General features: G+C 41.2%; 6 protein-coding genes and 4 pseudogenes across 8 annotated transcripts; 6 read left to right on the top strand and 4 right to left on the bottom strand.

Annotated features, from left to right (window-relative positions):
• Positions 1 to 56,359: 56,359 nt before the first annotated feature.
• LOC143634295 (uncharacterized protein At5g01610-like) lies at positions 56,360 to 56,812 on the bottom strand. Its single transcript, XM_077102416.1, has one exon. It carries the CDS (start codon positions 56,810 to 56,812, stop codon positions 56,360 to 56,362), a length of 453 nt encoding a protein of 150 aa, XP_076958531.1.
• A 6,008-nt stretch (positions 56,813 to 62,820) lies between these two features.
• LOC143634273 (large ribosomal subunit protein eL18x-like) lies at positions 62,821 to 64,903 on the top strand. The gene is made up of 5 exons (XM_077102404.1): positions 62,821 to 62,874; positions 62,942 to 63,031; positions 63,175 to 63,303; positions 64,276 to 64,458; positions 64,545 to 64,903. Exons 1-5 carry the CDS (start codon positions 62,872 to 62,874, stop codon positions 64,701 to 64,703), a joined length of 564 nt encoding a protein of 187 aa, XP_076958519.1. The 5' UTR covers positions 62,821 to 62,871; the 3' UTR covers positions 64,704 to 64,903.
• A 6,066-nt stretch (positions 64,904 to 70,969) lies between these two features.
• Positions 70,970 to 73,952, bottom strand: LOC143634274 (uncharacterized). Its single transcript, XM_077102405.1, has 7 exons — positions 73,699 to 73,952; positions 72,605 to 72,693; positions 72,459 to 72,534; positions 72,318 to 72,367; positions 71,962 to 72,237; positions 71,471 to 71,509; positions 70,970 to 71,381 (listed from the first exon to the last, which is right to left on the bottom strand). Exons 1-7 carry the CDS (start codon positions 73,850 to 73,852, stop codon positions 71,193 to 71,195), a joined length of 873 nt encoding a protein of 290 aa, XP_076958520.1. The 5' UTR covers positions 73,853 to 73,952; the 3' UTR covers positions 70,970 to 71,192.
• A 3,102-nt stretch (positions 73,953 to 77,054) lies between these two features.
• LOC143634312 (nudix hydrolase 8-like) lies at positions 77,055 to 80,653 on the top strand (annotated as a pseudogene). The gene is made up of 8 exons (XR_013153831.1): positions 77,055 to 77,864; positions 78,768 to 79,039; positions 79,134 to 79,199; positions 79,268 to 79,405; positions 79,491 to 79,568; positions 79,869 to 79,919; positions 80,017 to 80,159; positions 80,253 to 80,653. The product of XR_013153831.1 is annotated as a nudix hydrolase 8-like (transcript).
• An 881-nt stretch (positions 80,654 to 81,534) lies between these two features.
• LOC143634276 (deSI-like protein At4g17486) lies at positions 81,535 to 83,561 on the top strand (annotated as a pseudogene). Its single transcript, XR_013153825.1, has 5 exons — positions 81,535 to 81,608; positions 81,704 to 81,873; positions 82,827 to 83,115; positions 83,192 to 83,272; positions 83,390 to 83,561. The product of XR_013153825.1 is annotated as a deSI-like protein At4g17486 (transcript).
• A 928-nt stretch (positions 83,562 to 84,489) lies between these two features.
• On the top strand, positions 84,490 to 88,192 carry LOC143634313 (uncharacterized). The gene is made up of 12 exons (XM_077102433.1): positions 84,490 to 84,664; positions 85,501 to 85,585; positions 85,935 to 85,986; positions 86,082 to 86,102; positions 86,204 to 86,257; positions 86,344 to 86,394; positions 86,500 to 86,562; positions 86,802 to 86,867; positions 87,082 to 87,120; positions 87,243 to 87,365; positions 87,592 to 87,684; positions 87,794 to 88,192. The coding sequence occupies exons 1-12, from the start codon at positions 84,529 to 84,531 to the stop codon at positions 88,058 to 88,060; spliced, it is 1,050 nt and encodes a 349-aa protein (XP_076958548.1). The 5' UTR covers positions 84,490 to 84,528; the 3' UTR covers positions 88,061 to 88,192.
• Positions 88,180 to 90,536, bottom strand: LOC143634314 (phosphatidylglycerophosphate phosphatase PTPMT2-like). Its single transcript, XM_077102434.1, has 5 exons — positions 90,222 to 90,536; positions 90,013 to 90,135; positions 89,120 to 89,213; positions 88,932 to 89,014; positions 88,180 to 88,847 (listed from the first exon to the last, which is right to left on the bottom strand). The coding sequence occupies exons 1-5, from the start codon at positions 90,438 to 90,440 to the stop codon at positions 88,362 to 88,364; spliced, it is 1,005 nt and encodes a 334-aa protein (XP_076958549.1). The 5' UTR covers positions 90,441 to 90,536; the 3' UTR covers positions 88,180 to 88,361.
• A 2,166-nt stretch (positions 90,537 to 92,702) lies between these two features.
• LOC143634317 (kihadalactone A synthase LFS-like) lies at positions 92,703 to 95,681 on the top strand. The gene is made up of 11 exons (XM_077102436.1): positions 92,703 to 92,781; positions 93,238 to 93,430; positions 93,525 to 93,599; positions 94,205 to 94,256; positions 94,321 to 94,442; positions 94,511 to 94,611; positions 94,703 to 94,761; positions 95,007 to 95,063; positions 95,160 to 95,205; positions 95,391 to 95,470; positions 95,547 to 95,681. The coding sequence occupies exons 1-11, from the start codon at positions 92,704 to 92,706 to the stop codon at positions 95,617 to 95,619; spliced, it is 936 nt and encodes a 311-aa protein (XP_076958551.1). The 5' UTR covers position 92,703; the 3' UTR covers positions 95,620 to 95,681.
• Positions 95,682 to 95,814: 133 nt separating this feature from the next.
• LOC143634316 (uncharacterized) lies at positions 95,815 to 97,257 on the bottom strand (annotated as a pseudogene).
• Positions 97,258 to 116,575: 19,318 nt separating this feature from the next.
• Positions 116,576 to 117,540, top strand: LOC143634277 (ethylene-responsive transcription factor ERF039 pseudogene; annotated as a pseudogene).
• The last annotated feature ends 24,901 nt before the right edge of the window (positions 117,541 to 142,441 follow it).

The raw sequence follows: 142,441 nt of genomic DNA on the forward strand, positions 1-142,441 counted from the left end.
GGACATAAAATATTGTATGGCAGTCTCCATGACCGAATTTATGATCCGATTCAGAGGTTCCACCCATACTCAGTTTTTTCTCAGGCTCGTGTACTATCCCCTTTGGCAATACAAGCAAAATTTCGAACGGGTCACGGGATGGCGTGAGGGCATAATTAATGTTCCGATTTTTTCTTAGGGTCACAAAATATTGTATGGCTGTCTCAATGACCGAATTTATGAACTGATTCCTAGGTTCCACCCATACTCAGTTTTTCCTCCGGCTCGTGTATTACACCCTTTGGCAATACAATAAAATTTCGAACGGGCCACGGGGTGGCGTGAGAGGATTATTTTTGATCCGATTCTTTCTTAGGGACATAAAATATTGTATGGCAGTCTCCATGACCGAATTTATGATCCGATTCAGAGGTTCCACCCATACTCAGTTTTTCCTCAGGCTCGTGTACTACCCCTTTTGGCAATACTGGCAAAATTTCGAACGGGTCACGGGATGGCGTGAGGGCATAATTAATGTTCCGATTTTTTCTTAGGGTCACAAAATATTGTATGGCTGTCTCAATGACCGAATTTATGAACTGATTCCTAGGTTCCACCCATACTCAGTTTTTCCTCCGGCTCGTGTATTACACCCTTTGGCAATACAATAAAATTTCGAACGGGCCACGGGGTGGCGTGAGAGGATTATTTTTGATCCGATTCTTTCTTAGGGACATAAAATATTGTATGGCAGTCTCCATGACCGAATTTATGATCCGATTCAGAGGTTCCACCCATACTCAGTTTTTCCTCAGGCTCGTGTACTACCCCCTTTGGCAATACTGGCAAAATTTCGAACGGGTCACGGGTTGGCGTGAGGGCATAATTATTGTTCCGATTCTTTCTTAGGGTCACAAAATATTGTATGGCCGTCTCCATGACCGAATTTATGAACTGATTCCTAGGTTCCACCCATACTCAGTTTTTCCTCCGGCTCGTGTATTACACCCTTTGGCAATACAATAAAATTTCGAACGGGGCCACGGGGTGACGTGAGAGGATTATTATTGATCCGATTCTTTCTTAGGGACATAAAATATTGTATGGCAGTCTCCATGACCGAATTTATGATCCGATTCAGAGGTTCCACCCATACTCAGTTTTTCTTCCGGCTCGTGTGCTACCCCCTTTGGCAATACTGGCAAAATTTCGAACGGGTCACGGGGTGGCGTGAGGGCATAATTATTGATCCGATTCTTTCTTAGGGTCACAAAATATTGTATTGCAGTCTCCATGACCGAATTTATGAACTGATTCCAAGGTTCCACCCATACTCAGTTTTTCCTCCGGTTTGTGTATTACACCCTTTGGCAATACAAAAAAATTTCGAACGGGCCACGGGGTGACGTGAGAGGATTATTATTGATCCGATTCTTTCTTAGGGACATAAAATATTGTATGGCAGTCTCCATGACCGAATTTATGATCCGATTCAGAGGTTCCGCCCATACTCAGTTTTTCTTCCGGCTCGTGTGCTACCCCCTTTGGCAATACTGGGAAAATTTCGAACGGGTCACGGGGTGGCGTGAGGGCATAATTATTGATCCGATTCTTTCTTAGGGTCACAAAATATTGTATCGCAGTCTCCATGACCGAATTTATGATCCGATTCATAGGTTCCACCCATACTCAGTTTTTCCTCTGGCTCGTGTACTAAACCCTTTGGCAATACTGGCAAAATTTCGAACGGGTCACGGGGGTGGCGTGAGGGCTTAATTATTGATCCGATTCTTTCTTAGGGTCACAAAATATTGTATGGCAGTCTCCATGACCGAATTTATGAACTGATTCCTAGGTTCCACCCATACTCAGTTTTTCCTCCGGTTCGTGTATTACCCCCCCTTTGGCAATACAATAAAATTTCTAACGAGCCACGGGGTGACGTGAGGGCATAATTATAGATACGATTCTTTCTTAGGGACATAAAATATTGTATGGCAGTCTCCATGACCGAATTAATGATCCGATTCAGAGGTTCCACCCATACTCAGTTTTTCTCCGGCTCGTGTACTACCCCATTTGGCAATACTGGCAAAATTTCGAACGGGTCACGGGGTGGCGTGAGGGCATAATTATTGATCCGATTCTTTCTTAGGGTCACAATATATTGTATGGCTGTCTCCATGACCGAATTTATGAACTGATTCCTAGGTTCCACCCATACTCAGTTTTTCCTCCGGTTCTTGTATTACCCCCTTTGGCAATACAATAAAATTTCGAACGAGCCACGGGGTGACGTGAGGGCATAATTATAGATCCGATTCTTTCATAGGGACATAAAATATTGTATGGCAGTCTCCATGACCGAATTTATGATCCGATTCAGAGGTTCCACCCATACTCAGTTTTTTCTCAGGCTCGTGTACTATCCCCTTTGGCAATACAAGCAAAATTTCGAACGGGTCACGGGATGGCGTGAGGGCATAATTAATGTTCCGATTTTTTCTTAGGGTCACAAAATATTGTATGGCTGTCTCAATGACCGAATTTATGAACTGATTCCTAGGTTCCACCCATACTCAGTTTTTCCTCCGGCTCGTGTATTACACCCTTTGGCAATACAATAAAATTTCGAACGGGCCACGGGGTGGCGTGAGAGGATTATTTTTGATCCGATTCTTTCTTAGGGACATAAAATATTGTATGGCAGTCTCCATGACCGAATTTATGATCCGATTCAGAGGTTCCACCCATACTCAGTTTTTCCTCAGGCTCGTGTACTACCCCTTTTGGCAATACTGGCAAAATTTCGAACGGGTCACGGGATGGCGTGAGGGCATAATTAATGTTCCGATTTTTTCTTAGGGTCACAAAATATTGTATGGCTGTCTCAATGACCGAATTTATGAACTGATTCCTAGGTTCCACCCATACTCAGTTTTTCCTCCGGCTCGTGTATTACACCCTTTGGCAATACAATAAAATTTCGAACGGGCCACGGGGTGGCGTGAGAGGATTATTTTTGATCCGATTCTTTCTTAGGGACATAAAATATTGTATGGCAGTCTCCATGACCGAATTTATGATCCGATTCAGAGGTTCCACCCATACTCAGTTTTTCCTCAGGCTCGTGTACTACCCCCTTTGGCAATACTGGCAAAATTTCGAACGGGTCACGGGTTGGCGTGAGGGCATAATTATTGTTCCGATTCTTTCTTAGGGTCACAAAATATTGTATGGCCGTCTCCATGACCGAATTTATGAACTGATTCCTAGGTTCCACCCATACTCAGTTTTTTCTCCGGCTCGTGTACTACCCCCTTTGGCAATACAATAAAATTTCGAACGAGCCACGGGGAGACGTGAGGGCATAATTATAGATACGATTCTTTCTTAGGGACATAAAATATTGTATGGCAGTCTCCATGACCGAATTAATGATCCGATTCAGAGGTTCCACCCATACTCAGTTTTTCTCCGGCTCGTGTACTACCCCATTTGGCAATACTAGCAAAATTTCGAACGGGTCACGGGGTGGCGTGAGGGCATAATTATTGATCCGATTCTTTCTTAGGGTCACAAAATATTGTATGGCTGTCTCCATGACCGAATTTATGAACTGATTCCTAGGTTCCACCCATACTCAGTTTTTCCTCCGTTTCTTGTATTACCCCCTTTGGCAATACAATAAAATTTCGAACGAGCCACGGGGTGACGTGAGGGCATAATTATAGATCCGAGTCTTTCATAGGGACATAAAATATTGTATGGCAGTCTCCATGACCGAATTTATGATCCGATTCAGAGGTTCCACCCATACTCAGTTTTTTCTCAGGCTCGTGTACTACCCCCTTTGGCAATACAGGCAAAATTTCGAACGGGTCACGGGATGGCGTGAGGGCATAATTAATGTTCCGATTCTTTCTTAGGGTCACAAAATATTGTATGGCAGTCTCAATGACCGAATTTATGCACTGATTCCTAGGTTCCACCCATACTCAGTTTTTCCTCCGGCTCGTGTATTACACCCTTTGGCAATACAATAAAATTTCGAACGGGCCACGGGGTGGCGTGAGAGGATTATTTTTGATCCGATTCTTTCTTAGGGACATAAAATATTGTATGGCAGTCTCCATGACCGAATTTATGATCCGATTCAGAGGTTCCACCCATACTCAGTTTTTCCTCAGGCTCGTGTACTACTCCCTTTGGCAATACTGGCAAAATTTCGAACGGGTCACGGGTTGGCGTGAGGGCATAATTATTGTTCCGATTCTTTCTTAGGGTCACAAAATATTGTATGGCAGTCTCCATGACCGAATTTATGAACTGATTCCTAGGTTCCACCCAAACTCCGTTTTTCCTCCGGTTCGTGTATTACACCCTTTGGCAATACAATAAAATTTCGAACGGGCCACGGGGTGGCGTGAGAGGATTATTATTGATCCTATTCTTTCTTAGGGACATAAAATATTGTATGGCAGTCTCCATGACCGAATTTATGATCCGATTCAGAGGTTCCACCCATACTCAGTTTTTCTTCCGGCTCGTGTGCAACCCCCTTTGGCAATACTGGCAAAATTTCGAACGGGCCACGGGGTGGCGTGAGGGCATAATTATTGATCCGATTCTTTCTTAGCGTCACAAAATATTGTATGGCCGTCTCCATGACCGAATTTATGAACTGATTCCTAGGTTCCACGCATACTCAGTTTTTTCTCCGGCTCGTGTACTACCCCCTTTGGCAATACAATAAAATTTCGAACGAGCCACGGGGAGACGTGAGGGCATAATTATAGATCCGATTCTTTCTTAGGGACATAAAATATTGTATGGCAGTCTCCATGACCGAATTTATGATCCGATTCAGAGGTTCCACCCATACTCAGTTTTTCCTCCGGTTCGTGTATAACCCCCTTTAACAATACAATAAAATTTCGAACGAGCCACGGGGTGATGTGAGGGCATAATTATAGATCTGATTCTTTCTTAGGGACATAAAATATTGTATGGCAGTCTCCATGACCGAATTTATGATCCGATTCAGAGGTTCCACCCATACTCAGTTTTTCCTCAGGCTCGTGTACTACCCCCTTTGGCAATAATGGCAAAATTTCGAACGGGTCACGGGGTGGCGTGAGGGCATAATTATTGATCCGATTCTTTCTTAGGGTCACAAAATATTGTATCGCAGTCTCCATGACCGAATTTATGATCCGATTCAGAGGTTCCACCCATACACAGTTTTTCCTCTGGCACGTGTACTAAACCCTTTGGCAATACTGGCCAAATTTCGAACGGGTCACGGGGTGGCGTGAGGGCTTCATTATTGATCCGATTCTTTTCTTAGGGTCACAAAATATTGTATGGCAGTCTCCATGACCGAATTTATGAACTGATTCCTAGGTTCCTCCCATACTCAGTTTTTCCTCCGGTTCGTGTATTACCCCCTTTGGCAATACAATAAAATTTCTAACGAGCCACGGGGTGACGTGAGGGCATAATTATAGATACGATTCTTTCTTAGGGACATAAAATATTGTATGGCAGTCTCCATGACCGAATTAATGATCCGATTCAGAGGTTCCACCCATACTCAGTTTTTCTCCGGCTCGTGTACTACCCCATTTGGCAATACTAGCAAAATTTCGAACGGGTCACGGGGTGGCGTGAGGGCATAATTATTGATCCTATTCTTTCTTAGGGTCACAAAATATTGTATGGCTGTCTCCATGACCGAATTTATGAATTGATTCCTAGGTTCCACCCATACTCAGTTTTTCCTCCGGTTCTTGTATTACCCCCTTTGGCAATACAATAAAATTTCGAACGAGCCACGGGGTGACGTGAGGGCATAATTATAGATCCGAGTCTTTCATAGGGACATAAAATATTGTATGGCAGTCTCCATGACCGAATTTATGATCCGATTCAGAGGTTCCACCCATACTCAGTTTTTTCTCAGGCTCGTGTACTACCCTCTTTGGCAATACAGGCAAAATTTCGAACGGGTCACGGGATGGCGTGAGGGCATAATTAATGTTCCGATTCTTTCTTAGGGTCACAAAATATTGTATGGCAGTCTCAATGACCGAATTTATGAACTGATTCCTAGGTTCCACCCATACTCAGTTTTTCCTCCGGCTCGTGTATTACACCCTTTGGCAATACAATAAAATTTCGAACGGGCCACGGGGTGGCGTGAGAGGATTATTTTTGATCCGATTCTTTCTTAGGGACATAAAATATTGTATGGCAGTCTCCATGACCGAATTTATGATCCGATTCAGAGGTTCCACCCATACTCAGTTTTTCCTCAGGCTCGTGTACTACCCCCTTTGGCAATACTGGCAAAATTTCGAACGGGTCACGGGTTGGCGTGAGGGCATAATTATTGTTCCGATTCTTTCTTAGGGTCACAAAATATTGTATGGCAGTCTCCATGACCGAATTTATGAACTGATTCCTAGGTTCCACCCAAACTCAGTTTTTCCTCCGGTTCGTGTATTACACCCTTTGGCAATACAATAAAATTTCGAACGGGCCACGGGGTGGCGTGAGAGGATTATTATTGATCCGATTCTTTCTTATGGACATAAAATATTGTATGGCAGTCTCCATGACCGAATTTATGATCCGATTCAGAGGTTCCACCCATACTCAGTTTTTCTTCCGGCTCGTGTGCTACCCCCTTAGGCAATACTGGCAAAATTTCGAACGGGCCACGGGGTGGCGTGAGGGCATAATTATTGATCCAATTCTTTCTTAGCGTCACAAAATATTGTATGGCCGTCTCCATGACCGAATTTATGAACTGATTCCTAGGTTCCACCCATACTCAGTTTTTTCTCCGGCTCGTGTACTACCCACTTTGGCAATACAATAAAATTTCGAACGAGCCACGGGGAGACGTGAGGGCATAATTATAGATCCGATTCTTTCTTAGGGACATAAAATATTGTATGGCAGTCTCCATGACCGAATTTCTGATCCGATTCAGAGGTTCCACCCATACTCAGTTTTTCCTCCGGATCGTGTATAACCCCCTTTAACAATACAATAAAATTTCGAACGAGCCACGGGGTGATGTGAGGGCATAATTATAAATCTGATTGTTTCTTAGGGACATAAAATATTGTATGGCAGTCTCCATGACCGAATTTATGATCCGATTCAGAGGTTCCACCCATACTCAGTTTTTCCTCAGGCTCGTGTACTACCCCCTTTGGCAATACTGGCAAATTTCGAACGGGTCACGGGGTGGCGTGAGGGCATAATTATTGATCCGATTCTTTCTTAGGGTCACAAAATATTGTATCGCAGTCTCCATGACCGAATTTATGATCCGATTCAGAGGTTCCACCCATACACAGTTTTTCCTCTGGCACGTGTACTAAACCCTTTGGCAATACTGGCAAAATTTTGAACGGGTCATGGGGTGGCGTGAGGGCTTCATTATTGATCCGATTCTTTCTTAGGGTCACAAAATATTGTATGGCAGTCTCCATGACCGAATTTATGAACTGATTCCTAGGTTCCACCCATACTCAGTTTTTCCTCCGGTTCGTGTATTACCCCCTTTGGCAATACAATAAAATTTCTAACGAGCCACGGGGTGACGTGTGGGCATAATTATAGATACGATTCTTTCTTAGGGACATAAAATATTGTATGGCAGTCTCCATGACCGAATTAATGATCCGATTCAGAGGTTCCACCCATACTCAGTTTTTCTCCGGCTCGTGTACTACCCCATTTGGCAATACTGGCAAAATTTCGAACGGGTCACGGGGTGGCGTGAGGGCATAATTATTGATCCGATTCTTTCTTAGGGTCACAAAATATTGTATGGCTGTCTCCATTACCGAATTTATGAACTGATTCCTAGGTTCCACCCATACTCAGTTTTTCCTCCGGTTCTTGTATTACCCCCTTTGGCAATACAATAAAATTTCGAACGAGCCACGGGTTGACGTGAGGGCATAATTATAGATCCGAGTCTTTCATAGGGACATAAAATATTGTATGGCAGTCTCCATGACCGAATTTATGATACGATTCAGAGGTTCCACCCATACTCAGTTTTTTCTCAGGCTCGTGTACTACCCCCTTTGGCAATACAGGCAAAATTTCGAACGGGTCACGGGATGGCGTGAGGGCATAATTAATGTTCCGATTCTTTCTTAGGGTCACAAAATATTGTATGGCAGTCTCAATGACCGAATTTATGAACTGATTCCTAGGTTCCACCCATACTCAGTTTTTCCTCCGGCTCGTGTATTACACCCTTTGGCAATACAATAAAATTTCGAACGGGCCACGGGGTGGCGTGAGAGGATTATTTTTGATCCGATTCTTTCTTAGGGACATAAAATATTGTATGGCAGTCTCCATGACCGAATTTATGATCCGATTCAGAGGTTCCACCCATACTCAGTTTTTCCTCAGGCTCGTGTACTACCCCCTTTGGCAATACTGGCAAAATTTCGAACGGGTCACGGGTTGGCGTGAGGGCATAATTATTGTTCCGATTCTTTCTTAGGGTCACAAAATATTGTATGGCAGTCTCCATGACCGAATTTATGAACTGATTCCTAGGTTCCACCCATACTCAGTTTTTCCTCCGGTTCGTGTATTACACCCTTTGGCAATACAATAAAATTTCGAACGGGCCACGGGGTGGCGTGAGAGGATTATTATTGATCCGATTCTTTCTTAGGAACATAAAATATTGTATGGCAGTCTCCATGACCGAATTTATGATCCGATTGAGAGGTTCCACCCATACTCAGTTTTTCTTCCGGCTCGTGTGCATAATTATTGGCAATACTGGCAAAATTTCGAACGGGCCACGGGGTGGCGTGAGGGCATAATTATTGATCTGATTCTTTCTTAGCGTCACAAAATATTGTATGGCCGTCTCCATGACCGAATTTATGAACTGATTCCTAGGTTCCACCCATACTCAGTTTTTTCTCCGGCTCGTGTACTACCCCCTTTGGCAATACAATAAAATGTTGAACGAGCCACGGGGAGACGTGAGGGCATACTTATAGATCCGATTCTTTCTTAGGGACATAAAATATTGTATGGCAGTTTCCATGACCGAATTTATGATCCGATTCAGAGGTTCCACCCATACTAAGTTTTTCCTCCGGTTCGTGTATAACCCCCTTTAACAATACAATAAAATTTCGAACGAGCCACAGGGTGATGTAAGGGCATAATTATAGATCTGATTCTTTCTTAGGGACATAAAATATTGTATGGCAGTCTCCATGACCGAATTTATGATCCGATTCAGAGGTTCCACCCATACTCTGTTTTTCCTCAGGCTCGTGTACTACCCCCTTTGGCAATACTGGCAAAATTTCGAACGGGTCACGGGTTGGCGTGAGGGCATAATTATTGTTCCGATTCTTTCTTAGGGTCACAAAATATTGTATGGCAGTCTCCATGACCGAATTTATGAACTGATTCCTAGGTTCCACACATACTCAGTTTTTTCTCCGGCTCGTGTACTACCCCCTTTGGCAATACAATAAAATTTTGAACGAGCCACGGGGAGACGTGAGGGCATACTTATAGATCCGATTCTTTCTTAGGGACATAAAATATTGTATGGCAGTCTCCATGACCGAATTTATGATCCGATTCAGAGGTTCCACCCATACTAAGTTTTTCCTCCGGTTCGTGTATAACCCCCTTTAACAATACAATAAAATTTCGAACGAGCCACGGGGTGATGTGAGGGCATAATTATAGATCTGATTCTTTCTTAGGGACATAAAATATTGTATGGCAGTCTCCATGACCGAATTTATGATCCGATTCAGAGGTTCCACCCATACTCAGTTTTTCCTCAGGCTCGTGTACTACCCCCTTTGGCAATACTGGCAAAATTTCGAACGGGTCACGGGGTGGCGTGAGGGCATAATTATTGATCCGATTCTTTCTTAGGGTCACAAAATATTTTATCGCAGTCTCCATGACCGAATTTATGATCCGATTCAGAGGTTCCACCCATACTCAGTTTTTCCTCTGGCTCGTGTACTAAACCCTTTGGCAATACTGGCAAAATTTCGAACGGGTCACGGGGTGGCGTGAGGGCTTAATTATTGATCCGATTCTTTCTTAGGGTCACAAAATATTGTATGGCAGTCTCCATGACCGAATTTATGAACTGATTCCTAGGTTCCACCCATACTCAGTTTTTCCTCCGGTTCGTGTATTACCCCCTTTGGCAATACAATAAAATTTCTAACGAGCCACGGGGTGACGTGAGGGCATAATTATAGATACGATTCTTTCTTAGGGACATAAAATATTGTATGGCAGTCTCCATGACCGAATTAATGATCCGATTCAGAGGTTCCACCCATACTCAGTTTTTCTACGGCTCGTGTACTACCCCATTTGGCAATACTGGCAAAATTTCGAACGGGTCACGGGGTGGCGTGAGGGCATAATTATTGATCCGATTCTTTCTTAGGGTCACAAAATATTGTATGGCTGTCTCCATGACCGAATTTATGAACTGATTCCTAGGTTCCACCCATACTCAGTTTTTCCTCCGGTTCTTGTATTACCCCCTTTGGCAATACAATAAAATTTCGAACGAGCCACGGGGTGACGTGAGGGCATAATTATTGATCCGATTCTTTCATAGGGACATAAAATATTGTATGGCAGTCTCCATGACCGAATTTATGATCCGATTCAGAGGTTCCACCCATACTCAGTTTTTTCTCAGGCTCGTGTACTACCCCCTTTGGCAATACAGGCAAAATTTGGAACGGGACACGGGATGGCGTGAGGGCATAATTAATGTTCCGATTCTTTCTTAGGGTCACAAAATATTGTATGGCAGTCTCAATGACCGAATTTATGAACTGATTCCTAGGTTCCACCCATACTCAGTTTTTCCTCCGGCTCGTGTATTACACCCTTTGGCAATACAATAAAATTTCGAACGGGCCACGGGGTGGCGTGAGAGGATTATTTTTGATCCGATTCTTTCTTAGGGACATAAAATATTGTATGGCAGTCTCAATGACCGAATTTATGATCCGATTCAGAGGTTCCACCCATACTCAGTTTTTCCTCAGGCTCGTGTACAACCCCCTTTGGCAATACTGGCAAAATTTCGAACGGGTCACGGGATGGCGTGAGGGCATAATTAATGTTCCGATTCTTTCTTAGGGTCACAAAATATTGTATGGCAGTCTCAATGACCGAATTTATGAACTGATTCCTAGGTTCCACCCATACTCAGTTTTTCCTCCGGCTCGTGTATTACACCCTTTGGCAATACAATAAAATTTCGAACGGGCCACGGGGTGGCGTGAGAGGATTATTTTTGATCCGATTCTTTCTTAGGGACATAAAATATTGTATGGCAGTCTCCATGACCGAATTTATGATCCGATTCAGAGGTTCCACCCATACTCAGTTTTTCCTCAGGCTCGTGTACTACCCCCTTTGGCAATACTGGCAAAATTTCGAACGGGTCACGGGTTGGCGTGAGGGCATAATTATTGTTCCGATTCTTTCTTAGGGTCACAAAATATTGTATGGCCGTCTCCATGACCGAATTTATGAACTGATTCCTAGGTTCCACCCATACTCAGTTTTTTCTCCGGCTCGTGTACTACCCCCTTTGGCAATACAATAAAATTTCGAACGAGCCACGGGGAGACGTGAGGGCATAATTATAGATACGATTCTTTCTTAGGGATATAAAATATTGTATGGCAGTCTCCATGACCGAATTAATGATCCGATTCAGAGGTTCCACCCATACTCAGTTTTTCTCCGGCTCGTGTACTACCCCATTTGGCAATACTAGCAAAATTTCGAACGGGTCACGGGGTGGCGTGAGGGCATAATTATTGATCCGATTCTTTCTTAGGGTCACAAAATATTGTATGGCTGTCTCCATGACCGAATTTATGAACTGATTCCTAGGTTCCACCCATACTCAGTTTTTCCTCCGTTTCTTGTATTACCCCCTTTGGCAATACAATAAAATTTCGAACGAGCCACGGGGTGACGTGAGGGCATAATTATAGATCCGAGTCTTTCATAGGGACATAAAATATTGTATGGCAGTCTCCATGACCGAATTTATGATCCGATTCAGAGGTTCCACCCATACTCAGTTTTTTCTCAGGCTCGTGTACTACCCCCTTTGGCAATACAGGCAAAATTTCGAACGGGTCACGGGATGGCGTGAGGGCATAATTAATGTTCCGATTCTTTCTTAGGGTCACAAAATATTGTATGGCAGTCTCAATGACCGAATTTATGCACTGATTCCTAGGTTCCACCCATACTCAGTTTTTCCTCCGGCTCGTGTATTACACCCTTTGGCAATACAATAAAATTTCGAACGGGCCACGGGGTGGCGTGAGAGGATTATTTTTGATCCGATTCTTTCTTAGGGACATAAAATATTGTATGGCAGTCTCCATGACCGAATTTATGATCCGATTCAGAGGTTCCACCCATACTCAGTTTTTCCTCAGGCTCGTGTACTACTCCCTTTGGCAATACTGGCAAAATTTCGAACGGGTCACGGGTTGGCGTGAGGGCATAATTATTGTTCCGATTCTTTCTTAGGGTCACAAAATATTGTATGGCAGTCTCCATGACCGAATTTATGAACTGATTCCTAGGTTCCACCCAAACTCCGTTTTTCCTCCGGTTCGTGTATTACACCCTTTGGCAATACAATAAAATTTCGAACGGGCCACGGGGTGGCGTGAGAGGATTATTATTGATCCTATTCTTTCTTAGGGACATAAAATATTGTATGGCAGTCTCCATGACCGAATTTATGATCCGATTCAGAGGTTCCACCCATACTCAGTTTTTCTTCCGGCTCGTGTGCAACCCCCTTTGGCAATACTGGCAAAATTTCGAACGGGCCACGGGGTGGCGTGAGGGCATAATTATTGATCCGATTCTTTCTTAGCGTCACAAAATATTGTATGGCCGTCTCCATGACCGAATTTATGAACTGATTCCTAGGTTCCACGCATACTCAGTTTTTTCTCCGGCTCGTGTACTACCCCCTTCGGCAATACAATAAAATTTCGAACGAGCCACGGGGAGACGTGAGGGCATAATTATAGATCCGATTCTTTCTTAGGGACATAAAATATTGTATGGCAGTCTCCATGACCGAATTTATGATCCGATTCAGAGGTTCCACCCATACTCAGTTTTTCCTCCGGTTCGTGTATAACCCCCTTTAACAATACAATAAAATTTCGAACGAGCCACGGGGTGATGTGAGGGCATAATTATAGATCTGATTCTTTCTTAGGGACATAAAATATTGTATGGCAGTCTCCATGACCGAATTTATGATCCGATTCAGAGGTTCCACCCATACTCAGTTTTTCCTCAGGCTCGTGTACTACCCCCTTTGGCAATAATGGCAAAATTTCGAACGGGTCACGGGGTGGCGTGAGGGCATAATTATTGATCCGATTCTTTCTTAGGGTCACAAAATATTGTATCGCAGTCTCCATGACCGAATTTATGATCCGATTCAGAGGTTCCACCCATACACAGTTTTTCCTCTGGCACGTGTACTAAACCCTTTGGCAATACTGGCAAAATTTCGAACGGGTCACGGGGTGGCGTGAGGGCTTCATTATTGATCCGATTCTTTTCTTAGGGTCACAAAATATTGTATGGCAGTCTCCATGACCGAATTTATGAACTGATTCCTAGGTTCCTCCCATACTCAGTTTTTCCTCCGGTTCGTGTATTACCCCCTTTGGCAATACAATAAAATTTCTAACGAGCCACGGGGTGACGTGAGGGCATAATTATAGATACGATTCTTTCTTAGGGACATAAAATATTGTATGGCAGTCTCCATGACCGAATTAATGATCCGATTCAGAGGTTCCACCCATACTCAGTTTTTCTCCGGCTCGTGTACTACCCCATTTGGCAATACTAGCAAAATTTCGAACGGGTCACGGGGTGGCGTGAGGGCATAATTATTGATCCTATTCTTTCTTAGGGTCACAAAATATTGTATGGCTGTCTCCATGACCGAATTTATGAATTGATTCCTAGGTTCCACCCATACTCAGTTTTTCCTCCGGTTCTTGTATTACCCCCTTTGGCAATACAATAAAATTTCGAACGAGCCACGGGGTGACGTGAGGGCATAATTATAGATCCGAGTCTTTCATAGGGACATAAAATATTGTATGGCAGTCTCCATGACCGAATTTATGATCCGATTCAGAGGTTCCACCCATACTCAGTTTTTTCTCAGGCTCGTGTACTACCCTCTTTGGCAATACAGGCAAAATTTCGAACGGGTCACGGGATGGCGTGAGGGCATAATTAATGTTCCGATTCTTTCTTAGGGTCACAAAATATTGTATGGCAGTCTCAATGACCGAATTTATGAACTGATTCCTAGGTTCCACCCATACTCAGTTTTTCCTCCGGCTCGTGTATTACACCCTTTGGCAATACAATAAAATTTCGAACGGGCCACGGGGTGGCGTGAGAGGATTATTTTTGATCCGATTCTTTCTTAGGGACATAAAATATTGTATGGCAGTCTCCATGACCGAATTTATGATCCGATTCAGAGGTTCCACCCATACTCAGTTTTTCCTCAGGCTCGTGTACTACCCCCTTTGGCAATACTGGCAAAATTTCGAACGGGTCACGGGTTGGCGTGAGGGCATAATTATTGTTCCGATTCTTTCTTAGGGTCACAAAATATTGTATGGCAGTCTCCATGACCGAATTTATGAACTGATTCCTAGGTTCCACCCAAACTCAGTTTTTCCTCCGGTTCGTGTATTACACCCTTTGGCAATACTATAAAATTTCGAACGGGCCACGGGGTGGCGTGAGAGGATTATTATTGATCCGATTCTTTCTTAGGGACATAAAATATTGTATGGCAGTCTCCATGACCGAATTTATGATCCGATTCAGAGGTTCCACCCATACTCAGTTTTTCTTCCGGCTCGTGTGCTACCCCCTTAGGCAATACTGGCAAAATTTCGAACGGGCCACGGGGTGGCGTGAGGGCATAATTATTGATCCAATTCTTTCTTAGCGTCACAAAATATTGTATGGCCGTCTCCATGACCGAATTTATGAACTGATTCCTAGGTTCCACCCATACTCAGTTTTTTCTCCGGCTCGTGTACTACCCACTTTGGCAATACAATAAAATTTCGAACGAGCCACGGGGAGACGTGAGGGCATAATTATAGATCCGATTCTTTCTTAGGGACATAAAATATTGTATGGCAGTCTCCATGACCGAATTTCTGATCCGATTCAGAGGTTCCACCCATACTCAGTTTTTCCTCCGGATCGTGTATAACCCCCTTTAACAATACAATAAAATTTCGAACGAGCCACGGGGTGATGTGAGGGCATAATTATAGATCTGATTCTTTCTTAGGGACATAAAATATTGTATGGCAGTCTCCATGACCGAATTTATGATCCGATTCAGAGGTTCCACCCATACTCAGTTTTTCCTCAGGCTCGTGTACTACCCCCTTTGGCAATACTGGCAAATTTCGAACGGGTCACGGGGTGGCGTGAGGGCATAATTATTGATCCGATTCTTTCTTAGGGTCACAAAATATTGTATCGCAGTCTCCATGACCGAATTTATGATCCGATTCAGAGGTTCCACCCATACACAGTTTTTCCTCTGGCACGTGTACTAAACCCTTTGGCAATACTGGCAAAATTTTGAACGGGTCACGGGGTGGCGTGAGGGCTTCATTATTGATCCGATTCTTTCTTAGGGTCACAAAATATTGTATGGCAGTCTCCATGACCGAATTTATGAACTGATTCCTAGGTTCCACCCATACTCAGTTTTTCCTCCGGTTCGTGTATTACCCCCTTTGGCAATACAATAAAATTTCTAACGAGCCACGGGGTGACGTGTGGGCATAATTATAGATACGATTCTTTCTTAGGGACATAAAATATTGTATGGCAGTCTCCATGACCGAATTAATGATCCGATTCAGAGGTTCCACCCATACTCAGTTTTTCTCCGGCTCGTGTACTACCCCATTTGGCAATACTGGCAAAATTTCGAACGGGTCACGGGGTGGCTTGAGGGCATAATTATTGATCCGATTCTTTCTTAGGGTCACAAAATATTGTATGGCTGTCTCCATGACCGAATTTATGAACTGATTCCTAGGTTCCACCCATACTCAGTTTTTCCTCCGGTTCTTGTATTACCCCCTTTGGCAATACAATAAAATTTCGAACGAGCCACGGGTTGACGTGAGGGCATAATTATAGATCCGAGTCTTTCATAGGGACATAAAATATTGTATGGCAGTCTCCATGACCGAATTTATGATACGATTCAGAGGTTCCACCCATACTCAGTTTTTTCTCAGGCTCGTGTACTACCCCCTTTGGCAATACAGGCAAAATTTCGAACGGGTCACGGGATGGCGTGAGGGCATAATTAATGTTCCGATTCTTTCTTAGGGTCACAAAATATTGTATGGCAGTCTCAATGACCGAATTTATGAACTGATTCCTAGGTTCCACCCATACTCAGTTTTTCCTCCGGCTCGTGTATTACACCCTTTGGCAATACAATAAAATTTCGAACGGGCCACGGGGTGGCGTGAGAGGATTATTTTTGATCCGATTCTTTCTTAGGGACATAAAATATTGTATGGCAGTCTCCATGACCGAATTTATGATCCGATTCAGAGGTTCCACCCATACTCAGTTTTTCCTCAGGCTCGTGTACTACCCCCTTTGGCAATACTGGCAAAATTTCGAACGGGTCACGGGTTGGCGTGAGGGCATAATTATTGTTCCGATTCTTTCTTAGGGTCACAAAATATTGTATGGCAGTCTCCATGACCGAATTTATGAACTGATTCCTAGGTTCCACCCATACTCAGTTTTTCCTCCGGTTCGTGTATTACACCCTTTGGCAATACAATAAAATTTCGAACGGGCCACGGGGTGGCGTGAGAGGATTATTATTGATCCGATTCTTTCTTAGGAACATAAAATATTGTATGGCAGTCTCCATGACCGAATTTATGATCCGATTGAGAGGTTCCACCCATACTCTGTTTTTCTTCCGGCTCGTGTGCATAATTATTGGCAATACTGGCAAAATTTCGAACGGGCCACGGGGTGGCGTGAGGGCATAATTATTGATCTGATTCTTTCTTAGCGTCACAAAATATTGTATGGCCGTCTCCATGACCGAATTTATGAACTGATTCCTAGGTTCCACCCATACTCAGTTTTTTCTCCGGCTCGTGTACTACCCCCTTTGGCAATACAATAAAATGTTGAACGAGCCACGGGGAGACGTGAGGGCATACTTATAGATCCGATTCTTTCTTAGGGACATAAAATATTGTATGGCAGTTTCCATGACCGAATTTATGATCCGATTCAGAGGTTCCACCCATACTAAGTTTTTCCTCCGGTTCGTGTATAACCCCCTTTAACAATACAATAAAATTTCGAACGAGCCACAGGGTGATGTAAGGGCATAATTATAGATCTGATTCTTTCTTAGGGACATAAAATATTGTATGGCAGTCTCCATGACCGAATTTATGATCCGATTCAGAGGTTCCACCCATACTCTGTTTTTCCTCAGGCTCGTGTACTACCCCCTTTGGCAATACTGGCAAAATTTCGAACGGGTCACGGGTTGGCGTGAGGGCATAATTATTGTTCCGATTCTTTCTTAGGGTCACAAAATATTGTATGGCAGTCTCCATGACCGAATTTATGAACTGATTCCTAGGTTCCACACATACTCAGTTTTTTCTCCGGCTCGTGTACTACCCCCTTTGGCAATACAATAAAATTTTGAACGAGCCACGGGGAGACGTGAGGGCATACTTATAGATCCGATTCTTTCTTAGGGACATAAAATATTGTATGGCAGTCTCCATGACCGAATTTATGATCCGATTCAGAGGTTCCACCCATACTAAGTTTTTCCTCCTGTTCGTGTATAACCCCCTTTAACAATACAATAAAATTTCGAACGAGCCACGGGGTGATGTGAGGGCATAATTATAGATCTGATTCTTTCTTAGGGACATAAAATATTGTATGGCAGTCTCCATGACCGAATTTATGATCCGATTCAGAGGTTCCACCCATACTCAGTTTTTCCTCAGGCTCGTGTACTACCCCCTTTGGCAATACTGGCAAAATTTCGAACGGGTCACGGGGTGGCGTGAGGGCATAATTATTGATCCGATTCTTTCTTAGGGTCACAAAATATTTTATCGCAGTCTCCATGACCGAATTTATGATCCGATTCAGAGGTTCCACCCATACTCAGTTTTTCCTCTGGCTCGTGTACTAAACCCTTTGGCAATACTGGCAAAATTTCGAACGGGTCACGGGGTGGCGTGAGGGCTTAATTATTGATCCGATTCTTTCTTAGGGTCACAAAATATTGTATGGCAGTCTCCATGACCGAATTTATGAACTGATTCCTAGGTTCCACCCATACTCAGTTTTTCCTCCGGTTCGTGTATTACCCCCTTTGGCAATACAATAAAATTTCTAACGAGCCACGGGGTGACGTGAGGGCATAATTATAGATACGATTCTTTCTTAGGGACATAAAATATTGTATGGCAGTCTCCATGACCGAATTAATGATCCGATTCAGAGGTTCCACCCATACTCAGTTTTTCTACGGCTCGTGTACTACCCCATTTGGCAATACTGGCAAAATTTCGAACGGGTCACGGGGTGGCGTGAGGGCATAATTATTGATCCGATTCTTTCTTAGGGTCACAAAATATTGTATGGCTGTCTCCATGACCGAATTTATGAACTGATTCCTAGGTTCCACCCATACTCAGTTTTTCCTCCGGTTCTTGTATTACCCCCTTTGGCAATACAATAAAATTTCGAACGAGCCACGGGGTGACGTGAGGGCATAATTATTGATCCGATTCTTTCATAGGGACATAAAATATTGTATGGCAGTCTCCATGACCGAATTTATGATCCGATTCAGAGGTTCCACCCATACTCAGTTTTTTCTCAGGCTCGTGTACTACCCCCTTTGGCAATACAGGCAAAATTTGGAACGGGACACGGGATGGCGTGAGGGCATAATTAATGTTCCGATTCTTTCTTAGGGTCACAAAATATTGTATGGCAGTCTCAATGACCGAATTTATGAACTGATTCCTAGGTTCCACCCATACTCAGTTTTTCCTCCGGCTCGTGTATTACACCCTTTGGCAATACAATAAAATTTCGAACGGGCCACGGGGTGGCGTGAGAGGATTATTTTTGATCCGATTCTTTCTTAGGGACATAAAATATTGTATGGCAGTCTCCATGACCGAATTTATGATCCGATTCAGAGGTTCCACCCATGCTCAGTTTTTCCTCAGGCTCGTGTACAACCCCCTTTGGCAATACTGGCAAAATTTCGAACGGGTCACGGGTTGGCGTGAGGGCATAATTATTGTTCCGATTCTTTCTTAGGGTCACAAAATATTGTATGGCAGTCTCCATGACCGAATTTATGAACTGATTCCTAGGTTCCACCCATACTCAGTTTTTCCTCCGGTTCGTGTATTACACCCTTTGGCAATACAATAAAATTTCGAACGGGCCACGGGGTGGCGTGAGAGGATTATTATTGATCCGATTCTTTCTTAGGGACATAAAATATTGTATGGCAGTCTCCATGACCGAATTTATGATCCGATTCAGAGGTTCCACCCATACTCAGTTTTTCTTCCGGCTCGTGTGCTACCCCCTTTGGCAATACTGGCAAAATTTCGAACGGGCCACGGGGTGGCGTGAGGGCATAATTATTGATCCGATTCTTTCTTAGCGTCACAAAATATTGTATGGCCGTCTCCATGACCGAATTTATGAACTGATTCCTAGGTTCCACCCATACTCAGTTTTTTCTCCGGCTCGTGTACTACCCCCTTTGGCAATACAATAAAATTTCGAACGAGCCACGGGGAGACGTGAGGGCATAATTATAGATCCGATTCTTTCTTAGGGACATAAAATATTGTATGGCAGTCTCCATGACCGAATTTATGATCCGATTCAGAGGTTCCACCCATACTCAGTTTTTCCTCCGGTTCGTGTATAACCCCCTTTAACAATACAATAAAATTTCGAACGAGCCACGGGGTGATGTGAGGGCATAATTATAAATCTGATTCTTTCTTAGGGACATAAAATATTGTAAGGCAGTCTCCATGACCGAATTTATGTTCCGATTCAGAGGTTCCACCCATACTCAGTTTTTCCTCAGGCTCGTGTACTACCCTTTTTGGCAATACAGGCAAAATTTCGACCGGGTCACGAGGTGGCGTGATGGCATAATTATTGTTCCGATTCTTTCTTAGGGTCACAAAATATTGTATGGCAGTCTCCATGACCGAATTTATGAACTGATTCCTAGGTTCCACCAATACTCAGTTTTTCCTTCGGTTCGTGTATTACACCCTTTGGCAATACAATAAAATTTCGAACGGGCCACAGTGTGGCGTGAAAGGATTATTATTGATCTGATTCTTTCTTAGTGACATAAAATATTGTATGGCAGTCTCCATGACCGAATTTATGATCCGATTCAGAGGTTCCACCCATACTCAGTTTTTCCTCCGGCTCGTGTACTACCCCCTTTGGCAATACTGGCAAAATTTTGAACGGGTCACGGGGTGGCGTGAGGGCATAATTATTGATCCGATTCTTTCTTAGCGTCACAAAATATTGTATGGCCGTCTCCATGACCGAATTTATGAACTGATTCCTAGGTTCCACCCAAACTCAGTTTTTCCTCCGGTTCGTGTATTACACCCTTTGGCAATACAATAAAATTTCGAACGGGCCACAGTGTGGCGTGAAAGGATTATTATTGATCCGATTCTTTCTTAGGGACATAAAATATTGTATGGCAGTCTCCAAGACCGAATTTATGATCCGATTCAGAGGTTCCACCCATACTCAGTTTTTCTTCCGGCTAGTGAATTACCCTCTTTGGCAATACAATAAAATTTCGAACGAGCCACGGGGTGATGTGAGGGCATAATTCTAGATCCGATTCTTTCTTAGGGACATAAAATATTGTATGGCAGTCTCCATGGCCGAATTTATGATCCGATTCAGAGGTTCCACCCATACTTAGTTTTTCCTCAGGCTCGTGTACTACCCTCTTTGGCAATACTGGCAAAATTTCGAACGGGTCACGGGGTGGCGTGAGGGCATAATTATTGTTCCGATTCTTTCTTAGGGTCACAAAATATTGTATGGCAGTCTCCTTGACCGAATTTATGAACTGATTCCAAGGTTCCACCCATACTTAGTTTTTCCTACGGTTCGTGTATTACACCCTTTGGCAATACAATAAAATTTCGAACGGGCACGGTGTGGCGTGAGAGGATTATTATTGATCTGATTCTTTCTTAGTGACATAAAATATTGTATGGCAGTCTCCATGACCGAATTTATGATCCGATTCAGAGGTTCCACCCATACTCAGTTTTTCCTCCGGCTCGTGTACTACCCCCTTTGGCAATACTGGCAAAATTTTGAACGGGTCACGGGGTGGCGTGAGGGCATAATTATTGATCCGATTCTTTCTTAGCGTCACAAAATACTGTATGGCCGTCTCCATGACCGAATTTATGAACTGATTCCTAGGTTCCACCCAAACTCAGTTTTTCCTCCGGGTCGTGTATTACCCCCTTTGGCAATACAATAAAATTTCGAACGAGCCACGGGGTGACGTGAGGGCATAATTATAGATCCGATTCTTTCTTAGGGACATAAAATATTGTATGGCAGTCTCTATGACCGAATTTATGATCCGATTCAGAGGTTCCACCCATACTCAGTTTTTCTCCGGCTCGTGTACTACCCCTTTGGCAATACAATAAAATTTCGAACGAGCCACGGGGTGATGTGAGGGCATAATTATAGATCCGATTCTTTCTTAGGGACATAAAATATTGTATGGCAGTCTCCATGACCGAATTTATGATCTGATTCAGAGGTTCCACCCATACTCAGTTTTTCCTCAGGCTCGTGTACTACCCCCTTTGGCAATACAATAAAATTTCGAACGAGCCACGGGGTGACGTGAGGGCATAATTATAGATCCGATTCTTTCTTAGGGACATAAAATATTGTATGGCAGTATCCATGACCGAATTTATGATCCGATTCAGAGGTTCCACCCATACTCAGTTTTTCCTCCGGCTCGTGTACTACCCCCTTTGGCAATATTGGCAAAATTTCGAACGGGTCACGGGGTGGCGTGAGGGCATAATTATTGATCCGATTCTTTCTTAGGGTCAAAAAATATTGTATGGCATTCTCCATGACCGAATTTATGAACTGATTCCTAGGTTCCACCCATACTCAGTTTTTCCTCCGATTCGTGTATAACCCCCTTTGGCAATACAATAAAATTTAGAACGAGCCACGGGGTGATGTGAGGGCATAATTATAGATCCGATTCTTTTTTAGGGACATAAAATATTGTATGGCAGTCTCCATGACCGAATTTATGATCCAATTCAGAGGTTCCACCCATACTCAGTTTTTCCTCAGGCTCGTGTACTACCCTCTTAGGCAATACTGGCAAAATTTCGAACGGGTCACGGGGTGGCGTGAGGGCATAATTATTGTTCCGATTCTTTCTTAGGGTCACAAAATATTGTATAGCAGTCTCCATGACCGAATTTATGAACAGATTCCTAGGTTCCACCCATACTCAGTTTTTCCTCCGGTCGTGTATTACCCCATTTGGCAATACAATAAAATTTCGAACGGGCCACGGGGTGGCGTGAGGGCATAATTATAGATCCGTTTCTTTCATAGGGACATAAAATATTGTATGGCAGTCTCCATGACCGAATTTATGATCCGATTCTGAGGTTCCACCCATACTCAGTTTTTCCTCCGGCTCGTGTACTACCCCCTTTGGCAATACAGGCAAAATTTCGAACGAGTCACGGGGTGGCGTGAGGGCATAATTATTGATCTGATTCTTTCTTAGGGTCACAAAATACTGTATGGCAGTCTCCGTGACAGAATTTATGATTCAGAGGTTCCACCAATACTCAGTTTTTCCTCTGGCTCGTGTACTGCCCCCTTTGGCAATAATGGCAAAATTTCGAACGGGTCACGGGGTGGAGTGAGGGCATAATTATGGATCCGATTATTTCATATGGACACAAAATAGTGTATGGCAGTCTCCGTGACAGAATTTTTGAATTGATTCAGAGGTTCCACCCATACTCAGTTTACTACCCCCTTTAGCAATACTGGCAAAATTTCAAACGGGCCACGGGGTGGCGTTAGGGCATAATTATTTATCCGATTCTTTCTTCGGGTCAAAAAATATTTTATGGCTGTCTCCATGACCGAATTTACGATCCGAATTAGTGGTTCCACCAATACTCAGTTTTTCCTCCGGCTCGTGTACTACCCTTTTGGCAGTACTTACAAATTTTTGAACGTGCCACGGGGTGGCGTGAGGGCATAATTATTGATCTGATTCTTTCTTTGTGTCACAAAATATTGTATGGAAGTCTCCATGACCGAATTTATGATCCGATTCAGTGGTTCCACCCATACTCAGTTTTTCCTCCGGCTCGTGTACTACCCCCTTTGGAAGTACTGGAAAAAATTTCGAATGGGTCACGGGGTGGCGTGAGGGCATAATTATTGATCCGATTCTTTCTTAGGGTCACAAAATATTGTATGGCAGTCTCCATGACCGAATTTATAAACTGATTCCAAGGTTCCACCCATACTCAGTTTTTCCTCCGGTTCGTGTATTACCCCCTTTGGCAATACAATAAAATTTCGAACGTGCCACGGGGTGGCGTGAGGGCATAATTATTGATCCGATTCTTTCTTTGTGTCATAAAATATTGTATGGAAGTCTCCATGACCGAATTTATGATCCGATTCAGAGGTTCCACCCATACTCAGTTTTTCCTCCGGCTCGTGTACTACCCCCTTTGGCAGTACTGGCAAAATTTCGAACGGGTCACGGGTGGCGTGAGGGCATAATTATTGATCCGATTCTTTCTTAGGGTCACAAAATATTGTATGGCAGTCTCCATGACCGAATTTATGAACTGATTCCTAGGTTCCACCCATACTCATTTTTTCCTCCGGTTCGTGTATTACCCCCTTTGGCAATACAATAAAATTTCGAACGGGCCGCGGGGTGGCGTGAGGGTATAATTACAGATCCGATTCTTTCTTTGGGACATAAAATATTGTACGGCAGTTTCCATGACCGTATTTATGATCCGATTCAGAGGTTCCACCCATACTCAGTTTTTCCTCCGGCTCGTGTACTACCCCCTTTGGCAATACGGGAAAAATTTCGAATGAGTCACGGTGTGGCGTGAGGGCATAATTATTGATCCGATTCTTTCTTAGGGTCACAAAATATTGTATGGCAGTCTCCGTGACAGAATTTATGAACTGATTCAGAGGTTCCACCATTACTCAGTTTTTCCTCAAGCTCGTGTACTGCCCCCTTTGGAAATACTGGCAAAATTTCGAACGGGTCACAAGTGGAGTGAGGGGATAATTATTGATCTGATTATTTCTTAGGGACACAAAATATTGTATGGCAGTCTCCGTGACCGAATTTTTGAACTGATTCAGAGGTTCCACCCGTACTCAGTTTTTCCTCTGGCTCGTGTACTACTCCCTTTGGCAACACAGGCAAAATTTCGAACCGGCCACGGGGTGGCGTTAAGGCATAATTATTGATCCGATTCTTTCTTAGGGTCACAAAATATTTTTTGGATGTCTCCATGACCGAATTTACGATCCGAATTATTGGTTCCACCAATACTCAGTTTTTCCTCCGGCTCGTGTACTACCCCTTTGGCAGTCTTTATAAAATTTTGAACGTGCCACGGGGTGGTGTGCGTGCGTAATTATTGATCCGATTCTTTCTTTGTGTCACAAAAAATATTGTATGGAAGTCTCCATGACCGAATTTATGATCCAATTCAGAGGTTCCAACCATACATAGTTAATCCTCCGGCTCGTGTACTACCCCCTTTGGCAATACTGGAAAAATTTTGAACGGGCCACTGGGTGGTGTGAGGGCATAATTATTGATCCTATTCTTTCTTAGGGTCACAAAATATTGCATGGCAGTCACCATGACCGAATTTACGATCCGATTCAGTGGTTCCACCAATACTCAGTTTTTCCTCCGGCTCGTGTATTACCCCTTTTGGCAGTACAAACAAAATTTCGAACGGGACACGTGGTGGCGTGAGGGGATAATTATTGATCTGTTTCTTTCATAGGGTCACAAAATATTGTATGGCAGTCTCCACGACCGAATTAATGATCCGATTCAGAGGTTCCACCCATACTCAGTTTTTCCTCCGACTCGTGTACTACCCCTTTGGAAATACTGGCAAAATTTTGAACGGGCCACGGGGTGGTGTGACGGAATAATTATTGATCCGATTCTTTCTTATGGTTACAAAATATTGTATGGCAGTCTCCATGACCGAATTTACGATCCGATTCAGTGGTTCCACCAATACTCATTTTCTCCTCCGGCTCGTGTACTACTCCCTTTGACAATACTAGCAAAATTTCAAACGCGCCACGGGGTGGTGTGAGGGCATTATTATTGATACGATTCTTTCTTAAGGTCACAAAATATTATATGGCAGTCTCCATGAAAAAATATATGAACTGATTCCTAGGTTCCACCCATACTCAGTTTTTCTTCCGGTTAGTGTATTACCCCCTTTGGCAATACAATAAAATTTCGAACGGGCCACGGGGTGGCGTGAGGACATAATTATTGATCCGATTATTTCTTAGGGACATAAAATATTGTATGGTAGTCTGCATGACCGAATTTATGAACTGATTCCTAGGTTCCACCCATACTCAGTTTTTCCTCCGTTTCGTGTATTACCCCCTTTGGCAATAAAATAAAATTTCAAACGGGCCACGAGGTGGCGTGAGGGCATAATTATTGATCCAATTCTTTCTTAGGGACATAAAATATTGTATGGCAGTCTCCATGACCGAATTTATGATCCGATTCAGAGGTTCCACCCATACTCAGTTTTTCCTCCGGCTCGTGTACTACCCAATTTGGCAATACTGGCAAAATTTTGAACGGGCCACGGGTTGGTGTGACGTCATAATTAATGATCCGATTCTTTCTTAGGGTCATAAAATATTGTAAGGCAGTCTCCATGACCGAATTTACGTCCGATTCAGTGGTTCCACCAATACTCAGTTTCTCCTCCGGCTCTTGTACTACTCCCTTTGACAATACTAGCAAAATTTAAAACGCGCCACGGGGTGGCGTGAGGGCATAATTATTGATCTGATTCTTTCTTAGAGTCACAAAATATTGTAAGGCCGTCTCCATTACCGAATTTACGATCCGATTCAGAGGTTCCACCCATACTCAGATTTTCCTCCGGCTCGTGTACTACCCCCTTTGGAAATACTGGCAAAATTTTGAACAGGCCACGGGGTGGTGTGACGGCATAATTATTGATCCGATTCTTTCTTAGGGTCCCAAAATATTGTATGGCAGTCTCCATGACCAAATTTACGATCCGATTCAGTTGTTCCACCAAAACTCATTTTCTCCTCCGGCTCGTGTACTACTCCCTTTGACAATACTAGCAAAATTTCAAACGCGCCACGGGGTGGCGTGAGGGCATAATTATTAATATGATTCTTTCTTAGGGTCACAAAATATTGTATGGCAGTCTCCATGACCAAATTTAGGATCCGATTCAGAGGTTCCACCCTTTCAATACTGGCAAAATTTCGAACGTGTAACGGGGTGGCGTGAGGGCATAATTATTGATCCGATTCTTTCTTAGGTACATAAAATATTGCATGGTAGTCTGCATGACCAAATTTATGAACTGATTCCTAGGTTCCATCCATACTTAGTTTTTCCTCCGGTTCGTGTATTACCCCCTTTGGCAATAGAATAAAATTTCGAACGGGCCACGAGGTGGCGTAAGGGCATAATTATTGATCCAATTCTTTCTTAGGGACATAAAATATAGTATGGCAGTCTCCATGACCGAATTTAGGATCCGATTCAGAGGTTCCACCCTTTGGCAATACTGGCAAAATTTCGAACGGGTAACGGGGTGGCGTGAGGGCATAATTATTGATCCGATTCTTTCTTAGGGTCACAAAATATTGTATAGCAGTCTCCGTGACCGAATTTATGATCCGATTCAGAGGTTCCACCCATACTCAGTTAATCCTCCGGCTCGTGTACTACCCCCTTTGGCAAAATAGGCAAAATTTTGAACGGGCCACGGGGTGGTGTGAGGGCATAATTATTGATCCTATTCTTTCTTAGGGTCACAAAATATTGTATGGAAGTCTCCATAACCGAATTTATGAACTGATTCCTAGGTTCCACCCATACTCAGTTTTCCTCCGGTCGTGTATTACCCCCTTTGGCAATACAATAAAAATTCGAACGGGCCATGGGGTGGCGTGAGGGCATAATTATAGATCCGATTCTTTCTTAGGGACATAAAATATTGTATGGCAGTCTCCATGACCGAATTTATGATCCGATTCAGAGGTTCCACCCATACTCAGTTTTTCCTCCGGCTCGTGTACTACCCCTTTTGGCAATATTGGCAAAATTTCGAACGGGCCACGGGGTGGTGTGAGTGCATAATTATTGATCCTATTCTTTCTTAGGGTCACAAAATATTGTATGGCAGTCTCCATAACCGAATTTACGATCCGATTCAGTGGTTCCACAAATAATCAGTTTTTCCTTCTGCTCGTGTACTATCCTTTTTGGCAGTACTAACAAAATTTTGAACGGGACACGTGGTGGCGTGAGAGCATAATTATTGATCCGATTCTTTCTTAGGGTCACAAAATATTGTATGGCAGTCTCCATGACCGAATTTACGATCCGATTCAGTGGTTCTACCAATACTCAGTTTTTCCTCTGTCTCGTGTACTGCCCCCTTTGGCAATACTGGCAAAATGTTGAACGGGCCACGGGGTGGTTTGACAGCATAATTATTGATCCGATTCTTTCTTAGGGTCAAAAAATATTGTATGGCAGTCTCCATGACCGAATTTACGATCCGATTCAGTGGTTCCACCAATACTCAGTTTTTCATCTGGCTCGTGTACTGCCCCCTTTGGCAATACTGGCAAAATGTTGAACGGGCCACGGGGTGGTGTGACGGCATAATTATTGATCCGATTCTTTCTTAGGGTCACAAAATATTGTATGGCAGTCTCCATTGCTGAATTTGCGATCTGATTCAGTGGTTCCACCAATAATCAGTTTTTCCTCCGGCTCGTGTACTGCCCCCTTTGGCAATTTAGGAAAAATTTCGAACGGGCCACGGGGTGGTGTGAGGGCATAATTATTGATCCTATTCTTTCTTAGCGTCGCAAAATATTGTATGTAAGTCTCCATAACCGAATTTATGAACTGATTCCTAGGTTCCACCCATACTCAGTTTTTCCTCCGGTCGTGTACTACCCCCTTTGGCAATACAATAAAATTTCGAACGGGCCACGGGGTGGCGTGAGGGCATAATTATAGATCCAATTCTTTCTTAGGGACATAAAATATTGTATGGCAGTCTCCATGACCGAATTTATGATCCGATTCAGAGGTTCCACCCATACTCAGTTTTTCCTCCGGCTCGTGTACTACCCCCTTTGGCAATATTGGCAAAATTTCGAACGGGCCAGGGGTGGTGTGAGGGCATAATTATTGATCCTATTCTTTCTTAGGGTCACAAAATATTGTATGGCAGTCTCCATAACCGAATTTACGATCTGATTCAGTGGTTCCACCAATAATCAGTTTTTCCTCCGGCTCGTGTACTACCCTCTTTGGCAGTACTAACAAAATTTTGAACGGGACACGTGGTGGCGTGAGACCATAATTATTGATCCGATTCTTTTTTAGGGTTACAAAATATTGTATAGCAGTCTCCGTGACCGAATTTATGAACCGATTCAAAGGTTCCACCCATACTCAGTTAATCCTCCGGCTCGTGTACTACCCCCTTTAGCAATTTAGGCAAAATTTCGAACGGGCCACGGGGTGGTGTGAGGGCATAATTATTGATCCTATTCTTTCTTAGGGTCACAAAATATTGTATGGATGTCTCTATAACCGAATTGATGAACTGATTCCTAGGTTTCACCCATACTCAGTTTTTCCTCCGGTCGTGTATTACCCCCTTTGGCAATAAAATAAAAATTCGAACGGGCCATGGGGTGGCGTGAGGGCATAATTATAGATCCGATTCTTTATTAGGGACATAAAATATTGTATGGCAGTCTCCATGACCGAATTTATGATCCGATTCTGAGGTTCCACCCATACTCAGTTTCTCCTCCGGCTCGTGTAATACTCCCTTTGACAATACTAGAAAATTTCAAACGCGCCACGAGATGGGCGTGAGGGCATAATTATTGATCTTATTCTTTCTTAGGGTCACAAAATATTGTATGGCAGTCTCCATAACCGAATTTACGATCTGATTCAGTGGTTCCACAAATAATCAGTTTTTCCTCCGGCTCGTGTACTACCCTCTTTGGCAGTACTAACAAAATTTTGAACGGGACACGTGGTGGCGTGAGAGCAAAATTATTGATCCGATTCTTACTTAAGGTCACAAAATATTGAATCGCAGTCTCCAAGACCGAATTTATGATCTGATTTAGAGGTTCCACCCATACTCAGTTTTTCTTCCGGATCGTGTACTACCCCCTTTGGCAATACTGGCAAAATTTCGAACGGGCCACGTGGTGGCGTGAGGGCATAATTATTGATCTTATTCTTTCTTAGGGTCACAAAATATTATATGGCGGTCTCCATGACCGAATTTACGATCCGATTCAGTGGTTCCACCAATACTTAGTTTTCCTCCGGCTCGTGTGCTTTGGTAGTACTAACAAAATTTCTAACGGGCCACGGGGTGGCGTGAGGGCATAATTATAGATCCGATTCTTTCTTAGGGACATAAAATATTGTATGGCAGTCTCCATGACCAAATTTATGATCCGATTCAGATGTTCCACCCATACTCAGTTTTTCTTCCGGATCGTGTACTACCCCCTTTGGCAATACTGGCAAAATTTTGAACGGGCCACGTGGTGGCATGAGGGCATAATTATTGATCTTATTCTTTCTTAGGGTCACAAAATATTATATGGCGGTCTCCATGACCGAATTTACGATCCGATTCAGTGGTTCCACCAATACTTAGTTTCCCTCCGGCTCGTGTGCTTTGGTAGTACTAACTAAATTTCGAACGGGCCACGGGGTGGCGTGAGGGCATACTTATAGATCCGATTCTTTCTTAGGGACATAAAATATTGTATGGCAGTCTCCATGACCGAATTTATGATCCGATTCAGAGGTTCCACCCATACTCAGTTTTTCCTCTGGCTCGTGTACTACCCCCTTTGGCAATACTGGCAAAATTTTGAACAGGCCACGGGGTGGTGTGACGGCATAATTATTGATCCGATTCTTTCTTAGGGTCACAAAATATTGCATGGCAGTCTCCATGACCTAATTTACGATCCGATTCAGTGGTTCCACCAAAACTCAGTTTCTCCTCCGGCTCGTGTAATACTCCCTTTGACAATACTAGAAAATTTCAAACGCGCCACGATATGGGCGTGAGGGCATAATTATTGATCTTATTCTTTCTTAGGGTCACAAAATATTGTATGGCAGTCTCCATAACCGAATTTACGATCTGATTCAGTGGTTCCACAAATAATCAGTTTTTCCTCCGGCTCGTGTACTACCCTCTTTGGCAGTACTAACAAAATTTTAAACGGGACACGAGGTGGCGTGAGAGCATAATTATTGATCCGATTCTTACTTAAGGTCACAAAATATTGAATGGCAGTCTCCAAGACCGAATTTATGATCTGATTCAGAGGTTCCACCCATACTCAGTTTTTCTTCCGGATCGTGTACTACCCCCTTTGGCAATACGGGCAAAATTTCGAACGGGCCACGTGGTGGCGTGAGGGCATAATTATTGATCTTATTCTTTCTTAGGGTCACAAAATATTATATGGCGGTCTCCATGACCGAATTTACGATCCGATTCAGTGGTTCCACCAATACTTAGTTTTCCTCCGGCTCGTGTGCTTTGGAAGTACTAACAAAATTTCTAACGGGCCACGGGGTGGCGTGAGGGCATAATTATAGATCCTATTCTTTCTTAGGGACATAAAATATTGTATGGCAGTCTCCATGACCGAATTTATGATCCGATTCAGAGGTTCCACCCATACTCAGTTTTTCTTCCGGATCGTGTACTACCCCCTTTGGCAACACTGGCAAAATTTTGAACGGGCCACGTGGTGGCGTGAGGGCATAATTATTGATCTTATTCTTTCTTAGGGTCACAAAATATTATATGGCGGTCTCCATGACCGAATTTACGATCCGATTCAGTGGTTCCACCAATACTTAGTTTTCCTCCGGCTCGTGTGCTTTGGTAGTACTAACTAAATTTAGAACGGGCCACGGGGTGGCGTGAGGGCATACTTATATATCCGATTCTTTCTTAGGGACATAAAATATTGTATGGCAGTCTCCATGACCGAATTTATGATCCGATTCAGAGGTTCCACCCATACTCAGTTTTTCCTCTGGCTCGTGTACTACCCCCTTTGGCAATACTGGCAAAATTTTGAACAGGCCACGGGGTGGTGTGACGGCATAATTATTGATCCGATTCTTTCTTAGGGTCACAAAATATTGCATGGCAGTCTCCATGACCTAATTTACGATCCGATTCAGTGGTTCCACCAAAACTCAGTTTCTCCTCCGGCTCGTGTAATACTCCCTTTGACAATACTAGAAAATTTCAAACGCGCCACGAGGTGGGCGTGAGGGCATAATTATTGATCTTATTCTTTCTTAGGGTCACAAAATATTGTATGGCAGTCTCCATAACCGAATTTACGATCTGATTCAGTGGTTCCACAAATAATCAGTTTTTCCTCCGGCTCGTGTACTACCCTCTTTGGCAGTACTAACAAAATTTTAAACGGGACACGAGGTGGCGTGAGAGCATAATTATTGATCCGATTCTTACTTAAGATCACAAAATATTGAATGGCAGTCTCCAAAACCGAATTTATGATCTGATTCAGAGGTTCCACCCATACTCAGTTTTTCTTCCGGATCGTGTACTACCCCCTTTGGCAATACGGGCAAAATTTCGAACGGGCCACGTGGTGGCGTGAGGGCATAATTATTGATCTTATTCTTTCTTAGGGTCACAAAATATTATATGGCGGTCTCCATGACCGAATTTACGATCCGATTCAGTGGTTCCACCAATACTTAGTTTTCCTCCGGCTCGTGTGCTTTGGTAGTACTAACTAAATTTCGAACGGGCCACGGGGTGGCGTGAGGGCATAATTATAGATCCTATTCTTTCTTAGGGACATAAAATATTGTATGGCAGTCTCCATGACCGAATTTATGATCCGATTCAGAGGTTCCACCCATACTCAGTTTTTCTTCCGGATCGTGTACTACCCCCTTTGGCAATACTGGCAAAATTTTGAACGGGCCACGTGGTGGCGTGATGGCATAATTATTGATCTTATTCTTTCTTAGGGTCACAAAATATTATATGGCGGTCTCCATGACCGAATTTACGATCCGATTCAGTGGTTCCACCAATACTTAGTTTTCCTCCGGCTCGTGTGCTTTGGTAGTACTAACTAAATTTCGAACGGGCCACGGGGTGGCGTGAGGGCATAATTATAGATCCGATTCTTTCTTAGGGTCATAAAATATTGTATGGCAGTCTCCATGACCGAATTTATGATCCGATTCAGAGGTTCCACCCATACTCAGTTTTTCCTCTGGCTCGTGTACTACCCCCTTTGGCAATACTGGCAAAATTTTGAACAGGCCACGGGGTGGTGTGACGGCATAATTATTGATCTGATTCTTTCTTAGGTTCACAAAATATTGTATGGCAGTCTCCATGACCGAATTTACGATCCGATTCAGTGGTTCCACCAAAACTCAGTTTCTCCTCCGGCTCGTGTAATACTCACTTTGACAATACTAGAAAATTTCAAACGCGCCACGAGGTGGACGTGAGGGCATAATTATTGATCTTATTCTTTTTTAGGGTCACAAAATATTGTATGGCGGTCTCCATGACAGAATTTATGAACTGATTCCTAGGTTCCACCCATACTCAGTTTTTCCTCCGGTTCGTGTATTACCTCCTTTGGAAATACATTAAAATTTCGAATGGGCCACGGGGTGGCATGAGGGCATAATTATTGATCTGATTCTTTCTTAGGGACATAAAATATTGTATGGCAGTCTCCATAACCGAATTTATGATCCGATTCAGAGGTTCAACCCATACTCAGTTTTTCCTCCGGCTAATGTATTACCCCATTTGGCAATACTGGAAAAATTTCGAACGGGTCACGGGGTGGCATGAAGGCATAATTATTGATCCGATTCTTACTTAATGTCACAAAATATTGTATGGCAGTCTCCAAGACCGAGTTTATGATCCGATTCAGAGGTTCCACTCATACTTAGTTTTTCCTCCGGCTCGTGTACTACCCCCTTTGGCAATACTGGGAAAATTTTGAACGGGCCACGGGGTGGTGTGACATCTTAATTATTGATCTGATTCTTTCTTAGGGTCTCAAAATATTGTATGGCAGTTTCCATGACCGAATTTACGATCCGATTCAGTGGTTCCACCAATACTCAGTTTCTCCCCCCGGCTCGTGTACTAATCCCTTTGACAATACTAGCAAAATTTCAAACGCGCCACGGGGTGGCGTGAGGGCATAATCATTGATCTGATTCTTTCTTAGAGTCACAAAATATTGTATGGCATTCTCCATGACCGAATTTACGATCCGATTCAGAGGTTCCACCCATACTCAGTTTTTCCTCCGGTTCGTGTATTACCCCCTTGGGCAATACATTAAAATTTCGAACGGGCCACGGGGTGGCGTGAGGGCATAATTATTGATCCGAATCTTTCTTAGGGTCACAAAATATTGTATGGCAGTCTCCATAGCCGAATTTATGATCTGATTCAGTGGTTCCAACCATACTCAGTTTTTACTCCGGCTCGTGTACCAACCCCTTTGGCAATACTGGCAAAATTTCAAACGAGTCACGAGGTGGCGTGACTGCATAATTATTGATCCTATTCTTTCTTAGGCTCACAAAATATTGTATGGCAGTCTCCATGACCGAATTTACGATCCGATTCAATGGTTCCACCAATACTCAGTTTTTACTCCGGCTCGTGTACCAACCCTTTTGGCAATACTGGCAAAATTTCAAACGAGTCAAGAGGTGGCGTGAGGGCATAATTATTGATCCTATTCTTTCTTAGGGTCACAAAATATTGTATGGCAGTCTCCATGACCGAATTTACGATCCAATTCAGTGGTTCCACCAATACTCAGTTTTTCCTCCGGCTCGTGTACTACCCCATTTGGTAGTACTAACAAAATTTCGAACGAGGCACATGGTGGTGTGAGGGCATAATTATTGATCCGATTTTTTCTTAAGGTCACAAAATGTTGTATGGCATTCTCCATGACCGAATTTATGATCCGATTCAGAGGTTCCACCCATACTCAGTTTTTCCTCCGGTTCGTGTATTACCCCCTTTGGCAATACAAAAATTTTCGAACGGGCCACGGGGTGGTGTGAGGGCATAACTATTGATCCGATTCTTTTCTTAGGGTCTCAAAATATTTTAAGGCAGTCTCCATGACCGAATTTACGATCTGATTCATTGGTTCCACCAATACTCAGTTTCTCCCCCCGGCTCGTGTACTACTCCCTTTGACAATACTAGCAAAATTTCGAACGTGTCACGGGGTGGAGTGAGGGCATAATTATTTATTCTATTCTTTCTTAGGGTCACAAAATATTGTATGGCACTCTCCATGACCGAATTTACAATCCGATTCAGTGGTTCCACCAATACTCAGTTTTTCCTCCGGCTCGTGTACATCCCCTTTGGCAGTACTTACAAAATTTCGAACGTGCCACGGGGTAGCCTGAGGGCATAATTATTGATCCGATTCTTTCTTTGTGTCACAAAATATTGTATGGAAGTCTCCATGACCGAATTTATGATCCGATTCAGAGGTTCCACCCATACTCAGTTAATCCTCCGGCTCGTGTACCACCCCCTTTGGCAAATATGGCAAATATTCGAACGGGCCACGGGGTGATGTGAGGGCATAATTATTGATCCTATTCTTTCTTAGGGTCACAAAATATTGTATGGCAGTCTCCATGACCGAATTTACGATCCGATTCAGAGGTTCCACCAATACTTAGTTTCTCATCCGGCTTGTGTACTACTCTCTGTGACAATACTAGCAAAATTTCAAATGCGCCACGGGGTGGAGTGAGGGCATAATTATTGATCTGATTCTTTCGTAGACTCACAAAATATTGTATTGGCAGTCTCCATGACTGAATTTACGATCCGATTCAGAGGTTCCACCCATACTCAGTTTTTCCTCCGGCTTGTGTACTACCCCCTTTGGCAATACTGGCAAAATTTTGAACGGGCCACGGGGTGGTGTGACATCTTAATTATTGATCTGATTCTTTCTTAGGGTCTTAAAATATTGTATGGCAGTTTCCATGACCGAATTTACGATTCGATTCAGTGGTTCAACCAATACTCAGTTTCTCCCCCCGGCTCGTGTACTACTCCCTTTGACAATACTTACAAAATTTCAAACGCGCCACGGGGTGGCGTGAGGGCATAATTATTGATCTGATTCTTTCTTAGAGTCACAAAATATTGTATGGCAGTCTCCATGACCGAATTTACGATCCGATTCAGAGGTTCCACCCATACTCAGTTTTTCCTCCGGTTCGTGTATACCCCCTTGGGCAATACATTAAAATTTCGAACGGGCCACGGGGTGGCGTGAGGGCATAATTATTGATCCGATTCTTTCTTAGGGTCACAAAATATTGTATGGCAGTCTCCATAACCGAATTTATGATCTGATTCAGAGGTTCCAACCATACTCAGTTTTTACTCCGGCTCGTGTACCAACCCCTTTGGCAATACTGGCAAAATTTCAAACGAGTCACGAGGTGGCGTGACTGCATAATTATTGATCCTATTCTTTCTTAGGCTCACAAAATATAGTATGGCAGTCTCCATGACCGAATTTACGATCCGATTCAATGGTTCCACCAATACTCAGTTATTACTCCGGCTCGTCTACCAACCCCTTTGGCAATACTGGCAAAATTTCAAACGAGTTACGAGGTGGGGTGAGGGCATAATTATTAATCCTATTCTTTCTTAGGGTTACAAAATATTGTATGGCAGTCTCCATGACCGAATTTACGATCCAATTCAGTGGTTCCACCAATACTCAGTTTTTCCTCCGGCTCGTGTACTACCCCATTTGGTAGTACTAACAAAATTTCGAACGAGACACGTGGTGCTGTGAGGACATAATTATTGATCCGATTCTTTCTTAGGGTCACAAAATATTGTATGGCACTCTCCGTGACCGAATTTACGATCCGATTCAGTGGTTCCACCAATACTCAGTTTTTCCTCCGGCTCGTGTACAACCCCTTTGGCAGTACTTACAAAATTTCTAACGTGCCACGGGGTAGCGTGAGGGCATAATTATTGATCCGATTCTTTCTTTGTGTCACAAAATATTGTATGGAAGTCTCCATGACCGAATTTACGATCCGATTCAGAGGTTCCACCCATACTCAGTTAATCCTCCGGCTCGTGTACTACCCCCTTTGGCAAATCTGGCAAATATTCGAACGGGCCACGGGGTGATGTGAGGGCATAATTATTGATCTTATTCTTTCTTAGGGTCACAAAATATTGTATGGCAGTCTCCATGACCGAATTTACGATCCGATTCAGTGGTTCCACCAATACTCAGTTTCTCATCCGGCTCGTGTACTACTCCCTTTGACAATACTAGCAAGATTTCAAAGGCGCCACGGGGTGGAGTGAGGGCATAATTATTGATCTGATTCTTTCTTAGACTCACAAAATATTGTATTGGCAGTCTCCATGACTGAATTTACGATCCGATTCAGAGGTTCCACCCATACTCAGTTTTTCCTCCGGCTCGTTTACTTCCCTCTTTGGCAATACTGGCAAAATTTTGAACGAGCCACGGGGTGGTGTGACATCATAATTATTGAACCGATTCTTTCTTAGGGTCTCAAAATATTGTAAGGCAGTCTCCATGACCGAATTTACGATCCGATTCAGTGGTTCCACGAATACTCAGTTTCTCCCCCCGGCTCGTGTACCAACCCCTTTGGCAATACTAGCAAAATTTCAAACTCGCCACGGGGTGGCGTGAGGGCATAATTATTGATCCTATTCTTTCTTAGGGTCACAAAATATTGTATAGCAGTCACCATAACCGAATTTACGATCCGATTCAATGGTTCCACCAATACTCAGTTTTTCCTCCGGCTCGTGTACTACCCCCTTTGGCAGTACTAACAAAATTTCGAACGGGACACGTGGTGGCGTGAGGGCATAATTATTAATTCGATTCTTTCTTAGGGTCACAAAATATTGTATGGCAGTCTCCATGACAGAATTTATGATCCGATTCAGAGGTTCCACCCATACTCAGTTTTTCCTCCGGCTCGTGTACTACCCCTTTGGCTGTACTTACAAAATTTCGAACGTGCCACGGGGTAGCGTGAGGGCATAATTATTGATCCGATTCTTTCTTTGTGTCACAAAATATTGTATGGAAGTCTCCATGACTGAATTTATGATCCGATTCAGAGGTTCCACCCATACTCAGTTAATCCTCCGGCTCGTGTACTACCCCCTTTGGCAAATCTGGCAAATATTCGAACGGGGCACGGGGTGGTGTTAGGGCATAGTTATTGATCCGATTCTTTCTTAGGGTCACAAAATATTGTATGGCATTCTCCATGACCGAATTTATGATCTGATTCTGAGGTTCCACCCATACTCAGTTTTTCCTCCGGTTCGTGTATTACCCCCTTTGGCAATATAATAAAATTTCGAACGGCCACGGGGTGGTGTGAGGGCATAACTATTGATCCGATTCTTTTCTTAGGGTCTCAAAATATTGTAAGGCAGTCTCCATGACCGAATTTGCGATCCGATTCAGTGGTTCCACCAATACTCAGTTTCTCATCCGGCTCGTGTACTACTCCCTTTGACAATACTAGCAAAATTTCAAACGCGCCACGGGTGGAGTGAGGGCATAATTATTGATCTGATTCTTTCTTAGAGTCACAAAATATTTTATTGGCAGTCTCCATGACTGAATTTACGATCCGATTCAGAGGTTCCACCCATACTCAGTTTTTCCTCCAGCTCGTGTACTACCCCCTTTGGCAATACTGGCAAAATTTTGAACGGGTCACGGGGTGGTATGTCATCATAATTATTGATCCGATTCTTTCTTAGGGTCTCAAAATATTGTATGGCAGTCTCCATGACCGAATTTATGATCCGATTCAGAGGTTCCACCCATACTCAGTTTTTTCTCTGGCTCGTGTACTACCCACTTTGGCAATACTTCAAAATTTCGAACGGGCCACGGGGTGGTGTGTGGGCATAATTATTGATCTGATTCTTTCTTAGGGTCACAAAATATTCTATAGCAGTCTCCATGACCGAATTTACAATCCGATTTAGTGGTTCCACCAATACTCAGTTTTTCCTCTAGCTCGTGTACTACTACCTTCGGCAATACTAGCAAAATTTCAAAGGACCCACGGGGTGGCGTGAGGGCATAATTATTGAACCGATTCTTTCTTAGGGTGACAAAATATTGTATGTCAGTCTTCATGAACGAATTTACGATCCGATTCAGAGGTTCCAGCCATACTCATTTTTTCCACCGTCTCGTGTAGTACCCCCTTTGGCAATACTGACAAAATTTGAAACGGGCCACGGGGCAGCGTGAGGGCATAATTATTGATCCGATTCTTTCTTAGGGTCCCAAAATATTGTATGGCAGTCTCCATGACCGAATTTATGATCCGATTCAAAGGTTCCTCCCATACTCAGTTTTTCCTCCGGCTCGTGTATTACCCCATTTGGCAATACATTAAAATTTCGAACGGGCCACGGGGTGGCGTGAGGGCATAATTATTGATCCGATTCTTTCTTAGGGTCACAAAATATTGTATGGCAGTCTCCATGACCGAATTTATGATCTGATTCAGAGGTTCCAACCATACTCAGTTTTTCCTCCAGCTCATGTACCAACCCCTTTGGCAATACTGGCAAAATTTCAAACGAGTCACGAGGTGGCGTGAGGGCATAATTATTGATCCTATTCTTTCTTAGGGTCACAAAATATTGTATAGCAGTCTCCATGACCGAATTTACGATCCGATTCAATGGTTCCACTAATACTCAGTTTTTCCTCCGGCTCGTGTACTACCCCCATTGGCAGTACTAACAAAATTTCAAACGGGACACGTGGTGGCGTGAGGGCATAATTATTGATCCGATTCTTTCTTAGGGTCACAAAATATTGTATGGCAATCTCCATGTATGAATTTATGATCCGATTCAGAGGTTCCACCCATACTCAGTTTTTCCTCCGGCTCGTATATTACCCCCTTTGGCAATACAATAAAATTTCGAACGGGCCACGGGGTGGCGTGAGGGCATAATTATTGATCCGATTCTTTCATAGGGACCTAAAATATTGTATGGCAGTCTCCATGACCGAATTTATGATCCGATTCAGAGGTTCCACCCATACTCAGTTTTTACTCCGACTCGTGTACTACCCCCTTTAGCAATACCGGCAAAATTTCGAACGTGTAACGGGGTGGTGTGAGGGCATAATTATTGATCCGATTCTTTCTTAGGGTCACAAAATATTGTATGGCAGTCTCCATGACCGAATTTATGATCTGATTCAGGGGTTCCACCCGTACTCATTTTTTCCTCTGGCTCGTGTACTACCCCCTTTGTCAATACTGTCAAAAAATTTCGAACCGGCCACGGGGTGGCGTGAGGGCATAATTATTGATCCTATTCTTTCTTAGGGTCACAAAATATTGTATGGCTGTCTCTATGACCGAATTTACGATCCGATTCAGTGGTTCCACCAATACTCAGTTTTTCCTCCAGCTCGTGTACTACCCTCTTTGGCAGTACTAGCAAAATTTTGAACGGGCCACGGGGTGTCGTGAGGGCATAAATATTAATCTGATTATTTCTTAGGGTCACAAAATATTGCATGGCAGCCTCCATGACCGAATTTATGATCTGATTCAGAGTCTCCACCCATACTCAGTTTTTCCTCCGGCTCGTGTATTACCCCTTTTGGCAATAATATAAAATTTCGAACGGGCCACGGGGTGGCGTGAGGGAATAATTATTGATCCGATTCTTTCTTAGGGCCATAAAATATTGTATGCAAGTCTCCATGACCGAATATATATTATCTGATTTAGTGGTTCAACCCATATTAAGTGGTTCGACCCCACTTTGGCAATACTGAAAAATTTCGAACAGGCCACGGGGTGGTGTGAGGGCATAATTATTGATCCGATTCTTTCTTAATGTCACAAAATATTGTATGGCAGTCTCCATGACCGAATTTACGATCCGATTCAGTGGTTCCACCAATACTTAGTTTTTCCTCCGGCTCGTGTACTACCTCTTTAGGCAATACTAGCAAAATTTCAAACGGGCCACGGGGTGGCATGAGGGCATAATTACTGATCCAATTCTTCTTAGGGTCACAAAATATTGTATGGCAGTCTCCATGACCGAATTTATGATCCGATTAAGAGGTTCCTCCCATACTCAATTTTTCCTCCGACTCGTGTATTACCCCCTTTGGCAATACTATAAATTTCGAACGGGCCACGGGGTGGCGTGAGGGCATAATTATTGATCTGATTATTTCTTAAGGCCATAAATTATTGTATGGCAGACTCCATGACCGAATATATGATCCGATTAAGTGGTTCGACCCATACTAAGTTTTTCCTCCGGCTCGTGTACTACCCCTATTGGCAATACTGGCAAAATTTCGATCGGGTCACGTGGTGGTGTGAGGGAATAATTATTGATTTGATTCTTTCTTAGGGTCACAAAATATTGTATTGCAATCTCCATGACCGAATTTACAATCCTATTCAGTCTTAGGGACATAAAATAATGTATGGCAGTCCCTAAGACCGAGTTTATGATCCGATTAAGTGGTTCGACCCATACTGAGTTTTTCCTCCGGCTCATGTACTACCCCCTTTTATAATACTGGCAAAATTTCGAACAAGCCACGGGGTGGTGTCACGACATTAATATTGATCCGATTCTTTCTTAAGGTTATAAAGTATTGTATGGCAGTTTTCATGACCGAATTTATGATCCGATTCAGTGGTTCGACCCCTACTCTGTTTTTCCTCCGGCTCGTGTACAACCCTCTTGGCAATACTGGCAAAATTTCGAACGGGCCACGGGGTGGCGTTACGGCATAAATATTGATCCGATTCTTTCTTAGGGTCAAAAAATATTGTATCGCAGTCTCCATGACCGAATTTATGATCTGATTCAGTGGTTCAACCCATACTTAGTTTTTCCTCCGGCTCGTGTACTACCCCCTTAGGCAATACTAGCAAAATTTCAAACGGGCCACGGGGTGGCTTGAGGGCATAATTATAAATCCGATTCTTTCTTACGGTCACAAAATATTGTATGGCAAACTCCATGATCGAATTTAAGATCCGATTCAGTGGTTCGACCCATACTCTGTTTTTCCTCCGGCTCGTTTATTACCCCTTTTGGCAATAGTGGCAAAATTTAGAACAGGCCACGAGGTGGAGTCAGGGCATAATTAATGATCCGATTCTTTCTTAGGGTTATAAAATATTTTTTGGCAGTCTCTTAGACCGAATTTATAATCCGATTCAGTGGTTCGACTCATACGCAGTTTTTTCTCCGGGTCGTGTACTACCCCTTTGGCAATACGGGCAAAATTTCGAACAGGCCACGGGGTGGCTTGAGGTCATAATTATTGATCCGATTCTTTCTTAGGGTCAAAAACTATTGTATCGCAATCTCAAAGACCGAATTTATGATCATATTCAATGGTTCGTCCCATCCTCATTTTTTCCTCTAGCTCATGTACAAACCCCCTTTGGCAATACAGGCAAAATTTTGAACGGGCCACGGGGTGGGGTGAGGGCATAATTATTGATCCGATTCTTTTTTAGGGTCATAAAATAATGTATGGCAGTCTCCTAGACAGAATTTATGATCCGATTCTGGGGTTCGTCTCATACTCAGTTTTTCCTCCGGCTCGTGTACTACTCCCTTTGACAATACTAGCAAAATTTCTAATGAGCCACGGGGTGGCGTGAGGGCATAATTATTGATCCGATTCTTTCTTAAAGTCACAAAATATTGTATGGCAGTCTCCATGACCCAATTTACGATCCGATTCAGTGGTTCCACCAATACTCAGTTTTTCCTCCGGCTCGTGTACTACCCCCTTTGGCAATACTGGCAAAATTTCGAACGGGCTACGGGGTGGCGTGAGGGCATAATTATTGATCTGATTCATTCTTAAGGTCAAAAAATATTGTATGGCAGTCTCCATAACCAAATTTATGATCCGATTCAGAGGTTCCACAGAGACTTAGTTTTTCCTCCGGCTTGTGAACTACCCACTTTGGCAATACTTCAAAATTTCAAACGGGCCACGGGGTGGTGTGTGAGCATAATTATTGATCCGATTCTTTCTTAGGGTCACAAAATATTGTATGGCAGTCTCCATGACTGAATTTACGATCCGATTTAGTGGATCCACCAATACTCAGTTTTTCCTCTAGCTCGTGTACCTTTGGCAATACTAGCAAAATTTCAAAGGAGCCACGGGGTGGCGTGAGGGCATAATTATTGATCTGATTCTTTCTTAGGGTGACAAAATATTGTATGGCAGTCTCCATGACCGAATTTACGATCCGATTCAGAGGTTCCACCCATGCTCAGTTTTTCCTCCGGCTCGTGTAGTACCCCCTTTTGCAATACTATAAATTTCGAACGGGCCACGGGGTGCGTGAGGGCATAATTATTGATCCGATTCTTTCTTAGGGTCACAAAACAATTTATGGCAGTCTCCATGACCGAATTTATGATACGATTCAGTGGTTCGACCCCAACTCTGTTTTTCCTCCGGCTCGTGTATTACCCCCTTTGGCAATAAATTAAAATTTCGAACGGGCCACGGGGTGGCGTGAGGGCATAATTATTGATCCTGTTCTTTATTAGGGTCAAAAAATATTGTATGGCAGTCTCCATACTCAGTTTTTCCTCCGCCTCGTGTATTACCCCCTTTAGCAATAAATTAAAATTTCGAACGGGCCACGGGGTGGCGTGAAGGCATAATTATTGATCCGATTCTTTCTTAGGGTCAAAAAATATTGTATTGCAGTCTCCATGACTGAATTTATGATCTGATTCAGAGGTTTCAACCATACTCAGTTTTTCCTCCGGTTCGTATACCAACCCCTTTGGCAATAATGGCAAAATTTCAAACGAGTCACGAGGTGGCGTGAGGGCATAACTATTGATCCAATTCTTTCTTAGGGTCACAAAATATTGTATGGCAGTCTCCATGACCGAATTTACGATCCGATTCAGTGGTTCCACCAATACTCAGTTTTTCCTCCGGCTCGTGTACTACCCTCTTTGGCAGTACTAACAGAATTTATGAACTGATTCCTAGGTTCCACCCATACTCAGTTTTTCCTCCGGCTCGTATATTACCCCCTATGGCAATACAATAAAATTTCGAACGGACCACGGGGGTGGCGTGAGGGCATAATTATTGATCCGATTCTTTCTTAGGGACCTAAAATATTGTAAGGCAGTCTCCATGACCGAATTTATTATCCGATTCAGAGGTTCCACCCATACTCAGTTTTTCCTCCGACTCGTGTACTACCTTGGCAATACCGGCAAAATTTCGAACGTGTCACGGGGTTGTGTGAGGGCATAATTATTGATCTGATTCTTTTTTAGGGTCACAAAATATTTTATGGCAGTCTCCATGACCGAATTTATGATCTGATTCAGGGGTTCCACCCGTACTCAGTTTTTCCTCCGGCTCGTGTACTACCCCCTTTGTTAATACTGGCAAAATTTCGAACCGGCCACGGGGTGGCGTGAGGGCATAATTATTGATCCTATTCTTTCTTAGGGTCAAAAAATATTGTATGGCAGTCTCCATGACCGAATTTACTATCCGATTCAGTGGTTCCACCAATACTCAGTTTTTCCTCCGGCTCGTGTACTTCCCCCTTTGGCAATACTAGCAAAATTTTGAACGGGCCACGGGGTGTCGTGAGGGCATAAATATTGATCCGATTATTTCTTAGGGTCACAAAATATTGCATGGCTGTCTCCATGACCGAATTTATGATACGATTCAGAGTCTCCACCCATACTCAGTTTTTCCTCCGGCTCGTTTATTGATCCGATTCTTTCTTAGGGTCAAATAATATTGTATGGCAGTCTCCATGATCGAATTTACGATCCGATTCAGTTGTTCCACCAATACTCAGTTTTTCCTCAGGCTCGTGTACTTCCCCCTTTCGCAATACTAACAAAATTTCAAACGGGTCTCGGGGTGTCGTGAGGGCATAAATATTGATCCGATTATTTCTTAAGGTCACAAAATATTGCATAGCAGCCTCTATGACCGAATTTATGATCCGATTCACAGTCTCCACCCATACTCAGTTTTTCCTTCGGCTCGTGTATTACCCCTTTTGGCAATAATATAAAATTTCGAACGGGCCACGGGGTGGCGTGAGGTAATAATTATTGATCTGATTCTTTCTTAGGGCCATAAAATATTATATGCAAGTCTCCATGACCGAATATATGATCTGATTTAGTGGTTCGACCCATACTAAGTTTTTCCTCCGGCTCGTGTACTACCCACTTTGGCAATACTGAAAAATTTCGAACGGGCCACGGGGTGGTGTGAGGGCATAATTATTGATCCAATTCTTTCTTAAGGTCACAAAATATTGTATGGCAGTCTCCATGACCGAATTTACGATCCGATTCAGTGGTTCCACCAATACTTAGTTTTTCCTCCGGCTCGTGTACTACCCCTTTAGGCAATACTAGCAAAATTTCAAACGGGCCACGGGGTGGCATGAGGGCATAATTACTTATCTGATTCTTCTTAGGGTCACAAAATATTGTATGGCAGTCTCCATGACCGAATTTATGATCCGATTAAGAGGTTTCTCCCATACTCAGTTTTTCCTCCGACTCGTGTATTACCCCCTTTGGCAATACTATAAATTTCGAACGGGCCACGGGGTGGCGTGTGGGCATAATTATTGATCTGATTCTTTCTTAAGGCCATAAATTATTGTATGGCAGACTCCATGACCGAATATATGATCTGATTAAGTGGTTCGACCCATACTAAGTTTTTCCTCCGGCTCGTGTACTACCCCTATTGGCAATACTGGCAAAATTTCGATCGGGTCACGTGGTGGTGTGAGGGAATAATTATTGATTTGATTCTTTCTTAGGGTCACAAAATATTGTATTGCAATCTCCATGACCGAATTTACAATCCTATTCAGTCTTAGGGACATAAAATAATGTATGGCAGTCCCTAAGACCGAGTTTATGATCCGATTAAGTGGTTCGACCCATACTGAGTTTTTCCTCCGGCTCATGTACTACCCCCTTTTATAATACTGGCAAAATTTCGAACAAGCCACGGGGTGGTGTCACGACATTAATATTGATCCGATTCTTTCTTAAGGTTATAAAGTATTGTATGGCAGTTTTCATGACCGAATTTATGATCCGATTCAGTGGTTCGACCCCTACTCTGTTTTTCCTCCGGCTCGTGTACAACCCTCTTGGCAATACTGGCAAAATTTCGAACGGGCCACGGGGTGGCGTTACCGCATAAATATTGATCCGATTCTTTCTTAGGGTCAAAAAATATTGTATCGCAGTCTCCATGACCGAATTTATGATCTGATTCAGTGGTTCGACCCATACTCAGTTTTTCCTCCGGCTCGTGTACTACCCCCTTAGGCAATACTAGAAAATTTTCAAACGGGCCACGGGGTGGCGTGAGGGCATATTTATTAATCCGATTCTTTCTTAGGGTCACAAAATATTGTATGGCAGTCTCCATGATCGAATTTAAGATCCGATTCAGTGGTTCGACCCCTACTCTGTTTTTCCTCCGGCTCGTTTACTACCCATTTTGGCTATACTGGCAAAATTTCGAACGGGCCACGAGGTGCAGTCAGGGCATAATTAATGATCCGATTCTTTCTTAGGGTCATAAATATTGTATGGCAGTATACATGACCGAATTTATAATCTGATTCAGTAGTTCGACCCATACTCAGTTTTTTCTCCGGCTCGTGTACTACCCCTTTTGGCAATACGGGCAAAATTTTGAATGGGCCATGGGGTGGCGTGAGGGCATAATTAATGATCTGATTCTTTATTATGGCCATAAAATATTGTATGGGAGTCTCCATGACCAAATTTATGATCCGATTCAGTAGTTCGACCCATACTCAGTTTTTCCTCCGGCTCATTTACTATCCCCTTTGGCAATACGGGCAAAATTTGTAACGGGGTGGCGTGAGGGCATAATTATTGATCCTTTTCTTTCTTAGGGCTATAAAATATTGTATGGCAGTCTCCATGACCGAATTTATGATCCGATTCAGTGCTTCGACCCATACTCTGTTTTTCTTCCGGCTCGTGTACTACCCCCTTTAGCAATGCTGGCAAAATTTCGAACAGGCCACGGGGTGGCGTCACGGCATAAATATTGACCCGATTCTTTCTTAGGGTCACAAAATATTGTATGGCAGTCTCCATGACCGAATTTATGATCCGATTTTGTGGTTCCACACATACTCAGTTTTTCCTCCGGCTCGTGTACTACCCTCTTTGGCCATACTGGCAAAATTTCGAACGGGTCACGAGGTGGCGTCACTGCATAAATTCTTATCCGATTCTTTTCTTAGGGTCATAAATATTGTATGGCTGTCTCCATGACCGAATTTATGATCCGATTCAGTGGTTCGACCCATACTCAGTTTTTCCTCCGGCTCGTTTACTACCCCCTTTGTCAATACTTGCAAAATTTCGAACGGGCCACGAGGTGTCGTCACGGCATTAATATTGATTCGATTCTTTCTTAGGGTCATAAAGTATTGTATGGCAGTTTTCATGACCGAATTTTTGATCCGATTCAGTGGTTCGACCCATACTTAGTTTTTCCTCCGGCTCGTGTACTACCCCTTTTGTCAATACGGACAAAATTTCGAACGCGCCACGGGGTGGCGTGAGAGAATATTTATTGATCCGATTCTTTCTTAAGGCCATAAAATATTGTATGGCAGTCTCCATGTCCGAGTTTATGATCCGGTTAAGTGGTTCGACCCATACTGTGTTTTTCCTCCGGCTCGTGTACTACCCCCTTTGGTAATACTGGCAAAATTTCGAACGGGCCACAGGGTGGCGTTACGGCATTAATATTGATTCGATTCTTTCTTAAGGTCATAAAGTATTGTATGGCAGTTTTCCTGGCCGAATTTATGATCTGATTCAGTGGTTCGACCCATACTCAGTTTTTTCTCCGGCTCGTGTACTACCCACTTTGGCAATACTGGCAAAATTTCGAACGGGCCACGGGGTGGCGTGAGGGCATAATTAATGATCCGATTCTTTCTAAGGGTAATAAAATATTGTATGGCAGTCTCCATGACCAAATTTATGGTCCGATTCAGTAGTTCGACCCATACTCAGTTTTTCCTCCGGCTCTTGTACTACCCATTTGGCAATAGGGGCAAAATTTGAACGAGCCACGGAGTGGCGTGAGGGCATAATTATTGATCCGATTCTTTGTTAGGGCCATAAATATTGTATGGCAGTCTCCATGACCGAATTTAAGATCCAATTAAGTGGTTCCCCCATATTTAGTTTTTCCTCTGACTCGTGTACTACCGTGCATATAGTCTTATAGATATCTATTTTTGCTATTATCACAACTATTTAATTTATTCCGATTTTGTTCATGTTTTATATCTATAATATATCATGATGTAAAAGCAAATTAAATGAATATAATTATGATTTGTATTAACCGGTGATACTTTCATTAATTTGTATTAACTAATGATACGTTCGTGTATAAAGAAGCACACAGTAAACAAGCCAACAAATAGCCAAAGATGATTGAGCTTGCAAGTTGAAACTCTCACAACTAATACAAAGAAAACTAATAATATAAGAAGACTATAATAACTAAAACAAAGAAAACCAACAAAAGTAATTAATAATTCCATCCATCAATTAAAAGTGATCATAATCACTATGAAATAACAAAACATTAAGTAGCTAGATGGATACTACATGATGATAAACATACCACTGAAAATCAAAACACATTGAAGTTAATATCTTGTTCGCGTATGAAAAGAAAACTAAACGTGTTCGCGTATGCGTAAATTACAACTCCAACCATACGATATGGCCACATATTTGTACTTTAAAGAGACGCTATTATAATTTCATATTGTTTTTACACTTTAATGGATATGCGTAAAGTACGTAGCACACAGTATATAACAAGGATTCCTATAAATAGCCAAAGATTAATTTGAACTTGCAAGTTGAAACTCTCATACTAATGCAAAGAAAATTATCAACAAATTAAAGTAATCTAATTCCATCCATAAATTAATTAAGAGTGATAAATTACCAAATCAAATATATATATATATATATATATATTATAGGACAATCACATTACATATGAAAAATAACAAAACATTAAGTAGCTAACTAGATGGATACTAGCTAGATGATAAATTAAACATCAAAACACATCTAAGTTATAAATATAAGATTGATAATTAACCAGCTGAGAATATTAAGGTAATAACACACATCTTCTCTTTCACATAACCCTATAGCCACCTTGTATCATAACTCCCTATCAGTATGATCAGGATAAGTATCCTCAGGCTGAAACTTCTCATAGGCGTGGCCGGGGTATAGTTTCCACAATAAGCTACCGTTAAGTATTTAAGGTTGTTCATTATTATCAAACTCACCGATGCTCAAGGTTAACTCCATGATATCCACCCAGTAATCCTTTACTTTTACACTTATACCCTCTAACTCCGTTGCACTTGCCATGTCTTTACTCGCCACCCCTCTGATTGTCCGCTTGCATGAGAAAATGTAACCCAACCATGGAACCTGAACCGTAGCACCCAGCTTAACACTAAACTCTCCGGTGTCTTGGTTTAGGGTGGAAGATTTTATGTGTGTTGAACGCTGGATTAAGGGAAGAATTTGTTTTTCCAACAACTCGAGGGCGGTTGGTTTCCTAGGAATGGTGGCGGTGGTGGCGAGGAGTAGTAGGGAGATGAAAAGGAATATAGTCATTGGAGAAGACATTTTTGAGTTGTGAGAATTGAAGTGAAAATGTGGAATATATTGGTGAAGTGAGGCTATGTGGTGGGTTTAATTTGTAGTGTGTAAAGGTGAAAAGGTTTATACACGTTACAATGTGATGTTTTGCTAAAGAAATAAAATAGTACAACTTAAGGGTAAAAGAAAATAAGTGGTCTTTCATTTCACTCCTTCTTAGTATAATGTTAAATTAATATAATAGGTTATAGAAGAGTGAAATTTGATATGAGCCGTCCGATAAGATTTAAGATTGAATATTGGCCATTCGGTAAGGATAGATTAAAAAGCGGTTACTTTTCATCACATGTAACTTCTCCACTACCTATTAACTACCCCACTATACCTATTTACATGGGTAACCACCCACTACTAGACATATTTATATAAAATTTGAAGCTTTCTTTATGCATATATCGACCATTGCACAAAAGATGGAAGAAAACCAAAGTGATAAACATGTCCAGGTAAGGTGCAATACATACGTAAGTTGCTTTTGTCTTACCTCCATCATTTAATCATATTATTTGAAATATGATTATGTTGTATTTTTAGTTGCAATGATAATGTATATTTTATATATTTTCTTTTGTTGCTTGTGGTCTTGCTTATTTTCAGACATGTTGTGAGAGTGTTGAATTTGTATCATCCGGACCCTACCGTACGTACAAATCACAACTTTCTCGTGAGTTCAACGACGAGGTAGTTTGCATGAAGTTTTTCTATTCGACTTTTAATGTATTTATGTCTTATTGGGTTAATGAACTTCCAACAAACAAGTTATCTATGTTTTATAGATCTGTCGTATAGAGAAGAAAAGAAAAAGAATTGGAGCCTTGCTAGAATGGAAGTGGAATGACGTTGTCGAAATCAGCAGTTCTAAGGAATCCATTGAGTTTGTTGATATGATTGTCGATGTTACCATCCCGTCTGATTATGATTTAGCACCCTTCGAAGATGCAACCGCCAACACAACTGATTCACTAGAGAGTTTCTACAAAGACTGAACATTCCAAAAGTTTTCATTAATCGCCACTATCATGTTGTCAAGTTTTAAGTTGCTATTTTATAGTTTTTTTTTGTATGTTGTTTTGTGTCTTTTTATTGGCTTCTTAAGTTGTATTATGTTTATGTTACAAGATTTACTTTATCAGTTAATATTTTATAACATGACTCAACAAATGTTTAGGCCATTTATTACAATCATAGAAAAATCATACATTCTGTTGGCCCTAAATCCCAATTTATTAACTAAACGCATAAGCCTAATGTTGAATAAGTCCAAATTAATTAAAAGGGGTGGATTATAATTATTTAATGTTAAAACCAGATCCTATACCTACCTTATGCTCGACCCTTATAATCTCAATTCCCTTATCTCGCTCTTGATCTACAGCGACAAGTTTAAGTGTAATTAAGTTTGCATGAAGAATAATATCAAGGGACTTGTATTCAAGTTCAAAGAAAGTCCATATGGTTTTTCAATAATTGCCTTATCAAGAATTGTTTTATAATATAAGCTTTACCAACAAAGTGTATCATATGAAGGATTGGAACCAAAGTTATCCACCGTAATGTTAATCAAGGGATATTCTCCTAGATATAAATTGAAGACACGTATCTTTATTATGGAGTTGCTAAGTTATTATAACCTGGAAAAAGCCATGTCACCACACGAGTAATGGGCACAAACGTGTTAGCATCTTCATAATCAAAAGAGTATATTGTAAGAAGAGTAAGATATTTATAATTGAAATTATTTCGTTACTTTTTCTGTTATATGTAAACAAAACACTAAAATATTATAACCAAAAGAGTATATTGTAAAAAGAGTGATATATTTATAATTGAAATTATAGTAATGGGCACAAACGTGTTAGCATCTTCATAACCAAAAGAGTATATTGTAAGAAGAGTGAGATATTTATAATTGAAATTATTTCGTTACTTTTTCTGTTATATGTAAACAAAACACTAAAATATTATAACCAAAAGAGTATATTGTAAGAAGAGTGAGATATTTATAATTGAAATTATATGGTTACCTTTTCTTTTGTATGTAAAGTTGTTAACAAACACCAAAATATGAACATGATATGTTGATATGGAGTGGATCAAAGAAAAAGAGAAATTTGTAACCAAACGCCCAAACATTCACTATTTAGAGCATTATATTTGATTTGTTCGTGAGTCAATTTTTAATTTCTTATTCATCCAAGAGGCCTAAGAAAAAGATATTTCTGGCTCTCTTTGTGGAGGGCAAGCAAGATGGCGATTCAAAGTTATTTTGTTTTATATAATTAATGATATTTAACATTGAAGTTCTTATTTACTTTAAATGGTGTGTTTTAGCTACAAGAATACACCCAATTGCATGTGCGGATAATGTGTTCATACTTTTGCTCATGAAAGTATAATCCATCACCCCTGTGATCGTCGACTTGCACCTGAGGTTGAAGTGATTCGCATGTACACCGATCGTATCACGCGGATGAACCTTGAAATCTCCTGTGTCTAGGTTTAGAGTGTAAGTATATTTTACTTTGTTTGATTTTGAAGGCAGAATCATTGGAAAGATGTATTCTTCCAACATTTTGGGCATGGCTGTGGCTCGGTGTCTGAGGTGGCAGTGGCGATGGCGGTGGTGGTGGTGAGTAGTAGGAAGTTGAAGAGGAGTATGGTGGCTAGAGAAGACATTTTAGAGAATATGGTGATTAACTAATTAAGTGCCTAAGTAGTGGTTTTGTAGACCTAGATATTACATTATTGTACCAATGGATAAAAGCTGAAAAAGTTTATGCATGTTACAATGATAAGATTAATTGCTATAAATATCAAAGTAATACAACTTAGAAAGGAAAAAATGAAGTGGTCCTTCACTCCTTGTAACTGTTGAATCTTTTTTATTTAGATGAAAAAGCTTTAAAGACATGGGAAAATTAAATATTGAAACTTGGGCCGGTCCGTGTCAGATTCATATATATGACACAAGTAAAAACATTTTACCTATGAATATATATGTTGATTCTTCAGCTTGAAACTGATTATATCAAACCGGACAGAAACTGAAAGCGAGCATGTTGGTGATTCATCATTGTTCCAACATAACAACAAAACACTGATACCTAATGTTATGTGTAATAAGATTTGCTTGTGACTTTTGGTCAGGATGTAGGAGGCTTTCTTATTTTGGGATGAGAAGTAACAATATTCTTATATAGTTTGGGTCTCTAGACAAAGTTAATCGACATTTAAGTTGTGTATAAAAAAAAAGCGACTTTATGTATGGTCAAAGATTGAAGTTGCAACTCTCATGGCCACCTTATGGCTAAATTACTTAGTTATATGCAGTGTTTTAAAAGTAAGTTTACAAGGTCGAGAAGTACTCGTAATAAGACATGTCGCCGAGGCAAGTTTCTTAAATTCTGCCTAGATATTAAATAATCGATCAAAGGTGGTCAACCTCGTACGGAATCACATATAGTCGGTGAAATTGAGCCAATTTTGACTTAAAAAATAAAACATATTCTATAATATTGAAGAACAAAATTTCATTTCTTTAATTAATAAAAATATGTATTATTTAAAAATGTATTTCTCTTATTTATATTGATATTAACCTATTTTGTTATAAATATTAGTAAACTTATGATATTTGACATATATATAATATCCAAATATTAATTTTCTTTATATTTACCATGTCTGATTACTTTCCGAGAACTCCGAGTACACTCAACTCTCCAGTCGGCCGCCTATGAACTTTTGCAACCTTGGTTATATGTCAAATAATTACTACTCAAATTAATAATACTAGTTAAAAAAAAGACAATAACTAATACAAAGAAAAACAACAAATTGCAATCTAAGAGTGATAAAATATCAAATTAGATCTATATTATACGACAATAACAAAATACATCAATCGATCTAACTTAAGTAGCTAGAAACTAGATCAAACGATCAATATGCATTAAACATCAAAACACATAATCTATGTTAACATAAGAGATAGATAATTAGCTTATAATATTAACGTGATCAACTAGACTCGTCGGCTTTTGAATAATACGGAGTAATTAGATTTAGAGTGACCAATACTTGAGAAACTTCTTCTTCATCTAGCACCATTTTCTCTTTCACAAACCCTAAAACCTTGTACCATAACTCCCTATCACGATAAAACTTCACAGAGTCGACGGGGTACGCTGTGAACGAGAAGTTAATGTTAAGTTTATTAGTTTCAATAGGATCAAAATCACCTATGATCAAAGTAATCTTCTCGACATCCACCGTGTAACCCTCGGCTTTTACACTTAACCCCTCCAACGCGGTCGCACTTGTCATGTCTTTACTCATCACCCCCTTGATCGTCGAATTGCACATGAAAATGTAAGGAGACATGATTAACTTAACTCCTTTGCCTAGATCAACCTTGAACTCTCCAGTGTCTCGGTTTAGGTGGCCGATTTTATGTATGTTTTAGTCAGAATTGGCGGAACGATGACCTGTTCCAGCCAATCGAAAATGGTTGGTGGTTGGGTGATGGTGGTGGTGGCAGTGACGGTGGTGAGGAGTAGAGAGATGAAGAGGAATATAGTCATTGGAGAAGACATTTTTTTATATTTGAGTAGAGAGAATTGAAGTGGAAATGAGGAGTATATATGGTGAAGTGAAGCTATGTGGTGGTTTAATCATTTGTTACTTTGTAGACGGTGGATTTAATTAAAATAGTAAAAAGTGAAACAATGAATAGATGTTACAATGTGATAATGTTTTGACAAAAGAAATAAGAAAAGTACAACTTTATAAAAAACTTGTCCATATGCATTAGTGTAATTTTAATTATTCATATGCAATATCATTAATTTGTCTTTATTATTAAGATTAAAGAACATTAGAAAGAGAGAAATAAATATCCAAAATACTTGTGTATCTAAGCATGTATATACATGTTCGGTTTAAACTACTAACATTGAATTATGGCTCGTTTGATTTGCTAGACATGGTCAACCGTTTCATTGTCTAACTATTCACTTTCCTTCTACACATTTTTAATCTTTTAATTTCATTTGTTCTTGGTTTCGCATGCATGTCACGAACGTATATCACATAGAGATCAACGTCAATAAAGGTGGTGGTGGTACACTACATACAATAGGAAGGCAATGAAACCGGAAGGGGTAAACATTTTCACATTAAAATTTTATATAACATTTAAATGGTTATTATAAAGTTATATCGAATAAATCCTTTAACTAAATATGTTATCACGGAATTGAGAGAGTGATATATTCTCTTTTTCTCTCTTTCGGTTCAAATGTGTTTTGCGTATATGTATGCATAACAGGCTTTCTATATATACCCAAAGGTAAAAACAATCTAAATTTCTCATTGCCGTATTTAGATTAAAGATGTGAGAAGTGAGTTTGAGATTGCAACTCTAATGAGCTTTATCTCCAATCAATAAACACAAAAAAAGAAACTTGGTGTTTAAGTTTTATTTTCATGTATTTATCTAGTCAATAGTCATGTATATATGACAAGAAAAGTACACGCATTCACGTATGTGGAAAACAAATCCAACCATACAATGTGGCCACATATTTGTATGTTAAATTGAATAGACGTACGCCATGAGACAAAATAATGTGCATATATATACATGATGGAAAGACATGAATAGAATTCTGATTTTCTCTTATGCAAAACTTTTACACATTAATTATTTGTAAAATTTTGATACAAGTAAACGTATGGTGGTAGAAAAGAGATGAAAGAGTTTACGCGTGTTACATTGACACGATTAATTGCTATAAGTATCAAAATAGTATAACTTAGAATGACCACTTGTTTTTTTTTCCTTTCTAAGTTGTACTATTTTGACCACTTGTTTTTTTTACATTGACATGATTAATTGTTTTTTTTTTCCTTTTCTAAGTTGTACTATTTTGATACTTATTGCAATTAATCATGTCATGTAACATGCGTAAACTCTTTCATCTCTTTTCTATCACCATACTTGTATCAAAATTTTACAAATAATTAATGTGTAAAAGTTTTGTAAATTATAAATCCATATAATTATAAATTCATATGAAATAATTCATTTTTCTTTTTTTCTTTGTATTAAAAAACTAAAAAGACATGAAAATCAAAAATCGTATCATATGCAAATTATAAATCCATATAAAATAATAGTTTTTGGTTTGAAATTCATCATTTGCCCAACATAACAACAAAACTATGATACCTAATGCGGGAGGCCTTCTCATTTCGCATGGGATAAAAAGTAATAATTTTATTATATAGTTTGGGTCTCTTAACAAAGTTAATCAACATTTTAATATAGAGTAATTAAAGAGTAATTTTATTAGTGATTTTATAAATGTGTTAAACAATAACGCTTTACTTTTATTGATCATGTTTCCATGAACATAACTAAAGCCTGTAATAAACATTATGTGTGATGTATGAAGATGGAGTCAGATTTGATTGCTTAGTGTTCGAGTTGTAGTAGCGTTGCTTAGCATATGTTGGCTTCGTCTTAGCGGTTTAGAATCTTTACCATAATACATGAAGACCATTAGACATTTCGTGTTACATACCAAATTATCCATTTTGCAACGGAAACAACATAAGCTACATTAGACAAATGAATCAAACATTTACATTTATTCTGAAATAATATCAATACTACAATACACATTTAGGACATTTCCTCTATGAATATATGAATAGCATTACTCAACTCGTTTCATGTGACATGACATCCTAGTACTCATGCATTGCGGCGACTCCTCAAAATTATCTATATCGAACCCAGCCAATATATTTCCCACCAAAAAATCTAGCTCATCGCCATTGCGAGTAACCTCCGCGATATCCACCCAAAATAACATTAATTTTATGCTTACACCCTTTAACTTTGTCAGCTTGTTTGTACTGATCATTCCACTAATAGTAGACTTGTATTTAAAATCATGCCCCTCAATCGATAACTTACATGTGTCACCGAGGTTAACATTGAACTCTCCGGTGTTTGTGTCTAAGGTATAGGATGTTACACCTGATGGAAGCAGACCTACCGGAAGACCATAAACTTCTAGCACTTCATATGCCGTCAGAGTCTTTGACACCGCAGCATATGTAAAATATAGGAGGGCTAGAAGTAGTGTGATAACCGGAGAAGACATTTTAGAGATTGAAGATGGTGCATGTGGTGATGTTGGTTTTGTACTCCAATCACAAAAAATGGCATATACTTGTACATGTTTATTGATATAATTGATAAACGTATTTTTCAGAGTAAATGTAATGCTTTCTATTTTAAGTATTAATAAAACAACAGTAACCTACCTTGTCTTGTATTAGTTTGGTAAGCGTTTGTACATCATTAACAGCAAAGGTTGCGTATAAATTAAAATATATAAAAACCAAGTTCGGCGCTATATTTATTTACTCTTTTTTATATATACATAAATTTTAATACGGCAACTTTCATTTTATTAGATAACTAGTATTTTACCCGTCCACCGGAATATTAACGCGGTAATGAAAAAACCTACAAAACATATGCACTCGAGAAGATCTAGACATTTTCCAAAATAAATAAATAAAATAAACTACTCTAAACACTTTGAATAGGCCTTAATGAAGCTAAAATCGGGCTTGTCCCCTATACATTTTTTCTCAAAATTAACTACCAAAAAAAAACCCACTAAAATCCCAAACAACCAAGAACCCAACTGAGTAAAAATCCATCACGCTTTCGGTTATACAAGAAGTTGATTTTATATATCCTTGTAACTAAGCTCATGCTTAAGTACTTATTTCCAGACCCCAAGATGGAAAACAAAAATAAATGAGGCATGCACACAAAATATAATATATTAAATGATAACTTACAAAGTCAAAAGTTCCACATGAACCAAAAAAAAACTGCATAAGCTGAACTACATGTCTAACATATGTCTCGAGCATGTGCAAAAGGTTGCCAAAGTTTCAACTCCTAAGTACTTTTATGTTAGATAATACATTTTGTGGTCATTCGATGCTTGCCGTAGAATGAGAATTATAAGTTTAATAAGATTTAGTAATCTAATCAAAAGGTTATTTTGAATAAATAACTACATCTAAGCAAAATAAAATTGTAAGTAATTTACCCACTAATGGAAACAACCACATAAGCTAAAAGTTTGACCGCTTGATGAATTCGAAGTGCTCACCACAAAACTTTTCATTAACACCTGCAAATTTGCAAATTTAAAATTTTTAAACTTTAAACCATACAGGATAAACGAACTTTCAAATCTTGAAGAAAAATATAATTTACCACAGATTGATAGGCATCAGGAACCAGCTTGTGCATCTTTTCATTGATCATTATAACCTTTTTCCCCTTCTAATTTTCCAATATATTATCAAAACTTAAAAAATTCAGATTTTATACCAGCGCAAGGCAATTCAAAGAAACTTGGGCAAAAACCTCAACTTTTGCTGGAGTTTCATAAGAACCTGCAACATCCGTTGCTGCCTTTCTACATAATCTGATTAATAATAATAATAATAATAATAATAATAATAATAATAATAATAATAAAGTCGGTTCTAAATATAAGTAATCAATGAAGATACACCTCCAAAGACCACAAAATAAATCCTTAAATTAAAAACCCCAGATACAACAATCAGGCATACACTTCAAATTAAAGGTCCGAGTAAGATATAAAACCGGTTAGAAAATGTAATATAAATAATTAGTCAAAGCATACTGAATGTTGGTGCAAAAAAAGTAAAAAACCCTAAATTAAATATAAAATCACACCTTAAGTTTCATACATCATAATATCATATATTGATAAAACATCCCATTCATCTAGTGCAATATGCAATACCTTGTTCAATTTAGACGACCAAGATTTAAAAGTGTCCCAAATATAGAAAAACAAATTAAAGAAGCAACATGTCATATGTCTAAAAGTTCTTATTCCTTATGGGTACATCAGTTCACTATACAATGTAATTCTATTGAACATGTATATGTAAGTTTTGAATGAAATTAAGAGTCAGCCAACCTTCATCAAGTATGGTGTTGATGTCTTCTTGTTTTGGTTCTGTTTTAGTTTATTTGGATTTTGGTTTTAGTTTTCTTTTTTTGTTTTAGTTCAATCTAGTATTTTTTAGTTTCGGTTTTAGTTTTTTTTTTTTTTGGTTTCAGTTCAGTCTAGTTTATTTTTAGTTTTCGGTTTCATTTTGGTTTCAGTTCAAATCTAGTTTTTTTTACTTTTTGGTTTCATTTGGTTCGGTTTCGAGTGTTTCAACCTCCAAAGCCTGAAGAATATCAGCCCCTAGATTCTCTTTGTATGACCCGTATAACCTACATAACAATTTTGATCCACAGAACATGTTTGAGCGATGAAATTTTTGAGTCGTATGGCCCACAGAAATGATTTTTACTCTTAAATCAGGTGAGACCTGTTTAATAGTTAACTACAAAACATGTCTTGGTCACTTAATAGTTTTAACCCACTAAATATTTATGATCCGTTTAACTACAAAACAATCTCTCACCTGTTTGTCTGACACGTTTAACTTGTTTAACAGTTTGAATCGGTAAAATATTTATGACCCTCTTCACTGCAAAATAATCTTTGACCAGTAGTTTTCAATTTTACCTCATTAGCATCATGAGGTTTCATGGTTTTAAAGTATTAAACAGGTCAGACCTACAACTCAGAAGATTATTTTGGTAGCTTACCTGAATATAAGCAAGGCAGCCCCTAGTAGTAGCAAACGATAACATCAACCCCTACTGCAAACTGAAAAATAGAAAAAATATATATATTAACCGGGACGAAGTGACGAACCATACACGTTAATATAGCATATCGAAAGTATAGACAATTTGCATGAATGTGTGCTTGTGTTTATAAGTTACCAAAAACACATGGTGCCTAACAATTTCAGTAAGAAAATTGTGCATTTTAGCATAAACATGGTTCAATCATTTATGTCACTATGCAAAGTGAAAAGAAAAACCATAAATTGTGTCGTCAGAAGTCATTTTTACCTGTTTGTTTATAATAAGGCAGCTTATTTTTAAAATTTTTACATTTTAAGTAAAAGCTACACAAATAATTTATGTACACTCTGTAAAAGCATATTTTAAAAACTGTAAAACCATTTAAGATTTGTAAAGCAAATTTCAATAAGTTAAATCGGGTAATCCGTGAACCCGTAGGGTTAAAACAAACACAACCAGTTTAAAAAACTTGCGATTTCATCCCGAAACAAACCCGAACCCATGTAGACTTTGAATTGTGCCAAAGAAAAGGTCAAAGGCATTTAATTCACTACCAACTATGGGCTAAGAAAATACATTTAAACATAAGTTTGACTTCTAAAAGTCAAAAGATCAACAAATTTCCTAAACGTACCTTGCAAAAACTCGACCCAGAATTCTGTATAATCAATTACGCCCAAAACCATAACTCCAATAATACCCTTTTACCTGTATATTTAATAATCAAATTCAGCCATTCAAATAAGAGCAAAAGCACTTGAAGTTTTACAACATATAATAGATACTTATCATGATGAAAAGTATGACATAGCTACTGCAATCACATAATTAATAATTCAATACCTACACAAATAAAAAATCATACACTAATTCATTGACAAATGCAGGGCTTACTAATTACCTACACAAGTAATTACCTACAATTTCGATAGGGGTATCAAAACAGCACAAAGAAATCATTTACCTATGTGCATGTATCTTATTGTTGTGTGGATGTATTAATTCTCAGATGAGCAAAACAGTTAATTGCACATCCAACTCATTCAGCTTTGCATTAGCTTGAATATTCCTGGGAGGAGGATCTTCTGTGAGACTGTGTTTTCCATACATATTGGCCATATATTTTCAACCAAATGGTTCAATCACTGGACTGATTCTGAATGATAATACCTACACAAAACCAAAAAGGAATTGATAGTTTAATAAATTACAGTTTTTCAAGACTAAAGATTATATTATTAAGCTTGATTACATTGGATAAGCTAAAAAGAAATAAAATTAAAAAGAAACCAACGAATAAAGTAAACAGATTGATTGAGAATGGTCGTTATGTTATAGATTGAACAATAACTTACATGTTTCCATGTAGCAAACAAATTGTGAAGCTACGAACTCAAATCACCTGTAACAGAAGATATCAGTTTGCATCAAATTCCAAATTGTAAGTAATCAACGAAGATACAACTCAAAATGCAACAAAATCGTCGTCATCGTCGTCATCGTACTCAGTATATCCCACCAATAGCAAAGCTATAGTAGGGTCTGAGGAGGGTAAGATGTAGACAGCCTTACCTCTACCCCATAAGGATAGAGAGGCTGCTTCCGGTGAGACCCCCGGCTCGATAGTAGTTTTGCATCAAGCCTTGGACATAAGACACATAGCACTCAATCATCGGGACACCGGCTGATCGGTGCATGTACCCTTGTCATTCGGCTATCAACGCCACTACATGATGCCTGATTAACCGTCCGTCACTTTTAACGTTATTTTCACGAGATTAGTAAAATAACGTCAAAATTAGTGCAATTTCACTTTTGCCCACCCGAGGGTTCACACATATATACATCATATGTGCGCACCGCAAGCAGGGCTAAAAATGCAACAAAATAAAGCCCTAAATTTAAAAATTACCTATGTCACTATAAAACCGATGTCAATGTTTCTGCTACAGCATCTCTAACTGGTAGAATGTCAATCAATCCTTTCTCTTCCATCTGCCACAGTTCTTGTTCTACTATACACCGAATTCATCAGAACAACAATTAATTGAATGATCCTCTCACCGTAGAAAAGATATATGTTAGAGAGGGGACGTGGGTAGAGAAAAAGGGAAGAAGCTAAAACCGCCAGTGGAACTGCCGTTTTATTGTTCCTCTACGATCAAGATTTCATATCAGATGTTTTCTACGGCTGAGATTTAAGGAAAAAGCAGTTGTAACCACCTGATTCTTCTCTGACCATAGAATATATAATTATGAATAACACATATCTAGTATATGCTTGAGTCCCTTGCTTCACTACCGCATATTCTTCCACCATATTTGCTTTTCCCTGCAATTAGTAACTTGACTTATCAAAAATTATGAATAACACAGATATAGCATCAAATTCGCAATGCTTATGAAGAGAAGAACTGAATATGATTATATGAGATCCTAACAATACAACCAGATAATCAGTAAATTTTAGAAACAATAAAATCAATGACAACTACTCATCATTCTTGAATCTATGAATAACTTAAAATCAAATTAATATAGAAAATCTCACCTACACATTTTCACAAACACTTGGTGGGCAGACTTTTTAAAACCAAATATATATATTAAATTCTATGCATAACTCAACTTCCCGTTTACAAAATCCAAACTTGCATCGTAAACAACACTGTTATCTCCTGAAAATGTGAAATCGAGGGAGATGCCTCTGATTGAAGTATTAGGATGAATGATTTCTATCCCCATATGCGATTTTAGAGAACAAACATTGATAATAGAGAACCGGGAGATGAATTTTGTAGCCTATGGAAATCAATCGATCGACAAAAGATTAACATCGATTATACTTTATAGCTGTGATATTATGGTATGCGGAAAAACGTGGTATGGAGCTAGGTAACTGTAGTGAGTTTTTTTATACGGCTGAGATTTAATCCCACGCCATATAATATATAATATATATTATATTCGGTGGACTATCTTCTAATCTCACGTGGCATGGGTTATATGGCAATTCATAAGTGGTCGGTGTGATACTCCTTTGGTTTATGCTTTTGCGGTTAGGGGCGATATACCGTAATATATTGGAAAACACGAATAAGAAATGGGAAATCAATCGGTGATTCTCATGATGTGTGTTGGTATTTGTAGAAAGCGGGAAATGAGGCAACCTTCAGTAACACAAAAGTCTTGGTCAATCGAATGATATAAAAAGGTATACTTTCCTGTGTGTGGGTATCGAATGAATGTATGAATAACAACACCGTTAACTACCTACCTAAAATGATAGCCCATTGGATAAGAAAAAGTTACGGGGCATACATATTCAAAACGGGCCTTTTTACAACCCATAACCCAGCCCACATGTGACAATCAACATTAAAACATATACCCTAGCACCAGCAACATTTTCCTTTGGACTCACCATTTCTTTTTGCAGCCGCCGTTACCATGGTACGTCACTATAACAACTTAACTGATTCTGTTATAGCTAACTAATTCTGTTGCTCATCCTGTATAGGGTATAGATCTGGTTGCTGGTGGCAAGAGCAAGCGGACCAAACGTACCGCCCCTAGATCTGATGATATTTACCTCAAGCTTCTCGTCAAGGTATTATTATTATTATTATTATCATTATACATACATTTTGTAAGTACTGGTAGTTAACAGTTATTATTATTATTATTAACATACATACATACATTTGTAAGTAAGTACTGGTAGTTAACAGTTATTGTTTTTGTTTTGGTTAGCTTTATCGGTTTCTAGTTAGGAGAACTGGAAGCAACTTCAATGCGGTGATTTTGAAGAGGTTGTTCATGAGCAAAGTTAATAAGCCTCCAATTTCCTTGTCTCGGTTGATTCGTTACATATCGGGCAAGGTATGATTAGTTATTATTCGAGTTTCATTCGATTATATACGTGTTAGATTGATCGGTGCATTGATAGGAGTTTACTGGTTTAGTTGCCAAAATCAGTATTATTTACGTGTTTTGTGTAGATATATTTGCTTTAAATTACACATAAGTTTATATGTTTTAGCTTTATAAACTTAAATTGTACTATATTATATTGATTTTTGTCGAACGATATGGACGCTTGTTTGACTTTCTTGCAATAACAGATAATAAGCTGTTAATGTGTTATTGTTATTTTACATTTGCTCTAAATTTCACATTATTTTGTATGTTTTAGCTTTGAATAGTGCGAAAGTGTAATATATTTTGTTGGTTAGTTTTGCGGATGCCTGCTTTCTTTACTTGTGACTTGCTGTTAATGCATTAATTTTATTTTTTTATTTGATCTGAATTTCACATTAGTTCATATGTTTCAGCGTATACGTGTGGAATTGTAACATGTTGAATCCATTTTTATGGATGCTTATTTTGTATTTATTTCAAATTTCATATTACTTGATACGTTTACTTTAAAAATGTGAAATTGTTGTATTTGCCTAAACCCCTATTTCCATTTTTTTGTAGATATACTCGTTCCAAAATTTTCATTAATTTATATGTTTAGCATTTCAAAGTGTGAAATTCCTCTATAATTTATCAGCTTTTATCGCTTTATATGGATTCTTGTGTTTTCTTGTGACATGTATTTATGTGATATTGTTGATTTGTTGTTTTATACTTGCTCCAAAATTGCTATTCATAAGCTATGTGTGTTCCATGTTTTACGTTAGTTTATATGTTTTAGCGTTATAAATTCATTAAATTGTGAAGTTGTTATTTTTATATTGATTTTCGTCAATTCTTATGAATGCTTACTTGTTTTTCTTGCCATTTGCTGTTGTGTTATTGTTATTTGATTTTCTGCATTATATTGTAACCATTGATTTATAAAAACAGGAAGACAAGATTGCCGTGGTTGTGGGTACAGTTACAGATGATGTTAGGGTTCATGAGATCCCCTGCATGAAGGTTACTGCTCTCCGGTTTACAGAAACCGCCAGGGCAAGGATTGAGAAGGCTGGCGGCGAATGTTTGACCTTTGACCAGTTGGCTCTCAGAGCTCCACTTGGACAGAACACGGTATGCTACAAGTGCTTGCTATTTTGAATGTTTTGACAGACGAAAACATTTGATGGTTCTTAATTCTTAAACACTGGTTATTGCAGGTTCTGCTAAGAGGTCCTAAGAACTCTCGTGAAGCAGTTAAGCACTTTGGAAAAGCGCCAGGTGTTCCACACAGTCACACCAAACCGTATGTGCAGTCCAAGGGAAGGAAGTTTGAGAAGGCGAGAGGAAGAAGAAACAGCAGAGGATTTAGAAACTAAGTTATTTTCAATGGTACTTCTTGAATCCATGTCATGTTTTATCCGATTATCTTTAAATTTTATCACCTGTTAAGGTGACAGATGTGCTTGTTATGATTAAATTTTTGTTGTTTAGGCACTTTTTGGTATTGTTGAATTTTTTGAATCTTGGACATGTTTTGAGCGCAATGTTGGTTGGGATTTAAGCTAAATTTTGAACCGATAGCGTGTGATGTTATTTTTGTATGGTTTGGAATTTATGTCGTTTTAGATGCAACAGTTTCTCACACATCCCTTAGATTAATTTGTATGAAGGTTAATGTTCACACATTTTAGCATATTATTAAGTGGATAAGTTATCAAACATTTGATCGGTTATATTGAGATTAAAAATGTTTTAGCAGTATAACTGACACTAAAGACAGTTTAAGTGAGTCTAGTTCTGTTTTTTCTATTGTTTATTTGCATTTTATGACAGTTAATTCATTATCAAACCGAAATATATTACCTGCAGTGTCTTACAACAAACTCGAATAAATGTTTTTTGAGTTGTATTTGGGATTCTGTTACCTGGCTTGCAAATCATCAAATAATGTGTCATATATTCACAGGACATGATATGCGACTTTTATTCGTGTATACTGCCATCTATAAAATGTTCATTTTACGCGTATTTGACACGTATAATCTAACGTCCATGTTAACTTCATTTCTCTTGATAAAGTGAGCCCCTTAGAAAGTAAAGTTTCATCATTTAGTCATTTTTACTTTTATAGAGTTTTTTTTAGCTTTATGTAACAAAGTTCAAAACCTTTATATAATGAACAAAACGTCTAGCAAGAACTCAACTATGTAGTATTTATCACTTCTTTACCCACCACCGTCCACCACATATACACCCACCACCGTCCGCCACCGTCGCTACCCTTTCACCACTGTAGCCGACCACCACGAACCACCCGTCACCACCAACCATCACCCTCGCCCATCATCACCATTTCCCGACACACACCACCACCGGCCACCATTACCTCCCGCGCCCCCACAACCACTGTCACTACCTACCTTTTTTTTATACCATCCTTTTTTACCACTTTATTAGATTTCTAGTTTTGGTTTCTATTCAAATTATCTATTTTGGTGGTTAATACGTGTTGCACGCCAGGTGTTCGACGAAATTACGACTTAGGTTCGGATAAGTTAAAGGTTGTTTACTTGCATTTGGGTGCTTAAGGGGGTATTTTGAGTTGGAGTTCAACCCAATTTGCTTTATTTTGGAGTTATACCTTCCTCCTCTTATGCCTTAGCGGTTGTCGTGGGGTGCTAGATGGGGGTTGAGCAACCCGTGGTTGCTCCCCTCCTTCGAGTGTGAGGGGTTTAGTCTTTTGTTCTTGCTCTAACTCATCTCGAGTCGGGGTCTTTAGGGGTCCGTTGTCTTTTGTGATTTGTTTGTTTTCTGTTCTCGTGTGTACATGGCTACCATAAAAAGAATTCGAAACGTTAATACAGGAGGGCTTGGTCCTAGCTCCACTAACGGTTTAAGGCCATGTCCCTTTAAGCATTTCCACGAGTGTAAGGATGGTAGACCTGGGTCATCGGGGTTTTTCCGCCTACTTGAGCACATGCAAAGTACCTATTTCAAAACGGATACTCGGAAGAACCTTTTAAAAGATGCTATCTCCAAGGATTTGGACCTTTTTATAGATGGGGAAGCCCTTCGGGCGGGGGACAGATGGTTATGTGGGAGGTGCATGACGTTGCATGCCCTTAGCAGGAGGTGCAAGCACGTTGATGGTGTCTATTCTTTTTCTGTGGATTATGGAGATGTTGGAGAATTCATCTTTGGGATCCAGAAACCTAATCGTGTGTCTGTGGATAGGGACCCAGGTCCATCTGTAGGAGTGGTTGGGATGTATCCCTTTTGGAGCGAGTTTTCTCCCTTCCCATTCAAACGGTTAAGAGCATCCCCCCAAGTTGTCGTTTGGCGTTTGCTCAGACTTTGGCATGCGCTTTACGTAAGGTAGTGGATTCACCAGGCTCGATTGAGAATTAAGTCAAATTACTATTGTTGTCGCGTTGTACTTTAAGGGTGGTGAAACCTTCCACTAGGCAGGAACGCAGGTCAGGGAATCGAAAGTCTTTGCAATGTAGTAGCATTCAGCAAGCACTTGCGGTGTGGAAAGATGGGTCTGGTTTTGCTGACTTGGTTCTTTCTCTCTTTGATAACGTGAGGGGGGAAGCACTTTTTCTAAAAGAGAGGTGGGAGGGGAGGAGGGTTCTGAAAAAAGCCTCAATATTAAACAATGTCTCAGGAAAGTCAGGGATGGTCATTTCACAGCTGCAGTCAAGGTATTATGCTCAAGTGGGGTTGCCCCTCTTGGAGATTCAACCATGAAAGCCCTCATAGAAAAACACCCAGTGGTGCTGCCTCCGTCCTTACCTTCTAGCTCTGTCGTCCTGCCTACTCTCTCTGTGGATGGGGACTGTGTGCTTAGATGTATCCGATCATTTCCTAAAGGGACCTCATGCGGGAGAGATGGGATGAGGGCGCAACACTTGTTGGACGCTCTCAATGGTGAGGGATCAGTGACTTCCATGGGTCTACTCTCAGCCATCACTGAAGTCGTCAACTTTTGGCTAAGGGGTCTGTGCCCCAAGGTGCTCGCTGAGTTTATTGCTTCGGCCCCCCTTACCCCTTTATTAAAGCCGGATAATGGAATTCGGCCCGTTGCTGTGGGGGCTATCTGGCGTAGGTTGGTTTCTAAAGTGGCTATGAAGATGGTTGGGAAGGAAATGACTCAGTATTTAGGGGACTTTCAGTTTGGGGTAGGGACCCCTAATGGGGCAGAGGCGGTGCTTCACAGCGCGAACCGGTTTCTTAACTCCTTTCATGCGGACGGTTCTTTAGCTATGATTACCGTGGACTTCTCCAACGCCTTCAATATGGTCGACCGCACAGCCCTTCTCCGGGAGGTTCATCGTCATTGCCCGTCTATCTATCTATGGGTCCAGTTCCTTTATGCCCAGCCGGCTAGGTTGTACGTTGGTGATGACTGTATAGGGGCTACTACTAGGGTTCAGCAGGGAGACCCCTTTGGGCCCCTCCTCTTTGCCTTAGCCTACACCCTCTTGTTCTCCGGGTACAAAATGACTGTAACCTCCCATTTCATGCTTGGTACTTGGATGATGGGACTATTATTGGTGGTGCCAACGAAGTCGCTAAAGCCCTAGACATTATCAGCTCGGAAGGGCCATCATTGGGGCTTCAACTTAATATTAAGAAAACCGAGGTTTTTTGGCCAACGTGTAATGGAGTGAAAGTTATAGATGGGCTTTTCCCTAGTGGGATTGGTAGACCAGAGAGAGGGGTAAAGCTCCTTGGAGGGGCTGTTAGTCGAGATCCCTACTTTATTAAGGAGTTGGCGAAGCGGAGAGCATCTCGTGCGGCTGATCTTATGAAACTCTTACCTTGCCTTAGGGATCCCCAGAGCGAACTCCTCCTGCTTAGGTCTTGCATGGGGGTTGCTAAGTTGCTTTTTGGGTTACGAACATACCACCCCCATATGATGGATGATGCGGTATCCTGTTTTGATAAGGGGCTTCGAGAAGCCATAGAAGACATAGTTGTATGTGGAGGCCCGTTCTTTGGTGATCTTCAGTGACGACTTGCATCTTTACCGATGCGCTTGGGGGGTTTAGGCCTTCTTTCGGCTCATGTTGTTGGGGTTTACGCTTTTGTAGCGTCGAGGGCTCAGTCTTGGAAGCTACAGAATCACATCTTAAGGAATAGCGGAGTTGTCGACCTGGACTCAGACTACGTGCAGGCCATGGAACGCCTAAATGGCGTTCTCCCAGACTTTGACATTGACGGTTTCTCTAATAAGGACACCGCCCCACCAAAGCCTCAAAAAACTTTGGCGAATGCCCTTTTTGGCAAAATCGCTTAGAGCCTGGGAGAAGTTTTTGGATTGTCCCCCCGACAGAAGGCGGTTATTGAATGTTTACAAGGTCCTCATGCCCAAGATTTTCTTATCGTTATCCCGATTGATGGCCTGGGCCAAAGCATGTCTGCGGTCGAGTATAGGGTCATTCTTAAGTACCGTTTGATGGTCCCAATGTACCCAGAAGACGAAACATGTCCGATCTGCCGTAAGGCTTGCCTGGATAAATTCGGAGAGCATGCGTTTCATTGCAAGGAGATGTTTGGTTCAAATACCGACATGATTGGGTGTGGGACGTTCTTTGGGACATCTTAAGGCGAGCGGGGATATCAGCTAAAAAGGAAGCCCCCGTAAACTTCCTTACAGTCCCCACGGAAGGGAGATCCACTCTGCAACCGGCAGATTTGCTCGTCTTTGGTTGGGCCGGGGGAAAACACGCTTGTGTTGACCTCACAGGGGTATCTCCTCTAGCTGGTTTGAGGGATAATGAGTTTGTAGCTGGGCAAGCAATGAAAAAGGCTGAAACGAAGAAGGTGGAGAAACATGCTAAAGCCTGCAAAGAGAACCAACATGTTTTTGTCCCTCTGGCTTTCGATACATTTGGCTCCTTGGCACCGGAAGCTATCTGTTTCCTAACCAGAGTTCAACGGGTTGTGCATAGCAATGTGTCGACTCCAAAGGGGCATGGGTATGTCTTTAGCAGGTTAGGATTTGCAATTTAGAAAGGGGTGGCGGCGCAGCTTGTTGCCCGCCTACCTGCTATGTTGATGTAATATCTATGTTTCTCTATAGTGAGAAATATTTTGTTTGAAAAAAAAATTAATAAGAAAAAGAATCTTTAAAAGACATGAAAAAATTGGTTAAAACATAAGTGATGATGATATTTTTATAGTTAGATTTGGTAGTGATAATTTGTAGTTTTTGATAACTAATAACAAAAAGAACAAAATATTTAAAAATATATGGTTTTAGAGAGGTTTGGGACTCTTATCTCCAAACATGAAAGTGGTCATGACTTTGTGCATTGCTATCCTCACATTTAAAAGCATAGATTCATGTAACTTTAATATCATTATATTCTTCATACATGCATACATACATACACATACGTATATACCTGTATATTTATACATGCATATACGTATACAACTAGCTACCTTGCTCTATATATATCTGGCTTCAACCATTTTTCCTCCCTCACTACTAAATTCAATATGGCTGTCTCAAGTCACATCCTCCTCCTCTTATCTTTCACATGCATGGTTGCCTTCTCCGAGGCTCAAGCTCCGTCAATGTCACCAATGATGATGCCCATGGCACCATCACCCGTAACAACGCCACCAATGACCATGACTCCACCACCAATGCCCATGACACCACCACCGATGTCCATGGCACCACCACCAATGTCCATGACACCACCACCAATGATGATGCCCATGAGTCCAGGACCATCCATGACGACGATGCCAGGCTCCCCACCAGCACCCATGGAACCTTCTATGCCGCCTATGGGACCATCCATGCCGCCTGTAGCTCCCATGATGCCGCCAACCACTCCCGACAGCAGTGCTATCATGCATTACTCTAGCATGACCATGTTGGCATTATGTGGAGGCCTTCTTTTCATCTAAACTAGGAACACATTTGTTTATTATGTACCATTTTTCTTTTTCTGTTTTGTGTTTTGTATTTTCGTCTTACAGTTGTGATATGAAGAGATTCATCGTGTGATGAATGTCGGACATTTTTCATATTTTGTAATAAAGAAAGCTCGATCTGAGCTGAGATTGTTGTAGATCCAATAGTCGTAAATCAAATTAGTTATCTATATTGTTTCTAATCAACTTTCAACAAACTAACAAATAGTAATTAGAATGAACAAAATCAATATATGACACCCAACCCACGAATCATCTAACTTTATCATGACATGTTTCATTCGATTTACGAGTCCACCGAACCATGTTGTTGAAGATTGAGGGATTAGAGTTTGCCGGTGTGATGATAATAACGGGTCAGAATAGGTGGTTGAGGATGAAGCTTGAGACAAAGATAGTGATGTTCACATGCTGTGTTGCCTACCTCTTGTGAGCTAAGATCTTTTTTATGCCAACAAGATTTTATAAACTATATGCATATATAAATATATATAAGCTTGATTCCCATATTATTAATGCATTGTGGCAAAGTATTTATTCCTATCTTTTTCAACCAGCAAGTTAATAAATAATGAGCATATATAGAATATTGCAAAGTTTTAGAATCATTCATGTGTCAAAAGTTTATCATCTACAAAAAAAGTTAATAAACAGAGAAACCGGTTGTATCCGATATTAACCTTCTATGGTCCTTGTTTTAAAAGATGACACCAACGCAAATCGATGGTCCCGTATAACATGGAGCCAAAAAGAATGGAGCATATAAAACACACAACCAACAAACATTAAATGTACTACACTCGCATCTTAGGGGACCAGCTACAGCTTGCATAATTTGTTTCAAACCGAACTATGTCATCTATCTAATGCAGTTTCTTTTACAAAACATGCCCATTATTCTGACCCAGTTACCTTCTCCGTCTTTGTCTCCTTCGACACTCGAAACAATCACTACAGTTTGTATACCCTGACCCCGAGCTTGAGTACCCGGTGACTTTAAACTTTTCTGGTGAGACTTTTAAGTCTTCCACTAATATTCTCTGAAGCTTCTCGTTTTCTTCTTTAAGTTTCTCAAGAGCAAGTTGTTGTTTTAGGACCTACATATTACATAACATTCGCGGTCAAACTTGCGAATTTTCAACTTTGAATATTACATCCAACTTTGAATATTGAGATACAAACATACCAATTGAATTATATCCTTCTCGGACTGCAAGTGTCCAGCCTATAATACACAAGGCTTTAGATTAAACAGCTCAAAATATCATAAGTTGGCTCTTGTGCATACTTTAGATTAAACAGCTCAAAAACTGAAGCTCGTTTAATAAATGAGCACGAGACCAAGCGTCATATACTGAACTTGACGAGACTCGTGAGCCTGTTATTTATATAAAAATATAACATTTTTTTTATAAAAATATTATTATATTGAAAATTATGACAAAAATAACTAAATAATATGTATTATGCAACACACACACGCACACGTATAAAGTTATAAAAATAAATAGAGAATATAATTATATAAATAGATGAATATAATAGTAAAATGATTAACAAATAATAAACAAGCCAGGCTCGGCTCGGCTCAGCTCGTTTACACCCCTCGTAATAAAGCATTATCCAATAAAACGCGTTAACACGGATAAAATGAATAAACGCGACACGGTTACATACCTGACTTTTTGCTTCACCTTCTAGAACAGGACTCTTCAAGAAATTACTGATAACCTTCTCCGTACGACTTGCATAAGATGAACTCGACGACGGAAATTTCTCACTTGCGCTTAAGTCTCCATCTTTAGCTGTAGATCCCGTTGCTAATTTCATCATATTTCCCATTGGATTTAAGACATTATTACCACTTTGCGATAATTGAGGAAGCATGCCTCCCGCAACATTTGACAAATTTGGTGTCATTCCAAATTTCATCATCAACTTTGTAGCGGTTTGCTGAAAGATATCGAGTCATATAAGATGCAAAAAACACTTTACGAGATGAATACATTATGTAATCTATAGTAGTCACATACTAAAAGACTAGTTTGTATTTGATGCATGACTCCAGGCTTTATAGCAATACCTGTCATGTGAATATTATTTTTATTATGTCATGCGAGAGATAACTAATAACTAAAAAAATCAACTTATTTTATAATATTTAATGTGCATACCGACTCCGAAACCATGGCCGAAACCAACTCCACATCCGATGCCTGCTTCGATGTTTTTAGCTCCAACCTTTTTTAACTGCAAGATTATAAATGAATGATCATGATGTTCTATATATGAACTAAATATAAGAGCTGGATTAGCTTACTGAGTGGTTAACATGTCTTCCTACTCCCGAGAAAACATCGGATGCTCCTCTAGCAGCAACCATAACTTGATTTAATACTGGTATTGCGCCTGATAAAATCAAAACAAATCTGTAATGTACTTTGTAACATATATTATGATGTATATGCATATTTGTAAATACATATTTTGGTGGACTACAAATGCATATGCATATGGTGGAAACATGATAAAGATAAAAATGTGATCTTTAGCGGAATTCATTATGCTAGTTGAAGTTTAAGTTGTTCACATATTAATGGAAACAAATCATAAGTATTTTATACAAAAAAATAACTGAAACTTATAAATCAAGGGAGAATTAAAACAAGTAAAGGTGTTTGGATGCATTGCATATGCACATTGAGATCAAAGAAAACTGAAAATTCGGATTATTCGAATTGGTTCGGTTCGATATACCTAAATGAAAGCACCCCTACAAGTTATCAGACAGATAAACCGAAATTTGAATTGCGTTCGGTTTGAATTTGGGTTATTCGAGTCCAATTTGGATAATGAACACGCCTACCAGTTATCAGACAGATAGAACTAGAAGGCAAATCAAGTCACCTACCTATTTAGACAAGATGATAATATTAGTGCATATGCATTTGCAGCTGCTAAAAATGAATTTAAGGCATTAAACTCAAAGTTTTTAAGCATTATTGTCATTCATCCTCTGCACATTATCTCTTAATACAACCGACCGAAAACGAACTGCAATCCTACAAATAAATTCCATCTTTCATCTAATCGAAATCACATCAATTTGCATCAAATTTCACCTACATTTTCATTAAAGTTAACAAATTTATAACCTCAAGAAACACAACTATATATTGCAATCAACCCATCAAGATTTAATAACAAAACAAACCCAAATTTCAAACATTAAAAATAATCCAATATATTCAAATTAAATAATCAATCAATCATAAGTATAAAAAAAAATAACAACATACATGCATCACTGGTTTTCTGTTCTTTAGGTTTAAAAACAACCCCAAATTTCTTCTTCTTCTTCTTCAAACAAATGATGATAATAATTAATAATAATTAATAGTAAGAGTTAGTTACCAAGATTTAAAGGCCTGCCAACACCGATACCAAGACCACAACCCACGCCAAATCCGGTAAATACTTGACCCACTTTCAAAGTAAACGGATTCTGAATACCTTTTGACACAGTAATTATACTGCTGCTGCTGCTGCTGCTGCTATTACTTTCCATATTTTTTTATAAATTATAAAAAACCCACTTCAAGAATCTTGATTTAAGGCTGATTTAACTTCAAGATACAAACTTTATACAATATTATTATACTGCCGCTTCTTCACGGTGATGGATCAGATGATTTCATTTTAAAATTTGACTTATAATAATAATAATATTATTAGTTTGGTGAGCCCGAGCTCGAGTCAAGTCTGGATGGTTTCAAGCTCAAGCTTGAAATTAAATGAGGCAGCTTAGTAGGCTTGAGCTTGATTTTAAAGTTAAACGAGTTTAAGATCGAGCTAACGAGCCGAGTCATGCCCTGAGCCTAGCCATGGTTGATTTTGGCTCGGATATAAATATGAGTCGACTCAGCTCAAAATGTTTGAAATCAAGTTTTTTTAGCTAATTTTTTTTAACTTTTATCGAGTGAGTTAATAACCCGAGTTTTATTGGTTTTTGGAAAACTGGAAATTATATGTTATGAAGGGGTTAGCCCAGTTACTAACACTTATGGGCCAACTTGTAGCCCAGTCAAAGGCCCATCAAGATATGCAAGTGCAATAAAAAAATTGTAGTTGAAAACCAACATAAGAGATTAACGTAGTTCGGTCAAGATAACTATGTTCACGATTGCAACTGTTGTTTTTTTTAATTAGTTCAAGCATAGAATTACAATTATATGGAAGGTTTAATGGAGATAAGACTAGCTTATAAAATTTAGCTAACACGAAACTAAATAGACCCATGAAATTGGCCTGCTCAATGCTCCATCTTGTTGATCCAAAAGTTTTAAGTCCAAATATAAAGCCTTCACCGATACTAACAAAAACCACAATTGATACATAGGAGGGTGGAACGAGATATGAGAGGATATGTTGATGATTATGAAGCGTGTGTGTTCATCTACCCATCTCCCCGTCTTTAGTGTGATGTATGTTTTCTTTACCATCACACATGTTGCTTGAGGCCTTGAGTGATTTTAATATGTGTGTGTGTATGTATGTATGTATGTATGTAGAGAGTGAGTGTGAGGTTCATTGGGAACCCACAAAAAAAACGTGGAACAATGGATCAAACAAACTCCTTTAGCTCGTTTTTTGGGTTAGTAATGTCCGTTCAAGGTCCTCATATTTTTATATGGGTCATTTAAAGTCTTTCAAACACTTCTAGAATGAGCAGTTCACGAAGATTAAACTCTCTCTCTCTTTCTCTCTCTAATATTTTTTAGCACTTACCTTCCCCTTTTTCTCTTCTCTATTTAGCCAACCTTTGTTTATTGTGCGACTTGCAAATTTGCTGCACAAGACACACGGAAGTGACCATAAGTAGGCCAAAGGAATCACCAACTAAGATTTGCGAATTTTTTATTACCTTCGTCGTGGTAAGGGGATATGTGAAAAAAAAAGTGTCACAGAGGCCATAGGGATTTCACATTTCACACTCAATAAAATATTTTATTAGTGTTGTGGTAAATATTGATGTGATGAGGTGAAGATAAATTGTTGGCTATAATTTAAAAAAAAAATAAAGAAAGAAAGAAATCAAATACATGTCCCTTACACCCACGACCAACTCCAACTTTTCATGTCTCATAACATCCCCTATAAGACTATATGTTGTGGATAATGGCTAGTTAATCAAAAGTGATGTCACGTCATTACTACGTAAGTAATGGAGCATTAACTAGCTAACCCATCAAACATGTAGTGAAGAAGGGGTAATTCATAAGTTATTAATCATGGTGATGATTAGACCAATAAAAAACATTTAAAATTATAATGATGGTGATGTTGGGCATTAGTAGATTGACTATGGTGGGGTGGGGGGGAGGTGGTTGCCAGTTGCCACGCCAATTAATTACGGTGTAACATGTAACGCCCTCGGATAGTAAGTGGACATGAGTGACGCTCTATTTCCTAACTACAACACAGTCTAACGTGTTTAGGCTCTTAATGCTGATGTAGTGATGTGGAGGGGCTCCACGCCCACATTCGATATCTCAATAAAAGATACCCTTAACATTATATAATCAATCAATTGTACCTCACAATGTAACTTATTATATAACAAGGACAACCTAGCATATAAATAACGTTTGCCATGCGGATACCTTATCCTCGTCTTTGTAGGATTTAAGAGTAAAAAAATATAAAAGTTGGTACCATAACACATTTTTTAAAAGGCAAACTTTATATATTTACAACTTGTCAGAAATGTGTCTATTATTAAATTAACAATACACGATAAACTTTCAAGATGGAATATAAACATGTGAATGTTTTAATTTCTTTATTAAGATTTACAATAATTATTCTAGAATAAGTTGTCATATACTCATTTATATATGTAAGTTACAAATTTTTTATTTAATAAACTATTCTTCAAAAACAATTTAAATGAATCACGTTAACACCTGCAGAATTTGTTTTAAATGCATATATGGCAAATATGTAACAAACCACTTACCTCATTCTATTTCTTTCTTTCTTTTTTCTTGCATTGGACAATTATGTCCTTCTCTTCGCCTAGTAATAGCTACAAATAGTACGTCTAGGTAGTAACATGGTTACATAAGCCTTTTTCATGACAATCAAAACTAGCTAGAAAGACCCCCTCTCATCTTTCCTTTCTTCACACGTTAAACCCTTATTAGACAACTTTACACAATAACACAAGAACACTCATTATTTCAGTAGTGGAGCCAAAAACTTTTTCTACCGTGGTCAATGTTTTTCCGATGTTCGGATGTCTCTTAACTCCACGTCCGAATATTCAGTGACTATATAAGCGTGTCATGTCATGTCATGTCACATAAATAACAATAAATTATCATATGTAAAATTAAAAGCTACAATGAGGTAAATATGACCATGGAAACACAGTTTTCTTACCTTTTACTTTCTTACCTTTTACTTTGTTTTTTCAAATGTAACATGTATGCATTTTTTTCTTAAAGTACAATTAAAAACTCAGGAGTTAATCGAAAAACCGTAATATATGTTACATATTAAAATACAAAACCTACATGTACATCACATATATATTTGTTTATCTAGAAAAATAGCCATGTGTTTTGTATGCAGACACGATTTCACTCATTGAGCGTGTGACACATATATTGAACAAAAAATAATATCTTTAATAGTCTAATGCATTGTATATGTATAATATAAAAGGGTTATATCTTCACATGCTGTGTTTTAAAAGCTAACACACAACCATTCAACATATTTCCCTCCACCACACAATTTCTTGATTTCATCTAATCATCTTCATATCAATTTTGATCCTTGCTAACCTGCTGCACTTTCTTCTTATTCAAATCAAACCCTTTTGGCTTTTGACCCACAAAAAAAAGATCTTATTTTTATACACTTAATCCATGTTTCATCACTAAAGATTAGCACCCACTTGGTTTTTTAGCATAAAGTTCAGTTTTTTTCAAAACCCATAAAAAAAAAAGATATTATTTGTATACACTTAATCCATGTTTCATCACTAAAGATTAACACCCACTTGGTTTTTTTAGCTTAAAGTTTAGTTTTTTTTCAAAAGATTTTATTTTTATACACTTAATCCATGTTTCATCACTAAAAGATTAACACCCAGTTGGTTTTTTAGCATAAAGTTTAGTTTTTTTTTCAACCCATAAAAAAAGATCTTATTTTTATACATTTAATCCATGTTTCATCACTAAAGATTGACACCCAGTTGGTTTTTTAGCATAAAGTTTAGTTTTTTTCACCATTGATAATCTCCAAGAATCATCCTTGTTATTATCAAGATTCCTCAGTTGACTTGTTAAGATTATATAGTTTAATAAGTGTTTACTGATATATCTGTGGGTATTAAAAAGATTTTGGGGGTCATTTTGTGGTGTAGATATAAGCAATGGATTTGAAAGTATTTGATATGAAATCAGTTTTTGTGTCAAATTTGATTGGTCCAAAGAGAATGTTGTCTTTATCCACTTTTAATTTGAAGGCTGGCTCTCTTAAGGTTTCACCATTACTCTGCTCTTACAAAGGTATTATTTTGCTCTATTTTTTTATAATAATTAGCAGTCTTTGAATAAAAATGTTGATCAAGATGCTTACCTTTTGCTTTAATTTTACAAGATTTATGGAAGGTTATGAACTAAAGCTGTTTTTAAGCTGGAAAGTTGCATTGGGCATTGCTTATACACTTCGGTTCGGTTATTTCGGTTATAAATATGTGGTTAACCGAACCCGAACTGAAAAAATCGGTTTTTCAAAAAATAAGAAAAGAAGAAACCGAAATTTTTGAGCCTTGGTTTTCTGGCCCCAGAGGCTGTGAAATTTTTGAGTAGGGTTCAGCGCGTCGTACACGGAACCTCTTCAGCTTCTAGGTCCAAAAGCTTCGTTTTTAGCAGGATTGGCTTTGCTATTCAAAAGGGGGTTGCGGCGCAGCTTGTAGCCCGTTTGCCTGCCACTTTATTGTAATTGTTTTATAGTAAATTATATATAAGACTTATACTAGAATATCAAGGACAATTCACTTAGTAATTTAAGGGATTGTCTCATCTTTAAAGTAAGTTATCTTATAAATGCTTCTTATAAAAAAATAAAAAAAAGAATTGCTTTGGTCTGGTTAATTTGGTTTTATGCATTGATACATTTTCCCTTGTTTATTACAAGAATTAGCAGTCTTTGAATAAAAATGTTGATCAAGATGGTTACTTTTTGCATTAGTTTTTCAAGATTTATGGAAGGTTATGAACTAAAGTTGTTTTAATGCTGAAAATTGTATTGGGCATTGATTATACGCTTCGGTTCAGTTATTTCGGTTATAAGTATACGGTACTGAAAGTATTGGTTTTTCAAAAAATTAGAAAATAAAATATGCTTTGGTTCGGTTTCTTCGGTTATATGCACACTCCTTTTATTGAAATACTTCCCTTGTTTTAAAGGTAATTCACATGAGGCTGCTTGTTGTAAAGGTACTTCACAAGATGCTATTGGTTTGGTTGGGAAAGAACCATACGCTGTGGAGACGTATACATATCGATATGATGACTCAAGCACAAGCCTCGGTGACAGTATTATGTTTAGGGAAAATCGAGTTCTTGATGCATTTGATGATGAGTATGGTGGCATTGTTGTGAATCTGGAGAAACTACCGTCCTATGTTAATGTTTTCGCCTCTATCATTCGATCATCTATTTCACTTTGGAGGAAAGAGGTAAAACAAAATTCATAATATGATATAAACATATTCCCAAAATATACCCTTGTGTCATTGACAATTACAATGTGTTTGTTTATCACAATTGCAGGGTAAAAAGGGAATTTGGCTAAAGTTGCCTGTAGAAAAATGTGATCTTGTACCTATAGCAGTAAGGGTATGTTATTCATCTTGATAATTAATATTATTTTTTTAAAAAAAAGATTTTGACTTTTTATATTATAGGAAGGATTTCAGTATCATCACGCTGAAAGAGGATACGTTATGATGACATATTGGATTCCTGATGAACCGTGTATGTTACCTGCCAATGCTTCTCATCAAGTTGGAGTCAGGGGGTTCGTGATGAATGACAAGAATGAGGTATGCATGTCACATGTTTCATTAAAGTAATTTGACATGTTTGTTATGAATTTGCACATTTTTATGTAAAAGTTTGTTGGTGCAGGTTCTTGTAGTTCAAGAGAAACATTGTGCACCTGAGTTTGATGGGCTTTGGAAGTTACCAACTGGATTCATTCTTGAGGTGTGCATTGTTACAGTTAATCATATGTGTTGTATGACTTTTTGCCCTTTCATACGGACCGTATGATATCATATGGACTGTATGATAGGACGAAAAAGGCCATACAGTCTTGTATGAATTTTGTCAGCGGTTGCATAAATCATTTCTTTGTCAGTTAAAATATCATACGGGCGTATGATTTGGCCCTCATAATCTCATATGACCTGTATGGCGGTATGACCTTTTTCGTCCTATCATACGGTCCGTATGACTAGCAAAACGACCCATTTGACCAATTTTGTTCCTTTTGTTGTTGACCAGTCAGAGGAGATATTTAGTGGAGCTGTAAGAGAAGTCAAAGAGGAAACAGGGGTAAGAATCCATAAAAAAATAAAAATAAAAAATAAAAAATCTTTTTTTAGTTTTTTTAGTGAAATCTAAAGTTTTCCGCTTCATATTTTTTTTGCAGATTGATACCGAGTTTTTGGAAGTTATAGATTTCAGGCACGCGCATAATGTGGCTTTCGAAAATCCGATTTGTTCTTCATATGCATGCTGAGACCAGTTTCAAGTGAGATCAAGATTGATGATCTTGAAGTTCAAGCAGCCAAGGTAAAAATGCTAAATCTTGTTCTTTTTTTTTTTCTTTTTTTTTGTATTTGTTGCCTTGATATACGATATTTGAACGGTTGCATATATATGCAGTGGATGGCATTGAGGGAGTTTGTTGAACAACCATTAATCAAAGGAGACAACATGTTCAAGAAAATAATCGACATGTGCATTGCTAGGATCGGGAAGCGTTACTGTGGATTATCTGTGCATAAAGTCGTCTCTAAGTTTGACAACCGGTTATCTTCGTTGTACTATAATGTTGTTGATGATCAAAGGCTTGGTTGTTCTTCCAATGATTCTTGCTCCACTTCATAAACCTCAACATGATCCTAAATTCCTAACTGATGTCTTCAATGTATTTATTATGAAGAAGATGCATACAGGTTGCATCTATATGTGTATACTAGAAAGAGGTTTGTGACATGTATATTCAGTCATAAATGTATAGTTGCTTAATACATTACAGATTTATATCTAGCTATATTATATCCCTAGATATCTTGCACACTGAATTTCTCAAATCTCTTGTAAATATTTTAACAATCTAATAACAAAACAATATTCTATAGCAATGGGAAAATAAGATCCAAAAAGTAAAGTCGTAATATGATCAAAAGGATAGCGACATGTGTTGGGTTAGTTGCGACAACTACTCGTATCTACATATAGAAAGACAGCGAGGATTTTATTATGTTGGTTAGGCATAAGTTAGTATATTGTTATGCTGGTAACTTTTAAAAGAATAAAAAGTTGCATTAAAAAGATTGTTTGGTAGAGGACTATTGAATTATAAATTGTATAATCTTACAAGAATATTCTAATAGCCATTTTTTTTTAAATTAAAGACTTTAATAAGTGACTAAACCTTCAACAATAAAGAAAAAAAATGTTGCCAAAAAATAATGAATTTGGACATATATATTTTTAGTAAATAATCAATTGAGTATTATATGTTTGGGCAAAAATATTTGAGTTACATGAAGCTATTAAAAGTTATTTAATATTTAAAAATAAAAATCAACAGTTCGGATCAGTTTTTTATTTTTAATTGCACGCAAAACCAAGACCGACCTAAGAGTTTGTTTTTTACGAAAACATAAGTCAAACAGTCAGTTTTTGTTTTAGTTCAATTATTCTCGTCTGATTTTTTCAATTTTGTATCTGTTTTCTTGGTCTTATGTAGAGTTAATTACACACCGAGCCTACAGAGTAGTCCGACCTGACTCGACGCGACCCGCTATGAATTTAACGACCTTAATAATAATAATAATAATAGTTTTGTCCCTTTTACAATAATATTGAACAAGTCAATTCAATCCCATCATTAATAATCGACTTTTTGTTACTGCACACCTACGCACGTCTTCAACTTAACTTAATTGTTTTCGTGTTCCAACAAGTCTGTCTTGAACCTTAAATCTGTCTTCTTCTTCTTTCTTGATCCATGTAAGCAAGCATGTTCTGTTCTTTCTAATTATTTTTAATTGTATTATTATTATTATTAAGTTAATTATTATTTTGTTGTGAATTGATTAGGATAGAATTACAGTGGGTGTAATAATGTGGCTAATTCCTTGGAAACAGCAGAAGAATAATAATAATTATACAGCAAGTAACCATGCTTTGATGTATCTAAATGTTTATGATCTCACTCCTGTTAATAACTACATGTACTGGTTTGGATTGGGGATTTTTCATTCTGGGATTGAAGGTACACAATTCTTCTGCTATTAATTTATTATTTTCATCTTTTAGGATAATAAGATTTACTCTTAATATTCAAGGTCAAAAAGTGTATAATTGAGTATGTTAATTGTTAATAGTAAAAGCTTTTAGTGCAATGATTAGTGCATATAAAAAGATTATCCATTTTTAGTATTTTTAAATTAGCAAAAAAAAAAAAAAGATATTAGGGCAAATACCACAAAATTACAAAAACCAACTCATGTTTTTTAAATTAGATTTTATTTTAAAAGTCACTTAATAGGTTTTTTTTTTCACATAAAAAACCAACATACTTTATGTTTTTCTTGTAAAAGTTACTTATCATTGTTTTGCACATTAAAGTTCTTCCACATGTTAACATTGAACAAAGTTGTGATTTTTTTTACTTATTGTAGAGGTGTAAACGGGCCGAAACCGATCTCGACTAGGCTTGAGCTTTGTTCGTTTTGATTTACGAGAGCTTGAGCTCAGCTCGTTTCAAGCTTGAGCTTGGCTCGTTTCGAGCTATTTTTCTAAAGCTTTGAGCTTGGCTCGTTTCAAGTTTTTTTCTAAAGCTTGAGCTCAACTCTTGAGTCGTATTTTCAAGCTCAAGCTTGGCACATGCTCGGTTCCATAAAAAGTTATAAACAAATAGTTTTTATTGTTATAAACTAATGTAATTTGTAAGATAATGTCTTCATTATGCATCCAGTCATAATTAAGAGGTTTTTTTTTTTCAAATATAAACATGTTAAGGGACTTTTATATTAAAAAAAATTGTTAAGGGACTTTTACAGGAGAAGAATATAAAGTATGTTGGTTTTTTATGTGTAAAAATGTTGGGGACTTATACGAGAGGAAACAGAAAGTACGTTGGTTTTTATGGTATTTATCCTAGATATTATTGTAATATATATATGACCTATTTTTCATCAGAATAATATATGATATGAAAAACAGCACATGGTATGGAATATGCATTTGGAGCCCATGAGTACTCAAAGCAGTGGGATTTTTGAGGTGGAACCGAGAAGTTGCCCGGGTTTCGTGTTCAGACGGTCTATTCGTTTGGGCAGCACGGATATGTCGTCTACAGAGTTTCGTTCATTTATGGAACATCTGTCTAACAAATATCATGGTGACACTTATCATTTGATTGCCAAAAACTGTAATCATTTTACCGATGAAGTCTCTACGCGTCTCACTGGAAATCCAATACCACGATGGGTCAATCGTTTGGCTAAACTAGGTAACAGATGACGTTTCGTTTTCTCTTTTTTGTAAGAATAAATTAATATTGATGTATTGATGTTTTTGACAAGCAGGTTCTTTATGCAACTGTCTACTCTCGGAAAAGATTCAAGTTGGCGCTGTTGGACGTATAACCGAGCATGCAACATATTCCGGTTAGTCATTTACCTTCTTTTCTTTCTGTGTGTGTGTGCGCGCGCGTGTGACTGAAATGAGAAACCGTTAAATGAAGCTGTTTTTATTTATATATTTATTTATTATTTATTTATCAGGTGACCAAGGATCAGAATCTGGATATTCATCTTTAACAATGCTGAGTGACGATGATGAGGAGGATAACGATCGCCATGGTCATGATCATGATCATCTGCTGACTGTACGGTCTGCACCGAACATGGATGTTGCATTTGTGCAGGATAACCAGTGAAACTGGCTGCTGCTTAGACAACTATATTGAATTGTATTTATTGTAAAGTGGTGAATGTTATTGTTGTGCATATGTGTATTATTTATGGTATAGGTTATGAGTATTGTTAGAATAGAGAGTGATGAATAGGTTAAATATAAATTTATGACCAATTTTCTTTTATGAAAGTTTTTGTTTGTTGATTGTATTTTTCTTGAAGGAAATCTGTTGATTAAGCTTTAAGCAGAATATAGTAGAGTCTTAACCAATACCTATTTAAGTATTCCTTTGCTAACATCAAGAAATGTAATAATCGAGAATCTCGAGTAACATGGCAGGCGCTAAAGTGGCTAACCCACGAAATGTAAGGCAAATTAAGAACAAAATGGGGGAAGTCTAGGAGAAATTCATGGGTTTTTCATTCAGGAAAATGTGTGACCACCTTGTGGCGAAGCTTTGACGAAAATGCGGAGGTCAGGGTCTCAAAATTTTCGGACAAAAACGGGTAAATTCACAATAATATGCATAAAAACGGGGGCAGCTTGGGACACAACTATACTTCACCCCTGGGAACTTCACCCTCGATTTTTGGGAAAATGAGAAAAAAATAAGGATCGGGACCACTCCGTCTACTCTAATACTGATACATGATACAACTCGTGTAATCAACTATACATAGTTATAGGCTTGTATGACCTTATATGATTAGTACTAGAGGTGCACAAACCGGGTATTTTGTAGGAACCAATTTCGGGTATAGTCAGTTGTTTGATCGGGTAGGATCGGGTCGAGTTTTGACTTACCGGTTCTAGCGGATGCGGGGAGAAACCCAAAACCAAGTCGGATAACTAGTATGAATACAGACCGGTATAATAATAATAATAATAATAATAATAATAATAAAAGTTATAGAAATCAGAGTATTTGGGAGATTAATTAAATAATAGTACGAAATGAAAGCTGTTACCCCAACAACCACCACACCACAGTGATTGATTGATTCATATGATGAAGAAGAAGAAGACGATAACCATGGATTCATCACCATCACCATCACCATCACCATCACCATTGCCAATCATCATCCTCTTCCTCTGCTTCCCAATTTCATCTTTCTCTCTTCCTTTCATCGTACTTCACGGTAATCTAATTATCTATGTATATATATTTGTAATCACTAAATTAGGCTTCTTACTTACTTCCATTCCTTCTCATAATTCAACTGCGATATAATAAGAGATTAATTGATTTCAAAATGTTTGTGATTATTTATTTTAGGTCATCCAATTTCATAATGTTAGTACAAGTGTGCATTGTTGGTTACTTGGATTTTAGCTGTTTTTAGGAGGAAAGGTGAAACTAGGAAAGCACATGCACACGATTGATTGATTGATTGATTGATTGTGTACCGAATCATATACCGATAAGGTTTCATGACTTCGATATATTTGTGCCAAATGGCATTAATTCTAGTTTCTAAAAATGGAAGGTAGGGAGTGTGCAAACTTTGCAAGCGTCGTCAAGATGGACTTTTTGTTAGGCATTTTTTAAGTCAACAGAATATAAATTTTTTGCTAGGCGTTTTCTAAATCTCCACCAACCACTGCTTGTATGTTATATTTCTTGAAATTGGTCTATCGCGAGCTCATGTTTGTCATCACTAGCTTCTGGTAGCGGCTGCAGATGAAGTGAATTGAAAATGTAATATAAGAGTAAAGTAGAGTTAGAGAGTGTGTGGGTTGCCCTGCTATAAAAAAACTAACACGTTCCATGGATAAAAGCAAAAAAAAAAAAAAAAAAACTGGAAAAGTGGATGTAACGTAGTTGCAGACATTCCTGAATACTCGTAACCTGCTATATTTATATTGAACTTTTCACACTGATCTTATGTGGTTCCTTGTAGACCAAGGCTGCAAAGAAGTTGTTGCACGTATCTGGCGCAGTCTTAGTTTCTGAATATCTTAATTTCCATGACAGGTATTGGTGATCAATGTTCAAATAAAGGATTGACGCAGTTCACCCAGGAACTCAGTGACATGTCCAAGTCTCAAGGATTTTGCATGTATGCCTCGTTTATTTTTTACGGCTTGATTTTTCTCATGTAGCATCTGATAATGTTAATAGTCACTATATCAATATATCATACATGTCATGCTGTTATTAAGGACTTTAACCTTTATTTCTTTCAAATAAATATTTGACCACAATCTTTTGAAGTTGCTTTCCATGTACTCAGTATAGTATTGCTTGATTTGGGCTTTCTTAATGGTGGTCCCCATGTTATGATTTTAAAAGTTATTGTTTTGCTTAACCTTCATTTTGTGCAACCTATACTTGGGTTATTGTTATAGTTCATTTTCAACTTATTAAATAATTGATCATGGTTTCATGTTATTCATGCAATGCTGTAGTGAAATTGGAAATGGAGCATGGGATTCCTGGTTTATGCCCCTGCTAGAACAGGTGGATTTGAGATTATTTTCACTATCAAGTATCGTGTATTTAACTATTTATATAATCTACCTGCTGAAATCATTTTATTTTTGTATGTTTTACAGTCTGAAGTTGTTTGTGAGAAGGTGAAGACATCTCTGTGGAGAAAAGATAAATGATTTTCTTTTTCAATCTCTCTTTGATACAATTTCTTTGGCTTACCGGTACATGTAAATGGCTGCTTCAGGTGAAGGAAATGAAGGAACTCAGTAATGGTTACAACATAGTAGGACTCTCACAGGTGACCATCAATATCCGCTGTTTCTTCTGATTTTCATATTGTCTTTCTGCAACGTATTGCTTATCTAACTGCTCCTATGAATGCAGGGCAATGTAATCGGCCGAGGTGTTGTAGAATTTTGTGATGGCGGGCCTCAGGCAAGTACAGTTTTCTCCCCTAGTTTACTGGTCTTTGCATTGTGCATGCTCAAAGTACAGTTGATATGTTTTGTTGTATCTAATGATGCTTTTTGTCCAAGACAGGTTAATAATTTGATATCATTGGGAGGACCTCATGCTGGTACCGCCTCAGTGCCACTTTGTGGTGTAAGTGCTCCCTTTGATTATATATAGAAGTTAAAAGGAATTCATTTGTTACTAGCTGAGATCACACTTGTTAGAAATTGAAGTCACAATCCTTTATGTATGATTTTAATTTATTTAGTATATATTCATGAGTTGCCACGAAATTTAAAACATTTAACTTTCATCTAACATGCACGAAGGAAAGTTTTCCTGGCTGAATAGATCTAGTGTTTAATCTGAAATGTAACATGTTTTTGCAGACTGGCATTTTCTGCAGGCTAGCAGATGCACTTATCAAGTCAGAGATCTATACTGATTATATACAGGTATGTAGGGATGACAAGAAAACTGAACCCGACTGGAAAACCGAAACATTCGGGGCGGGTATGAGATCGGGTGTGGGATTAATTATAGAATAATTTACGGAGTTAGGATGGGTATGGTATTAGATGATACCTACCCGATTATATGAAACCTGAGGTATGTTGTCTTGACAAACATGTAAATTTTGCTAACAATATTTTACTTATAAATGCACAGGAGCACTTGGCTCCTAGTGGTTATCTGAAATTGCCAAATGTAAGCCCGCTCTACTTAAGTCGCCCTATTATCAACTTCATTGTGTATTTGTTAGCAAAGGATTCGGTATGTGTAAATTGTTTTTGAGAGGGTGGTTGATTATAATTAGTATTTGTTTCCAGAATATTGATGGCTACTTACAACACTGCCGATTTCTCCCGAAGCTTAACAATGAAATTCCAGAAACGAGAAACTCCACTTACAAGGAGAGATTTAGCAGCATAAAAAATCTGGTGCTTATCATGGTACATACCAGCACAACCAACTTTCTATCAATTAAGAACTAAAGGAACCACTTTTTAGCCTTTGATTATTGACCGAACTAAAAGAGGGAACGGTCATGATTCAACCATCTCTTAAAATATGATCAAAGGGCTAAAAATGATTCAACCATCTTTAGCCCCTAACTATTCTTATTTGAATTTCATTCTGTATATATGTGCACGCTTATTATGCCGTCTGCTGCAACAGTTTGAGCAGGACACGGTTTTGATACCTAAAGAAACTGCTTGGTTTGGATACTATCCAGATGGAAAGTTCAGCCCGGTTTTGGCTCCACAGGAGGTTAGTTCTTCCCAACATTCACTTATAATTTAAACCACATGCGCACCTAGCGTCTACTTTGAAAGTGACTGTTGTCTGTTAATAACTAATAAGTCCTTTTTTATCACAGACCCAACTTTATATCGAAGACTGGATTGGTCTGAGGAAATTGGATGAAGCCGGAAAAGTGAAGTTCATCAACGTGACAGGAAATCATCTCGGGATTTCTGACAGTGATATGAAAAAATATGTTATCCCTTACTTGAAAGATGAAGATGTTAAAGTTGATGATGAGACCCCTATGACAGCTCTGCAAGGATATGCTTCGTCTTATACATGGCCACCATCGGTCAAAAGTTTCTTCAGCGATTTTCTTGGGCTTACAGACGTATACTAGTATTTGATATTTGATGTTGATTTGAAAATATGAATCGCCATTGTGGCAGTGTCCCACGTGTAAGTTTACAAATGTTTGTTGTACTGGAAATATGTTATGTTGTGAACCTAAAGGCCACACTTTGGTTGCAAATATGATCAAAACATTCAAACAGATGATACATAATTTGGTCGGAAATATGTTATACACATGATATCGTATAATTACAAGATTTATAAAAAAAGAAAAAAAAAACAAACCAACAGTATGTTTTTTAAGTACATGCCAGCAGGAATATTTACACAAACCAGTGATCTTTTTTCTAGTAGAGATGGATGTTTATGCTGACATCATGAGAGGCTTTTGAAGGATATTTGTCCCCCATGGTTACAAGGCTCACACTTGACATCTTGTTGCTGCTGTGCAACAAGCTGGAAAACTTCGCTAAAGTAGCAACACCAACCCGACAAACCAAACTCACACCTGACCAGATTTGCCCACCGCCACCACGCCTTTCATCATCATATTCATATCCATCAAGATCAGCTTTGGCTATCACCACTACCGAGCCATCATCAAATGTGAACACATCTGCTGTCGCTGGATAGAACCTTGGAGGTCTATAAATCGTACTGCAACTTTGGCTGCTGTTGCCTGACCAAAAATTGCTTGGGAATTGCATTTTCTTCACTTTCAGATAGTAATATTCCTCTACCGCCTGACGCTGAGCTGATGCCAAAAGAACCCGCGGTCGGATCGACCTCACATACGCATAGGCAGCATCCGGGTGCATATGCCTATGCTGAATCTATTAAACATAAAAGGATTAAATGATGAAACACGCACGCACGTACACACACACACACACACACACGTGTCAACAGATACTCACCAGATAACATATTACAATAGTTGTGCTGCGTCCACGACCGGCTTTACAGTGAACATATGTAGACCGCTTGAGAAGCGTTTTCCCTACATAAGAGAATAAGGTTTAAACAGTTTAAAACTATAGGTTTAATCAACAAAAACAGAAGGTGAAAATAAATGGAGAGAATTCAATTTAAAGATCATATTTACCATGGATGAAATTTACAGCTTCAGATATGTCATCGAGTGATGGAGCAAATAGATAGTCCCTTGTTGGAAGCACTAAATGATCAATATCATGATCCTATGCAAATCAACAGACAATTTTATATCAGAAAAGATGGTTAATAATGAATGAGAACTTAAAAACCCACAAAAAGGTAAGCCAAACAATATCAAAACAAAGCAGATATTTAGGGATCCACAAACATAAAGAACAGCAAAACACTTCAGCTGCTAGAAATAGTTTAGGTTTGTTTGCACACACAATACATGCCTGCTTGTGTATGTAATACTATGCCCGAATGTGTGCATATATGTGTAGCCGTAGGTGTATGTGCATATTTTGTATAAAGGAAGGGTTGAATGCAAACCCATAAATGTTGCCTAGCATACTCATTTAGCAGTTTACGTATCTAAGATTCTAGCATGACATACATTATGGTTATTATGTTACAGTACTTGAATTGATATCTGCATACGTGCAGATAAATCTACGTGTACTCATACATTATTATAAACATATACACGTGTAGATTCACAATAGTTCTTGATCTACACATATGTAAGAATAGACTCCTTACAAGAGTCAAGCGAGAAAGTAGTAAAATAATTAATCAGATTGAAAAATCATTTAATCTTTTACAGTGATACCTTTTTCTTTTATTTTTAATGATATAGATAAGTGGTTCATAATAGTTCTTGCGTTATTTATAGCTGTGCATTGAAACATTCCCTATATATGTGCACATGCGTAGATGACCAGATGTATACGTACAAACATAAATGTTGTATGGGTGTAAAGCACACATCATAACTCATTCCAATAAGAAACAGAGCATAAGAATTACAATAAGCTGATGAGAGAAACAAAGAGAGATTACTCTGTATAAAGATGTAGGAACCAAAGTCTCATACGGCTCATTGAGTGTAACCACTCCACCAACACCAAGATCCTTTAGCCGTTTGACATCCGAGGGAAACGGGACCGCACCTAGCAGAAGAAACTTAAACAACACACACACAAAACATCAACACGAAATATAAGTCACAGCAAATCACACATACGAACATATAAGAATAAAAACAATACCTCCTCAATCTGATCCCACCACCTAAACTCAGCCTGAAACCTGTTCCTCACAACATTATACAAAAGCGTAGGGTAAAACAACGCACGAGCACCTGCTCCTACCAGAACTCTTTTAGATTCCGATAAACCGATCACACCACCACTCTTCGTTACCGACAAACTCTCCTCACCTCCCCCCACCGTCGACTCACCAACACCGTTAAAATCTTCAATATACATAATAACAATAATTCACCTTAAAACACTATTTCACACAAAAATCACATCCACTAGCCAGCCTTCAATTCATTGCATATAGCAACTTCTAAATCTGAAAGTGTACCAATTAAAATCCAAATTAACACATTCAATCTATTATTATTATAATAATAATAATAATAATAATAATAATAATTCACCTCAAAACTGTATTAATACGTACGCAATCACATCAAATCACTTGTAAATCTGAAACTATGTAATAAAATTGAAATTAAAACGGTTAAAATCAGAGCTATACCTTTAATTTTGACGATCGATTGATTTTTGCCGCGAGAATTAGGTCACCTTCCGATTAGCAATCAGATAATTAGGCTCAAACAAGACGAAATTTGATCGATTGTTATTATTTATTAGTGGAATTGAATTGAATTGAGATTGAAAGAGTTGATGAATTGAAGCCCTAATTTCAAGGTTTCGAATACTACTCGCTTCCTTTACCCCTCTTTAAGAAACCACGTGAAATAATATATATTATTAATATTATTACCTTTTTACGGGACAACGAATTTCTTGTATTTTACCGCAACACTCTCTGATTTGAAGAGTCTCGTTGACTCATTTCGACCAGACTATGCCGCTTTAACTGACTTCAGAGTTTGACTTAGACATTATTATATATAATAATTTCAAAGTTTGGTGCCGCAAATATTGGGCCACTTTGCGGCACCCTATTGGTGATATTTTTTTTTTGTTTTTTTTAATTTGGTCCGTAATAAACGTAACGAAAACCAATCGAATGTGAGTTTTGTTTTTGTTCTTTTTTTATTATTTGGTTTTAGTTACGGAACGTGATGGACACCATACGAATTCGCGTGTTTTGTTTTCGTTACGAAGTGACGAAAACGACCGAATGTTGATTTTCTTTTTTTAGTTCCGGTACCGTAACGAAAATGACGAAAACTGGCTGAATTCACGTAGACTCATCGCCTCAACGCCCGAGATCGATAACGGTCGGGTATTTACCTATGGTCAAATTTTACCGACCGACGCCGCGCCATTGGTCTACCCCAATTATTACAATTCCTTTTTTTTATTATTTGTCTTAGTTCCGGTATAATAACGCACGTAACCGAAACCAGCCGAATTCGCGTCGACTTATTGCATCAACGCTTGGGCTTTACCGACCCGACCGGCGTAACGCGCCGGGAAAAACACTAGTTCATAATAAATACAATTCATTTACAAAGATTTCTTAAACTAATTTACCTTTTTTTCAATGGCGATTGCATTAATACCAAGCAATAAGCTTGAAGAAATACGATACAAACATAAGACATAAAATAATAACCATTTAGAAAGGGAAATATGTAATATTAAAAGTTGAAACAACGTCACTCATTTTAAGTTAAATGTTAAGAATATTTTATTTTTTGCTCTCCAAATCATCCAACATGTGAGTACGACAATTTACTTTTTCTCTTACTACACATAGGTTTAATGTTATTTTGTATTATATTATCCACATTATTCCATACATCACAACTCATATGATATCTAAGTGATATGTTGTAACTTGTTTACTAAACAAGCGACATTTTGGTGTCGCGATCAGTTAAGGGATTATTCAACAATATAATAAAAAGATAATGATAATAATTTTTTTAAATGCTAGAAATAATGTAAAAGCTTGGTCGTATAAAAAGGGGTTATTCAAGAATTGGATTTGCCTAGAAGATGTGATGAGTAGATGGATGATAAAGGGAATAAGAGGTTGTGACAAATGTGAAGAAAAGTATACCCACCCAATGACCAAAGTTGTAAGCTCCTTTAATTAATTAATTTTTTTCATTTATAAGTTACAAAAGCTAACGTTGGCATCAATAAACAAGAATCGTCACCACATCCAAGCAACCTACTTGCCACTTGCACTTTGATCAAAACTATATATTTGCTACCTAGAGCCAAACACATAACCAAAGAATAAAAAATCGTCTACTAAACCTATCAATATTGGAATTAGACCATTGAAGTAATAAATTAAATAATATAAAATGTAAAAAAAAAAAAAACCCACATACAAATAAACGTTTACGAACACAATCGATCGGATTGGGGTTCTGTTCATATTCGTTCGTTTATTAAACGAACTTTCCATCCAACAGTTCACAAACGGTTCGATAGTCGTTTGATTCAGCCTGTATAATAAACCCCCTTGAACACAAATTGAACTTTAAAATTAAAAAATACATATTCGTCCATCCAAATAATATCCTCATAAAAAATGGCTGAATGTTTGACTCTTCCGGTGATAGATCTTTCATCACCGGATCGCATCTCCACCTCTAATTCTATCCGCCAGGTCTGCTCTCTAATTTACTTATTTTGGTATAATGATACAGACAATCATGTTATTAAATCTTATACATCTCATATATTAATTATAAAAATATTACTCAAAAGTTATAACCTTATTATTATTATTATTACTACTACTTTTTTGACCTTTTACTATCTGCATATATTCATTATCTAATTATTCAACTGGCAAGCGTCCATCAATCATTATATACATTAAATTTGATATGATTAGTAAGTTACAACTCATCAGTAATAACTTGTTAGTTATCAGTGGTGTAGTAAGTTGCTAGTGGTAACTCTGAGCAGTAACAATTCAGTTATTTAATTTACATCGAAATAGAAGGTAAACAGACAACAAGCTGTGCCGCTAAATACATTTTGGAGTCCTAACATTACTGTGCATAGCCAGTTAAAATACACTTATTTAGTTATTTTGGTATTTTCTTAATGTCCATAGGCCTGCATTGACTATGGCTTCTTTTACCTCATCAATCATGGTGTAGAGGAACAACTCCTACAAAATGTGTTTAATGAAAGTAAGAAGTTTTTTTCGCTTCCACTCGAAGAGAAGATGAAACTGGACCGCAATGTTCACGTGGGCTTTTCTCCGGTTTATGCCGAGAACCTTGATTCTTCCACCATTTCCAAAGGTGACTATTGGTTATGCATGAAAGTACGAAACATCGAAAATGTAACTTGTTAGCAATGGCATAATGTGTATATTGTTGTCGAATTCAATAACAGGTGATTTAAAAGAAACGTTTCATATCGGCCCGGTGGAAGGCCACAAGGACCATGTAAATAAATGGCCTTCAAAAGGTAATATTACCATTGTTTATTATTATGGCTATCTGCATATGACCATTGGGTTGAATGGGTTGTATCAAAATGTATATAATGGGTCAGAATGGGTCAAACTAAGAAAAGAATAATGATTGAAACGGGTCAAAATGTGTTGATATTTCTCGAGGTTTTTCTTTAACGAGAAAAACGGAGGAAACTTTTTAGTATTTTTACTTTTTAAGTTTTTGATTTATATTTCGAGTTATAATTTTTTAATTATTTTTTTTATTTTTTAGTGAGGGGTTTCTGAAATCTCAACCCATTTTGACCCATTTCAAAAACCCCTCATTAAAAAATTAAAAAAAAAAATAATTAAAAAATCATAACTCGAAACATAAATTAAAAACTAAAAAAGTAAAAGTACTAAAATGTTTCCTCCGTTTTTCTTGTTTCACAAAAAAAAAATCTCGAGAAATGTCAACCCGTTTTGACCCGTTTCAATCAAATTATATTTTTTATTTGACTCATTCTGACCCATTATGTACATTTTAATACAACCCATTTAACCCAATGGGTCACATTTGCCACCCCTAGCATATCATATTATTGAGCTCCATTCTTGTCACTTCATGGGATTGCAGAAGTGTTACCTTCTTGGAGATTGATAATGGAGGACTACTACCGAAAAATGTTGTAAGTGTTGCTTGTTGTTAGTTAGTTGTTATGTGTTTATTTGAATAATTATGCTGAACAACAGGTCGGTTGGGAAGCGGTTGAGCTCTTTGATTGCAACGGCTTTGAATTTGGAGGATGACTTCTTTGAGAAAGAAGGCGGCTTGGATAAACCGTTTGTTGTTCTACGACTACTGCACTATCCAGGTAATTTCTCCATCTTTTTTTAATAATCTGTTTATAAATATTTAAGCACAAGATTAAATCAAATCCAGGTGAAATGGGACCTTCTGATGAGGTTGTATACGGTGCTTCTGCACACTCTGATTTCGGAATGATCACTCTTCTGGCAACAGATTCTGTTCCTGGTCTCCAGGCAATTTAACATAACCTTTACTGATCATTATAAGCCGTGTTTGTTTTTCTATTTCTGATTTAATTTTAATATATATATTTTGGTTTTACAGGTCTGCAGGGAAAAGAATCAGCAGCCACGGATATGGGAGGATGTTAGTTACGTGAAGGGGTGAGTTTCTGTACCAAGGCTGCTTAACGAGCGAGTCGAGTCAGCTTCAGCTTGAGCTTAGGCTTGAAGTTAAACGAGTCAACTCGGCTCGGCTCGAAAACTCTTAAAGAGCTGAAATATCTATTACATAAGTTTCATCTGTTTTGTTACAAATAAGGGGAGTTAAGATTATTTGACTAATAATCCAGCGTTTAATTTTAGTCTCGTGCGTGGTTAACGTATTTCATTATATTGTGGTGGTGCAGAGCCTTTATTATTAATCTCGGGGACCTAATGGAGAGATGGACTAATTGTTTGTTTAGGTAAAATACTATATTTAAGTATTTATGGATGTAAGTCATGTAACATTCCCATATTACACAAAATAAAGTATAAGTTTTTCTGTCTATCTTATGCAGATCAACGTTACACCGAGTTATGCTAACCGGGAAAGAACGATATTCTGTAATTACTTCCTTTTTTTTATTTATGCATATATATTTTTTTCAGAACAGCCTGTAATTGCTTTCTAATCAACCAATTACGCTTTATTTACATCTGCTTATGTAACCAAACGTTTTTACAGAACACAAGTAACAGACGGGCTTTTTTTTTTGTAACTGTAAACGAACTCATTATATGATATGCAGATAGCGTTCTTTTTTGAACCTGACCTGGATGCTATCGTGGAGTGCTTGAAAAGCTGCTGCAGTGATTTGAATCCTCCACGGTACGTACGTGGGGTGTGTTATTTTTTATGTGCTAATATCAATTTCTTGAAACATAAAGGTTTGGTTGGTTTGTAGGTTTCCTCCTATTCGCAGTGGCGACCACATCAGGGAGCGTATCAATGCTGCATATTCCTCAAAGAATGTATAATTCAGATTTTTCCAACATTTATGAGTATTTTCTTTTATGTATTTAGTAGTTAATTTCCACCCTTTATGGTTGTTCTTAAGGATTATTTTTATTTTAGTAGTGTTACTTTTAAACCTTTTGTAATTACAGGATACCAAATATAATACTGTCAAGCCAAAAAGCATAAACCAACTTGTTATACAAAGTGTGCTACATTGTACAATAATGAGACATGAATTACAAAAAAAGGTTGAAACCAAATTCTAGGAAATTGACATTTATTTTTCAATCTAGTACTTGTACTTAAAAGCCTTAATAAGGTGTTTCTCCTTCATATGAACTCAATGCCTTAATGATATATTCATACACCTTAATCCCCTCCAAAAACACTTCATCCTTCAAAAACTCATCATGATCATGCAACAAAATCGGCGTATTCTTCATAGGAGAAAACCCAAGCGCCGGTATCCCACGCACCCGCATAAACCTCGCATCCGTCGTCGACGACAATATCTCCGGTTTCGAAAGCTTCCCACCACTTTCTTCAACCGCCTGTTTAAAAACCACCCACCACGGATTCGACTCATTCGTTGCAGTCATCAACGGACGACCCATAAAATCCCTCAACGGTCCCTTCTCAACGATACTAAAACTCATATTCCTCACCGCAGGCGCCCACTCTTCCGCTATCCGTTTCTTCAACAAATCCGGATCAACCGTCGGTGGCAACCGCACATCGTACCCCGCCTCCGCCTCAGACGGCTGCATATTCATCACAAACTTCCCCTCACTCCCAACAACCGGAATCCCCGCTTTCAAATAAACCGGATTCGCCGACACACCCTCGGAATTCGCCAACACACCCGCTTTAACCAAATCAAATTGTTGCTCCCTAAACCTAGACACAACCTCACTACTCTTCATCAAATTCTCCATAGCACTATTATCAAACATCCTAGACCCGTGCCCCGGCTGCCCCGTCGCCTTGATCACAACTTTCCAAGGCGACCGATCCGCATAAAACACCCTATACACCCCGTTCGTCGACGCCTGCCCCTCGTCTAGAAAAAAACCCACATTCAATTTTTTAAACTCATCCGACTCGACAAACTTCTCCATCCCATCGAACCCGCCTATTTCCTCGTCCGGGACATAACATATATGCACATTCCTAACCGGTTTAAACCCGGGGTCCTTAACAATTATATTTCTAATAGCTTCTAAATATTGTATGGCAATGCATTTATCATCCTGTGCGCCACGGGCGAATACCCGCCCGTCTTCGGCTTTAAAAGCCGAAAACGGGGGGTGGGACCACTTGGCGGGGACCGAGTCCAAGTGGGAGTTAAAGAGGATGGATTTAAGGTTAGGGTTGGAGCCAGGAAGAGTGACAAGGAGTAAGGTTTTGTTTGGGGTTGTGAAGTATTATGAGGTTTGGGATGGAAGTGGTTAAGTTGTTAAGGAAGCCAACCGCTGTTTGGTAGTTGGGGGTTGGGTGGGCTGTGTTGATTTGGAGGTATTGTTGGAAGTGACTGATGGGGTCTGGTGGTGGTGGTGATGAGAATGAGATAGCTGGGAATATGAGGAGGATGAGTGTTGACCAGATTGGGTTGGCCATGGTGGGAATACAGATGGAGAAGATGAAGTGATGAAGAGTTGATAATAATAATACAGTAGTGAAAACATAAATTATTTGTAATCTAAAAGGAATCCCAAACATAAATTATTGTATGTTTGGATGTTAAAGTAAGATTCTTTTAAGATAATTTATATTGTTTAGTTTAGGATGATAAAACCAAAACAATTTAAGAGTTTGGAACATTTAAGGTAGTATGCATCCTAGGACTATGTTAAGATTTAAGATTTTAAGGTTTAGGTTTAAATTAATTTAATGTGTTTTTTTTTTCATAGTGGTAATTTTTTTTATTGATAGTGTTTCTGGGCGAGTCAAAAGCAGTGTTAACAGTTGGCATCTCGTTTCATAAGGTTTACTTGAGTATTAGGGGTAGTTTCAAACGTTGTTCAAATTCTGTTTTAAACTTGTCAATATTGTCTTTGATTCTATAAACGTATCTAGGCTATATGTATGGGAGATGTGAGATGTGGGATGTGAAAGATTAAATGGCACAAAAGCGCTACGTAGTCGGTGGAAGCTTTCACATTTCACATTTCGTAGTTGATGTGTTATGAACTTATAGCAGGTGAAATAAAAAATGTGATTGTTGGGTGAGAAGTAGATAAATAATAATTGGTTTAAAAAGTAATTCCTGTATAAATAACAAAATATTAAAAAAAAAAACTTCACATTTCTTCCCTCAAGTACACTTAACTTAACTCGTCTTCCCTTTTGTAGCGATTAGCGCCCTTGTGTGTCGGTACATAGCGATGCTATTTTCAACTTGAAGAGGTATGTACCCGCCTCAACACCGAGCAAGGCGGGTCAACCCACAAGATAAAGACATTATGAAGGCACAAAGCCAAAACCTATGCGCATGGCGCATACAAAACATGCTCAGGCATCATATGCCCAGGCACACATATGCTCGCGCATCACATATGCGCGCGGCGCATCAGCGGGCGGCGCATATCACATGCTCGTGCATATCACATCTGCGCATGAAATATCTGCGCGTGAGAATAAAGAGAAGACCTCGCGCATCCTCAGGATTGGCGCATATCACACATGCACATAATCGACCTCGTCCTTATCCAAATCAGGATTAGGGCAACCTTGATTGTGCACGTCAGACAACCTTCCAGAAGGCATCTTTTTAAGGAGTAAGAATATGCTGATGTTGACAGCTGCCAAATGAAAGGTCGACAACTCAGCATGACACATGTGCTACCACGTGATTACAACCAACGAGAAAGCGCCAGGTGTCCCAGAGGACACGTGGCGCAGTGCGATTGGAGGAGGCCAACGAGATTGAGCCCAATCAGTGGAAACCCTAGCACTATAAATACAGCATCAACTCCACTTTGATGGACACATTCATACTCAATCATTGACAGTTACAGGCAGTGATATCACATTCAATCATATTGAATTACATTCACTCACAGTCAGTTACATACAAACACACAGTCACACAATCATACAGTATTCAGCTATTAAGCAATACTCTTGAGATTCCCTTACTCTCACATTATTATCTTCTCCACCATATACTTATTCTCACGCCGGAGGGTTACCCCAAAGAGGACCCCTCTGTCCCTTTCTGAGGGGTAAGTTAACGGCGTTGTTCATTTTGTAGGTGGAAGAACACAGATCCAGAAGAACCATCGGTGAAATAGTACAATCAAAACTCAAGGAAAGTAGATCTGCTACCAGCGAGTAGATCCACGTTTCTTCATTGGCGCCATCCACTGTTACAAACGGCAATCAGATCTCATCAGATCTACATAAAAAAAATCAATCACCATGGTTTCTGGCGTTCGTAACGCTGATCAAGCTCTGGAGGATATTGAACGTGAGGGTGTCAATGAGGGACAGCAGTTTCTGAGGGTGCCGCGTGATTCTACGCGCGCCACCAGTAACCGTCCCTTCATCACAACCCCTCACGGCCAGACTGAAACTCCTCCAGACGATCTCACGTTACAAAATCTTGCCGGCGCGAAACTGAAAGGACCAATGGGTCCAGAAGAAGAAACAAATGATCCGAATCAATGGCTCATAAACGAGCAGCGGCGTCTAATGGAAAAGTACAATGAAATGGTCAAACAGAAAAAGACAGCCGACCAAACACAAAGGCAAGCGTTTGATAAGCAGACTACAAAAAGGCCGCGCGCGCCGGAAGACGGACATTCTGTTCACACTGCACACACTGAGTTCAGTGATGAAGAAGTGCATAGCATGAGGAAGACGCGAGATACTCATGCAGGAGGCTCACAACTCCGCGCGCCTGTGAACATGGCGCCTGGAGCCAGAGCAGATCTGGATCTGCACATGCCGTACAGCCCGCCAGTGAGGGGGCAAGTGGACGTCACCACGCCGTACAGGCCGGCCATCTTAGCGAAGCACTCAAAATTTACTGAGCGCATCGCTAAGGCCCCCATCCAGCACAAGACCAAGATGCCAAGTGGTCTGGGCAAATATGATGGCACAACAGATCCAGATGACTTTTTGCAAGGTTTCTATAACACGGGAAACCTGGAGAGCTGGACGATGCCAACATGGTGTCACATGTTTGCCCGCTGCCTTACGGGCGCGGCGCGTGTCTGGTTCGAAAGCTTGCCAACTGGGCAAATTGATGGGTTCGAGGAACTATTGGAAAAGTTCCAAGCCCACTTCGTACAGCAGCGCAGACACACGCGCGATCCTGATGACATCATGCACTGCGTGCGCAGGAATGATGAAACGATTGAGGACTACATCACTCGTTTCAATCAGGAGTCTCTGGCAATCGGGGGTATAACAGAGCAACTCCTGCGCGTGGCTTTTATACAAGGCGCGCGCAGTGATCAACTCCGCCGAGCTCTCGTAAGCAGAGATGGTATGCCCACCACTTGGGCAAAACTGATGGAAGCATCGCGAGTCTTCGCGAGAAATGAAAAACAGATTGCCCAAGATAGGGCAAGAGAAAGAGCGCATCAGGCTGAATCACCGCGCAGCAAAGAGAAGAGGGCCAAACAGAACTCTGTATGGTCCAGGTTGCAACCAACAAGTTTTTCTTCCGCAGAAAAGCAAACGCAACCAAGCTCACCCCAGCCCCAAAAAGATGTTCGTAATCGCGGGGAGGGTGACAAGAGGGAGGGCGGCAGAGATCCTAGCAGACCTCTGCCAAGAATATGGACTCCCCTCACTAAAACACCTTCACAGGTGTTAAGTACTGAGAATGTCCAATTCAAGCCCCCCAAGCAACTACACTACAAGGGACCGCAAAACAGTGGCAAATATTGTGAATTTCACAGGTCCCCGGGCCACAACACCGACGCATGCCATCATTTAAAGGATGCGATCGAGAAGGATGTAAAATCAGGCAGGCTGGCTCACTTGGTGAAAAACCAAAGAATAGAAGATGAGCAACCGGAAAAAGCCTCTGCCAGCAAGAAATACAAAAGAATCTGTGTGGCTGAGGGGGGACGATAAGGGCAGACGTCAAAAAAGAGAAGCGCGCAAATCCACGGAGATTGGCGCGAGCAGCAAGTTATCTTCCCAAGAATCAGGGGAGGCCCTTCAATCAGCAGCCCTCTCGTCATCACCACACACATTGCTCATTACGAAGTGTCAAAGGTCCTGGTGGACACTGGAAGCGAATCTGACATTATGTATGAGCAATGTTTCAGAAAGTTAGACCCGGCAGACCAAGCGCGGCTCGAGATGGTGAACGCACCAATCTGTGGTGTTTCAAATGAAATCATCCATCCCCTAGGTCAAATTCAGTTTGAACTAACTATGGGGGATGATGAGCACAAGCGAGCCGAAGTTGTCAACTTCTTGGTCTTGCCCACCACGTCATGCCACAATATGATCCTGGGTAGGGGAACGATTGCCCAATTTAATGCTATACCGTCGCCAGCGCACGGCGCATTGGGGTTCCCTACACCAACAGGCGTAACATTTGTTTACCGCGATCATTTGTGCGCAGTGACAAGTACGCCGCGGGAAGGGAGAATGAAACTTCCAATGGCGGACAATGCGCCAGAAAAGTGGATTTTAAACCCAAAATTCCCAGAGCAAACGGTCACAATTGGCGCTACCATTTCAGACGAAACGAGATTGAGAATGAAAAGGTTGCTCACAAAATACACGTCGGTCTTCGCGTGGCAACACTCCGATATGACTGGGGTCCCGCGAAACTTGGCGCAACATTCTCTTAACACGTTCAAGTCGGTGGAGCCAATTGCTCAGAAAAAGAGAATCATGGGGGATGAAAAGGCGAAGGCCATGAATGAGCAAGTTGAGGACCTGTTGCGCGCAAACATCATCCTCCCGATCCGATACCAGACGTGGGTAGCCAATCCTGTGATGGTAAAGAAAAGCAACGGGTCATGGAGGATGTGTATTGACTTCAAGGACCTCAACAAAGCATGTCCGAAAGACTGTTACCCCCTCCCAAACATCGACGCAAAGGTGGAATCCGTGGCGCCATTCAAGCTCAAATGTTTCCTGGATGCCTACAAAGGCTATCACCAGATTCAAATGGCACCACAAGACGAAGACAAGACGGCCTTCAGAACCGACAAGGGTGTTTTTTGTTACACAAAAATGCCCTTTGGTTTAAAGAATGCGGGCGCCACTTATCAGAGACTTATGGATTCGGTTTTCAGTGAACAAATCGGAAGAAATCTAGAAGTCTACGTTGATGATTTGGTTATCAAGAGCAGGGAGGAGAGACAAATGCTCAAAGACATCGAGGAAACTCTTCAGCGCTTAACGGAAGTCAACATGAAGCTCAACCCGAGCAAATGTACTTTCGGCGCGGAGGAGGGGAAATTTCTTGGTGTAATGGTCACTAAGGATGGTTTCAAGGTGAACCCTGAAAAGGTGGAAGCCATCCTTGACATGCCTTCACCATCCACCATGAAAGAGGTTCAGAAGCTGAATGGTAGGTTGGTGTCAATCAACAGGTTCCTAGCGAACCACGCCAGCAAATCTACTCCATTCGTTAACACTTTGAGGAACTGCTTGAAGAAGAGCCAATTCAAGTGGACGCCTGAGGCTGAGCAAGCTTTCAGTGAGATAAAAGAATGTCTCATAAAGCTGCCCGCGCTCACAGCTCCACTTCCTGGCGAAACCCTTACATTGTACTTGTCAGCTGGAGACCGCGCCATCGGCGCAGTATTATTGGTGGATCGCAAGGGGATTCAAACGTCAATATACTATGTGAGTCGGGTGCTGACAGACACTGAGACGCGCTATTCCATCATGGAAAAGTTAGTTTTGTCACTAACACACGCGTCGCGCAAGCTTCATAGATACTTCAATGGTCATCCTATTGAAGTTCTGACAGGTTACAACATCCAGCAAGTCTTGCGACGCCCCGCGCTCTCCGAAAGGCTGACAAAGTGGGCGCTGGAATTAGGTGAACACACGATCACCTATAAGCCCCGTCCAGCAATAAAGGGTCAAGTTTTAGCGGATTTCATCACGGAAATCCCAGAGGGAAAGATTGAAGAAGCTCAGCGCGAGGTAGACCCTCCGCGAGCAAATGATGAAGAAGATGTTTGGAGGCTATTCACTGATGGAGCCTCCAACAGCGAAGGGTCCGGCGCAGGCCTCAAACTGGTGGACCCTGATAATCATGAATATACTTATGCTATTAGGTTGGACTTCAAGAGTACCAACAATGAGGCTGAGTATGAAGCCCTGCTGGCTGGTCTGCGCGTTGCGCGCAAGTTTGGAGTTAAAAGGCTAGAGGCCCATGTTGATTCTTACTTGGTAGCTGCACAGGTCAATGGCCTTTATGATGCCAAGGAGAACACCATGCCTCTATATCTAGAGCAGGCAAAAAAGCTCGTTGAGCAGTTTGACTTCTTCAAAATCATACACATCTCGCGCAGCGAAAACAAGTCCGCTGACGCGTTGAGTAAGATGGCATCAACTAATTTTGATCACTTTGGCAAAGATGTCAGGGTGGAAGTGATGAGCAACCCGTCAGTGCAAACGCAATCTGTCCTTGTAATTCATACAACCCCTTCATCCTGGATAACTCCAATAGTGGAATTCCTGAAGGAGGGGAAGCTACCGGACGATCGCGCACAGGCGAGAAAGATAAGACACAAGGCGCAGAACTATGAACTACTTGATGGTACATTATATCGACGCTCTTATCTTGGACCGCTCATGAAATGCCTGGATGCTGAAGAAGCAAGCTATGTGATTAGGGAGATTCACGAAGGAATCTGCGGAATACACGCTGGCCCGCGCATGGTGGTTGCCAAGGCAATGAGCTCAGGCTACTATTGGCCAGGCATGTACTTGGATGCGCTAAAAGAAATACAAAAATGCAAGGCATGTCAGAGCTACGCGCCAAACACCATGCGGCCAAAGAACAACTTGATTCCAGTGACCTCCGCATGGCCTTTCCACAAATGGGCCATTGATATTGTGGGGCCCCTGCCGCAAGCGCAAGGGCGAGTGAAATTTTTGGTAGTGGCGGTTGACTATTTCACAAAATGGGTTGAGGCCAAGCCACTAGCAAAAATCACAGCTGAGGCGATGAAGCAATTTATCTGGAGCCACATCATTTGCCGTTTTGGCCTTCCTATGGAAATTGTGAGCGACAATGGCAAACAATTCACTGACAGGAAGATATCCAGCTGGCTCAAAGAATTGCACATCAACCAAATCTTCACTTCGGTCTACCACCCTCAGGGGAATGGCCAAGTGGAGCGTGCGAATCAAAGTTTGTTAAATGGGCTGAAGAAAAGGTTGGAGGGAGAATCCCATTCTTGGGTCGAAGAGTTACCTAATGTCCTGTGGGCGCACAGGACATTAAGCAAAACTAGCAATGGCGAATCCCCGTTCAGCCTAACCTATGGGACAGAGGCTATGATCCCAGCAGAAATTGGATGCCCATCCCATAGGGTACTCATGATGAGCAAGACTGATAACGAGCGCGAAAGAAGATTGGACCTCAACTTGCTTGAAGGGCGCAGAGAAGCGGCTATCATCAATGAAGCCAAATACAAGAAAAAGCTGGAAAAATATTATAATCAGCGCGTTAAAGAATGCCACTTCAAGACAAATGATTTTGTCCTTCGAAACAATGAAGCTAGCCGCGCAATACCCCCAGGAAAAATGTCCCCCAATTGGGAAGGACCTTATCAAATCTCAGAAGAATTGGGGAAAGGCGCGTACACTTTAAAAGATTTGAATGGAAAAAAGATACCGCGCGCGTGGAACGCAGCACAGCTTAGAAAATGCTTCATGTAAAAATTCAAATATGTAATCAAGGCTTTTAAGCCATCACGAATGATGATTCGCGCTATCTTTCAATATTTGTTCTATTACCTTTGCATACATGTTTCACACTTCCTTTATTAATTTGGAGCAATATGACAACACTATATTGACTTCAAAACAAAATAGAGCGAAGTAAAACATACATGCGCGAGCCTTAGCTCAAACACGTTAACGAGTCTTAACTCTAAAAACGTCAGGGCCTTAGCCCAAAACAAAGAGCCTTAGCTCAAAACACTCACAAACATCCATCTTACATCCCGCGCAGCCTGATCATAAAAATCCCTAAACACAACTAAGGCAAAGTACATGCCAAATCATAGTTGTTAAGGTCTCAGGTCGAGGTCGCGCGCGGAATCATAGTGGATATCTGAGTAACACATGCTGACATGTAATGGCTAAAACTCATAATTCCATATAAAAAACGCGCGACAACGACGCGCAAAAAAGGAATAGTGAAAAGTCATCGCGCGTGTCAGCATAAACAAGATACTGCGAAACCACTTACAAAATAGGACTATGGTTAAGTAAATAATTTCCTTACAACCTTGTTCTTATTTTAACGTGCAAGCATATCTTATATCTATACAAGCAAACATGAAGAGATGAATGAAAATGCGCAAGATGTGAAAAAGGGAAAACAAATTTCATTCCATAGCATTGAAATTTACAAGGGTGATGAGTTACAAATTACAAGTATAACAAAAAACAAAAAAAAAAAATTAGAAAGATGAAGGGCTTCTCAAGTCTCCACGTCGACGTCAGCCACTTCATCACCCTCATCATCTCCCGCAGCATCTGGCGCGGCCCGCTCCTCATCTCCAAACTGACCATAGTCAAGTTCTTCCTCCTCAATGGAGTCTTCTATCACGACGGTGTCAGGAGCAGATTCTTTCGCCGCGCCAGAGCCGCTGGCAGGGGCAACATCCCCCGCGCCACCATCATCGCCACCAGCCCCCTCGCATTCATCGAGCAACTTCTTTAGCGCGCCGAGGTCGGGCTGGTCAGCAAGCGCAGCTATCTGCAAAATCATTAGAAAAGTATTGAGTACAAAACACTTGGAAAATTAATCAATAAAAACTCATTAAGGTCAAGGTACCTGCACAAGGATGGGGATGGGAGTATTCATATACTTCTCCCCCACCGCGGCCATGTCCGCGCAGGCAGCGTCGCTCTTGTAAGGGTACTCGGATGGGTTCTTCTTCAACATGCCATATTCATAGCCATCCGTAAACCCTTCAGCTCGACCCACCAAGCGCGCGGTAGCATTGCAGTCCATCACAAGGGCCTGAAACTCGCCAGAATATTTCATCGCCAAAGCGCAACGAGTCATGCCCTGTGACACCAGCCATTGGCGATCCTGCGCGAGGCTAGCAACAGACGTCTCGAGGGCAGGAACCTGGGAGTTTAATAACTCAACAGTTTCCTTGGTCTTTTTTAGCTCCTCTTTATCAGACGCTGCTGCCGCCAAAATTTTTTCTTTCTCCGCCTGCGCAGCATCAAGTGCTTCCTGGCTAGACGCTGCCGTCGCCAAGGCCTCATCTCTATCGGCCTGCGCGGCCGCCAACTCCTTCTTCAGGCGCGCAACCTCACTCTCCAGTGATGATTTCAAAGAGATACTCTGGACGATAGCTTGGTCACGCGCCTCCGCCTCCAGTTCCAAGTCACGCACTCTCCACGCGTACTTGGCAACTTCGGCCTCCGCCACCTGCTGCTTCTCCCGCGCAGCTTGGAGCTCATGCCCGCGCTTAATAAAGGCGGTGTTGGCACTTGCTCGGTTTTCGCTGAGCTCCGCCTGGAGTTTCTCAGCTCGTGCGCGAGCATCAGAAAGGTTCCAGGCAGCCACCTTAGCCTCTTGCTGGGCTTCCACAAGAGCATCGCGTACTTTAATATAATCACGATGAAGCTCTTGGGAGGCAGCAAAGAAAGCCGACCCAGCGAAAATGTGATCGTTGAGCAAGTCAGCGCGGGTGCGCCACTCCTGATACCTCCTTTCAGTAGGAGGCACGGCATGAGCCCAGAAGTCCTCGCATACACCCATGGATTGGAAGGAACTGTCTTCGTTAATATTCCATCTCGGGCGGTAAACGTGGTCACCTTCCTGCAAAACACAAGAAATGTTCTAAGTCATAAAAACATACTTATATGGAAGTACGCGCAGCGGAGCAACAAATTAAAACATACCTGCGGGGATGAAGCAGAAAAGTCAGCGCCAGCCTTATCAGAAGTCTGCGCTGCGAATTCTTGTGGCATCGCAGGGCTGGCACGGACTCCGAAGGAGTCTTCAGCTTGAGCTCCCTCATCCTCCTCATCTTCTTCAATCGGCCTCTTCTCCTGCGACCTGGAGGGCTCCAAACCAGTCTCGCGGAGAGGGCTGCGCGTAGGAGGAGGCGAGTGAGGTCTCGACGCCGCCAGTTCGGCGCGCAATACGGCTTCCTGCTCCTTTGTAATCCCAATAAGGGGAGACTCAGCACTAGCAGGAGCAGGAGCAGAACCAGCGGCGCCGGCAACGGCGCCAGGAGTGTCGCCAGCAGCTTGTGCGCCAGCTACAACTCCTATGAATAAATCAACAACAAAAAATGGTTTATGATTTGATCAAAACAAAAAATTCAGAAGACAATGGCGCAAAACATACCTTGGCGCAATTCTGTTCGCGCGGCGAACATCGCCATAAAGTTCATTCTACCCTTTTCTGAGGGTAGAACAGGGGACTTCGAAGCAGCCCCCGGCGCAGCCTCAGCACCTTGTTGCGCCTGCGGCTGATCTGCTACCGTCGCCGGTCCTGCAAACATTCAAATGCGAAAAGATTTAATAATAATTCAATCAGAATCGCCCTCATTGAAACATTATGGGTAAGCAAAGTATACCTTTCGCAGGCGCGACACTGCTTCTCTCTTCAGCCGCGCGAAGGGAGGAGGTCACGCCACCATACCTCAAGTGGACAGGAGGTCTGCCCACTTTCACAGGCAGGGAAGCTAAAGAAACCTTGGTGGTAAACACCTGTGTTTCCTCAGGTCCCTTCGTTTGAGCATGGGGATGAGCGACAGGGGTGTCGTCTTTCTTCTGTCTCTTACTGCCCCCTGCGCCGGATTTCCTCTTAGCTTTGCGCTTTAGTAGGGGCGCCTCCTCTTCCTCCTCCTCCTCTTCCGCGAGCTCCAGCTCGTAGTTCTCCAGCGCATCTACAATACATGCAACACAAGTGTTAGCAAAGTTTGGTATTCTAAAGGAATAAGCATAAGTGCGAAGGCTTACCAGGCGCGTCGCTATCAAAGTCAAATTCCAGATCCACAGGGATGAACATGTCATCGAAGCGATCTGGGAAGCCCACCTCCCCAGCGCCCAGCGGGACGGAGCCACCCTCCACTTGATCGTCGTATGCGGCGTGGACAAACTCCTTGGTTACTGCGCAAAAACAAGACAAATAATATCAGCAAAGGCAAATTTTATTAGCGCGGAAATAAAGCAATGCGACAACTTACGCAAGCCGTCCACTTGGATGACAGGCTCCGCCGCGCTGTCGGCCCACAGCTTACTCATGCCGACCCCCACCAGCGCCTCCTCGCGAATTTTCTTGGCGGGGGATGGTTCGGCGGTCAGTTTCTTAACCCAGGCGCCGGTTGGGTTCTTAATAACATCCGCATCCGCGGGCGCAGAATCGATCGCGCGCATCGTCATGCGGATGGGGATTACACCAGCCCTGATGTAGAAGAACCTCTCAGACCAGTCATGAAGGCTCTTGAATGACACGGTGCTGCACTTAACCTTCTGACTGCGAGGAATAAAGGAGATCCAAGAATCTTGGATCTTGGGCTTGTAAAAAAATTGAAAGCGCCGAGGGGTGGGCTCATCGCGCTGTGATTTGCACATGAACTCGAAATGAGTCATGCGCACAAGTCCAAACGGATGGACTTGGGATATATGTATCCCAAAAAACCGTAACACCGCGCCTACAAACCTTGTCATCGGAAGACGAAGGTTGCAGTGGGTGAAAAATGGGTGTACAGTGAAATATAGCCGGGAGGCGGGTCCGCCGCCGTTTGCCCGGCCACAGGCAACATGCAGCCAAACACAGGGAGAAAACCCTGTGACGAGATGAGGCTGTCGAGATCGGCCTGCCTCAGTTTGCAGGGGATTTCATTCCACCTTTTCGTGGCCTTGGTCCTCCCTACTTCCTCAGATGTGGTCTCAACAACCCTCTTCCCCTTGCCCTTTTGCTTCAATGTCGACATCACCACAGATTTCACACGACGTCTTCGAGAGGCAATAGAGGTGATTGAGGGGTTAGAGGAGTCTGAGCTATCAGACATACAATAACAACAGCAACAGATAACAGGGTATTTGGAAGCAATAACCAGAAAATCGGAAAGATAGAAGCTTTGGAGTACACAACAATGAAGATGAAGATAAAAATTTTTGCTAAGGGCCTGCTTTTATAGGCCCAGGAGAGAGAAAAGTGGCAACTGATCGGATTTCACGCGCCCCCACTCGCAGGTGTAAGCCAACGAGGGCGCGGCACGTGTCCCTAACACTGTTGAGGGGACATAAAAACGTAACGGACCTGCCACGGAGCAGAGACGCGCCCCCACTCGCAGGTGCAAACCAATGCGAGCGCGACACGTGTTCCAGACAGCTGTGCGAGGGGACATGAAAGGCAACTGTAGCACCTCGAGCACACGAAACGTCTGACACGTTTACGGCGCACGTCACCACCAACCAACCACGTGTTTGGACCCTTCATTTCAACCAAATGGATAGAACTTCGCGCAACGATGGAAACAACCAAGAAAACGACAAAACCCCATTAAAAAGACCAAATCAGTAAGTCTAATATCTATCTTACCGCGCTAGCGCGAGATAAGACACACATTAGACTGGGGGGGCTTGAAGAGGTATGTACTCGCCTCAACACCGAGCAAGGCGGGTCAACCCACAAGATAAAGACATTATGAAGGCACAAAGCCAAAACCTATGCGCATGGCGCATACAAAACATGCTCAGGCATCATATGCCCAGGCACACATATGCTCGCGCATCACATATGCGCGCGGCGCATCAGCGCGCGGCGCATATCACATGCTCGTGCATATCACATCTGCGCATGAAATATCTGCGCGTGAGAATAAAGAGAAGACCTCGCGCATCCTCAGGATTGGCGCATATCACACATGCACATAATCGACCTCGTCCTTATCCAAATCAGGATTAGGGCAACCTTGATTGTGCACGTCAGACAACCTTCCAGAAGGCATCTTTTTAAGGAGTAAGAATATGCTGATGTTGACAGCTGCCAAATGAAAGGTCGACAACTCAGCATGACACATGTGCTACCACGTGATTACAACCAACGAGAAAGCGCCAGGTGTCCCAGAGGACACGTGGCGCAGTGCGATTGGAGGAGGCCAACGAGGTTGAGCCCAATCAGTGGAAACCCTAGCACTATAAATACAGCATCAACTCCACTTTGATGGACACATTCATACTCAATCATTGACAGTTACAGGCAGTGATATCACATTCAATCATATTGAATTACATTCACTCACAGTCAGTTACATACAAACACACAGTCACACAATCATACAGTATTCAGCTATTAAGCAATACTCTTGAGATTCCCTTACTCTCACATTATTATCTTCTCCACCATATACTTATTCTCACGCCGGAGGGTTACCCCAAAGAGGACCCCTCTGTCCCTTTCTGAGGGGTAAGTTAACGGCGTTGTTCATTTTGTAGGTGGAAGAACACAGATCCAGAAGAACCATCGGTGAAATAGTACAATCAAAACCCGAGGAAAGTAGATCTGCTACCAGCGAGTAGATCCACGTTTCTTCACAACTTGAAGGGGCTCAACGCCTAAGTCATAACACTATGACAGATGGCTTATCTAGGTCACATCGGTTTTTCATCCTAACTTTCCATACTTTCTAATTTGAATGGGATGTACCTAAAACTTCCCAAGTTCCACAACTATATTTATTTATTTTATAAAGTAAGAAAATTCAATAATTTTTTTATTATAAAAAACTAGATTCATTTTTAAAGCATGCGAAATGACTGTAATTAGTTCAGGTGAATGAATTTACATATTTCGTTGTTCACGAGTGAAAGTGAGAAGATAAAGATTAAATCAGTTAGACGTCATTGAAGTTAAAAAATAAAAGAAGTAAGAGTTACAATAATTTAGGTTTGACATGTGTTTATGTTGATTGTTTAGTAAGACATTACATGTTATGTTATGTTTTTTGTCGTGGAAATATAGAGATTGTCGAGTGGTATTATGGTTAGGGACTAACAAAACTTTGTAGAATTGAAGTTAAATGTAAAAGAAAAAGATGATGCTAGAAGGTAAATAATTTTTAATTTTTTTAGTTGGATAACTGGATTATGTGTTTTCTTTTCTTTTATTATGGAACCTAAAGTCCCAAACTCAGTTTTACTTAGGGCTGGCATATCGTGTATACCCGTATACGATAAGATACGAATACGAAATGGGTATACCTGTACATGACACGAAAATTTATCGTGTACCTGTAACCCAAACACAAACACGAACCTGTTAATACATGGTATACACGATAATACACGATAGTACACGGTATAGCTGTTTAGAAACACATATTTGACAACCTTTTAGCGAAACAGAAGTCGACGGAAGTTCATAAAAGTCTTAAAATAAAATATCAAAGTCGACGGGTGGAGGCCGGAGAGAGTATGGCCACGACGAGTGATGGCCAGCGTGAGAGGGAAGGCCCGCGACAGATTTCGGGTGATGGCCGGCGTGAGAGGGAGGATGGATGTTGAGACTTGAAAGACAGATGGCTGTAAGAAACTAAGAATGAATTAGGGTTAGAGATAAATGGATAATGGGATATAATATAAGTTATAACTATATATATTTTATATATATTTAATTAATTTTATAAATAACCAGGTACCTAACAGGTAAACATGTATTATACATGTTTAGACACGAAAATTAACAGGTAATTTTGTGTCTACCTGTTTAGTACACGAAACCTGTTAAGGTCTTACCTGTTACCTGTTAAAGTCGTGTAGGTACGTGTCGTGTATTTGTGTCTCGTGTATAAATTGTCTGCCCTAGTTTTACTATTTAACTATTTTTATTGGGCCTGACATAATACTGATTTTATATCTTTTTTTTTTGTTTATGGACCAAGAGCCCAAGAACAAGGAACCAAACCAGTTAATAATCTACATTGGTTAGATTTTATTTTAGTGATTTCTAAAAAATATAACAAACTTGTTTTTATCTGTAAACCATTACATGTGTTTTAGTTAGAAAGTTTTAACTCATGAATCATTCTAAAAGACTTAAATATGGTGTTAAAGTGTTTTAACTTGGTATCATTTACATAATTTAGCAGTAGTAAAATTTTATATAAGTCTACTAACTATAATTTTAACATGTTAATAAGACGTCTCACAAATCCTTAAATGAGGTAGATCTATATTTATATTATTAAAGGTTTTGTTTAAAAAATTATTATATCTCATATTCTGATAAATCTTAATTATTTAAAAATAATGTTATTTGTTTGAAAACTAAATTATATAGACAGCATATGAAATTTTAACCAACTAAAATGGGAAGATCTTACATGGCATATGGTTATAGATATTTACTATACATTAAGTATCTATTAAGTATTGAAAACTGTAAAATAAAATTTTATCGATGTAAAATATAAATTAACAGTGCTAGTAAATAATATTCAACATAATTATTACCACCTTAATTGTTAGTTAGACTGAATGGTGGTATCATCGGGGTCGTCACCCTCCTGCCACACAAGCACTATGGGCGCCAACCACCGTTACGAGTCCATGGCTATCAGATGCTAGCCCTCCTTCTTGCCAAAGCAATGGACCCGACGCGCCACCATTCCATCATTTCCCAAAGATACAACAATATTATTCCCAAAACATAAATAATATTTCACGTCAACAATATTATTCCCCAAAACTTAAAAAGTGTTTCAAAGTTTATTAAAAATCTTTGATTATAAGTTAAGTTTGTGATGCCTACATTAAATAATTTAAATGCACATCCCCATCTCTTTATAAGTTATCTTTACAAGACTTTGCAACCCAAATTAAATAATTAAATAGCCTATATACCTTGAATTCAAAGTTAACGGGACATTTGGCCATGTGATTTTTAAGTCTTAAGAAAATTATATTGGTTTATTTTAATTTAGTAAAGGCAACGATAATTTGTTAGGGGGTCAACGTTTTTGACTGATTTCTACAAAGGTAAATATTTCAACTTTTGGGTTTCACATGGAATTCTACTATTTTAACATGTGTTACATTTGACGCATATACATTCACTAATCTCAACATGTGTGCCCATGCCGAACTCCGATGACCAAACGGGGCATCCCAACGATGCCCCGTCATGATCAAATGTGCTCAACGGATTGAAGTTACAAATATGTGATATCTCTACATTTCTGAGGCCTTCAGTTCCAGCCCTATCTAATATTTCATCTTGAAATGAAAGACAAGTAAAAAGGTTATTAAATTCTGAGACCACCATATTCCAACTAACTAGCTAGCAATGCTCTTTAATACTAACTCGATGACGCGTCTTTGGCATATTAAGCACATGCTATGCCCAGACGACACTCTTCCATGTTTTAAATACCGTTTATAGCTAGATTTGAATTTTTTTAATAGGTATTGCTATTTTTAGTTTTGAACTCGTATTGCAATATTAAGTAGCAAGTTGAGTTTCCTAGATATAGATAACATTACCAATAGGTTTTTTGTCGACAAAAACGAAGAATAGTTTTTGACAAACTAACTGCTTATATAAGATCCTAGTTCTTGAAAAAGTGATCCCTTTCCACCGGAATTCTGTCCGTAACCACTACTTACGTGCCTATTACTTTTTATACATATTTTTTAGTATGTTTTTATTCAAATATATTTTGACAATACTTATCAACGGTTATTTTTGACGACTATTTTTCATTGATAAAGCTCCAATTTTAACGGCCGCCGAACGAATACAAAGGTAAAACACATTATAATAGTTTATTGAAAAAAATCCCTAAAAGGTGAAAAACATTTTATTGATCAATTCAGTCTTCTATTTATTTAATTATTATTTTTCACCTGGTCGTAGATTTATTGAATTTTTAATTAAATTTAAAAATACCTAGTGGCTAGTGTAGATTGATTTAATTGTTAATTTAAATTTAAATATATGATAAAATGGCCCAGTGATTTAAATTTAGTGTTAATACTTTTATTATTGTTGTTAATACAATCACTTTCTTTAAAAAAAAAGAATATGCTTGGTGATATGCTTATGTCACTAGATCTTAATCATTGGCACTATAAAATATAATTTAATCACAATTGTTGCTAAAATGTTACGTTTGAACAATAGATATACTTAGCGGTAGTTTTTTTTTACTATGAGAATCAGTTAATCCGGAATGTTTATTTAATATACAACTAAAGATCTAATGCTAGGAAATCCGTAAATGAAAATCGCATCGAATGTTTGGTTGTTATCTGTTAGTAATATATATAGAAACTCATTTTTTATTTTTTTTTTAAGTGTAAGAACAAAGAAAATCAATCTATAATATTTATTTATTTGTGTGTTTATATAAGATCCTGAATCACAGCATATTAAAATACATCATCACTATATGAATATACTTGATTGGTACATGTTTATGCATTAAAATGTATCATGACTATGTGAATATACTATATTGATACATGAATGTGTATAAAGGTACGTGTAACGTCTATGTCTATGATGAATGTCTACATCAATGTAAATTCACATTAAGTGACAAACCCATGATTTTCTTTTTTTCTTTTTCATCATAATCGTTTTTTTTATTGTAATACCCATGGATTGATCATCCACATGGGTTGATTTTGTTCATTGTTTGTAATTACACTCTCATCTCTTAATCTTCATTGTTGTTTAGCAAATTGGTTTCACAAACACCGAGATCTCGGAATCACAATAAGGTTTTGAGGTAATCATGATTGCAAAAAACTAATGCATTGATCAATAAATATAATTTAAAAATAATAACTTAAACATTCGACCGAATTCTATACCATATATCTATTATTCGCTTTTTTTTAAATGGAACATTTATTGATTGATCTCATATTGGTAAGCTCAAAAAATCCTCAGTTCGACATTTAAAAATCTCAGAGGTCAGTCGGAAAACCATTACGTATAAAAAAACTATATATTTAGAAATAATAACTTAAACATTCGACCAAATTCGAAACCATATATTTACTATTCACATGGTTTTTGTAATGGGACATTTATTGATTGATCTCATGTTGGTAAGCTCAAAACATCCTCAGTTCAACATTTAAAAATCTCAAAGGTTAGTCGGAAAACCATAATATACATTATGTATAAAATAAACTATGGGTCTATGCATGTACGATTGTACGAAACTAATCATGAAAGGGAAAAAACCAAAATAAAGTAACAAATGAATAGTCTAGACTGTTTCTCACATTGTCTAAATTACTTGTACATGCATCCATCTAACATAAGGCAAGAATATACGAACAATAAAAACATGTTTTAACGAAAAATGCTTAAAAAATACAAAACGATAAAAATGAATGCAAGTTGAAATAGATATTTAGGCTATTTATGACAAGTTTGACCACCATATAATGCAACGTAAAAGGTATTAAAGGCATACATCAAAACTCGCATGATGATCTCATGAACTAAAGACGACCAAAAGATTATTTGTGATCCTAAATACCTCTGAATTTCGATATGTTTGGATCAATGTTATCATCGATAATTTACATAAATATGCCCATATTGATCTCTCTATTTGGATGGATTAAGATGAGTAATTTCATGCATTAATAATAATAATATTTGTAGTCATGTGTGCTAATAAAACAAGCACTACGCGAGTCTTGTTAGTTTAAGTTGAGTGATATAAGTTAATGCACGTTTTGTTTATGATACACAATCAAAAAGTACTGAAATTTAAGAGATTTTTTTTCCGACATAATACAAATGAGATACATGAAAAGTGAGCAAGCATAATAGACGGGCAGATATCATATGTAATACTTACTTATATGTGTGACGAGTCTTTGATGCACCTATAAATTACACACACACAAAACATGGTTATTTTGTAAGTTTCTCACTAATAGAATGTTATAAAAAGATCAAAGTTTATGATTTTTGACAAATGAGTCTTGATAGATAAGCCAAATACAACTGTTTGAACTTTGGAAACCCTTTTTCCAGTTAAAAATATTGCCAAATTTAATGATTTTATTGTGTTAAGTACACATTGCTAAAGCATTTGTTTCTTTATGTAAGGAGTTGCCGTAAATAGTCATTTATGTAAGATTGTAAGCTTTTTCTTTTTCTATCACTTTATTCCACCTATTTCTTTGTGAATAAATTAATGTTGCCCCATTTTTAAAATGTCAAATTCAGGATTATAATATTTATAAATTACAAATTATTTTGGATTTATCTACACAAGTCTATTTAAATTAGTCCAAATTACCCAAATCTAAGATGTTAGGTGTGCCTTTCACCCTCTGTGTGTTTTGTAGGTGCTCACCATGTACACAAATTTTATTATTTTTTAAAAGTTTTAATAATTTATGACCAAAAAACTCACAAAATTCCAATAATACTTTGCTAACCACTAGGATCAGATAAAATAAAAATTGCACCGAGCAGATAACTTCAGTCTTTATAGGAGTTAAAGACATAAAGTCTATGAGACTTGGATCCGAATTGAATCACTTATATAGATCCCTTAAAAGTTTACAAACATTGATTTAGATGATAATAAAATCAAGTTATTATTATTGCATTAAGTTGTCAAATTATATAATGATATAATGGGAAATCACAAGAGCTTCTAGCATAATGTTATCAAAGAGTATGCATAGCGGTGTTCCTTTTCAGGTAGTGAGGTTCGAGTCCTGTAGTTAAAAATATGTAGATTTCAGAATAAGAACAATAATTTTATTTGTTTTTATTTGTAATTATAGAAAAAGAAAAATTATTTGATGAGAACAGGAAAGGAAAAGGTAAAGAAAAAGAAAAAGAATACTAGAAAGAAAGGGTTATATATAAGACCAACACTTGCTCATATTCTTATATTCTTGTACAAGACCTCTTAGCTTACTTCCCCACATGCTCTAATATCCTTTACCTACTGCCACCACTATAGAATAACATGAATCACACCACCACCATCACCACCACCTCCTCTTCCTCCATCACCACCGCCACCCCGGCCGCCAAACGGTCCAAAGATGTCGAATTAAGCAATGAAGTCACCAAAAAAACCAAGAAAACCGGCATTGATCATGATCACCCCGTATACCACGGGGTACGAAGGAGAAATTGGGGAAAATGGGTATCTGAAATCCGTGAGCCAAAGAAAAAATCTAGAATTTGGCTCGGGACATTTGATACCCCGGAGATGGCGGCTAGAGCACATGATGTAGCCGCCATCTCAATTAAAGGCCCCTCAGCTATCCTAAACTTCCCTGAACTGGCTCCCCAATTCCCAAAACCGGCTTCTAATTCGCCTAGAGACATTCAAGAGGCTGCTCTTAAAGCCGCAAGCACTTTTGCATGGAGAGACCAGAATTCAAATAAAAATGAACCCGACACGACTCATGTTGAGCTTGATCCTTGTTCTTCATCTTCTCCTCAAAGTGATATAACGGATGACCCGTTTCTTGATCTTCCGGATCTTTATATGGATATCGGATATCGCATGTTTTACACATTGCCGGAGAAGATCACTAGTAGTAATGAATTCTGGCCAGAAGATCATTTCTTGTGGAACTATAGTTAGACTAGTGTTTATGCAAATAAAAAAGAAAAAAGTAATAATAAGAATGTTACAATTAGAAACCTAAATTTTAATTATTTGTTGAAGTGAAAGCTATATTGTCTTTTTCCTCATTTTTTTAAATTATTCAAGTTAATCATTGGTCAGTTTTGCTTTGCGTGACTCCTAATGGAGTAGATAGCAAGTTTTCTTAATTAATTATCATTTTAAGCTACACAAATTAGCTTATTTTCTACTAACTTTCTCTTTATTAATACACACACTTTGTTACATACATGGCAATGTAAAACAATCACATGCAACACGTTGGTATGCAGAACAAACCAAAGGTGCTTATACCAATTAACTTTATCTATTTAACTTAATAACTTATGCATGGGCAAAAGGGGAATTAACAAAAGAAAAGGGAATATATATAACATAATTAAAGATAATGCAGGAAGAAACCACATGTAGGTATGAGTGAGTGTGAAGTAAGAATCTTCCAGGTCAATGAGTCATGGAAATGTATCAATTTTGTCTCTAAATATTCCTTGGTGTTATATGTGCTAGATCTAGGAAGTATTTTCACATCTTGGGATCCCTATCGGACTTGATAATCGTGTCACAGTTTATATATTATATTACATAGTAACAAAAGAAAATGTTGCTTAATTCCTACTCACATTATAAGTGTTTAATGTAACATTTCTTTTACAAGTCATGTAAGTATAGTGAAGCAAATATAAATTTAAAATTACAGTATGATCCTCTAGAGTTTAATTGCATTAATTTAATCTTCATGATACCCTAGATTTGTATATTTGTTTTTTTCTTTCCCAGTCACCTTTCAAGTTTTGAAGAAACACTAACCAGACCCCGGGCAGATTACTGGTAACCTGGGGGTTGGATAGCTGTTTCTCACGAGGGGTTAGACCCTTGGAAGATGGTTCTTCTGATAACCTGCAAAACAGACACCGTGAGCTCGTCACTGAGAAGGGGGGGGGGTTCCTCCTTGTGACCACCCTCCGGCGTGAGAATCAGACTAGATTGCTCTTTAAATATAAAAGTATATTAAGAGATTGCTAGAGCAGATATCAGGTATATTATGATGATAATATGATAATGTCATGTGTCTCGATGATCATACCATTTGGGGTATTTATAGCCGAAAGTAGGTTTCCAAGGAGGTATGGCCGGCTGCAACAGTGTTCCTGTTCATCAACAGTAGCCTACGCACGTGCCCTGCTGGTAGTTGGTGGGTAGGCAGCGGCTGATAGTGACCAGGCCTGCTGTATACTGTTCCCTTTCCACCAACTGCCGGCTACGCACGTGGTATGACAGTAGTTGGTGAGTAGGCAGCGGCTAATAGTGATACAGTACAGGAGCATGCTGCTCGCCATGCTGTATCAGTGAGCTGTCGTATCTCTGATCAGATCTTTCGCCCATACCTCGTCAGGTACAGTAAAAGGTCCTTCAGTATACAGACTGGCTTATTTGGGCGGGAGTATTCCCCCTCCCGCCTCTGTGCGGGATTGCTCCCGGCTTTGCTCATTCCTTCAGGTGACACTGAATGATCGAGAGCTAAGTACCTAGTGCGTGTAGCCATGCTGCGCGGGTGGCCTTCCCTCATGGCTTGTATCCGAGGCTGCGGGAACAGGCGGAGTCCTTCACCATGGGAGGCATTTCCTGCGGGAACAGCTTGCGTACTGCGCGTAAGGACGTCACGTCTCTGAGCATGGTTGGTCCTGCGGATCCAGTTGGTTTTTGCGCAGACGTCCCTGTTTAAGGTGAGTCTTGCGGGACCAAATGGGCTCTACTGGGACCTACCTCTTCAAGTCCCCCCAGTCCAATGTTCTTCTCATGCGTGTTTAATAAAGTGAGGTGAACTTTTGGACTTTGAGCAAAGGGTTTTGAAAAGGGTTTTGTAAGGTTTTCCATGGGGATTCTTTCCGCGGAAGTCCTTGTCACTTGCAGAAATGCCCGAGTTTCCTGCTTGGTCTTTGGGTATGATGCGGGTAGGTCTGTAACCTCCTCGCAAGTCAGGAGCATTGAGTCCCAGTTGTATGGATTTTCCATGAGGTTTTGGTCGTTTTGAACATAGTGATCAATTATGTTAAGACCACCAATTCCATCCTGGAGCTTCAAACAACGTAGTTCTCGACGTTCCCGCTATGCGGGGATGTTATTTCCGTTTCCGCTAGCATTGCCCAGAAGATCCTTCTTGGTTTCAATTCCCAGCGGAGCGCTAGGTATGTGAAGGGTTTTGCCTTGACACTGTACCTGCGCTCGTCTTACGGTTACTTTACTTCCAAGGTATTCCTGGCGTCAATTCCCTGCGGGTGCTAGGTATGTGGAGGGTTTTGCCTTTACACTGTACCCGCACTCGTCTTGTAGTTACTTGGTTGCCGAGGAATACTTGGCTTCAATTCCCTGCGGGTGCTAGGTATGTGAAGGGTTTTGCCTTAACACTGTACCCGCGGCCGTCTTACGGTTACTTGTTTGCCAAGGTTTATTTGGCTTCAATTCCCTGCGGGTGCTAGGTATGTGAAGGGTTTTGCCTTTACACTGTACCCGCATCCGTCTTACGGTTACTTGTTTGCCAAGGTTTATTTGGCTTCAATTCCCTGCGGGTGCTAGGTATGTGAAGGGTTTTGCCTTTACACTGTACCCGCATCCGTCTTACGGTTACTTGTTTGCCAAGGTTTATTTGGCTTCAATTCCCTGCGGGTGCTAGGTATGTGAAGGGTTTTGCCTTTACACTGTACCCGCATCCGTCTTACGGTTACTTGTTTGCCAAGGGGTAAGGGGTATTTTCCCGCTTACCTTTTAATATTTTCAAATTTTTTGAATTTTGAAATTCGAAGAGTTGGTGAAAAGATAAGAACAGTCCAAACCTCTGAAACGTCGTGCGACGGTTTCTTCTGACTGTGTCAGGACGTGCAGGAAGTTATGGTGACGTGACAGAACATGGTCATTCCAGACGCTTTTCCTGGCGCGTGGGCACGATTTTTCGGGCGCGTGGCCGCGAAATTACTGGCACACGTCCTGTCAACAGCTGTTGCCAGCCTGCTTTTTGCCACGTGTCATAGTTTCATTGCACCTTCGATTTCTCTCTCCTCCGCATTAAATTCACCGCATTAATTGCGATTAGTATATAAAGGGGGAGAGGCCTCTTTGTAATCCACACTTTCACCTCTCTTCTTCTTCTTCTTAGTGATTTCCGGCAAATACTCCCCTTTTTCAGGCAAGCATTTTCCCGAAATCACTCTTCTTTCTGCAAAAATGTCTTCTCATGATGCTGAAGCTGTAGCCGACGATAGGAGTACTGCTGGCGAGTGCCAGTGTGCTCTACCTGTCGATCAGTACCAGTTCATCGTCAGGAAGTTCATGCTCGAGTCTCTCGAGCCTGAGTTTCCTGAATCCCACCAGACTGTGTACGATGCCCCCGGTGGCAAGATCGGGGTATATGCTGCATTCTTTGTGTATGGGAACCTTAGGTTCCCATTGACAAAGTTTGTGTACCGTGTCCTGGAGAGGCACGGGGTGCACCTGACCGAGGTGCATCCGATGGCGATTGCCAAGGTCCGGCACTTCGAGTGGGTGTGTCGGATTCTGGGTATTGAGCCCTACGTGGACCGCCTGATGACCTTTTATACTTGGAGGTGCGTCCAGGGGTGGTACACCTTGACAACCCGTATTAAGGGTTTGAAGATCTGCGTGACCGAGCGCAGTCTCCGATCGTGGAAGCGGGAGTTCTTCTACATCTCTGCCCGCGCCATCCCCATTGCTATAAAGTTCAAGAAGGGTCAAGCGCTTCCGAGCCTTCACGCTTCCAGCTACCAGGAGGCGGAATGGTTCGCGAAGATATCCCGGGTCCAATCTCCGGTTTACCGGTTTGCGGAGTCCGGGATGGTGCTGCTGGGGATGAGCCGGGTATGGAAGGATGCGTCCCGGTTTCCCATCCTTCTTGAATATGGTTTGAACTCTATTCCTTATGGTATGTCTTGTCTTTCTTGCTGATATTAGTTAATTTTCTAACTGTTTCTTTTTCTTTCAGAGGGGAATAATTTGGAGTCGCTCCTGTTCCCGCGGGAAGCTGACAGTCCCGTGCGGGTGGGCACTCGTGCTCTGGACGACAATGAGTTGCCCATCCTGGAGCAAACGGCGGATAGGTTTGTGGAGGTCTATCCGCCGGGCCAAGAGATCCTGAGCCACCGGCGGCCAGGTAAGGAGATATTCTATCCTGAACCCCTCAATGCTGTACCCGTTGCTGGAAATCCTTACATCCTGTCTTCTTCTGAGGAATCCGCAGATGGTCCTCCCCTTGTGCGGAAGAAGAAGGCTGCTGCCGGCGTGAAGGGGAAGGAGAAGGCCTCCACAGCTGATCCAGTGGTTCTCTCTGACTCGGAGTCAGATAGTGAAGAGGTGGCGGGGAAGCCCGGTGGTGAGGAGACCACTACTCCGGAGGCTACGACCGTTACCTCCGGAGAACCAACGAAGACGACGGTGACCGGTACCAAGAGGCCGGCTCCATCGGGTTCCTCCCCGCCCGTTCGTACGTTCAGGGTCAAGAAAACCCGTAAGTACAATCATAATGTCTGCAGATTTATCACTATAAATTTATCTAACACTTTCTTCTTTGTGCAGGCGTGGGTGTTGACGCATTCCGGGGTGAAGCGCAGGGGAGTATCCCCCCGCCAATGACGGTAGGCTCGGTCAGCCTTCCTGAGGCGTCGACCCAGGCGCCTGCGCCTGCATCCGCTGGTCCAGTTGCTCATTCCTTTGAGCCAACTGTTCCGGCAGAGATGACGTCACTGCCGGCTGTGAGTGCGATTTTTACAGCATCCTTCACAGAGCCGGCGGTTACTGCTGCTGCTTACAAGGCGGCGACCACGGCGGCGACCACAACGGAGACCACGGCGGCTGCCGCCATGCCCGCGCCACCGGCACCGATGGCCGGACCATCAGGTACGCGCAGGGCTTCCCGTCGATTTTTGCCACCTTCCCGTCTGCCTGACCTGTTGGATGGATTTCCTTTAGGTTCAGGTGATGGGTTTGGCGGCTATCGGCCTGTCATTGACCCTACAGGTGCGTAGGGTTCCTTTCTTTTTCCCCTATGTTTTTTATCATCTTTTCCTTACTGCCTTTGTTTCTTTTGCAGTGTCAGATTCCAATGAAGTGTATGTTCCTCGATGGAACATACGCCGAGGAACAACCCTTCGCACACCTGTGGAGTGCGTGGACTGGGCTCGCCACGCTGCTCCTCCGGGTGCGTTGGGGGAAGCCATGGTTAGCTACCAGGAGGGTAGGCTAACTAATGAGCTTCGGGTTCTCCAGGCCCGGATGCAGCCGCGCGTCGAGCTGCTTTGTCGTGAAAACGACAAGTTGAAAGCAGCTCGCGCCAAGGACATATCTGAGGCGCGTGCTCTTCGGGAGGAGAACCAACAGCTGGCGGCAGCTGCCGCCGACAAGGAGAAGGCCTTCAAGGCCCTCGAGGTTGAAGTTCAGGCGCGACTCGAGGCCCGCTCCAAGGCTGCCCAAGCTGTGAATGAACAGCTTCGGCTGGCCAGGGAGACTGCGCGAAACGCAACCGAGAGGGCTGCCAAGGCTGAAGCCGTTGCTGAGCCTTTGCGTGTGGAGAATGAGGAGCTGAAAGGCAAATTAGGGGCTCTCCAACGCGCTCATGATGCCTTGGCAATGGAAGATGCCAAGAAACTCCAGGAAATCCTGGACCAGAGGGGGGTGCTTGACCAGACCCAGCGGAAGCTTAAGGGCGTCGAAGAGGCTGCCGCAAAGGAAGTTTTACTTGCCAACCTTAACAAGAGCGAAGCCGAACGCGCCCATAACGAAGCTCAAGCTGCCCTCCAATGGCTTCTTCGAGAAGCGTTGCCTCAGGTATGTTTAGTTTTATCTTCACGCTTTTCTTTTGTAAGAAAAGGTTCTAATACTTGTGTTTTCTTTGTAGGTTGTGCGTCGGGTCTTTTCAGAGACCTCTTACGATGATGCTATGACCGCAGCCCTCAACGCTTCTCATGAGGATGGGGAAAAGGCCGGCTTCTTGCTTGGTCTAGGGTTTGTTGAGAAAGGCGTCCCGCCTTCCAACTTCCCTTTGTTCAATGTGGATACCGAAGCCATTTATGACCAAGCATTGAACCAATACGCCGCCTTCCCGCATCCAGTGGTGGAGAAGGTGGACGAAGTAGCTGCTGCTGATGATGGGTTAGCTGTCCTCAAAGCGTTCCTCGAACCACCCCGTTCTTCTGACGGAGCGGGTCCAAGTGGAAGCGTCCCTGAAGCTTGATCCTGAAGATCCCTTCCCATTACTAAGATAGACTTGTATAGTTTTTTTTTTTTTTTTTTTTTTTCTTTTAGGCGGGTAGTTTCCCGGCCATTCTTGTAATATATTCTTGAAATATTAATCTTTTTGCGTATAAGATTGTTATTTCCTTCTTTGGGTTCCTTGCTTTATAAACTTATGACTTGCATACTTAGTTTAAATTAGCAATTTTCCAAGTGTTTAGAATAAGAACCTTTGAACGTGGTTGATAGTGGGTTAAAGTTTCGCTTCCTCCTTCGTGATTGTGCGGGTGGAACCGTCACTTGCACTTGGTAGGATGGCTAAACTTTAACTTATATCTGACCTGCGTGTAGGTTTTCCTTTTCGAAATTTCTAAGGCATTAAGATAAGTTGACCTTTGAACGTGGTTGATAACAGGAAGTCTTGCTTCCTCTTTCGTGATTGTGCGGGTAGAACCGTCACTTGCACTTAGTAGGATGGCAAAACTTTACCCTTATCTGACCTGCGTGTAGGTTTTTCTTACCTTTTGAGGATAAGTTAACCTTTGAACGTGGTTGATAATAGGTGTGAAGTTTTGCTTCCTCTTTCGTGATTGTGCGGGTAGAACCGTCACTTGCACTTAGTAGGATGGCAAAACTTTACCCTTATCTGACCTGCGTGTAGGTTTTTCTTACCTTTTGAGGATAAGTTAACCTTTGAACGTGGTTGATAATAGGTGTGAAGTTTTGCTTCCTCTTTCATGATTGTGCGGGTAGAACCGTCACTTGCACTTAGTAGGATGGCAAAACTTTACCCTTATCTGACCTGCGTGTAGGTTTTTCTTATCCTTTTTTAAGAATTTTGTTTTGAACCGTTCGACGCGCGGTTGTCGATAGGTTAGTGTTCATTTTCCTTTCATGATTCATGCGGATAGACCGGCACTTTCATTTAATGGGATAATTGAATTCTCCTTCAACTGACTCTGCGTGACGGTTTGCCACGTTATTGGGTTCGTGCGGGTAAGACCGCCTTCCCACGTAACGACTTCACGTAATGTGAATGCCGTCACCAGTGTTGGATAGTTTAACCGTTCGATGCGCGGTTGTTGATAGGTTATTATTCAGTTTTCTTAATGATTCATGCGGATAGACCGGCACTTTCATTTTTGGGTGCTGAACTTTTTCCCCTTCAACTGACCTGCGTGAAGGTTTGTCACGTTGCTGGGTTCGTGCGGGTAGGACCGCCTTCCCATGCAATGACGACGTAATTATGCGGTGAAAACCGGCATATTAGTTCAGAAAAGTATCAATGTAAAATCATCAGCTTCGGTGTTCTTAAAGAGAATCATTTCCATTAGAAGTGGCTCTTGGCCTTTTCTTTACAAATTGGAATTGATTTACATGCAGACTGTGTAAATGAGCTCCCTTCCTTGTTGGGATGGGAGTGCCATCGAGCCGATACGCACCTGGTTCGGGATCTCGTTCTTTACGCAGCATGTAGTCTCGATTTTGAAGCTGGAATTGATTCGTGTTTTCCCCAGCTGGGGTTCTATGCGCACTCGCCTGCTCAGCCTTTATTACGCCACGAGGTGCGCGAGCGTCCCATCTCTGACAAATGCTTCGACCATATCTTTTACATCTATGCATTCTTCAGTGTTGTGGCCCTTTGTCTTGTGAAAGTCACAGTATTTGCTCCGATCAGCATCGTGACGATGTCGGATTATTGGAGGCTTTGGCCATGGGAGCTCTTCAGTGGCGAATATCTCAGTGACGCTTTTGGTTAGTGGCGTCCATCTGGAGTTCCGGTGCGACTGTACATTATCCCTTCCGTCCAACCGATGTTGCAAGCCGGATGAGGTGTCAAAGTTTACCCTTGACTGCCAAATGCCTAGCTTTCGTTTTTTATTTAGTCGGGCGGTGAGGACGTTGTCTTCTCTCGTCCTCTGGGTGTAGAGGTTTGTGCTCTGTGGGAGATCTCTACCCAGTTGCTTCTCTGTTTCCGCATAGCGTTTTGCTGCTGTCATGATGCCATCCCATGTGGATGGCATGCCATCTTTACCCGTTAGGGTGCGGATGAGCTCTGGGTCATGTGCGCCCTGGATGAAGGCAGCGCGAACGAGATCTTCGCTGATATTGCCCAAACTTAGCTTCTTTGAGTTGAAGCGAGTGATGAAGTTTGGCAGAGATTCATCTTCCTCTCGTATGCATTTGAGGATTGTCCATTGCTCCTCGGTATACTTTCGTTGCTGGCTGAAGTGTTGGCTAAACTTCTGTTGGAAGTCTGCCCAGTCGTAGATGTGGTTGACCGGTAGACGATCGAACCATGCTCTAGCAGCCCCCACCAGCGTCATTTGGAACATGTAACACCACGTGGGTTCCGTCCAATTACTGACGGTTGCCCCCGCTATGAACCTGTTCAAATGATCGTCTGGATCAGATATACCGTCATATGTGCCTATGTTAGGCATTTGTTTGGCACTCTTTGGGGCGATTGCTTCAGCAATGTCCCTTGCAAATTTGGACGTTCCTGCATTTGCAACGTTTGGTCTGAACGTTTTAGAGAAGTCCCGTGGACTTCCACCTGTGCTTTTTGGTTTGAAGGCTTGTCCAAAATGCCTTTTCGGTTGGGATTCCGTTTCCTTACGCTTCCCTTTTGCCCTATGGCGAGGGTTCGCGTCGGAGTCGGATTCCTCCGAGTCATCCTCCCAGTATTCGAATTCGTCGGCCTGTTGCACGGAACGCAAGCGTTCGTCCAACTCAGCCTGGAATTCCTTTTGTCGTGCCTCCGCCCATGCCTTAACTTCATCGAGAGTCTGGCGGGGGAGTCTTCGTTTCTCAAACTGGATATCGGTGGATCCCAATAGGTGATCATTTACTGCACTTGCCCCAGCTTTGGTAAGTGGGGTAGTGTTCGTAAAATTTACTTCACTTGCCCCGGCTTCGGTAGCCGGGGTAGTGTTCGTAAAAACTGTGTTGCCGGTGTTCATCCCAGTAGCTGGGGTTGTGGTTACCGGAATTTCTCTAACCATCTTTGTAGAAGTTTGAAAAAACTGGAGAAAAATAAAGTTCTAGCTTTATGCACGGATGGCGCCAATGAAGAAACACTAACCAGACCCCGGGCAGATTACTGGTAACCTGGGGGTTGGATAGCTGTTTCCCACGAGGGGTTAGACCCTTGGAAGATGGTTCTTCTGATAACCTGCAAAACAGACACCGTGAGCTCGTCACTGAGAAGGGGGGGTTCCTCCTTGTGACCACCCTCCGGCGTGAGAATCAGACTAGATTGCTCTTTAAATATAAAAGTATATTAAGAGATTGCTAGAGCAGATATCAGGTATATTATGATGATAATATGATAATGTCATGTGTCTCGATGATCATACCATTTGGGGTATTTATAGCCGAAGGTAGGTTTCCAAGGAGGTATGGCCGGCTGCAACAGTGTTCCTGTTCATCAACAGTAGCCTACGCACGTGCCCTGCTGGTAGTTGGTGGGTAGGCAGCGGCTGATAGTGACCAGGCCTGCTGTATACTGTTCCCTTTCCACCAACTGCCGGCTACGCACGTGGTATGACAGTAGTTGGTGAGTAGGCAGCGGCTAATAGTGATACAGTACAGGAGCATGCTGCTCGCCATGCTGTATCAGTGAGCTGTCGTATCTCTGATCAGATCTTTCGCCCATACCTCGTCAGGTACAGTAAAAGGTCCTTCAGTATACAGACTGGCTTATTTGGGCGGGAGTATTCCCCCTCCCGCCTCTGTGCGGGATTGCTCCCGGCTTTGCTCATTCCTTCAGGTGACACTGAATGATCGAGAGCTAAGTACCTAGTGCGTGTAGCCATGCTGCGCGGGTGGCCTTCCCTCATGGCTTGTATCCGAGGCTGCGGGAACAGGCGGAGTCCTTCACCATGGGAGGCATTTCCTGCGGGAACAGCTTGCGTACTGCGCGTAAGGACGTCACGTCTCTGAGCATGGTTGGTCCTGCGGATCCAGTTGGTTTTTGCGCAGACGTCCCTGTTTAAGGTGAGTCTTGCGGGACCAAATGGGCTCTACTGGGACCTACCTCTTCAAGTTTCAACACATGGTCCACTCACAATTTTAAGATTCTTATTTATTCTCTAAAATTTAAAAAAAATATGTTGTCTTATAAAATTCTGAATATATTGTGTGGCGTGTTTATTTTTTAAGCTTCATTGCAAAGTTTATCCAGATTAAAATGTACACTTTGACATGCTTATTTTTACATCTCTAAATAAAAATAAATTTTATATAAAACTGAGTATTACCAAACACCTTATTGAGTATGTGTGGAAACACTCCTATCTATTTGCCGCCTACATGTCAACATTTTTTTTTATTTTATGTTGATTTTACCATAACACATAGCCTAGATGCGTACTTGTAAGGTTAAAAGTGAGAGGCAGACGACCACGTACATCCATGTTTTACCCACCGGCCCCATCTCTGTTCATTGTGTCAATTTATAAAAGAAGACAAAACAAAAATAACGACAAAATACAAATAATAAATGGAGTTGATATATATAGTGTGTATAGCGGGTCAACATAAATTACATAATCATTACGAAAATTACCCCTATATTAAAAAATATAAATGGTCTAATTTTGGGAAAAAAATTTCATAACCGAAATTGAATATTTGTTATTGTATTTCTTTTCGAATTAAGCGATTGAATTTTCATAAGTACCAATGAAATATTGTCAATCTAAAAATGATCTTAACATGATTCAGAGAGAGATCGATGCATCTATGCATTATTGAAACTTATCTCACATATTGGACATGTGAAAAAATCTTAATGATTAGATATTTTTAAGGAATATATGGCTAGAGTGCCATGCACAATTTGCTTCATTTTGTGAAGGAGTGAGGAGTCCCAAGGGTAATATGATTTTGATTTCTAGGTTTGTAAATTACGTATTTAAGAACACGTACATTATCTTTGTATATATGGTTACTTTACTAGACTTAAAAACATTTTGTTCCAATATAATTTTTTTTAATAATTAATGTATCCATTGGGGCATTAGTTATTATCTTGCTGAGTAACCAAATAATTTTATTGTTCTTGAAAGGGATCACTAAGATCCAAGTTTGATAATATTATTCTATATGCTTTATTATCATATCATAAAATTATATGATAATAAAGTATTGTATTGATGGTTCACCAACAAATCCAAACACAAAACATAAAATTAATAATGTTGGTAAAATGTATGTATAACTAGTGATGGTGGACAATTTACTCCATTCAATTCCATATTGCCACGACAATTTACTCCATTCATCTGATATCTCAATCTTATCTAGCAATCTCTTAATATACACTTATATTCAGAGTAATCTAGTCTGATTCTCACGCCAGAGGGTGGTCACAAGGAGGAACCCCCCCCCCTTCTCAGTGACGAGCTTACGGTGTCTGTTTTGCAGTTCCCCTGAAGAACAAACCTTCTCTGCTGGACCTCATCCTCGTGGGAAACATTACTTAACCCCCAGATTATCCGTAATCTGCCCCGGGTCACTTAGTGTTTCTTCATTGGCGCCATCCGTGCATAAAAGCTAGAACTAATCCTTAGTTTTTTCAAAATTTCTGAAGAAATGGTTAACGTTACTCCGGTCCAAAGGCCAGTAATCGACCAAGAAACCCCGGTAACCACAACCCCAGCAACTGGGGGGAACACCGGCGGTTATACAAATCTTACGAACACTACCCCGGTTACCCAAGCCGGGGCAAGTGCAGTAAATATTCCACTGGGGTTCACTGATGCCCAGTTGGAAAAACGAACGAGGGTCCCTCGCCAAACACTAGATCAAGTTAAGGCGTGGGCCGAGGCACGTCAGAAAGAGTTCCAAGCTGAATTGGATGAACGCTTGCGTTCAGTTCAACAGGCTGACGAATTCGGCAGTACTCGCCAACACCTCAATATGAACAATGAGTGCGAGTACTCAGACGATGAGAGGGAAGAATCCGATACCGACGCAAACCCTCGCCATAAGGCGAAAGGGAAGCGTAAGGAAACGGACTTCCAACCAAAAAGGAATTTTGGGGAAGCCTTTAAACCAACGAATGCGGAGAGAAACCCGCGTGACTTCTCCAAAACCTTTAGACCAACTGCTACAAATGCAGGAAAGTCGAAGTTCGCAAGGGACATTGCGGAAGCAATCGCCCCGAGAAGTGCCAAACAGATGTCCAACATCGGCACTTATGATGGTATATCCGACCCAGACGACCACTTGAACAGATTCATTGCGGGGGCAACCGTCAGTAACTGGACGGAACCCACGTGGTGTTATATGTTCCAGATGACTCTGGTTGGAGCGGCCAGGGCATGGTTCGACCGTTTACCGGTCCACCACATTTATGATTGGGCGGACTTTCAGAACAAGTTCAGCCAGCACTTCAGCCAGCAGAGGAAATATACTGAAGAACAGTGGACGATCCTCAACTGCGTTAGAGAGGAGGATGAATCTTTACTAGACTTCATCACTCGCTTCAACTCCAAAAAGCTAAGTCTCGGCAACATAAGTGAAGATCTTGTTCGCGCCGCTTTCATCCAGGGCGCCGAATACCCAGAGCTTATCCGCACATTGACGGGTAAGGATGGCATGCCATCAACATGGGATGCCATCATGACGGCGGCCAAGCGCTTTGCCGAGACGGAGAAGCAGCTGGGAAGGGATCTTCCCCAGAGTACACACCTCTACACGCAGAGGACTAGAGAAAACAATGTTCGGATCGCCCGGCAGAACAAAAAGAGGAAGCTAGGTATCTGGCAGTCAAGGGTAAACTTTGACACCTCATCCAGCTCTCACCCTCTTGTTGGCGGAAGAAATCACACACACCCTTCAAGCCAAAAACACCGGTGGACGCCACTCACCAAAAGCGTCACGGAGATATTTGCCACTGAAAAGCTACCATGGCCAAAAGCTCCAATGATCCGGCAGCGACCTAATGCGGATCAGAGCAAATCCTGTAACTTCCACGGGACAAAAGGTCATGGTACGGAAGAGTGTACATCCTTGAAGGATATTGTTGAAGCATTCGTCAAGGATGGAAGACTGGCACACCTGGTGGCATCAATCAAGAAGGGAGGAAGGAACGACAACCGGTACCGAGGCAACGGACGAAAGCCCGTTGACATCAGCATCAACATGGTTCATGGCAAGATCAGAGGAAGAAAAAGGCGAACGACAGAACCATGTGCGTGGAAGGAAGCTGAGGTGCGCTTCCCGCGAGTGCCAGGAGGACGCAGCAAAGAAGGCCCTATCATCATCAAAAGCCAGCTGGGGCACTACATCACTTCTCGCACTCTTGCTGACAACGGCGCCTCGTCAACGGTGATGTACAGGCAGTTCTTCGACAAGCTAGATGACGAAGACAAAGAGCGCCTGAAAACGATCTGCGCCTCGATGGAAGGGTTCGATGGCAGCACAAACACCCCCCTGGGCATCCTATCTTTCCCCGTCACTCTTACGGACGGGAATCACTCACGCACAGAAGACGTGGACTTTGTCGTAATGAGGAAGCCACACCACACATACGACATTCTCTTCAGAAGAGACGGGATGGCAAGATTCAACGCCGTGGTATCCTCAGTCCACGGCATGATGGGATGGCCAACAGCTGAGGGTGTAGCGATGATCACCGGCATTCCCCAGGTATGCATCGCATCTGTCTCATCTAAACCCAAACCAAAGATGGCTAAACCAACCATCACCGAGCCAGAAAGATGGGCCTTCAACGGCAAGTACCCTGACCAGGCCGTTTCCATTGGCCCAACAGTTGTTGATCCCACACGCACCTTACTCAAGCGCTTATTACTGAAAAACGCTGACATCTTCGCGTGGACACCAGCTGACATGACTGGTGTACCCCGAAGTAAGGCAGAGCATAAGCTCAAATGCGATCCGGCTGTTACGCCAATCGTACAAAAGCGCAGAGTAATGGGGCCAGAACAAACTAACGCGTGTAGAACCCAAGTCAAGGAACTCCTTGACGCAGGCATCGTACGCGTTAGTAGATATCAAACTTGGGTTCCAAATCCCGTTATGGTACCGAAGAATAACAAACAATGGCGCATGTGCATAGATTTCAAGGACTTGAACAAAGCATGCCCCAAAGATTGTTATCCGTTACCTGAAATTGATCTTAAGGTGGATTCGTTGGCACCGTTCCGCCTTAAATGCTTCCTGGACGCGTATAAGGGGTACCATCAAATCCACATGGCCGTTGATGATCAGGACAAAACCGCTTTTCGGACGCCCGATGGCACATTTTGTTATCAAATGATGCCATTCGGACTTAAGAATGCCGGGTCCACATACCAACGCCTGATGGACAACCAGTTTAATGCCCAAATTGGGAGGAACTTGGAAGTCTACATGGATGACTTGGTCATCAAAAGCCCTGACCCAGAAGCGATGTTGAAAGACATCGAAGAAACTTTCAACACGCTCAGGAAGATAAACATGAAGCTCAACCCGAGCAAGTGTGCCTTTGGAATGGAAGAAGGGAAGTTCTTGGGGGTCATCGTCACTAAAGATGGCTTCAGAGCGAACCCTGAAAAGGTCGAAGCCATTATCAAAATGGAATCACCTACTACCATCAAACAGGCTCAGACACTGAATGGACGACTAGTGGCACTTAATCGCTTTTTGGCAAACCACGCGGATAAGTCGTTTCCCTTCGTGTCAACGTTGAGAAACTGTTTAAAGAAAACGCACTTCCGCTGGACACCAGAAGCGGAAGCAGCTTTTCAGGAGATTCGGTCACGCTTGATCGAACTCCCAACGCTCACAGCACCAAAAGCGGGAGAGGAGTTAATCCTATACCTTTCCGCAACAGATAGAGCAACCGGGGCAGTCCTGCTAGTAGAGCGAAAAGGCATCCAGATGCCAATCTATTATGTTAGTCGTATCCTAACAGACGCAGAAACCCGGTACTCTACCCTCGAAAAATTAGTCTTAGCACTTATACACGCTTCACGCAGGTTAAGACGATATTTCCAGGGGCACCCAATCACCATTCTCTCCAACTTCAAACTTGCAAACGTTCTAGGCAAACCCGAGTTATCGGGACGCCTAGCCAAATGGGCAATTGAGTTGGGGGAGTACGCGATAAAGTATAAGCCAAGACCAGCCATAAAAGGCCAGGTTTTGGCCGACTTTATTGCAAAAGTGCCTGCATCGCGGGAAAAAGAGTGACAGGAAGAGGCTCAACCCTCTCCAGCACAAGACATCAATGATGTCTGGCGACTCTACACTGATGGAGCAGCCAGTAACGAGGGTTCAGGCGCAGGGCTGAAACTAACTAACCCAGCAGGCCAAGAATACACTTACGCTATTCGACTGGACTTTCCAAGTACGAATAACGAAGCCGAGTATGAGGCATTCTTGGCTGGGCTGAGAATTGCGCGTAAGATGGGAGTGAAAAACTTGGAAGCCCACGTGGATTCCATGTTAGTAGCCAATCAAATCAACGGGACGTACACGGCCGTGAACGACACAATGGCCCTGTACCTCGCACAAGCAAAATCCCTTATGCGCGATTTCAACGACTGCAAAGTCATACACGTCAAGCGAAGTGAAAACAAATCTGCGGATGCGTTAAGCAAGCTTGCATCATTAGCCTTCACCCACTTAGGAAAGGATATCCGCATTGAACTCCTCGAGACACCTTCGGTCCCGCACAAGGAAATTTGTGTCATCCAAACCGGCACAGAAACATGGATGACACCAATAATAAAATACCTTGCGGCAGGTACACTACCAGAGTTAAAAGCACAGGCAAGAAAACTACGCTGTAAAGCACTGAATTATCAACTCATTGATGACATCCTTTACAGACGTAACTTTCTTGGCCCACTCTTGAGATGCGTGGACAACCAAGATGCTGACTACCTCCTAAGGGAAGTACACGAAGGCATCTGTGGAGTACACGCAGGTCCCCGCAATGTTGTAGCTAAGCTAAACAACGCGGGATACTTTTGGCCGGGGATGCATACGGATGCGCTGGCATACATCAGAAAATGCAGGTCTTGCCAGCTCTACGCACCCAACACGCACCGCCCGAAGAATGAACTTGTTCCAGTCACCTCTTCATGGCCATTTCAGAAGTGGGCCATCGATGTGACAGGCCCATTTCCTACAGCAGTAGGAAATGTTCAGTTCTTAGTGGTAGCCATCGACTACTTCACCAAGTGGATAAAAGCAAAACCCTTAGCCCAAACAACCGCGAAACATATCAAAAAATTTATTTGGGAATTTATTATTTGTTGTTTTGGACTTCCACAGAATTTGGTGAGCGATAACGGCACCAACTTTGCTGACAAGAAGCTACAACAGTGGCTGAAAGAACTTCAAATCACCCACACCTTTACCTCAGTGGCACACCCGCAAGGTAATGGTGAGGTGGAAAGAGCAAATAAGAGCATCGTCGAAGGCATAAAGAAAAGACTCTTGAAACACAGATCCGGCTGGGTGGACGAGCTTCCGCACGTCCTTTGGGCAAACAGAACGCTGAAGAAGGCCAGTACGGGAGAAACCCCGTTCGGTCTCACTTATGGCACTGAAGCCATGGTCCCGGTCGAAATTGGTTTACCCTCACCAAGGGTCTTGATTCAGCCAGAAGACAATGATGCGGAAAGACGGTTGGACCTTATGCTAACCGAGGAACGCAGAGACTTAGCCGCAGTGCGTGAAGAGAACTAAAAGCGACAAATGCAAAAGTACTACAACACGCGGGTAAAACTCTGCAACTTCAATGTAGGAGACTACATACTGCGTAACAACGAGGCTTCGAACCAAGAACGCCCAGGAAAGCTGGCCCCGGTCTGGGAAGGGCCATACATTATCAAAGAAGTCCTGGGAAAGGGCGCATACCGGCTCGAAAGGCTCGATGGCACTCCCATCCCAAGAACATGGAATGGAGCTCAATTACGCAAATGTTATATGTAGATCAATTCCAAACTTGTAAAGAAAAGGCCTAGAGCCACTTCTAATGGAAATGATTCTCCTTTCACAATGTGTTGATAGCCTTACCTTTATACTTATGAACTTCCCACACTGATGTGCCGGTATTCACCGCATAAATGGGGGAAGAAGTAAGTCGTTACCTGTGGAAGGCGGCAAAACCCGCATAAACACAACGCTAAAAATCTCAAGTTTTAAGGAAAACCTACACGCAGGTCAGATGTAAGTAAAGTTTAGCCATCCTTGTAAGTGCAAGTGACGGTCTTACCCGCACAATCACGAACAAGGAAGCAAAACTTCAACCTATCATCTACCACGTTCAAAGGTTAACTTATTCTGAACACTTAGAAAATTTCAAAGGAAAAGATGAGGAAAACTTCCACGCAGGTCAGATATAAGTAAAGTTAAGCCATCCTACTAAGTGTAAGTGACGGTCATACCCGCACAATCATAAAAGAGGAAGCGAAACAAACTTATAATTTACCACGTTAAAAAGTTAACTTATCTAAGTACTAAAGAAGTTGCTAAGTTAGATCAAAACAGGCGTAAAATAAACAAGGCAAAGAACTAACACAATCTTTATTCCATCAAATTCAAATATTACAAAGATAGCTATACAAAAGCAAAAATATACGCTAATGGTGGAAAGGGATCTTCAGAATCAAGCTTCAGGACCACTTCCACTTGGACCCGCTCCATCAGTAGAGCGTGGTGGTTCAAGGAAAGCTTTAAGGATAGCTAGCCCATCATCAGCAGTGGCGACTTCGTTCACCTTCTCCACCACCGGATGCGGGAAGGCGGCATACTGATTCACTGCTTGGTCGTAAACAGCTTCAGTATCAACATTGAACAAAGGGAAGTTGGAAGGCGGGATGCCTTTCTCAACGAACCCTAGACCAAGCAGGAAGCTGGCCTTTTCCCCATCCTCATGAGAAGCGTTGAGGGCTGCGCTCATAGCATCGTCATAAGACGTCTCTGAAAAGACCCGATGCACAACCTACAAGAAAATATACAAGTATCAGAACCTTTTCTATTTACAAAGAAAAGCGTAAAGACATGAAAAGCTTACCTGAGACAACGCTTCTCGAAGAAGCCATTCCTTGGCAACCAGAGCTTCTTGGAGGGCGGCTTGAGCTTGGGTACAGGCGCGTTCAGCTTCACTTTTATTAAGGTTGGCAAGCAACACTTCCTTTGCAGCAGCCTCTTCGACGCCCTTTAGCTTCCGCTCAGTACGGTCAAGCACCCCCCTCTGGTCCAAGATCTCCTGGAGCTTTTTGGCGTCTTCCATCGCCAAGGCATCATGAGCCTGCTGGAGAGCCTCTAATTTGGCCTTAAGCTCCTCATTCTCCACGCGTAGAGGCTCAGCAACAGCTTCAGCCTTGGTGGCCCTCTCGGTTGCGTTCCTTGCAGTTTCCTTAGCCAGCCGAAGCTGTTTATTAACAGCTTGGGCAGCCTTGGAACGGGCCTCGAGCCGGGCCTGAACCTCAACCTCGAGGGCCTTGAAGGCCTTCTCCTTTTCCGCAGCCACTGCGGTAAGCCTTTGGTTCTCCTCCCGGACAGCCCGCGCCTGAGCTACTTCTTTATTGCGAGCTGCTTTTAACTTGTCGTTTTCACGACAAAGCAGCTCGACGCGCGGCTGCATCCGGGCCAGGAGAACCCGAAGCTCATTGGTTAGCCTACCCTCCTGGTAGCTAGCCATGGCTTCCCCCAACGCACCACTGGGAGCAGCGTGACGAGCCCACTCCACGCACTCCACAGGGGTGCGAAGGGTTGTTCCTCGGCGGATGTTCCATCGTGGAACATACACTTCATTGGAATCCGACACTGCAAAAAACATAAGGCAGTTAGGAAAAGATGATAAAAATATATAAAATAGGCCAAAAGAACCCTACGCACCTGTAGGGTCAATAACAGGCCGATAGCCGCCAAACCCATCACCTGAACCCAACGGAAATCCATCCAAGAGGTCAGGAAGATGGGAAGGAGGCAGAGGTTGGCGATAAGCCCCGGGCATACCTGAAGGATCGGCCATCGTGGCCGATGACGGAGGCGGCATGGTAACAGTCGCCGCGGTCGCCGCTGCGGAATCCGCAGCAATAGTAACCGCCGGCTCGGTGAAAGATGCTGTAAAAATAGCACTCACAGCCGGCGGTGACGTCATCACAGCTGGAACAGTCGGCTCAAAGGAGTGAGCAACTGAACCAGCGGAAGCAGGCGCAGGCGCCTGAGTCGTCGCCTCAGGTAGGCTGACCAAGCCTACCGTCATTGGCGGGGAGGTACTCCTCTGCGCTCCACCCTGGAATGCGTCAACATCCACGCCTGCACAAAAGATAAGTATTAATGATGGAAAAACTATGAAGTTAAAGATAAAGGAAGTTTGTACTCACGGGTCTTCTTGAGCCTGAAAGTACGGACAGGCGGGGATGAACCCGATGGAGCCGGCCTCTTTGCGCCGCTCACCGTCATCCGGGGCTCTCCGGAGGTGACAGTCGTCACAGCCTCCGGAGCGGTGGTCTTCTCACCACCGGGGTTCCCCGCCACCTCCTCGCTCTCGGCCTCGGAGTCGGACCGAGGCACCGGATCGGCAGTGGAGGCCACCTTCTCCTTCCCCTTTCCGCCGGCAGCCTTCTTCTTCCGCACCAACGGAGGACCATCTGCGGATTCCTCATCAGAACATAAGATTAGAGGAATTCCAGCAGAGGTTTCAACATTGAGGGGTTGAGGGTTGAATAACGCCTTACCTGGCCGCCTGGCGCTCAGGATCTCGTGGCCTAGCGGGTAGACCTCCACAAACCGATCCGCCGTTTGTTCTAGGATGGGCAACTCGTTCTCGTCTAGAGCGCGAGTACCCATCCGAGCGGGACTGTCAGCCTCCCGCGGATGCAGGAGCGACTGCAAGTCGTTCCCCTCTGAAATAAACAGGAAAAAAGTTAGAAGAAATTCTAAATCAACAAAAAGAAACAGAGCATACCATAAGGAACAGAGTTCGAACCGTATTCGAGGACGATTGGGATCTTTCGCGCATCCGCATCCTTCCACACCCGGCTCATCCCGAGCATCACCATCCCGGACTCCGCAAACCGGTAAACCGGAGATTGGACCCGGGATATCTTCGAGAACCATTCCGCCTCCTGGTAGTTGGAGGCCTTGAACGGGCCTCGAGCCGGGCCTGAACCTCAACCTCGAGGGCCTTGAAGGCCTTCTCCTTTTCCGCAGCCACTGCGGTAAGCCTTTGGTTCTCCTCCCGGACAGCCCGCGCCTGAGCTACTTCTTTATTGCGAGCTGCTTTTAACTTGTCGTTTTCACGACAAAGCAGCTCGACGCGCGGCTGCATCCGGGCCAGGAGAACCCGAAGCTCATTGGTTAGCCTACCCTCCTGGTAGCTAGCCATGGCTTCCCCCAACGCACCACTGGGAGCAGCGTGACGAGCCCACTCCACGCACTCCACAGGGGTGCGAAGGGTTGTTCCTCGGCGGATGTTCCATCGTGGAACATACACTTCATTGGAATCCGACACTGCAAAAAACATAAGGCAGTTAGGAAAAGATGATAAAAATATATAAAATAGGCCAAAAGAACCCTACGCACCTGTAGGGTCAATAACAGGCCGATAGCCGCCAAACCCATCACCTGAACCCAACGGAAATCCATCCAAGAGGTCAGGAAGATGGGAAGGAGGCAGAGGTTGGCGATAAGCCCCGGGCATACCTGAAGGATCGGCCATCGTGGCCGATGACGGAGGCGGCATGGTAACAGTCGCCGCGGTCGCCGCTGCGGAATCCGCAGCAATAGTAACCGCCGGCTCGGTGAAAGATGCTGTAAAAATAGCACTCACAGCCGGCGGTGACGTCATCACAGCTGGAACAGTCGGCTCAAAGGAGTGAGCAACTGAACCAGCGGAAGCAGGCGCAGGCGCCTGAGTCGTCGCCTCAGGTAGGCTGACCAAGCCTACCGTCATTGGCGGGGAGGTACTCCTCTGCGCTCCACCCTGGAATGCGTCAACATCCACGCCTGCACAAAAGATAAGTATTAATGATGGAAAAACTATGAAGTTAAAGATAAAGGAAGTTTGTACTCACGGGTCTTCTTGAGCCTGAAAGTACGGACAGGCGGGGATGAACCCGATGGAGCCGGCCTCTTTGCGCCGCTCACCGTCATCCGGGGCTCTCCGGAGGTGACAGTCGTCACAGCCTCCGGAGCGGTGGTCTTCTCACCACCGGGGTTCCCCGCCACCTCCTCGCTCTCGGCCTCGGAGTCGGACCGAGGCACCGGATCGGCAGTGGAGGCCACCTTCTCCTTCCCCTTTCCGCCGGCAGCCTTCTTCTTCCGCACCAACGGAGGACCATCTGCGGATTCCTCATCAGAACATAAGATTAGAGGAATTCCAGCAGAGGTTTCAACATTGAGGGGTTGAGGGTTGAATAACGCCTTACCTGGCCGCCTGGCGCTCAGGATCTCGTGGCCTAGCGGGTAGACCTCCACAAACCGATCCGCCGTTTGTTCTAGGATGGGCAACTCGTTCTCGTCTAGAGCGCGAGTACCCATCCGAGCGGGACTGTCAGCCTCCCGCGGATGCAGGAGCGACTGCAAGTCGTTCCCCTCTGAAATAAACAGGAAAAAAGTTAGAAGAAATTCTAAATCAACAAAAAGAAACAGAGCATACCATAAGGAACAGAGTTCGAACCGTATTCGAGGACGATTGGGATCTTTCGCGCATCCGCATCCTTCCACACCCGGCTCATCCCGAGCATCACCATCCCGGACTCCGCAAACCGGTAAACCGGAGATTGGACCCGGGATATCTTCGAGAACCATTCCGCCTCCTGGTAGTTGGAGGCGTGAAGGCTTGGGAGAGCTTGCCCATTTTTAAATTTCATGGCAAGGGGGATGGCGCGAGCAGAGAGATAGAAAAACTCCCTCTTCCACGAACGAAGACTGCGCTCGGTTGCGCAAATCTTCAAACCCTTGATTCGGGTTATCAGGGTATACCACCCCTGGATGCACCTCCAAGAGTAGAAGGTCATCAGGCGGTCAACATAGGGCTCAATGCCCAGAATCCGGCACACCCACTCGAAGTGCCGAATCTTGGCAATCGCCATCGGGTGCACCTCGGTCAGGTGCACACCGTGCCTTTCCAGGACACGGTACACAAACTTTGTCAATGGGAACCTAAGATTCCCATAAACAAAGAATGCAGCATATACCCCGATCTTGCCTCTGGGGGCATCGTACACCGTCTGATGGGGTTCAGGAAACTCAGGCTCGAGAGACTCGAGCATGAACTTCCTGACGACGTACTGATACAGATCGACAGGCAGAGCACACTGGCACTCGCCAGCAGTACTCTTGTCATCGGCTGTAGCTTCGACATCGTGAGAAGACATCTTGCAGGTGAAAGAAGAAAACGATTTCAAGAGAATGCTCGACTAAAAAAGAGAGTATTCGCCGGAAATCGTTAAAGATGAAGAGAGAAGTGAAAGTGTGAATTGCAAAGAGCCCTCTCCCCCTTTATATACTAATCGCAATTAATGCGATGAATTTAATGCGGAGGAGAGAGAAATCGAAGGTGCAATGAAACTATGACACGTGGCAAAAAGCAAGCTGGCAACAGCTGTTGAAAGGACGCGTACCATTAATTTCGCGGCCACGCGCCCGAAAAATCGCGCCCACGCGCCTGAAAAAGCGTCTGGAATGACCATGTACTGTCACGTCACCATAACTTCCTGCACGTCCTGACACAGTCAGAAGAAACCGTCGCACGACGTTTCAGAGGTTTGGACTGTTCTTATCCTTTCACCAACTCTTCGAATTTCAAAAAAATTCAAAAAAGATTCAAAAGTAGGCGGGAAAATACCCCTTACCTTGGTAACCAAGTAACCATAAGACGGGTGCGGGTACAGTGTCAAGGCAAAACCCTTCACATACTTAGCACTCGCAGGGAATTGACACCAGGAATACCTTGGGAATAAAGTAACCGTAAGACGAGTGCGGGTACAGTGCCAAGGCAAAACCCTTCACATACTTAGCACTCTGCAGGGAATTCAAACCAAGAAGGATCTTCTAGGCCATGCTTGCGGAAACGGGAATAACATCCCCGCATGACGGGAACGTCGAGAACTATATTGTTTGAAACTCCAAGATGGAATTGGTGGTTTTAGCATAATTGATCACTATGTTGAAAACTATCAAAACCCCATGGAGAATCCACACAAGTGGGACTCAACGCTCCTGACTTGCGAGAAGGTTACAAACCTACCCGCTTCATACCCTAAGATCAAGCAGAAAAGTCGGGAATTTCTGCGTGACATCAGGAAAACCGCGGGAAGAATCACCACGGAAAACCTAAAAACTAAACCCCTTTTCAAAACCCCTTGCTAAGTCCAAAAGTTCACCTCACTTATTAATAATTCATGAGAAGAACATTGGACTGGGGGGACTTGAAGAGGTAGGTCCCAGCAGAGCCCAGTTGGACCCGCAAGACTCACATTGAACAGGGACGTCTGCGCAACGACCAACTGCTCCAGCAGGACCCACCATGCTCAGAGAACCTTACGCGCAGTACGCCAGCTGTACCCGCAGGGAAAGCCTCCCAATGGTGAAGTACCCCGCCTGTTCCCGCAGTTGCGGATATGAAGAGGTAGGTCCCAGCAGAGCCCAGTTGGACCCGCAAGACTCACCTTGAACAGGGACGTCTGCGCAACGACCAACTGCTCCAGCAGGACCCACCATGCTCAGAGAACCTTACGCGCAGTACGCCAGCTGTACCCGCAGGGAAAGCCTCCCAATGGTGAAGTACCCCGCCTGTTCCCGCAGTTGCGGATACAAGCCATCAGGGAAGGCTACCCGCACTAACAGCAAGGCTACACGCACAAGGCACTAGCTACTTCAGTAGTCACATGAATAAATGAGCAAGGCGGGAATACTCCCGCCTAAATGAGCCAGTCCGTATGCTTCTGGAAGATCTTTTGTACTATACCTACTAAGGTATGGGCAGAACAGACGATTTGACCAGAACAGCCCATGAACCAATCACAGGGTGACAGCTCACCGACAACAGTACGAGGAGGAGCACCCTCTAGTACTGTTTGTCACTATTAGCCGCTGCCTACTCACCAACCCTTACGATGGGACATGCGCAGCCTACAGTTGGTGGAACAGTGCGCAGCCGGCAGTAAAGGAACAGTGTACAGCCGACCTTATTACTGTCGGCCGTAACCTATCCACCAACCAGCATGGCTTGTGCGTAGTCCACTGTTGGTGGAACAGGAATACTATTCAGCCGGCTGTACCTTCTAGGAAACCTACCTTCGGCTATAAATACTCCAACACCTTGGAATGGTAAGGACATCATCTGATATCTCAATCTTATCTAGCAATATCTTAATATACACTTATATTCAGAGCAATCTAGTCTGATTCTCACGCCGGAGGGTGGTCACAAGGAGGAACCCCCCCTTCTCAGTGACGAGCTTACGGTGTCTGTTTTGCAGGTCCCCTGAAGAACAAACCTTCTCTGCTGGACCTCATCCTCGTGGGAAACATTACTTAACCCCCAGATTATCCGTAATCTGCCCCGGGTCACTTAGTGTTTCTTCAGAGCCAAAGTAATAGTATATTGTGTGGCACATCATGAACCATGATGGTTTTCATTTTTTCATTCAATTTTTTTTCTAAGCCAATATTAGCAATTGGCAAGTTTCTGACAGTTACAACCCAAAATTACAAAGAGCAATAACTTAGACTCATGCGTAGTGGTTTGCCCTAAAACGTTCTCATTTTTTTTCGTTATTAATCTGGAAAAAAG

This window comes from Bidens hawaiensis, unplaced genomic scaffold (assembly GCF_021521415.1).
Source record: "Bidens hawaiensis isolate Kalapana, Puna unplaced genomic scaffold, B.hawaiensis_p1.1 tig00007041_1, whole genome shotgun sequence".
Taxonomy (NCBI): domain Eukaryota; kingdom Viridiplantae; phylum Streptophyta; class Magnoliopsida; order Asterales; family Asteraceae; genus Bidens; species Bidens hawaiensis.

Excerpts from the sequence above, each read along its gene's own strand:
- LOC143634314 (XM_077102434.1), bottom strand. The coding sequence starts at position 90,440 with ATGTATATTGAAGATTTTAACGGTGTTGGTGAGTCGACGGTGGGGGGA. Across the intron at positions 90,136-90,221 it reads GGTGGGATCAGATTGAGGAG|TTTCTTCTGCTAGGTGCGGT; the intron begins GTATTGTTTTTA and ends GTGTTGTTTAAG. Across the intron at positions 89,214-90,012 it reads TTCCTACATCTTTATACAGA|GATCATGATATTGATCATTT; the intron begins GTAATCTCTCTT and ends TGATTTGCATAG.
- LOC143634273 (XM_077102404.1), top strand. Across the intron at positions 63,032-63,174 it reads ACCTCAAGCTTCTCGTCAAG|CTTTATCGGTTTCTAGTTAG; the intron begins GTATTATTATTA and ends TGTTTTGGTTAG. Across the intron at positions 64,459-64,544 it reads CTCCACTTGGACAGAACACG|GTTCTGCTAAGAGGTCCTAA; the intron begins GTATGCTACAAG and ends TGGTTATTGCAG.
- LOC143634295 (XM_077102416.1), bottom strand. The coding sequence starts at position 56,812 with ATGTCTTCTCCGGTTATCACACTACTTCTAGCCCTCCTATATTTTACA.
- LOC143634274 (XM_077102405.1), bottom strand. The coding sequence starts at position 73,852 with ATGGAAAGTAATAGCAGCAGCAGCAGCAGCAGCAGTATAATTACTGTG. Across the intron at positions 72,694-73,698 it reads TGGCAGGCCTTTAAATCTTG|GCGCAATACCAGTATTAAAT; the intron begins GTAACTAACTCT and ends TGATTTTATCAG. Across the intron at positions 72,368-72,458 it reads CGGCCATGGTTTCGGAGTCG|GTATTGCTATAAAGCCTGGA; the intron begins GTATGCACATTA and ends TTCACATGACAG.
- LOC143634317 (XM_077102436.1), top strand. The coding sequence starts at position 92,704 with ATGGCTGAATGTTTGACTCTTCCGGTGATAGATCTTTCATCACCGGAT. Across the intron at positions 94,443-94,510 it reads ACGACTACTGCACTATCCAG|GTGAAATGGGACCTTCTGAT; the intron begins GTAATTTCTCCA and ends AATCAAATCCAG. Across the intron at positions 94,612-94,702 it reads ATTCTGTTCCTGGTCTCCAG|GTCTGCAGGGAAAAGAATCA; the intron begins GCAATTTAACAT and ends TTGGTTTTACAG.
- LOC143634313 (XM_077102433.1), top strand. The coding sequence starts at position 84,529 with ATGATGAAGAAGAAGAAGACGATAACCATGGATTCATCACCATCACCA. Across the intron at positions 84,665-85,500 it reads TCCTTTCATCGTACTTCACG|GTATTGGTGATCAATGTTCA; the intron begins GTAATCTAATTA and ends TTTCCATGACAG. Across the intron at positions 85,586-85,934 it reads AAGTCTCAAGGATTTTGCAT|TGAAATTGGAAATGGAGCAT; the intron begins GTATGCCTCGTT and ends GCAATGCTGTAG.